Source organism: Rhinichthys klamathensis, unplaced genomic scaffold, assembly GCF_029890125.1.
Source record: "Rhinichthys klamathensis goyatoka isolate OS25496 unplaced genomic scaffold, OSU_Roscu_1.1 h1tg000022l_1, whole genome shotgun sequence".
NCBI lineage: Eukaryota > Metazoa > Chordata > Actinopteri > Cypriniformes > Leuciscidae > Rhinichthys > Rhinichthys klamathensis.
In genome coordinates, this window is record NW_026606573.1 from 278,930 (window position 1) to 407,399 (window position 128,470).

The 128,470-nt window shown below is 38.4% G+C and overlaps 8 protein-coding genes across 12 annotated transcripts; 3 read left to right on the forward strand and 5 right to left on the reverse strand.

The window, feature by feature from the left end:
- Window positions 1–1,493: 1,493 nt before the first annotated feature.
- igf2a (insulin-like growth factor 2a) lies at window positions 1,494–4,822 on the reverse strand. Of its 2 annotated transcripts, none has more exons than XM_056242279.1 (4): window positions 4,601–4,822; window positions 4,115–4,247; window positions 3,152–3,327; window positions 1,494–2,251 (listed from the first exon to the last, which is right to left on the reverse strand). In XM_056242279.1, exons 1-4 carry the CDS (start codon window positions 4,658–4,660, stop codon window positions 2,015–2,017), a joined length of 606 nt encoding a protein of 201 aa, XP_056098254.1. In that variant the 5' UTR covers window positions 4,661–4,822; the 3' UTR covers window positions 1,494–2,014. The 2 variants fall into 2 exon arrangements, with proteins under 2 accessions (XP_056098254.1, XP_056098253.1); XM_056242278.1 differs by having other exon boundaries at window positions 1,494–2,267; window positions 3,165–3,327; window positions 4,601–4,819.
- A 12,697-nt stretch (window positions 4,823–17,519) lies between these two features.
- On the reverse strand, window positions 17,520–32,557 carry cpt1aa (carnitine palmitoyltransferase 1Aa (liver)). Of its 2 annotated transcripts, none has more exons than XM_056242280.1 (19): window positions 32,420–32,557; window positions 31,558–31,719; window positions 31,300–31,442; window positions 31,009–31,180; window positions 30,793–30,897; window positions 30,207–30,344; window positions 29,038–29,115; window positions 28,119–28,226; window positions 27,275–27,359; window positions 26,780–26,975; window positions 26,347–26,535; window positions 25,635–25,740; window positions 24,942–25,058; window positions 24,646–24,810; window positions 24,401–24,532; window positions 24,136–24,288; window positions 19,880–19,993; window positions 18,842–18,934; window positions 17,520–18,382 (listed from the first exon to the last, which is right to left on the reverse strand). In XM_056242280.1, exons 2-19 carry the CDS (start codon window positions 31,696–31,698, stop codon window positions 18,296–18,298), a joined length of 2,322 nt encoding a protein of 773 aa, XP_056098255.1. In that variant the 5' UTR covers window positions 31,699–31,719; window positions 32,420–32,557; the 3' UTR covers window positions 17,520–18,295. The 2 variants fall into 2 exon arrangements, with proteins under 2 accessions (XP_056098255.1, XP_056098256.1); XM_056242281.1 differs by lacking the exon at window positions 32,420–32,557 and adding an exon at window positions 32,134–32,272.
- A 680-nt stretch (window positions 32,558–33,237) lies between these two features.
- mfge8a (milk fat globule EGF and factor V/VIII domain containing a) lies at window positions 33,238–50,145 on the forward strand. The gene is made up of 10 exons (XM_056242282.1): window positions 33,238–33,399; window positions 37,333–37,458; window positions 37,925–38,056; window positions 41,986–42,099; window positions 42,342–42,523; window positions 47,159–47,314; window positions 47,382–47,526; window positions 47,633–47,835; window positions 48,123–48,278; window positions 49,039–50,145. Exons 1-10 carry the CDS (start codon window positions 33,324–33,326, stop codon window positions 49,180–49,182), a joined length of 1,434 nt encoding a protein of 477 aa, XP_056098257.1. The 5' UTR covers window positions 33,238–33,323; the 3' UTR covers window positions 49,183–50,145.
- Window positions 50,146–50,970: 825 nt separating this feature from the next.
- Window positions 50,971–71,350, reverse strand: acana (aggrecan a). Its single transcript, XM_056242283.1, has 19 exons — window positions 71,165–71,350; window positions 68,652–68,734; window positions 68,132–68,515; window positions 67,860–68,034; window positions 66,951–67,078; window positions 66,574–66,867; window positions 66,062–66,409; window positions 61,406–61,580; window positions 61,032–61,159; window positions 60,582–60,875; window positions 60,380–60,463; window positions 57,343–58,989; window positions 56,647–56,760; window positions 55,775–55,888; window positions 54,435–54,593; window positions 54,257–54,339; window positions 53,972–54,116; window positions 53,705–53,887; window positions 50,971–52,316 (listed from the first exon to the last, which is right to left on the reverse strand). Exons 2-19 carry the CDS (start codon window positions 68,725–68,727, stop codon window positions 52,231–52,233), a joined length of 4,617 nt encoding a protein of 1,538 aa, XP_056098258.1. The 5' UTR covers window positions 68,728–68,734; window positions 71,165–71,350; the 3' UTR covers window positions 50,971–52,230.
- An 11,050-nt stretch (window positions 71,351–82,400) lies between these two features.
- Window positions 82,401–90,387, forward strand: traf6 (TNF receptor-associated factor 6). The gene is made up of 7 exons (XM_056242284.1): window positions 82,401–82,511; window positions 83,200–83,498; window positions 84,483–84,633; window positions 87,300–87,458; window positions 88,794–88,865; window positions 88,990–89,067; window positions 89,469–90,387. Exons 2-7 carry the CDS (start codon window positions 83,200–83,202, stop codon window positions 90,336–90,338), a joined length of 1,629 nt encoding a protein of 542 aa, XP_056098259.1. The 5' UTR covers window positions 82,401–82,511; the 3' UTR covers window positions 90,339–90,387.
- Window positions 90,388–92,094: 1,707 nt separating this feature from the next.
- LOC130077140 (proline-rich protein 5-like) lies at window positions 92,095–99,654 on the reverse strand. 3 transcript variants are annotated; one of them, XM_056242288.1, is made up of 9 exons: window positions 99,341–99,654; window positions 98,307–98,373; window positions 97,929–98,009; window positions 97,803–97,851; window positions 97,635–97,692; window positions 97,456–97,556; window positions 96,268–96,408; window positions 96,085–96,184; window positions 92,095–92,704 (listed from the first exon to the last, which is right to left on the reverse strand). In XM_056242288.1, the coding sequence occupies exons 1-9, from the start codon at window positions 99,351–99,353 to the stop codon at window positions 92,457–92,459; spliced, it is 858 nt and encodes a 285-aa protein (XP_056098263.1). In that variant the 5' UTR covers window positions 99,354–99,654; the 3' UTR covers window positions 92,095–92,456. The 3 variants fall into 3 exon arrangements, with proteins under 3 accessions (XP_056098263.1, XP_056098274.1, XP_056098260.1); XM_056242299.1 differs by lacking the exon at window positions 98,307–98,373 and having other exon boundaries at window positions 99,341–99,652; XM_056242285.1 differs by lacking the exon at window positions 99,341–99,654 and having other exon boundaries at window positions 98,307–98,643.
- Window positions 99,655–100,530: 876 nt separating this feature from the next.
- Window positions 100,531–117,220, reverse strand: trpm5 (transient receptor potential cation channel, subfamily M, member 5). Its single transcript, XM_056242310.1, has 26 exons — window positions 117,114–117,220; window positions 115,594–115,661; window positions 115,359–115,509; window positions 115,066–115,246; window positions 114,817–114,983; window positions 113,878–114,055; window positions 113,733–113,797; window positions 113,464–113,649; window positions 113,276–113,372; window positions 113,057–113,175; window positions 112,643–112,966; window positions 112,422–112,565; window positions 111,914–112,037; window positions 110,981–111,126; window positions 110,788–110,900; window positions 110,591–110,689; window positions 110,239–110,497; window positions 105,007–105,125; window positions 104,794–104,926; window positions 104,537–104,711; window positions 103,442–103,610; window positions 102,822–103,000; window positions 102,484–102,616; window positions 101,378–101,450; window positions 100,930–101,020; window positions 100,531–100,766 (listed from the first exon to the last, which is right to left on the reverse strand). The coding sequence occupies exons 1-26, from the start codon at window positions 117,138–117,140 to the stop codon at window positions 100,654–100,656; spliced, it is 3,633 nt and encodes a 1,210-aa protein (XP_056098285.1). The 5' UTR covers window positions 117,141–117,220; the 3' UTR covers window positions 100,531–100,653.
- Window positions 117,221–122,910: 5,690 nt separating this feature from the next.
- On the forward strand, window positions 122,911–124,494 carry cdkn1ca (cyclin dependent kinase inhibitor 1Ca). The gene is made up of 3 exons (XM_056242616.1): window positions 122,911–123,596; window positions 123,715–123,802; window positions 124,026–124,494. Coding segments are annotated over exons 1-3 (624 nt in total). The 5' UTR covers window positions 122,911–123,061; the 3' UTR covers window positions 124,027–124,494.
- Window positions 124,495–128,470: the final 3,976 nt, after the last annotated feature.

Sequence of the window (128,470 nt, forward strand, 5' to 3'; positions counted from 1 at the left end):
GTTCTCACAACTTCCCAACAAATTTGTGGCCATTTTTTATTAATTAGTTTTGGAACCTATTGGCTTTCACTGTATGAACAAAAAACAATTGAAATATTTTTAAAAGATATTTGATGTTCCACAGAAGAAAGGAAGTCATACAGATTTGAAACAACTTAAAGGTGTTTGAATGATGACAGAATTTTATTTTTGGGTGACCTATCACTTCAATGCAAATGCTGTATTGGTAAATGACACTTTTTTAAACACCTTGTCTGTAAACCGTAGCAGCACACTTCTTCCCACTTGCAAGATATCATTCCCATTCTGGTTGCACCATCTGTTTGCTCTAGTTGATGAGCTTTAAAAGGCTTTCTGATCCATTCTGATTCAGTTATACTTGGAATTGCAATATCTTCATAAATAGACCTCAAAAAGACAAAAAGACTTACTTTGGGGATGACACCTATAACTAAACCTTGAGGGCACTGAAGATGAGGCAAAACTTTTCATGGTGCACAGCTGATATGGATTCTGCATTCTTCTGAGCTGACCTATGGCATTTTGTCAAGGTTAGTCAGCAAATCATCAAGAGTAAGTGTTCCTCAGCCTTCACCCTTCCCTTAGGGCAGCCAGGTCACAGCCTGTGTACGTATGCACTTGTTTTGCTGTTCCAAATGCATTCCAAAAGCTATCGACTTATACTAAACTATTTTAGATTAGGCAACATGCAGTAAAACAAGCTATTACAAAAGTGAGTCAGGACAACTTTAGAAGCTTCCATTGACTTTACTTAAAAAAGAGACAACAATTTTTTGGTACATAGCATCTACATACATAAGCAGAACAACTAAAAAAGATAATATACAAAAACTGCAGGTTGTGCATGTAATCTCTCATTGGGACTGATTTGTATGGGTTTCATTTCAAAATAAATAATGCCTTGATACAGTGCCATTACTTAAAGAAAATGTTTGGTGGCTCATTTGCAAGACTGGTCATACTAGGGTAAATGATAACATCTTAATTAGACTTTTCAAACATATTCAAGTATTTTTTTTCCCAAGCAAAAGCACTGGAATACTACAATGATGAAAATATGCAAGAGGTTATTGCTGAATTTCCTTTTTTTTAAAAGATTGTTCCATTCTTTTGTTTATATGTGTAAAATACTGTCTTAATAACAGTGTAGACAATTCGCAAAGATAAAATGGCAGAAACTCAGACTGGAAACAGGAATCTTATGGTCCAATAAGTGACACCTCGAAACTGCTCTTGCCCAAAGTCCAAGATGACTTGATTGTAGATGTCCTCAGCTTCAATATTTTGTGATGTTTCCTGACTTCCATTGCAATGCTGTATTGTTTAATAGTAAAGGCTTCACCTTCATTCTCCAGGGCACAGAATATGGATCTTGAACAGCCAAGAATGGAAACCGTTTTTCCTGGTTGTGATCATCTCCAAACAATCAGAGTTACTTAATTGTCTTTTGAATACAATCTTTTTTTTCTTTCTTTTCCTAAAACGGAAAAACTCTTTAGCAAACTCCTTGTGAGTCCTTTTGCAAAGTTAGCACCATAATGTTATCATATTTAGCAGTCCACAAAAAAAAAAAAAAAATAGTGCTGTTAACATCAGTCCTTGGCTTTGCACAGCCAGACAACATTTTCCTTACTTCTGTCTATATGCCAAAGGTGTGGCACTCTAAAGGTGCAGGTAAAGGACTCTAATCTCGATAATTTCATTCCTTAAAATATGACATTCACAATCAAGCAAAGCAAGATTCTGGCAACTTCCTCAGCATCAGTTCTGGGCATCCCCATGATATTCACCAAGACTGCATTCATCTCTCCTGTCGCATTACATTCACTTTCAACGTTAACTTCTTGCATTTCGAAGGCTGATAATACACAGTGTTCATAATCTGGATTTGACAAAGACGGTGGCTGAGTGGTGTGGTTCATGAAAAAAGTGCCTCTACTGACCAAGACTTGGCTATAATCCCTTGTTTATTGCCATTTAGGAAGGCTGGCCATCATTTGTGGGACGTGTTGATCTGGATGTATGGAAGGATTTCACGGTGTCTGTTGGGGAGAGTCACGAGGGGGCGGTGGAAACTGGCTTGCTCCTCATCTTGGATTTTCTCCACCTGCCTCCTAAACTTTTGGGCAAGCAGGATTGATGGGACCCCTCTCCTTAACCTCTGGGCAGGCTTTCTTTGCCACACTTCATTTTTGGAATACTTCACACCAAGAGGCCCTCCTGAAATGTCCTGCAAAACAGAAGAACTTGCTGTAGTTTCTGTAATCCATTGATCTGTTGTCACATTATTTCGAAGTTTTGAAACACTAGCTAGCAAACAGTAGAGCACGGCGCTAACATTACCATGCGTCATGAGTTCAATTCCCAAGGAAGGCATGAACTGTCTACAGTGAATTCAATGCAAGTTACTTTGGATAAAAGCATCCGCCAAATCCATAAATTCTTCAAATTTCAATATGATAATGAACAAAGCCAAATTGTAGCTTCAAATCTAATAACCGTTACATACATACATTCTCTTATTGTGCTCTTATCCTGGTACAGCAAAAAATACAGACTTTAGAATGACTCTATAGGCAAATTGATTATTCGTTGAACAACCTCTCCAGGATCCTCATCAACTCATAGTGCGAATGTAGACTCAAGTGGAGCTATTGTGTTGTTGGGTTGTTTGTTTTTGTAATTTTCAAATCCAAGCAATGGCCAGCTGGCCAACTGTCTTGCCAACGCTTAACATATTTCCATGCCAAGAGCACATGGCACAAAAATTTGCCAGAATGCGGCACAACACTTGTACTTGTTTTGGTGCTTGGAATACTGACATCATTGCACATGCTGTCCAAAAGAGTTTCATGGTGTTGCCATGGGCTTTTGTTTGAGTAACTATCTCCCTTAATGTTGTTCGTACATCATCTTTAATGCAGTCTACAGATTTCTGATGATCTGTGCCATTTTCCAAATTGCTCAGCGATTCTGAGAGAGGAGACATGGTTAATATTGATTTTGCAGTGATAAAAACAGGCTGCATGTCTGACTTGCCTGTCTAGTCTGAGTCTGTGTTTGTGGGTTCAGCAAAATCATTGTGCTGGGCTTTCGGCGGGGGGAGGGGAAGATAAGCAGCTCCATGTACCTTGTGTAGAGACTGGGACACTGGGAAGACCTGCAGCGAGGTGGAGGAAACATCTCGCTCAGACTTTACAGGTTTTGCACAGTACTGCTCCAACAGACGCAGCTCACAGCTACGAAAGCAGCATTCTTCCACTATTCCTCTCTGAGGACGGCGGCTGTTTGATCTGTTCGGCCTGCCTGGGTGGGGGAAGAGAAGGTAAGCGATCAACTCTGGAGTTCCCCTGGAAAGCGACCAATGCTACCAATTCACACCCTTTTGTTTATAATTCACCAAATCCCACATGTGGCTGCTGGCATGTTCCTAGGATTTCTGAAATCTGAGACTGCATCAACAGATCCTTTCTTTCTTTCCTGTTCTTTGTGACCCCCTTTTTATTTTTGGTACTAACCGATTTGATAAGGACTTTAAAACATTGTGGACAGAAAAACAAATATTGTTCTATGTTCCCAAGGATGTGTGAATAGCTTGCAAAATGGATCATTTAACCTTGCCATTTGCCTACTAAACAGAGATAAAAGATAAAGAACAGCAGGAGAGGTACAAAAGGGGGAAGTCCACCGTCATCTGATAGGAATACAGGGGACAAGAGAGAGAGAGAGAGAGAGAGAGAGAGAGAGAGAGAGAGAGAGAGAGAGAGAGAGAGAGAGAGAGAGAGAGAGAGAGAGAGAGAGAGAGAAATCGTTTGCAAACCAATAAATACCTGCAAACACAAATTCAATTTGTAATTTGTCCCCCTAATAATTTATCCCGCTAACATGTTTCCATCCTCATTAATAAACACGCGCATTGTGACAGTCATTAGTACTCGTGTAATTATGCAACCAGCAATTTGAAAGACAAGACAGCTGATTATGCCATTTGCTATGACTACATCTCAATTTAAATCTACTTACAAATGGCTATGTAAAGGTTTAGATTGCCTGGCAATAACCATCACACAGCACTGTTAAGAGTTACACTTACTGATATAAAACCCATTTTCTCCACACACGAACTGCAGAGTATCCACAAGTTCTCCACCGCAAAGTGTCTCCGCCGTTGCTACGGGGGATGCCAACATGAACAATGACAGAATGAAGAGTATCAGTGAGCACATCTGTAAAATGAAAACAGACTTGAGTGAGTCAATTCATACACACGCAGTCAAACTGTATCGTTTAAAGAGGCTGATGTAATTGTCTGGTTTTCATTCACACGAGCAAATAGTATTCAACAAAGTTCAAAGTAACTGTGGAGACGCTATCCGTATCAGTGATACAATCAAGCAATGGCTACACTTAAAACAACCCTCAAACCCACAGAATGATGAAAATTATGAAAACTTTTCTCAAAGTTTGACATATCGTCATTAATATTCATATACAAATTTTAAATAATTACGTTGAAATTGTGCAAATGTAAACATGCAGAAAGGTAGTACTACAAGCTCATATGATCACTTTCTCTTACCGTTGTTTGTCTTTTCTCCGTTTTTCGACACGATGCACAGAAAAGATGGTAATCGTCCATAGTAGGCGGTTTGTGGAAAGCGACGTTTACTAGCTGTTGTACTAAAGAGTTGCTTTGTTTAATTTCCAGTCTGCTGCATCTCTGTGAGTGATGCTTGTGGCTGTCTCAAAGTTCAGAGGACAGGCAAGGGATATGTACTGAGAGGCAATACCCGCCCCTCGTCGCACCCCCAGCCCAGTAGCGATGAACGAATGGCTTTTGAGTCGGATCCTTTTTAAATGAACTGGGTTGAACCGCTTCACAAAACTGGACATAATCAGTGAATCGGTTCATAAGTCAACAACTCGCATGAACAAGAACTTGTTCTAATTTCATAAGAAAATAAATAACATTTCAACCAAGATATGCGAGTTGATTTTAGTAGTATTTCTTGTTTCTACAAATTATATTTTGATTATAAACATGAGTTGATTGCTGCAACAAACGGACATGTAAAATTACAACAATCACCCTTATTAAGAAAACACAGTATGCCTAATAAGTGCTTTATATTTTACTGGGACGGTTTTGGAACGCTTTACGTGATGACGTAAATAATCTCGTTTTGAACTCGTTCTTTGAAAAGAACTGTTCGAAAGATCCGATTCGCGGAAATGCTTTCCCAATCGCCTACTGCCAGTCCGCTCACAGTGCGTGTGAGAACTGGAATGCAACTCTTAATCAAATTCAATTTGACAACAAGAAGTAGGCTATTTCGATTTAAGCCAATATTTGTCCTTAATCCACTTAAGAAAATATGTTCAAACTTCATATTTAGAATACTTTATTATTATTTTCCAAATCTCTAGTATTTTTTTAACATTGTCATATAACACGTTTTTTTGCTCGTCTGATTCGGGAATCCTAAAACAGACGAAAAGCAATATGATACTTGATGCAAGAATATTGTGAAAGTGCAAGGCACTACATGTTTAAATGTTTGAATGCATGCACACTCAGCTGGGAGTATACCTGCTCACCAATGACGATGCGCATTCTTAGTCAAATAGCCCCTGCTTTAAAAAACCTTTTGGCAACAGGACAGGTCAGCCCGAGGAATTTTAATTGACGGAACATTCTTTCAGCTTCTCACCATAACAAAGGGGGTTGCAATCGCATTCCAGTGAATGCAGACAGACACCGTGCTGAAATTTCACTCTCACACGACAAGTGTTGACCCTTGTGCGCGCGCGCTACATCTCGTGCGAAAACCTAAAATCATTTATTTTATTTAAAAAAGCAAATCAATCATTTGTCTATACGCCGTTCACGACGCAATGAAACTGCTAGGCTATAGTGTATTTAACAGAAAATTTGTACACATACCAGTCTAGAAGAAGTAGGCCTAATAAATAAAGTGCTGCATGGAAATGAATTAACAGTCAACATGTCCTGACATGCCTCAAACTGGACATAATGGAACTTTAGTAAAACTAATTCCATTGTCTGCCTGAAAACAGCAGTCAGTGTCACGCAAAATCCGCTCATTTTAATTCACTCTAAAAGTGGAAATGGTATGAATTGGACATCAATCGGTAATATTAGGACAAAAATCAGCATGTAGGCTATAATTTTACTGTCAGTATAGGCTACTCAAGGTTCATAAGATTTTATTTTTTTCAAATAGACAGGCCCAACACCACTCATTAAACAGATTGTGATAATGTATTAGACAAGAGACAACGTCCACTAATAAAAAAAAGAACATTTATTAGTGTTTAATATAGTGTATGAACCATCTTGTGACATTAGGCTATCATGACAAGTACACTATGGCACTCTCTAGTGGTCCAAAGTTATAAAGCCAGTGTAAAATGACTACATGAGTTAGATTTTAGCTTAATCTGATTAAAGTTAAATTAAATTAATAAATATTTTAGAAATGATCAGAATGTTATATGTGTCAGGAGGTGTGTGAGGAAAGCCATGGACTTCTTTCTCTGCTACCATCAGGCAGACGGTACCGCAGCATCCGGTCCAGCACCAGCCGGCTAAAAGACAGTTTCTCCCCACAGGCCATTAGACTTCTCAACTAAGGTCCCTCAATACAGCCCCATAACCACCACCACAGCATGTATCTGGTCTAGACACATCATACACTTCTAACACACACATCTTCAATGTAAAAACAAAAATACACATTATATGTACTTTACTTCTTACTGTATTATTTGTGTTTATAATGTGTGTATGTATTGTATAAATCCAGTTTTGTGTATATTTTGTATATTTATTGTATTTTGTATATTTTGTCATGACTTGTAAAGTGCACTTTCTGGAGTATAAACCAAAGACTTTCACCCACCACTGCACTTATGTGTTTTGGTGGTTTGACAATAAAAAGTGATTTGATTTGGTGTTGTGTACTGTCATTACAATTAATCTGATACAGTGAGCCATTGGTCAGTTTGGGACTCCATGCTGTTTTTGATATGTTTGGCACTTTCTGCCAGCAAGAAAGTGTTCAGGCCTTTATTTGCATTCCTCATGTAAACCAGTCCCCCTAATCCTCACACCAAAAACCTTACACTCACTAGCCTATTAATAGCAGTAACAGCAACATTCACCTGTGCAATAAAAAATTATCCTACTTTTTGTTCAAATGTGTAATACAATCTAATGCACGTTAGTGTTCCCTCCGAAACGTAAAAAAAGAGTTGATTTTCAAGAGTACTGTGGAAAAGCCTCACTCTGTATCATTTGTTATGGTCTTTGTAGGTTTATACTGTATAAGGAAATCACCTGTCGCGGATAAAATTTCCTGTGATAACATGAAATTTCATTATGTGATGTAAAATTAAATATATAAATAAAGTTCAAATGTGTTCTAAGAAAATACAATTATATTGAATTAAACAATGTGGCAACATGGCTACCATTGTGAAGAAGCCAGCCTTTAGATTCCTCTTTACATAAGGCATTATATAATGTGGTATTGTGTCTTCGGTTTAGTAATGATATTTGTTACATTTAAATTTATAGTGATAACTAAAGTATTTATGATTTGATAATGATCTGAAATATGAAAAGTGTTTGAGTGGACCACTGTTGCTATGGTTTCCTACTCTTCCGGTGAAAGTGATTGCACAAGCGTCTTCTGTCTGGTGAAAATGCACACTGAATCAATTGTAATATTTTTTTTGGAACAAACTAATTAAAATGTTTGACACCCAGTTTATACGTATTTACATTTTTTTTTTTTTTATTAAACCTTTATTTATTCAGGTAAACTGTTTGAGAACCACTTCTCATTTACAAACATGACCTGGCCAAGAGGCTACAGGAATAAATAAGAACATACTGTACAGCTGTACATAGTCAAACACATAACACATAGAACAAGCAACTAAATAAAAAAAAGATAGACAACAAAGGGGAAAAGAAAAGGAATAGAGTGCTTAAATATGTGTGTATAAATATGGTTCATGATTGTCCACAGGAACAAGAGTCAACTATATGATTTTCGAGGTTTTGCTTAAAGGTGGAGATTGGGATCAGAGATGTAAGTTTCATAGTATTTTGTAGTATGTTCCAGTCATGTACTGATGCAAAGCGGAAGGCATTACGTCCAAAGGTAGTAGAGGTAGGGGTGGGGGGGGGGGGGGGGGGGGGGGGGGGGGGGGGGGGGATCTTGTGTGATAGGTGTTATGAGCGGCATGAAGTAGGGATGACAAATAGAGAGGTGCCTTGCCCAGAATTGTCTTGTATATGAAGAGAAACCAATGATGGAGCCGCCGGGTATAAAGGGAGGGCCAACCCACCAGTTTATACAGGTCACAGTGATAAGTGTGAAAGGATGCATTAGTGGCAAAACGGATGGCTGAATGATAGATTGTGTCAAGTTTTATTAGAGCTGTTTTTGGTGCCATTCTGTAGATAATATCGCCGTAATCCAAAATTGGCAGTACTGTCGTCTTAACGAGGGTGCAATTGGAAGCATGGGTAAAGGAGGCTTTATTACGGAAAAGAAAGGCTAGTCTAGCTTTGACTTTTGTTTGAAGGTTATTGATGTGTGTAATGAATGACAGGAATGAATCCAACCAGATACCTAGATATTTATATTCTTTGACATACTCCAGAGCCATACCGTTCATGCAGGTGATTGTAGGTGGAGTCTCTGTAACCTGTTTTCGGCTAAAAAGGATACATTTTGTCTTACTGGCGTTAATACGGAGGTGGAGACTGTCAAAGAACTGCTCTATATAGGTGAAGCTGAGTTTAAGACTGGAAGCCGCAGAATTGGGAGAGGAACCAACTGAGTACAAAATGGTATCATCTGCATAAAGATGAATCCGAGAGGTACCAACAGCTCTGGCTATATCATTGATGTAGATAGAAAAAAGGATTGGACCCAGGATGGAGCCTTGAGGGACACCTTTAGAGACAGTAAATGGGTCTGACATAATGTTGTCAACCTTCAATTGCTGGACTTGGTTGGTGAGATAATTAGCAAACCAATCACAGCTAGAGGAGGACAGACCAATACTGGTCCAATCAATAGGGAACTCAGAGAACTGTAGGGACATGTTAAATAGTCTAGTGACGGGAGCGGCAATAATGCGGGATGCTGCTTTTAAGAACATGGGATCAAGACCAGCAGATTTGTTTGTATTCAGCTTGGTGAGTTCATCCTGGACTTCAGAGGTGGAAAGAGGCATAAAGGAGAAGCCCCTCTTGTCTGATGAAGAAAGTTGAGCATCTGCATCGGTTGTAACTGAAGTGTCCATTGATACAGGATTAGGGTTTGGCATTGAAACTGTATGGGCTGCATTAATAAAGTGATGGTTTAGAAGTGAGGCCATACGAGACTTCTCAGTAATAATAATATCATTAAATAACATAGAAACTGGTAAATGAGGGGAAATAACTTTGTTTTCCATTACCTTGACTGTTTTCCAGAATGCCGTAGCATCAGTGCCACATGTGGTGAGTTTCTCTTTAAAATGCGAGATTTTGGCATTTCTGATAGCCTGTGTTGCTTTATTTCTGCATTGACAGAAGGCCAGCCAGTCAACTGGAGATTGGGTAAAGCGGGCCTTTTTCCAGAGGGCATTTTTACGATGAATAGTCTCAGCCAGGTCATTGGAGAACCATGGACTATATAGATTTTTTATTCTATTTTTTTTCAGAGGGGCATGCTTACTCGTAATCAGACTGAAAGTGTTTTTAAAAACACATTTAAAGGTAAAAGGGAATATGTTTTTTGAATAAAGTACACAATGAAGAATAAAAAACAGCAAAAAAATGTGCTATATATTTTCCAGTTTACAGGACCTTTTGAGCCACAAATAGGCTACTTGAAAATGTAAAATACAGTACAAGAAACTACATAAAAACCCATGTTAGCCCAACAGAATTCCCCCGAATATTGTCCCAACTAGCCAAACTAAGAATCTCTAATTGAACAATATTGCTGGAATGTTAAGGGTTTTTAGTTCCCAGCATGCATTGCAGCATGAATAAATAATGTGGTTACGGTTATGCCATTATTGTTTTTCTATTTGCTGACTTTTTTAAACTTTAGCTGTTGGTTTGTCATTATTGTTAGTTATTTGTTGTGTTGTGATTTTAAGAGCTCATCTTATATTTGCTGATTATCACCATTCTTGATTGTTGTGTGTCATATTTTGGGGTCTACAGTCCCCACCACTTATGGTGCTTTTCCACTACACAATAGCGGCTCGACTCGACTCGCCTTTGTTTGGTTTTCCACTGTGTAAAAGTTGTACCTGTACCTGCTTTTGGGTACTTTTTTTCGTATCACCTCCGGCAAGGTTCTGAGCGAGCTGAGGCGATACTAAAATGTGATGTGAAAACACTCCAGACTGCCGATTGGTCAGAGAGAACCGTCACTATTCACTGCATCATCATTACAGATGGAGTATCCTGAATAACCCCGCCATTTTTAAATAGTTTGGCCAGAGATTGCGTGATATACCCATTACTACTATTATGGCAACTCGTAAGAATACTCTGTGGTCAAACGAGGAGGTGCAGACTTTCCTTTGTTTGGTTGGCGACGAAGAGAGGATCCAGCAAGAGCAGCGAGAATATTACGCCACGGCAGTTTCCTGTGGCGTCGCTATGACGACCATGTACTATTGTGGACTATCTGTAATGGAAAACGGAGCGAAAAGTGAGCCGAGGCGAGGCGAGTCGAGTTGAGCTGGTACTGGTAATGGAAAAGCGCCATAATATTGGCTCCCATGGTAAATATGAGCAAAGGCGGTTGTGAAAACACATCTGCATTGTTTATCCTTTTGATCTTTCATTAAAAAAAAAATCACAAAATTCTAACCTGCAAATTTGAAGTAAAACAATTGAAAGTGGGAGGTAAATCACATTATGTAATAAATGTTAATGCATGTTTGCCACAATTATTGGCACCCCTAGAATTCGCATGAGTAAAATATCTCTTAAGTATATTCCAATTCATATTTTTTTTTTTTAGCGCACCAGGGTGACTAGGAGAATGAAATTGTCCAATCATGACTTCCTGTTCCACATGAGTATAAATATGAGGAAACACAAAGGCCAAATTCCCGTAATCATTCATCAAGAGCAAATTTTACTTCTTAATGTCACACCACGAATGTGGCTCATGCAGGCTCCCCTGCTTCCCTTGGAATCTTCTTTAACAAAAGCGATCCTGCCTTGCACGCTATCCCGTTCTCTTCCCCTCCTCTTGCCCTCTCAAGCCAAGACGGAAGAAACAACGGAGCTGCGGGACCGAACAACCAGGCTGTAGCAAGCTCATGTAAGCCAAACGCCTCGTGCCTCGCTCTTCCCTCAGTGCAACAATTCTCCATTGCTCTTCACCTGCGAAGACCAGGGCTACTCATCTGCATGGTTTCATTTGGGGGATCCGACGAGGACTTTGATGACACTATGTCCCTGGCTGGCTCTGAAGTGGAGGACTGGGCGAACTCCAAGAAGACCAAAGCAGCTCATCCCTTGGCCGTCTAAGAGCTGCGCTGCGTGACCGACCTCGCCCTGCCCGCCACTTAGTCCACAGCCCAAGTGGCCAATTTGGTGGTCCTCGAGCACCACCTTTGGCTTAATTTAAAAGAGATCAAGGAAGCCGAAAAAACAGCTCTCCTTGACTCCAAGGTCTCCCCCTTGAGACTGTTCGGTTCTGCTGTGGATGGCTTTGCTAAGCAATTTACAATGGCCCAGAAGTCATCGCAGGTGATGTGCCACTTCCTTCCAAAGTGGCCCAGTTCTGCTGCTTCTAGACTAGTCACCCTTCGTCGACTCAGCAGCACACCAACCCAGTGTCCACGCCTGCTCAGCCCCAGCCCAAGGTAGAACCCAAGGTGAAGCAGCGCTTCCACCCCGCTAATCGCTAGTGTTAGGTTTACCCGTTTTCCAGGCACCAAGGCCCCGCTCTAAGTTAGTGCTGGACCCTGAGCAGCAGCCCAAACAGCCCTGATGTTTTGGGCACAAAGAAGAGGAGGCTAATACCCGTCAAGGCCAGACCACCCTCAGAGTGACCACGTGTTCATCTCCCTACTCCCGGTTTATTTCTGGGAATTGGAAGCGCTGCGTTTATTGTAAATACTGGGTCCGGCCCACCAGTGGTATGCCTGCCCAGATTCCCTTCTGCTGTTATAGCAAATCAAATTAATAAATAAAAACTCACAAAAAGAGCATTTCTCCTCTTTATTAAGCAAAAGCTCACTATCTGTCCCCCACCCAACAAATCTCATTCCTGGAGGCAGTCTTCAACTCGGACAAAATGCGGGCCTGGATTTCACGGGAGTGTTGTCTGAAGAATCAGGGGTTAGTGCAGTCATTCAGAATCAGGGACATCCTTCCCCTAAAAACATTTAAGATGCTACTGGGCCTCATGGCTGCAGTTTCCAGAAAGAAAGTAGTCGCGACGGATGCCTTCAAGATGGGTTGAGGTGCCCTATGCGATGGCAGGCCAGCTTTCAGCTCCTGGAGGAGCCAATGATGAACTGGCACATCAACTGCCTGGAAATGATAGCAGTGCTTTTGGCCTGCAATGAGTTCCAGTCAGAACTCAGGGGGCACCATGTCCTGGTTCGATTGGACAGCATGATGCAACCTCAGCACACGTAACCTTGGATCCCTGAGATAACAGGAACTAGCATTGTGTAGCATGCTGTGCTACTACACTTGCACAGAAGTCAACACTACTGCTCCTCAGTCGAAAACATTCTGACTTAAATGGCAATCAGTGTGACTTAAATAGGCAGACAGCCCCACCCATATTGTTGGGCTGAAATGCCATTTGGCTGTGCAGGTCCACAGACGTAAACCAATCAGGCTTCAGTATTCAGAGAAAAAAAAAAGAGTTTTCCCCATACGTGTCAGTAAACGTGCAATGCTCGTTATCTCAGGGAACTAAGGTTACTTTAGTAACCAAAACAATTTTTAAAGCTACACTGTGTAAGATTTTCTCCCATCTAGCGGTGAAATTGTATATGACTACAAACTAAATATAACTTTCTAGCCCCTCCCATTCCGAGGACGTTTTAACTCCTACGGTGGCCGTATTATTCCAAGATTAACATGGCTTCTAGTTCGACTTCATCCATGAGTGTTCCTTCAAGTGATGAGGTTACTTTAGAAAACTATTACAAATTGCATTTAGTTATTTAGTCAGTTAACATGTAGGTTATGACCTCTATGTAAAACTAATAATAGTTTTACGTTTTCGTTATTTTGGTACCATAAGACTGCAGGACAGATGTCAGCAGGTGAACGTCACCCTTGGAATCGGCTACCCCAGCATTATCAGATTAGGCTACATTGTGTACAAAATAAAAGCAATGAAAAATAACAAAAATTTACAGTACCCTTTGATATAGCCTACAAATGGCGCCAGTAAAACTATTCATCGCCTGTGATCCGTCGTAGCACACAGATTTATGTTACAAGGTAAACAATACTTTTTCATCATTGAAGCAAGGAAAAGTATCCTAGACGTCGTTCTAGTTTTGCACAACCATGCTATAGTTAGCCTAGCAACCATAAAACTTCGAATTTACACAAATAGGCTGAATTACCTGTTGAGAAGAAAGCAGGCAACTTCGTTGTCGTTTTAATTCTCTATTTCGCTTCCTTGGTGACTTGGTGACATGTCCTCGAGAATAGACTTGATCCTCCATCTTCAACAGGCTTTCAAATCTGCCGGCAGTCACGAGTAATCTCCCCCTCGCATTCGTCACGGTGCCACTGACTGTAAAAGCGCGAAAGGCGAAGCTTGAATTTCCAGGTATGTCCCTTTTTGGCTAATGTATTTTCAAGATGGAGGCGCAACATGGCTGCCACCATCCAAGCGACTCGTATGTATTCTGAATGGCAGATTCTACACTTACGAGAATACTTGATTAGTTGGTGGAAATAATTACACTTGAATGAGCACATATAATTTTGAAAGAAGAAAGTGTTTTTTGCTAAGAATCAACTTAAATTACACCGTGTAGCTTTAACGTTTTTCAAAATATTCTATTATGCTCACCAAGGATACATTTATTCGATCAAAAATTTAGTAGAAATAGTAATATTGTGAAATATTATTGCAATTTAAAATAGCTGGTTTCTGTTTTAATATATTTTTAAAATGTAATGTATTCCTTTGTTGGTAAAGCTGAATTTTCAGCAGTCATTACTCCGGACTTCATTGTCACATGATCCTTCAGAAATCATTCTAATATGCTGATTTACTGTTAAAAAAACTATTATTATTATTAATGTTGAAAACCGTTGTGCTACTTCATATTTACGCTTTGTGCACTTTTAAATTAAAGATTTTTATATAAAGTAGGTCCAATTGTTTAATTACTAACATTTAAATTAATAACTTGATATAATTAACTTATTGTGTACATCCATGTTTTACATTGTACTTACATTCACTGGAACCACCTGGAAGTAATTACATACATCTATATTTATACTGTTGACCCCTCTCTTACATCTTAAACCACCCTTAAACCTACCCGTACCACCAAACCTGTCCCTAACCTTACCTTTATTAGACCAAAATAGCACCAACCAACCTTTTTTGCAATCCAACATAAACACAGTAAGTACGTTGTACCTAACAAATAGGGTTTTTTTTGTTTTTTGACTCAAGCACAAAGTGATTAAAGACACCAAACATAAAGTGAGGCTGGACAATTAAATGGGTAGTTTTGTAGGCTTTGTATACAATGCAAATTGGTGATATCGTGGGACAGGTACAGCATGGAAGAGGGGGTTTTGGTCTCAGTTTAGCTCCTCCTAAATGGCACAAGGCAGGCCCAGCACAAAGGAGGAAGCTGGTAGTCAACGAGGTGCGAAAGCAGGGGGAGAGGATGAGGTGTATAAAAGGCCATTTTCCAGGCCAAGCAGGGAGAGTGGATGAGATGGGAGAGTGTGGAACAACGTAAGATGGGCTGGCAAGACCTTTGGTCAATGGAAGAGAGTAGGATCAGTTTCCTTATCAGGTCAACATATGATGTTCTCCCATCACCACAGAACCTAAACCTCTGGGTAGGAGAGGATCCCTCTTGTCCTTTGTGTTCATCACCTGCCACATTAAGGCACATTTTGACAGGATGTAAGGTGGCTCTTAGCCAGGGTCGGTTTACTTGGCGCCATGACCAAGTACTGCGATGTTTGGCTTTACCATTGGAAGGCAAGCGTAACATGACCAATAAGTTGCCACCTGTTCTAGCAAAACATTACACACAGAAGACAATATTCCTCCGCCCAGGCGAGCAACCACCAAGAAAAGGTGTTAAAACCAATTCTCGCCTAGGACAACTGGAAGCTGCTAGGGACTGGAAGATGCTGGCTGATCTTGATCAAGGGCTTATTTTTCCACCTGAGATTGCCACCACTAACCTACGACCAGATATTGTTTTGTGGTCTTGATCAGCACGCATTGTTCAACTGATAGAGTTAACAGTGCCATGGGAGGATGCTGTAGATGAGGCATGTTAGAGGAAGAAACTGCGGTATGCTCATCTAGCCACTGAAGCAGAACAGCGAGGATGGAGAGTCCAGGTTTATCCAGTAGAAGTGGGTTGTCAAGGATTTGTGGCACACTCTACAACCCGGTTCCTCAGAGACGTCGGATTCAGTGGCCAAGAGTTGCGTCGCACAGTAAAGAACTTATCTGAAGCAGCAGAAAGGTGCAGCAACTGGCTGTGGTTGAGACGGAAAGATTCTGTCTGGCTGTATACAGGCCGCCACGCTACGGTTTCATAGAATTCTTGAAAAACTCGAAGAGTCTGTTGGTTTATTTGTATAGTTTGCATAGTAATTACAGTTATTATGTTTCTGTGTATATTGCGTGAATGAGGGTTGGTGATTGGGCGGATATTGTGTTTTGCGGTAGGTAGTATGCCATACGGAACCGTTGCCACTGAACCTACTTTAACGAAGACAGTGGGGCTCGACAGCCTTAGTCAAACGGGTTGGCACGTATGGTTGGGTTGTGGAGAGATTGTGAGATTGGGGTTAGGTTACATGTGAACTACGAGGAAGGAGCAACCTCAGCAGCAGGAGGGATGTAGAGGTCAGTAAGCTGGGCTGAGTTGAGTGGGGGACGGAGGGGGGTGACTCTGGGACGCCAGAGTCACTGTCGAGCCCTCTTGAGGTGTCGTGGGCTAGTCGATGAAACACTGAGGACGGAAGGTGCCCACTTGAAGACCCTAGAGATGTCCCCTACTAGGCTCAATCCAGACGGTCGTCGTGCTGGTCCACTAGGGAGACCACACTGTAGTTGCAGCCGTTGTGTGTGTTTACGCGCCAAGTACACTGCAGCCGTTAACCCCGGACAGAAGGAGATTCACATCACCATATGGAAGGAAGCGTAAATGGATGGAGCATAGGTAACTGTAAAGCTACGACTTAGTTTGTGCTTATCTTGGCGAAAGCCGAGTACAAATCAGCATGAAGTTTTAACATCTACTCTCGTGTAAAGGAAATAATTTACAATATACAAAGCCTGGTATCTCCCAAGGTTTTTTTTTCTACAATCTGCCACCTGATTGAGTTTTGTTTTTTGTCACCTTTTTCACATTTGTTGTCATTGGCTTTTGGCTTGCTTAGTTGGGGACATTAAATTTAACATTTAATTTAATATTCAAAAATTATATTGATCTGCCTGCATTGACACTATTATATGAGAACTGAACTGAGCTGGACGATGACATCACGGTTTTCCCCAGAGCGGCTGTATATATATATAAATTAACTAAATTAATAACTTTTCTACAACTAAAATGAAACATCACTGGACTTACTTAAGCTGGACTGTGACACTATTTTCTCCTGGAAACAAACTTTGTTGCATTATTTTCCTGTTATCTCTGAAAAGCTGCTTTGAAACAATCTGTATTGTAAAAAGCGCTATATAAATAAATGTGACTTGACAATATACAGAGAGTTATTAGGAAATATTGTTCTAAAGTTTTACTAACTTATTTACAGGAAAGATAAAGGCTCAACCACATTTCTCTGTATGTTGTAGACCAATGTCAAACTGCATAAATTGAACTGTGTTCCTGTTTAAACTGTCTACTTAGAAGAGATGCCTTTAATAGGTCAATGACTGGACTCTGGCCTATATAAAAACACCAGAGTTGAGCATTCAGTTTGAATATATCCATGGAAAAGAGAAAATTGGGAAAAGCTGTTTTGTGCTCCGACATTGAAGTTAAAGATAAAATTGTAAGAGTAAATTACGTTTAAAAATGATGTTTATGTTTAATCTTATATTTATGAGAATAATCTTGTCAGGAAACAGACTACTAGTCATGAAGAACTGTGAATAATGTTTTTTTTTGTTTAATGCTTATTCTGAATAAATAACTGAATAAAATAATGTTTTAGAATACATGAGATTTTTTTCCAGATTTTTTTTTTTTTTTTAAATATTTTTCAAAACCATTACAGTATATACCAGTCAGAAGGAACATAAAATATGATGGAAAAAAAATAAATGAAATCAAATAAAAACAAATATACAGTTATTGTGATAAAGGCTCTGATAAACATTAACCAATTAAAACAGACCTTTCCAATTATGCTGAATCAACACGACACCAACCAATAAAAACAGGCTGGTCAAGCAAAATCCATTATAAATGAGTGCACACATGGGGTATTCAGAAACTTAACATCTGCTTAATCTCATCTTTCTATTCATTACTTAATATTGAAGCTGAAAAACTGCAAATATAAGAATGCAAAGCAAAAGCAAAAATAAAGAGCTGCGATTTGCTTTATTTATAAGCTAAACACTTCAGCCAAGCAAATTACTATGCTCCTTGACATCTAGTCAACAGAATGTCGTCTATTGAAGTGTCAGTCTAAGAATTTGTACATCTCAGTAAAGTATACTGCGAGCGAAGAGTGAAAGCACATCCTGGTAATGAAATGCAGTTTAACTTTAGATCACCTGCACTGAACTGTTCAGTTAAGACACATGTTAAGGCACCAGCACATATAACAACAGAATGAGATTCTCACACTGCCTCCCTAATTCTCTCCTTTATATGCTGCATCTCACAGACACATGCAAACAAACAGGACAACACAGGTAAAGCAAAAAAAAAAAAAAAAAAAAAAAAGAAATCACGCTTCACTTAATTAAGGTTAGTCATTAAAAGCACAATCCTTTCACCAGTCAAATCACTTTGGGTCTCTTTTGTCAAGCTGAAACAGATCCAGCATATCAAGCATTGCTTGTCTGATATTGTTTCCAAAGCGATGAGAGTCCTGAAGAAAGATGGGAGAAAATACAAAAAACTATGAGAGAAAACGCCAATAAATCAAAAACAAGGTTAGCCAAGTAAATTGGAACATCGAACAAAGCACAGTTTTCATCCCATGTGTTCAAAAGGTCACTTCCTTGGAAACTGGCGCAAAGTATTAATAATAAAATTGGAAGTTGCTGCACCCGGGAAGCCACTGTGGCTCTTTTTTATACATAACATTCTCTCGCCTCAGAGACGAAACGCAGTAACAAACGCCTTCATGTTCTCTTGCCATCTGAGGCAGATGCCTGATATGCAAGATAGTTTTGGGAGGTAATTATACCAAATTATTTTGATTACAGACTTTGGCTTAGGCATTTCAGAATGACTTACCATTGAAGATGCTGTCTAATGATATTGGTTCGCTGGTTAGTCCAGCACTGTGTATTGTGACTGATTCTTTGATTATGTGTGTACTCACGGTCTCTAGACTGGAACGCTTGGAAGAGATGTGGAAATTGATGAGTTTTTCTCCAATAATCACATAGGCCACACCATAACCATCATCTGCAACCTACAACAGACAAAAAAAAGTTGAATTGATCTTTTCACTAAGCATTTTAAAGGAGAACTCCGGCGCAAAATGAACCTTTGGTCTAATTACACATTGTTACCTAGTCAACCGTTATCTGAGATTTGTTTTCATGATTATCGAATGTAAATAGTTTTATCTCTACAAACAGTTTAGCCTATAAAGCTAGTATAACGCTAGTATATTGGGCATAGTGTAATGACAAATAAAAATCGCTTGTTAATACCACTAACAAGGCTCAAAATAGCCCCACACTAACACGGTAGCATAATGAGGGTCGCTACCTTCAAACCGAAGCATTGAGAACTTTGTAAGTGTACAGACAGTTTAATAAGAAGATATTTTAAACATACAGTCAACTTCGCGTATTCAGGCAGGAGCCATCTTTGAAATACAGCCTTAACCAGTCGATCTACAAACGCCGTTCCAAGCTTGCTGTTCGCGCTCACCTTATCACAACTTATAGCTCGTTCACATTCTCACCAGCGCACTTGGATCGGCATTCGTAGATCGACTGGTAAAGACTGTATTTCAAAGATGGCTTCTGCCTGTATACGCGAAGTTGACTGTATGTTTAAAATATCTTCTTATTAAACTGTCTGTACACTTACAAAGTTCTCAATGCTTCGGTTTGAAGGTAGCGACCCTCATTATGCTACCGTGTTAGTGTGGGTCTATTTTCAGCCTTGTTAGTGGTATTAACAAGCGATTTTTATTTGTCATTACACTATGCCCAATATACTAGCGTTATACTAGCTTTATAGGCTAAACTATTTTTAGAGATAAAACTATTTACATTCGATAATCATGAAAACAAATCTCAGATAACGGTTGACTAGGTAACAATGTGTAATTAGACCAAAGGTTCATTTTGCGCCGGAGTTCTCCTTTAAGATTACCAGATTATGTAATTTTTTAAAGACTCACCGGTCCAAAGCCTCCCCCACTGGTCACATACTCTGGGTGTCTCGCCAGGTCAAACAGCTCCACCTGCTGTAGGGGAGTCTGACTGGTGGAGAGTTTCCAAGGCTCTGACAGCACCTGCAGGGACAGGAAGTTGGACATGTTGCATTCAGTTGCATTGAATTTTGTTAAAGAATATCAGCTACTTGTCTTTAAAGGCAGAAATGTCTTTCTTTTTTTTAATAATATTCTAATATATACACTACTGTTCAAAAGTTTGGGGTCCGTAAAATGTTTTTAAAAGAGGTCTAATGCTCACCAAGACTCTGTTTACTTTACTTTTAGCAGTAATATTATATTATATTATATTATATTATATTATATTATATTATATTATATTATAGTAATATTATTACAATTTAAAAGAACTGTTTTCTATTTTAAAGGTGCAGTAAGCGATTTCTGAGAAACACTGTTGAAAGTGGATCGGACGGAGCACCACAACACAGCCAATCAGCAGTAGGGGGCATGTCCACTCATGATGGGGGAGGAGAGAGAGTGAGTCAGCAGGACATTTGAAGAAAGACTGTAGAAAGAGAAATAGCTGAGAGGGACATTACAAAAGAGAAATTGTCAGAGGAAGATTACTGGAAAAAGAAGGGTTATGATCAGGCAGAAGCTTTAGGACCCGCATTAGTATTAGAAAAGCTTTCCAGCACTGGAGTTATTAGAGAGTTTCTGCTCCATATGCGAGTAACGTTATTTTCGCTGTTTCACAGAACCAAGATATGCTGTTGTTGTAATGTTAGCTATAGTAACATTGTAACATCATGAGCATCATTGTTTGTCTGGAGTAGGCTTGCTGCGATAGTTGGTGTTACCGGTGTCACCAGTGTTTAGCCGCTACACTGGTTACATCACTTCCTTACGGCGGCACTGCCCCCCACCGTCGTTTTGATTTTTTATAGCAATGAAAATCATTTAGTTCAGTTAGAGAACAGACACTACAATTAAAAACTAAAGGCATCTGCTCAATTCAGAGTGACTTGTGAGCCGAACAAGAGTCGCAGCACAGATCAGCAGCAGGACTCAGATTTCACCTCACTTCGCCCATTTCGCCTCACTCTTGACTGACAAGATGATGGCGGAATATTTGGTTTCAAAGCGAAATGTAAAAACAATGGAGTTTGTCATTGTCCCGTTTTGTTGTTGTGTTTTTCATTAAGAATAATAATGAACCAACCATTCAAGCAATTGCCGCTCCCGAACTGGCGATATTTGGGAATTCATAACGCTGCGTGTCCACTGGCGTGGAGCAGAGTGAGCATTTTCAGTTCATTCCTATGGAAGTTGAGGAATTCGTTGAAAACGCTCGCTCTGCACCAGTGGACACACACCATAAGGGATTTAAAAGCGAGGTGGAAAAAGAGGAAAAAACTCCAACGTCTCCCATTCCCCCCAAGTGATACCGGTGTTGTCACACATCGATTAACCGGTGAAAAATGTCCTTTTTGGTTCTACCTTTGTTGTTTGTTCATCATCTTCACTTTAGGTTTCACCAAGCATTATTTTGCTTCGCTTCTGCTAGGATAAAGATATATCAACTTTTGCATTGCGCGTTCGTGGTTTCTGGGGGTGGAGCAATGAAGGGAGGGGTGTGTTTGTTTGAGTTGATTTCAAATATCAACAGTGTTTCTCAGAAATCACTTAATGCACCTTTAATATATTTTAAAATGCAATTATTCCTGTGATGGCAAAGTTGAATTTTCAGCAGCCATTAATCCAGTCTTCAGCGTCACATGATCCTTCAGAAATCATTCTAATATGCTGATTTGCTGCTTATTATTATTAATGTTGAAAACAGTTGTGCTGCTTAATATTTTGGGGAACTTTTTTCAGGATTCTTTGATGAATACAAAGTTCAAAAGAACAGCATTTATTTTAATGTATTATTAAAGGTACAATATGTAGGATTTTTCGCCACCAGGGGTCGCTAACCTCTTACAATAACAAAGGCGTATATTGATGACGCAAAGCATTAAGCGGAATTATGGATCTTGTCGTCAAGCTGATGGATCTTTCATGGATGAGTGAATACATTGATGTTTGTAACATGACTGTGGTATGAAGCAGGGCACGATTGCTAATGAGAGACGAATACCAGCGTCACACGCAACGCGAGTCCCGTGGATATAAAGGAATGAGTACATTTCATTCTACCGAACTACACGCAAGTGCTGAATTAATACTCACACAGGTCAGTTTATTAGACGAATTAAACTTGAGGTAACGTAGCGCTGTTTCACTTGGTCTAACAGTTACACTATCACACTAAACAGCATTTGAGTGTGTTGAATGTTGTTAGTTAGGTTGTTTGTTGGCTGTATGAGACTAGCTGTAAGCTAGATCAACATTAGAATAACATACAGATCATATTCTAACATTTCATCATGTTGAACTAAATAACATCCATTAGTTTTATGTACATTTGCTCATCTGTCTAATAAAGTACATGCAACACTCTGTCAAGTCGAAGTTAGTCGCGGACGTGGAACTCTCGGCATCTCGAAAGATGTTGATCTTCGTTTTAGTCCTCTTTTTGTCTCAAAGTCTGCTTGCCATGGTCCATAATGTTTGAACAAAACAACAACAGCGTGAGCGTCCTGCTAGGCATAACCCAGTTGTCCATGTCTGTCGCCATGGTTACTATTAGGGATGCACAATGATATCGGGACAACATCGGTATCGGCCGATAAAAGCTAAAAATGACCATCATCGGCAGATATGAATATTACTGCCGATGAGCCTTGCCGATAGGGTGGCGTGTTTCCTATGCGCACGTGGCGACCGTGAACGAAGCATGAGAGCCAGCAACTTGAACTTCCAACTAGGGGTGTGCGTCTCACGCGGTTTTTGATCGTGGACGATTAGAATGTCTCCACGATCTGCTTTTGAAGAAAAATAATAGTATTGTGCATTCTATCAGTTCAATTCTGGTGCCTTCATCACAACATACTGTACAACGTGACATATATTCACATCACATCACATGTAAGTTAAACGCAAAGGTAGAGTTACACTCACGGGACACTGCAATTCACAAAAGTTCATTATTTGCATGTGCGTCAAAGTCTTGCTAGTTAAACATGTCATTCACGTGCTGATGCGCTGTTCTAACATGCACTTTTCTGAGCGCGTACACCCGACGCTCACAGGAACTAACAGCCTGTCTAACAGCGCCTGAATACTGGACTAAGTTATCTTTCGAGTCTTATTGCGCTAATACTGTCAAATACACACAAGATTTACATAAACAAAGTTGGTTATGTCTAAAGTGAAAGCAAACAGACAAAATCTGCTTGTCAAATGCGTGTATATTAGACGCGTCGCATGCAGCTCTTAAAGAGATAGTATCTATAATATGCTGCCGCTTCTCCTTAAAGAGATACTGCACCCAGAAATAAAAATTCGGTCATTATTTACTCACTCTAATGTTGTTCCAAACCTGTATTAATTTCTTGCTTGTGCTTAAATATACTATGGAAGTCACTGGAGTACAGCAACTGTTTGGTTAGCCACATTCTTCCAAATAACTTATTTTCAACAGAAGAAAGACATTTATTTGGGTTTGAAACAACTTGAGAGAGTAAATGATGACAAATACAACTTTTGGGAGAACTATCCCTTTAATGTTAATAAAACAACAAAACACAAAGAGGAAATCACTCACTGCTCTTGACTGAGAACTTTAATAAGCTTTTTTTTGCACTTAAAAAAAATACAAATATATCGGTATCGGCATCGGGCATAATTTAGTTTGAAAATATCGGCATATCGAATATCGGCCAAAATCCAATATCGTGCATCCCTAGTTACTATGGCAGTACGAGCGGAAACCGAGGGTAACGCGGATATGACGCCATTGACTGGCGACTCCTCACCTCTGGTCACACGCCCCGTTTCCTTGGTTAAAATCGCAATTTTCTCACGATTTACAAATAGTTGGAAACATTTGGGATATTGTAAGTAATCAACTAAACAAAATATATAAGATTGGCCTAGTGGTTTTTGGATATTTTACTGCAAAAATCCTACATATTGTACCTTTAAATGTATTTTTATGTAAAAGTATTTACTGTCACTTTATTACTTTGTTCACAATTTAATGCATCCTTGCTGATAGAGGTGTTAACTTTTTAATGATAGTGTAGTGTATATACTTTTTAATTGCTTATATTCTTACTTTTTATTTTCTGAATCACTTAAATGCTGTAACACACCTCTTGGAGGAAAGGGGAGTCCTGTCCAAGGTACTTAGACACTACGTAGAGGCAAAAGAGATGGCGGTCAATGCCATGACCAGTCATTGCCATTCTGTACATCTGCTGGTGTTTCTCGGAGGCCTTGATCAGTAAACGAAGTTTCTCTTCTCTCTAAAAAATACAAGAGAAAAATTATTATTGTGTTGCCCAATTTCCGCTATCTGCACTGGTATAGTGCACCCCACATCCCAATGAGTTTTAAGGGGTATTTTTGACATGGTACCGTCTCATTGTTGGTCATGGCATGGACAAAAGCACAGGACTCCACGGTGCAGGAGCGCACAGTTTCTGTACGGCCTTCTCTGAATAAACGTGTCATGGATGCCTCATAAGTCAAGCAGAATTTTCGTTTGTCCTGTACAATTAAAAAACATTGACATCCCATTTCACATTTTCAAATGAGCAATAAGCAGGCATATCTTGCTACAACTTTTTATACTTCAGAAGTTCACTGATAGGACAGTTCACCCTATAATGGGCCAGCTGCAGTGCGAGCTGGATGAAGGCATCTGGACTGGTCTTGCACTGCTTGATCAGGCCCTTTCCAAAATCACTAAAGGGGATGATATGAGAGTCCACATCATCAGCCAAAGCCTTGGCCACAGACAGAGAGTTGGCAATCATAGTTTGGCACTGCCATGAAATATGAAGCACAAGAGACAGAATATCAAACAAGTGAATACTTGGCTCCATCATATCCATTCAAGCAAGATGTGAAGAAAGAGTTATCAGTGTTTTTACTATGAAGTGTATCATACACAGACCTCAGATGGGATATTCCAATGGAGTCTTTGAGGTCCAGGCAGATTAGGGTGAGGTTCTCCTTTACAGTGGCCATCTTTTGTGTAGCCCAGCTTAACAGGGTCCATTGAGAGCGCATGCTTCATGAAAAATATCATCAAGGTTTACATTAGAAGCAGATATATATAATTTCATGCGTGATAAATAGGAATTAAAAAGTGAAACACAACTGACGTACACTACCATTCAAAAGTATGTGGTCGGTAAGAATTTCTACCTTTTTAAAAAAAAGTCTCTTATGTTCCTTAATATATATATATATATATTTTTAATACATATTCAAATTTAATTTATTCCTGTGATAGCAAAGCTGTATTTTCAGCATCTTTACTCCAGTTTTCTGTGTCACATGATCCTTCAGAAATCATTCTAATATGCAGATTTGGCAATCAAGAAACATTTCTTATTAATGTTAAAAAAAAATAGTTGCTGTTTAATATACTTTGATACTTTTTTTCAGAATAGTTTGTAACAGTATTTAACAGCAATAAATAACAGAATTTATTTGAGGCAGAATTCCTGGTTACATTTAAAAAAATAATAATTATTAACTTTTTATCAATTTAATGCATCCTTGCTGAATCAAAGTAATAATTTCTGACTGACTGACTGACTCACAGACAGTAGTAGACCAAAAAAGTAGTGTGTGAGTGTACCTCCCAGAGGTGGCCAACGATTGGAGCATCAGCCCAACTGTGTTCTGCATTAAGGCCCATTGTTCCATTTTTGAAGACAATGAAGTTTATGGACTTATCAAACCACCTAAGGGAAGATGACCATTAAAATTTACACATTATATAAAAGCTACTTAGAGGTACAGTACTGGTTCCTAGAGAGTGAAAGATTGTGTTCATTTTCAGTCATCTTTAGTCAGATGTATTTACATTGTGACTGTGCCTCAGATGCAATCAACTCTATCTGTGTCTGTAAAAGTGTGAACTAAATGGCCAATATAGAGGTATGGCCCAAAGAAACAGATGGGTGTGAATGACATAGAAACAGCATTGCTCAGCGTAGATTGCAGGGTTGATCGATCTCCTGTGGGAGGTCCTAACAGGTTTCTATTGTATGCAGCCCTTCTTACCTCATGTATAAAGTTCTGTCCCACAGACAAAACGTTGGGTTAAGATTCTTTGAAGGCTGACATGCTAACATCGCTGCTGAAGAACTGTGCTACACTACAACTACCTTCAATAAATTCTACTCCCCACAAGAAATCTGGTTAAGCTTACTTTTTTTATGGGGAGCCACCGAAATAACTGCTCAGCCAAATATAGAGAAATCTAACAAGAAGACTCACAACAACCTTTTCAAAGGGGCATGGAAGGAGATGGTCTCTTTTAACACATGCTATAGTTTCTTTCTCACCTGTCATAACACTTCCCATGGAGCAGTGATTTAGCATAACGGTCCAAGGACTCCACAGGGTTTTCTGGATCATAGCGCTGCTCTGTGTCATCCAGTGTAACAAAGAAAGCAGCCTTCTCAACAGCATCCAGAGACTTCTTGTTCTTGCCGTGTCTGAGGTAGGCATTACGGGCACATGCCCAAGGCACTCTGACACAGCCACAGATACAAAAAACAAGCTTTTACTCCATCTAAAATGGTTTAGACTGTTTGCTAAAAACTAGAGACAAGTAATAAGTTAAAAAAAAAGAGGAAGGAGAAATTAGTAACAAAAGTACTTTGTTACTAATTTCAAACTGACAGCCCACTTAAACTTTATATCAGTTACAAGAGATCAAACAATGAAAGACAGGAAAACGGTAGAGACTCCTGCTGTTGGGTGTGTAGTGAATACCTGTCCCCTGCGGTGAGGGCGGCGAGGGTTTCCTCTCCAGGCTGTGGCTCTGACGTGTCAGCCAGGATCCTCTCCATCTGGTGCTCTATCTCCCGTGGCAACAGTAACCGCCCATCATAAAACAACCATACTTTAAAGTAACGGCCCCGATGATACACCACAATATGCCTGCTGTCAGACATATGCTTAACGGAGTCTACAGAAAGAAAGTCAATTTACAATAAACATTTACAACGTTATTATGATTATAAATTAAAAATGTATATATAAACAAAACGGTTTAAATCTTTGAAGTCGGTAAGAATTTTTTCAATTCATATTTTTATTTAGCAATGATGCATTAAATTGATCGATTTGAAAGTGACAGTAGAGACAGAGTTTCAACAAAAATATGAAGCAGCAAAAAAAAAAAAATCCTCTTGGAAAGCAGGATTGGAAGAACTTTGCCCAACAACTTGAATTTGCCTCAAAGACAACTGTGTCACTGTTCAGTACCTGTTTCTATGCCTGGGATGCGACTGGTGTTGAACATGCGCTCATACTGGGACGAGCACATGGGGATGGTGTTTTGAAGCATAAGCTGCAAAGCAGAGAAAATGTCCACAAATCACTGTTGGGCGGACAAGAGAGAGAACTATGCAATCATTAGTACGCAATGAAGACTAACTAGTGTCCTAGTTTTAAAAAAAGTTTACTTTTCTTTCTTTTTTTAAATGCAATGGAATGAATGGAGAGAGATTTTAAGCAGTACAGTCCTGTGTCACCAGCCTCTCAAAACAAAGTCATTATATTATTGTGCATAAGAAAAAACTGCCAGTTACAGTTTACAATAACATATCTATTACTCTGCTAATCAAAAATAACTGATGACACATGACCAGCGTAGTAGACAGAAGCTGGCCTATGGTGCACAGACTGGCTCTCCAGGCCTGGGATGCGGCATGTATTAAATAGCCGTTCCTACTGGGCAGAACAGAGTGGAACTCTGTTCAATAGTGCAAAAAGCTGCACCATTATGACCATATGATCAGGAGGCATGAAATATAGAAATATTTATTGCATTAAATAAAGAGATCAATCTCCATAGCGACAGGCCCAATAATAGTTAGGGCAATCAATCATTTGTGACAAGAGGGTAGAGGTTATTACAGTGCTATTACTTATTGGTTCTATGGCTGTGAAAGTCTAAAACTATAACAAATTTTATCCTCCTTTATTATGGGGCAAAATGGTAAAAAAAGCTAATCTACCTGTTTACTCAACAAAACTCACTTATTAAATGAAAAAAGTGATTTGTTTACAGTAAAGATGAGGTACAAAATATGGTTGATCGTCTAACCGGCTTGATTTGAGCACGGTCCAGCTTCCCTCTGTAAACCATGATTGCATGAATGACGTTGCCGGCTCTTGCTGCTTGTAGATGTGTGGGAAAGGCATAAAGAAAGTCCTGTTCAGAGGGAAATAAAGAAACAAAGAGTTTTAAATACTAAGAATGCAGGTATAATCTAATTGATATGAAACAAAAAAATTACCTATGATTATCTAGGGCCCTGTTTACACCTGGCATTAAGATGTGTTTTTCTCGATCAGATCAAAAGTGGACAACGCTAAATACAGGTGTAAATGGGGTCTAAAACGTTTTGAGCTTGTCCACTTTCGACCACTTCCAGAGGTGGACGAAAACACATTCGACCAGATTGCTTTCGTAGTGTAAACACTCATGTGGTCTAATACATTTGAACAGCCCCAAAAGACAGCCCGCTCTCCGCCTACCAACTTAATGCGTAAACATTACGGGAAGGAGTAGCCAGGTGGGATTTAAATATTGTCGGCTGAAGACCCAAGTTTGGTTTGAAGATGAAAAACAAACCAAGCACAATGTTTTCTCACCATTCCTGATATCTAACACACACTACCGATCCGGCGTGGTCTTGCAGTTATTGGAGCAGAAACGAAAGCTGCAGCTCTCTATATGTTTCTCTGTCGTCTCCGGACGCATTCATATGTAAATTGAGCATGCTTAATTTGTCCATTAGATCAGGAAATAGAAATCAGGACAGAAATCAGGACAAAAGTGGTTGAAAGTGGACAAAAGAGACGGATTAAAATACCAGGTGTAAACATGTATGTGCATCCCTCCTTTACTTGTGACTTAATACCAGGTGTAAACAGAGCCTAGCAGACAATAATATTATATCTAGGTACTATACTGCACCCTGTAGCTAAATATGAATGTGAGGCTGGCAAGTACTATTTACCATTACATAGTAGTTGCTGTTAACCATGATTGGACCACGACCTCTCAAGTAGATATATTCTTCCCACCAGTCACTGACCTGAAACACACACACAACGATGCAAACTCAGAGGTGAAATAGTCAGAGTAATTTCTATTATGCAGGAATTTTCACTTTCCCCATCATGTACAGTACTGTTCAAAAGTTTAGGGGTAAGTATGATGTTTTATCTTTTTTAAAGAAGTCTCTTATGCTTATCAAGGCTGCATTTATTTGATCAAAAACACAGTAAAACAGTACTATTTTTCAATATTATCATTTGAATAACATTAAAACAAAACAGCAAACTTATTTTTAAATAATAAAATTTGTAATTTATTATCGTGATGACAAAGCTGAATTTTCAGTTCTGTCAGGACCACTATCGTCAAATACGATTGACAATTAGCATACAGTTTGCGGTATACGGATTGGCGGTATGGTTCTGTTCTGGGCAAGAACTCCCTGCGGATCCAGAGCAGCGATAACCCCCCCTTTGGGTAAGCAGAACGGAACCAACATGAATGTATTGCAGATATCATTAATTCAAGATTTTAAAGTACAACATAATTCGAGAATTTATTCTCATTCAAGGGGAATCAGAATGCCATGCTGACTGACGAGAGGAGGAGCTGGGGATGGAGGAGGGTAATTAGCTCCTGAGAAACGCGATAGCTGCTGATAATACTGAAGGAGCTTATATATGTTTACAGTAATAGGTGTCGTATTCCTATAGGTAGACGTGGATCAGAGTCAGCTGATGCGAGCTTGACTAACGTGACCTGCCAGAATTGACGCTATGCTTAATCATCATTACTCGTCTTCAGTATCACATGATCCTTCAGAAATCATTCTAATATACTGATTTGGTGTTCAAGGATTACTCATAAATCAGTTGTGCTGCTCAATATTTTTTGAAAAACTGTGGAAATATGAGTGTGTAAATTAGAATGAACTACTCAGATATGCACAAATCACATGGAGTATTTGTCACATTGGACCCAAAACAATGTTTTCCAAAAGGGAAGTAGTTTGCATCCCTGCGACATATACAGGAGAAAATATAACACAACATAATACAAGAACTTAAACTGCTGCTGCAGTTCTTCATTGAGAAGTAACTGATATGTCGAGTAATGTGTTATACTTACATAATTGGTGGCCCACCAAGACTTCAGTTTGAGGTACCACTGAAGTTTTGGTCCAAGGTTCTTCTCAAAGTCAAGTGCAAGACTCTGCATTCTTTGGTGTTCCTCATCGCTCAGCAGTGGCCGGACTGATTCAAGATACTACAGGTTCAAAATTTCAAGAAAACAAGAAATCACAGCTAAAATTCACACTTATAATCAATATCTCACTGTCAGGGTAGTCAAAAAGATTAGTATTAACTTAAATCCAAGCATGTTCCTTATGAGTCTCAACAAATTATGGTTTATAAGTTCAAATCAAACCTAAGCTAGTTTATTTTTCTAGTACGGTTCTTAACAGCGTGCATGTTTTAGTAAGTTAACACTTCATCCACGCTGTGCAACCTACCTCCAACATCAGTAGATAATCACCTGAGCAAGTTAACTCTGAAAACAAGTGACCAAAATCCACATTGAAAAAACTAATTGAAGAGTAGCTATTCCTGGGTTACCAGTCTGACTCTGACATTTAACTGAAGAAATCATCTCAAATAAATATATTAAACTGAAGAATAGTTTTGATTGGGTTGTTTAAAAGATGAATAATTACTCTTCTCATGGTGTCCTTCACAGATGGCAAAGGTAAATGAGGGAGCGATGTCTGGAAGCTGTTTAGCATTGGTCTTTGCATGCCAGAAAAAATCTTCACTAGCACCTGCAAGGTCAAAGAACAAATGGCAGAGTTCAAAACAACCAAGAATGGATCAGCATAAAGTGTTCCAGAAAACAATTAACACAAATTATAAATCCTCTATGTCATACATACAAGCCATAGTTGAAGTTTCCAGGTCATTTTGCCACGGGCACCATACATCCAGCCATGCCAGGACAGCAGACCCTTCAGGACAGTCCTCATGCAAAATATGATGGCAATCCACAGACCCGTTCCCACCATGACACCCCCAACTAACATCTGCTTTTGTGCAGACATATACCTACTGCAGAAAGAGAGTCATAAGAGGAGCCTGATTGAGTATAACCTCTAATGTACTAATGCAATTTAGGCACTTTTTATTGTGTTGTGGAGTAACAAAAAGCCCAAATGAAACAGACATACCTGACCGGGACAAGTTTGCCAAGTTTGCCGAACAGGCCTAAGGAAGGGTCCACTTTTAAGTAATGCGCTCTTCCCAAGTACCCTGCTAACACCAGCATGAACCCAGGTGCGCTCCCTGGGTACACCCCATTCAAAATCCCATTCTGTGAGCACAATGAAAAACGATATTCTCCAAGATGGTTTTAAATCTCCAAATTGTCTTGAAAAGGTAGCCAAAAGTTCCAGCGGTAGAACATGTAAGAAACACAATCCTAGTACCTTAAAGCGAATGAATTTCTTCTTCCAGGAGTGAAGTCCAGAGAGGTAGACCTGTCGAAGAGCCTCATGACTGAGCTGAAGGTCAATGCCATCAGGGCCAACGGTGAACTGGAAGGCCACAGCCTGATGAGCTTCTGCCATACTGGATCACTGCTAACAATTCTGCAAAAGAACAAAATTCTTCAGTCCAGAACACAAGAGGTGACTAAGTACAAATTATAGCAATGTGCCTTCATATTGTTATTTACAAAACTTGTGACTCCAATGATTGGTATATAAACCTGCAAATAAAATGACAAACCAATAACTAATACTCAATTACCTGCTTGCTTGTTTGACTCATATTTCACATTTAACTTTCCGAATTATAATAAAGCCATGAATATTTCTCAACCATTGGCTGACCCACACGTTAATATTTAAATCACACCACCATATTACATATTAAGAACACTAGCCTAACTTACTTCGATTTTGCAGAGCTTTTAAAAACAACTTTTTTTTTATCTAGAAAGATAAGAAAGAAAAGAAAAGAAATACGAAGATCTAATCACAAATAGCGATGCTTATACAGACCTGATGATGTGGCCGTCTTTTCATACACAACTAAGTCACGTGATTCAATGCAGGAAAACAGACAATAAATGAATCGCAAACACCTTTAAAACTAACCCTACTGAATACAAATCCGACCCAGAGTTGTAATCTGCATGTGTGTGTGTGTGTGTGTGTGTGTGTGTGTGTGTGTGTGTGTGTGTTTACTCAGTGAGCTATGTGAGCTTTGTCAGCAAAGTTAACCCATCGGACTGTTGTATACGTCCATGATGACGATTATGTCAAACTGCCATGTGCCGGTACTTACCGTCGTTTGATTACTTATTCTCCTGGCCAGACCTGTAACGTGATAAAAAATAAGTGTAAGTTACAGTCGGACATGCATTCGATTGAATGGCACGGCGAATCCAGACGTTTGTTTTCCTGACTATTACTTTAACAACAGTGCAGTATAGCCCGCCCACTCTACATTAACCACACAACTAAAACGTTGCGGTTACAAACTAGTTTAAATTTTTGAAATAGCGCGCAAATAGGGTTACCTAAATGTGATATTAAAATCAGATAACTTTGACTATTATTAGTAGACATAGGGGGTTGACCTTCATCATCCAAGCAGATCCTTTGAGAAATGTCGAACTCGGAAGTAAGTTAACCAATCTGGTTGCATTAAACTGGATCGCGTGCTGCTTTACCGCATACCCAACACGGAAGTGAATGCTGAGTGGACGTACTGCCTGCAGCAAATGTCTTAAATTACGATGAGAAGATGCACACAAAGAGCAAATGGCAGACATATCATTTTTTAACACATGTAATGGGATGCTTACTAATGAATTTCAGTAGGGGAATAATAGGATTGCTAAATTGGCCAATTTTTGGGAGTTTCTAATGTAGTCGAAAATTGCCCCAAAATGCATTAGTACAAAGCAGATTGTTTTAACAGTTCAACACGACATCCGGAAAACACGTCTGCATAATACCTATACTCGGACCGTTTCCTTTTCAAGCGCAGACTAATCAATTCTATCGAGTCGTTATAATCTGACAATACTGATAGAGCCCGAGCCGTGCGCGTAAACGGTGCGCGCGCCCTGTACTTCAACGCGTCTGGCGTCTCGCTGCTCCACGTTTGAGGATGACGTCAGGAGACCTAGTGGTAAAGAAAAAGCTCCTAGACTTGAGAAACAAACAGACAGCAGAGTACCAATATGAAGACCTGGGACCTTGCTCGGTCCTCTATTGTTTTTGGTAGTTTAATCATTTTCAGCATTTGTACCGTGAATGGTGAGTAATATCTTTAATTCTAAGTAGCCTACATTTTTAGTGCTTTTTTATTTAATGCTCTTTTTTCCCCCATTCGAACTCCGCTAAATACATCGAGTGCCACTGCTTCACTGAAATTAAAATAGGTTGAGCGTAAAATTTGTCATTTAAAATAATTGTACATAGGTTTGCTTTTTTGCAGTAGTTATGGGCATCCCTCTGTTACACCACATTTGACATTGCCTATAATAATATAGCAAACAAAATAAAATTATATTATTACATTACTTCAATAGTGTTTTTTTCTTATTGGGGGATGGAGTTTATTTGTGGTACTGAACATTTCACAGATTTGTACCATCTGTTTACTCTTACTGGCCATGATATCAAAGTAGGATTGAGTTTTGATCAAGTAGGGCTAACAAAAGCCATCTGTCTCGTTTTGTTCAAACTTCTTTTGAATGATCTGTCTTTATTTGTCTTATTCATTAGATCATATTTAGTCTATCCAAATTATTATATTTTGTTAAATGGAACGAAGATGAATTTAATATAAAGTGGACCTCAATAAATGTTTACCATTAGTTAGTGTCACCTAACTCACCTTAATGAGTTTAAAAGGCATTTAAAAACATATTTTTTTATGTTTTGATCATACATGAGTGTCCAAGTACTGTTGTCACAGGCATCCGTTTTAAGAGTCTGAAGATGTTTTTGGTGTATTTAAGACTTTTAAGTGTCTGTGGGTTTTAGAGTCTGAGAGTAGATTTTTTGCTTAGCTATTTCTTATTTTTATAATTATTTTTCTTTTGTCATTTTAATGTCTTACTGTTTGTACAGCACTGTGGTCAACATTGTATTATGTTGTGCTTTATAAATAAATTGGAATTGGAACCATCCAGATGATACGGAGATGCCAGGGCCATTGTGAGGACAAGAACAAATCCACTGCAGAGACACTGTGGGAAGAGATTTGCACTCCTATGGAAAATATGACTCACAAGGGGGTTTGTTTGGCGATACTCTTAGCTCACGAGACGAGATGATGATACATGATATTGGGTTCACGAGATCGAGACAAGGTGATATTTTTGAGAAACACTATATTTAAGAAATCTTCAATGACAAAATATGACTGGAAAAATAGTCTTTTATTTGACTGAAAGTCACAAAATGCCAAAATAATACAGGTGCATTTTACCGATCATTTAACTAATATAGGGCTTTCACTAACAATTATTTTGGTAATCGAGTAATTGGTCAATTATTTTGACATTTAATTAAGCAATTGGTAATTTTTTTTGTGGTAATAAAATAGACCTAACTGACCAATAGCCTTTAAAATGACCTAAAATACATATATATATATATACACTCACCGGCCACTTTATCAGGTACACCTGTCCAACTGCTCGTTAACACTTAATTTCTAAGCAGCCAATCACATGGCGGCAACTCAGTGCATTTAGGCATGTAGACATGGTCAAGACAATCTCCTGCAGTTCAAACCGAGCATCAGTATGGGGAAGAAAGTTGATTTGAGTGACTTTGAACGTGGCATGATTGTTGGTGCCAGAAGGGCTGGTCTGAGTATTTCAGAAACTGCTAATCTGCTGGGATTTTCACGCACAACCATCTCTAGGGTTTACAGAGAATGGTCCGAAAAAGAAAAAACATCCAGTGAGCGGCAGTTCTGTGGGCGGAAATGCCTTGTTGATGCCAGAGGTCAGAGGAGAATGGCCAGACTGGTTCGAGCTGATAGAAGGGCAACAGTGACTGAAATAACCACTCGTTACAACCGAGGTATGCAGCAAAGCATTTGTGAAGCCACAACACGCACAACCTTGAGGCGGATGGGCTACAACAGCAGAAGACTCCACCGGGTACCACTCATCTCCACTACAAATAGGAAAAAGAGGCTACAATTTGCAAGAGCTCACCAAAATTGAACAGTTGAAGACTGGAAAAATGTTGCCTGGTCTGATGAGTCTCGATTTCTGTTGAGACATTCAGATGTTAGAGTCAGAATTTGGCGTAAACAGAATGAGAACATGGAACCATCATGCCTTGTTTCTTGAACATGACAATGAGTTCACTGTACTAAAATGGCCTCCACAGTCACCAGATCTCAACCCAATAGAGCATCTTTGGGATGTGGTGGAACGGGAGATTCGCATCATGGATGTGCAGCCGACAAATCTGCGGCAACTGTGTGATGCCATCATGTCAATATGGACCAAACTCCCTGAGGAATGCTTCCAGCACCTTGTTGAATCTATGCCACGAAGAATTGAGGCAGTTCTGAAGGCAAAAGGGGGTCCAACCCGTTACTAGCATGGGGTACCTAATAAAGTGGCCGGTGAGTGTATATATAATAACAACAAGGCTATAATAATTGATTTCAAAAGTATCAAAAGTAATTTTATGATTTTATTGAACAGCACCATTGTTGTTGTTGTTGTTACACTTTATAGCATGATCAAATCCTTGTTTAATATTGACTAAACGATATTATGCTGCCTTCATGTGCTATCGGAATTATCATAAATAGCCTTCTAGTTTCCTAGTTAAAAAAATGGACATGAATGCCCTCTCGAGTCAAAATTTGAAAGCGATGAGCTCGTAATCACGACTTCAGAAGTGAGAAGTAGGAAATTTACGATAGCGCGTGAAGGTAGTATTAATTGAAAAATGTTTACTTAATCTTTAATATTTGGCCACTTTGCGATAGAAATGCTACAGCCGCTGTCATTTCTTGAACAAGAATATGTGAACATCAAAACAAGCAAACTTAGAGCGAGGGTTTAAACTTTTATTTTGAAATAGCGATTAACAACATTTCCCGTATTTGGAAACATACTGTTGTATTCCCCTTTGTTAGTGCAATTTTAAATTATTTTAATATATCGTGTAGCCTTGGAAAATGATCCAAAAAATAATAATAACGATATAAATAATAAATAATTCTAGTCCATGGGATCCGCCACTTTCGTTATTTATTTAATTTAACCCTAATTTAATTGAGGAATCGTGATGGCCCTACACTAATCATCTTGTAATGAATGTCGCTTCGGTTCTACCTTCTAAATATGAATAATCATAAGCAGCAAAAGACAGAACAATATAATGCAAACACAGTAAATGATTTTGCCACAAACTCAACTTACCATGCCGATATAGCAAGATAGCTTTTAAACTTGACGAGAAATATCGTCACTTTTTAATATCGTGAGATCTCGATTCACGAGTATGGCGAGATCTCGTCATAACTCTCCTACTCAAAACTACAAAACTCTGGAAAGTAAATCTGTGCAAAGTTGTATAAGAAAAGTGCCTTTAATTTCTTGCTCAAGCATATTCAAAGAAGCCCGTCTTAACCTCTACATCTTAATGAGCTCAGAGGGCAAATCTCCCAGCTTCTCAGGAAGCATGTTGTGTAACGTTTCACACATAAACGTGTGCCTAAGAGTATTTCATGTTTTTGCATTCTGTTCATGCCTTTTTTTTTTTATTCCAGCATGTTGTTCAGCCAGAATGAAGCGCAATGAATGTTGTGCTTCCTAAACAGAAGATGAGCAGCATTTAATTGGGCGGCTGTTTTGTTTTATCATTATTGCTTATATTTTGTGCTGCACTCGTGTACATACACACACAGTTATCACAATACAAGCGCTTTTTTATGTTCACTTATGTCATAGAATCTTTCCTATCCTTGAAAAATATACATCTGCTTTCGAAAGTTCAACATGCACATTGGCTATGCTGCTCACATCTCTTATCTTTTGTACTCTCCTGATCCTGTTCAGAAGCGTGAAAAGCGCTTCTTGGTTCTTTTGTATCTCTTGAAGCTTAATATGCAGGACCACTCCGTCCATTGCCAAATTATAAAATAAGAACTAATTCCAGTCTAATCTTTGTAATTCCATTCACTCCTGCTTATGTGTGTCTCTGTAGGAGATTACTGCAAGGTGAACCTGTGTCATAATGGAGGGACGTGTGTGACTGGCATTGGAGAAGATCCCTTTTTCTGCATCTGTGCCGAGGGATTTGCTGGAGATACTTGCAATGCCACTGAGAATGGTCAGAATTTGAAATGTTGTTTATCTGAATTTTACTGGTTTAATCCTCATTTAAATTTCAGATTAGGTTTAAATGGGTCACCCTATTGCCTGTGGAAAACCTTATTGCTCAGAACAAAGGTTGTTCTTTCATAGCTTAGGAGAAGAAATGATTTCGGTTGCTTTTCATTTGAGTAACAACTTTGTCTCAGATACTGTAGATGTCATACAGTTTCAATAAAAAAAATTCAAAATATAAATATGTGGGTAGCATAGCATAGAAGTTGTAAAAAATGGCAAATTTAAACACAGTTTGGAACATTGTTGAGATCTCTGCTGAAACAAGGAGACATGGGCACAAGTCTTCATTTGCTCTCATTTAAATCTCATTGCTGTCTAGGAGAAACAATTAAAGATCACTTTTTTTTCTATGGGTTTGTCCATATTGTGAGACTCAAATCAGAACTTATGCCTGTTTTCCTTAACAGGTCCTTGTAACCCAAACCCATGTAAAAACGATGGCACATGTGAGGTGATCGTTAACGCCAGAAGAGGAGACGTTTTTAATGAGTATGTGTGCAAATGCCAACCTGGGTTTGAAGGTGTACACTGCCAAATCAGTAAGTTTTGTACCACTTATTTCAGATTTACAACAAGCTTTGTCAGTATCTATTGCACTAAATAAAAGCTCTATAATGATCACTCCAATGGGCTAATGAATGGTTTTAGAAGGATGTTTGTATAAAACCTCAAAAGGAAAACTTCAATTGCTGAACTAAACATTTACTAAAACTAAATGATCACACACATTGGGACTTCATAGCAGAACAAATTTCTGTGTAAATATAATAATACTAGTGCATTGAAAGCGACAACTTTATCACAATGATTTGGTGATTTTCTGTTCATGGCCTATGGGTAAGGCTGATTAAGACTCATTTATGCCCAGTTATGCAATACATGGAGTCCATGTAATGCGGTTAATTCATTTTAAGACTTTTCTCCTACATGGCGAATATTCTTGTGGCTGCAAGTCCACAGCAGAGAGACTTCAGTTACTGCATGCTGTATCATTTGTTCCACTTTCATTGGTATAATGTGTATGTATATATGTGTATGTGTATCTTTAATGTGTGGTGCTGTACATACAATGGCACTGGTGTAAACACCAGACACACCCAGGATGTTGAGCAGTCAGTGGTGGACAGGGCGAGCTGTAACCATAGTGAGTTTTAAATAGGCTTTGTTAAAATTTTCCAGTCCACAGTCCCTTTCCATGTATGGTTTTAACTCTTTGCTGCCCGATGTCCACTAGAGTGGACACATCTTTTAAAGCCATTTTAACCATTCAGATTATGCTGATACATCTAAACCACCATCACGCAATGTCAGAATTACCATAATTAAGAGATTCTGACTTGTAAAAAGCATTCACGTCTTCGTAGAATCATAATTACAAATTGTACCACCTAACCACTGCAACATCATGCAGAAACACTCAAAAAATGTCTTCAGAAGTAAAATGTACTTAAGCCATTATTTCATAATATTTAGGTTAATAATTCCTATAATTGACTATTGTTTATGCAAGGATCAATAAACAAAAGACATGCAACACAGTTTAAAGTAGCTAGCACAGAGTTAAATAATTATCCAATGTCTTGTTAAATAAACTACATGTTTATTAAAGGGATAGTTCCCTGAACATGACAAGTCTGTCATCATTTACTCACCCTCAAGGTGTTCCAAATGAGTTTCTTTCTTCTGTTGAACACAAAAGAATATATTTTGAAGAATGCTGGTAACCAAACAGTTGATGGTAGCCATTGACTTACATTGTGTTCTTGTCCAATAAGGCATTTGCATAATGACTGTTATTTGTTACTGTAGTTCAACTTTCCCCTTTATATGGCATTTGGATTTTATTCATGACATAAATTCAAAATGGCTGATGAAAGTAGGGATTTACCAGATACCTCTAAACTCCTCCAAAACAAAATTCCAGTGAACCAAAGCGTAATACATACTATTGCAAAAATAAAAAGGATATTGGTTATTCTCATTCTTAAGTTAGAAATACATTAAGTAAAAAATATATATATATTTAATTAATGCATGCATCAAAGGGTTAAAATGCATGTAAAGTGAAAAATGCTGCTTTTACAGATAGACTAGCAGTAGCACTGGAAGGGCTTTTAAACGCAGCCAGGAATATTTACCACAGGGGCAGCTTCAGTGTAATTAGGCAAGCCTTAATCAACCCAAAGAGGTTTTATACTTAAGAAGAACAGTGCAGTCCAGCCTTTGGTCATTAAGGAGGTTCTAAAATATTTCCATTTAATGTATTTGCCAAATCCAAACAATCAGACACTAAACTAAATCTCATAAAGCTCGTTTGTTTGTTTGTTTGTTTGTTTGAACTATTTGGCTTACTGTTACCATGCTCATGAAAGAAATATCTTTTAGGTCTGTTCAGAATAGATGGTGTTCTAATATTCTAGGAGTTTGGTCATAACTCAAAACAAATTAGTTGTAATTGAGTCCTCAAAACAAGATTGAATATTGTCTGGCTGCACTGTGTGTGTGCGTGCGCCGAATGTTTGTCCAGGCTTTGGGCAGAGTGATGTTTTTTTGTGCTCTGCAATCCTCTTAACAGTTTAGGAACAAAACGACTTCTGTTGTTGGGATGAAAATATGGTGTATGTCTAATTATAGCTATTCTGTCATTTTCTGATCAAAATTGTAAAAAACAAAAATAATCTCTGCTAGAATGATTTGGATGTTAGTTTCGTAATACTTTTCCAAAAAGACCAAAAGTGGTAAAAAGCAGCCCACTAAATAATATACACTAACACAGTTGTTCAAAAGTTCGGGGTTGGTTAGATTGTTTTTAATGCTTTGAAAAAAAAGCTGCATTTATTTGACTAAAAATACAGTAAAACCTGTAATATTGTTAATATGTTTAAAATAAATTTCAGTATTAATATATTTTTGAATATATTTTATTCCTCAGCATCATTACTCCAGTCTTCAGAGTCACATGATCCTTCAGAAATCATTCTAATATGCTGATTTACTGATACATTATAAATGCCTTTACTGTCACTTTTGATCAATTTAATGCATACTTAATAAGTGAATAAAAGTATCTATTTCTTAAAAAAAAAATATATATATATATATATATATATATATATATATATATATATATATATATATATATATATATATATATATATATATATATATATATATATATATATATATATATATATATATATATATATATATATATATATAAACTTTAGACCTTAAACTTTTGAACAGTAATGTACACAGCAAAAAACTTATATTTTATACCATTTGCCATATTTTTCTGAGAGAATTTTGCCCCTTAGTGGGGATTTATGATAACTGCAATAAGCCAGTTTATGGGAATAGACAAGGGCTGTGTCCTAAATCGCATACTCTCTTGGGTAGATACTTATTTTAAACAAGTAATAACTTCACGACCACTAAAAAAGTATGTTCTATATAGTATAAATATGTGTTATATGAATGTAATCTGAATGTACTACATTCGCCATGCCCATGTTGTCATTATCACGTGGCCTACCGGCGTCAGTTATACGTCGCTTCACTAGGCTACCATTTATAAATCATCTCCCGTGGCCTCATGGGATAGTAAAGTGTACATCGTATGCACACTTCAGAATCTTGCCGGAAGAAGTAGGTCATCCAGGTACTTTTTTCCTACTCTTTTATGAGTACTGTGAATTCGGATACTGTATACTTCTTTTGTGACATACTGCTTTTCACCTATTGTAGGGAAGTATGCGATTTCGGATGCAGCCAAGGAGTATTGCCAAACATAGGGCTATAGCTGGCGTGTGAGTGTGTATACAGTACTTTGGAATAAAGTCCTGTGTCATAATGTGTACCTAGCAGACAACATCCAAATAATGGTCCACCACATAATGTTAGAGACAGTGGAACCAGGGAGTCAAAAGCTCAATGTGAATATCTCGATAACTTTTGACACATCTCTTCATCATTTTGCAATTTTGTAGATGTTGTGACCTTAAAGCAGGAATCTGCTACAGTATTTCTGACTCTCTGACATCTTCAATTAGACATCTCTCATTAGAAATCTATACCAAAAAATGTTACAGCATGTCTGCTGGCAAGCGACATTTATTGTGTTTTTCAGTCCAATTTAGCATCCTGCACAGTGTTTAATTTCAGCAATTGTGCTGTAGCTGCAGTTTGCAGCAGTTTGCAGCAGACGGGACTTGGACCATCCCACCCTTTGCTCCACACAGAACTCTCTGTCCCCTTAGAGTAAAATTCGAGATCCTGCAAGCACCTGCGTGAGCATTGTACCACCAAACACCTCAGTCACCACACTAATAATTATACATCCTTCAGCTGCAGTTACATGACACCTCCCTTCCTCTGCAGAGAAGCATCCCGTTACAGCATGTCCAACTTACTGTTTAAGTTATAATCACATTGACATGGCTGTATTATTTTTGTTGTTCTTACACAGATGTGAATGACTGTGAAAACCAACCTTGTAAGAATGGAGGCCTGTGTCGTGATCTGGATGGCGACTACACCTGCCAGTGTCCTTCTCCATATGTTGGGAAGCAATGTCAGCTACGTGAGTTTTTATATATTTAGTTTCTAAGAGGTCATTTAATTCTGAGTGTCATAATATACGTTTTAGAGTGCCTTTTCGCTGACCCTGAGTTTTGAGGGTTTGATTACAAATTCCAGAGTAGGCTATCTGAGGTATAGCTGCTTAACGACTGTAGTAAGTCAGGTAGCAATAAGCCGTACAACAGGAAGAGAATATAAAGTAGAATTCATGCCCTGTTACCCACACCATATTTTATGATGCAGGCTGTACATATGTATTGGGGATGGAGGAAGGAGGAATCGTAGAGTCCCAGATCTCGGCTTCCTCTGTACACTCTGGCATTCTTGGGCTGCAGCACTGGGGACCGGAGCTTGCGCGACTCAACAACCAGGGAATTGTCAACGCTTGGAGCTCGGCACCCCAAGACAAGAACCCCTGGATTGAGGTTTGTCAATCAGCCCTTTGATTGAAGCTTTATTTATTTTTTTGCCTCTTTAGAAGTAAGAAAAAAAACGAATTTCCAAAAACAATTATACTTTTGAGAATTTATTGAAACTTTATTTAAGTGATAGAATTGTTTTCAAACTTTTTATTAAAAATGTTACTTATGATATTATGTATAATACCAAAAAATCTATAAAAAAAAGATATGCTTTATAGTGGCTGAATTTATTGGATCTGTATTCACTAAATTCTTCTATTCAAGTGCCTCATATCTTAAACACAAATTGAAGCAATTCCTTGTAAAATACAAAAACAATTTTTAAATGTTTACTAACAAATGCAAACCATATGTTTCAATTGGATTTCTTAAATGTTTTTAAATGGCATTTCTGGTGTACCACACCAGGAAGAGATTTTTTTTATAGTATAGTTTTACTGTTTTATTCAAAGTATTAACTTAATTTTACAGCCATCCTATGCATTTGTTGCTTGCAAAGTAAATAAATGTGTTTATGGCCTGTTCACATCAAGAACGATAACTATAAAGATAACTGTAATGATTACTATTTTACTGTCCACAGCCATGGGAATGGACTATAATGTTCTGTTTATTATAAGCGTGTGCTGCAGTTTTGCTCGAGCTCTTTTGAAGTTGACTGAATTCGGATTAGCTGTCAATGGCTTTGCTATTCATTAGCTTTAAAAAAAAAAGGAAAAGTTGGGAAAAAAAATCCCCAAAATCTTTGTTCTTGCCCAAGGTGACGTTTCGAGCCAAATGGCTCTCCATCAGACAATCAACTCATAAACTGATAAGCCCATATACACCATAGAACTACATCATATGATCAACCACATGACAAAAAACTAAAAAATTAAAATCAATATAAACTCAACACAAGGGCAACAAACATACTACTCTCACATAACTAGAATAAAAGTGAAAACATAAATTAACTGAAAACAATAAACAATAAAAAGAATACCCGACTACTAAAGAAAATATACCAACAAAAAACACAAAATAATACAATAAATCCAGGCAAAAATATTCTTTGTTATTAGGTTGTTGGGGATTGCCCCACTGAATGTCAGTTCTTTAATGGTCTTAACCACTTCAGTACTCTGATCAGGGAGTAGGGATCATCATATCTTTTCCACCTTTTAATTTATGTGCAGGGTTTCACCATTTGAACATATTAATTATGCATTGGAGGTAGTTTCTGCAAATAACTAAATGTTAAACATACATGCCCACATACTGTTGTGATAAACAGTACATTACCAATTAAACAATCTCAACAGCTCTCTCAAAGTGTGTTTAGCAGAATAAGAGACAAGTAAACAGAATATAAAAAATCATATAAACAACTTAAGGTACATTATACAGGGTCCTCATTATGGTATTAAAGTATAATAAATATAGAATATCTTATAAAGATGCATAACCATAGTTAAACGAGGTATGGCCAATATTAGCAAGATAAGCCACGATGCTAGCGGCACTTTCACGGGCGTTTCACATGACAAGTCAAGTCACCTTTATTTTTATTGCGCTTTTTACAATACAGATTGTATCAAAGCAGCTTCACAGTGATTACATGAAAATAATGCAACAAAGTTTGTTTCTAGATACATAAACTAATATACATAAAGATCGCGAAACACCCTCGACTTACAGGCTTAATGTTAGAAATAAACTCAGCAGTATAAACATCCAGGATTAAAAATATAAGTCAGGAAATAAACTCACTTCGTCAATAACTTTTGTCCTGCACTCAGAGATGCTGCACGGGTGGAAAAAATGCGTCATATTCGGACAGCTCTCCTTTCTATATGTATTAAGTTTTCTACATACTACACCCTTAAAATATAGAATACAGCAGTAGATAATACTTAAAGCTCCAGTCCGTAACTTTTTTAAGTTAAAAATAATCCAAAATAATTATATTAAAAAAAACTTATTCTGCCAGTGGTCAAAACTATCTGCTTGCCATAGCTAGATTCAAAACGGTTAGCTTGTAATAATGATTTTAATTCCAGTGGTACTGGTGGGTTTCCGCGGGAAATTCGAGCATGTCTTTGCGTCATGACGTCACACCCGTACACATAAAGAAGGAGTTTCGGCTAGCCGGCTATACTGCGCGTGACGAGATGTTTAGATGTATAGGCTTTTCTCGCAGCACTTTACATGATTAAACTTATGGCATCCAGAAAGATCCAAACAACAATCATCAGTCAACTGGAGATTCAGCAGTTATAAAACCCAAAAGACTTCGTACTTCGGATTTAAGGTGGCTAGAGAAAGAGAAAGAAACCGTCTCATGCGAACACAAGGATTTAAACATCGGCGGGGCTTTTGAAAAGTGCGTGAACTCCGTGTTTTGAAGGGGTTCAAAACGGAAAAAGAGACGGCTTTTTTCTGCTGAACAAGTAAGACATTTCAATAGTTCAATCGTGTAACAGTACGTTTTCTTAATTCACACAGTTATGGAGTTTCCTTTGTTGTGCCTTTCTCGTTTTGCTATTATGGAGAATATGAATTCTGAACTACACAGGTAACCATAAAACACATTAAATTTAACATTAGTCACGCTATGCTGATGTGATGTTGTTAACATGAATTTGAGAACAAAGTAGGCTATAATTTGCACGGTTGCTGTAAATCGCGTTGATTAAATCTAACGAAGCTTATCATGTCGAATGCTTTTTCCCCCTTAGTTGGTCAGAACAAAAATGGATGTTACTTACTTGTTCAGAAGACATTTTCTTATGAAAATTCTTATGTTGGTCAAACTTTCAAAAAGTGAATCTGTGATTCTGTATGCCAGTATCCACACAGCGCGGTGACTGACAGCAGCACTCGCCTCAAAGCACTGTGTTCATCCGCGCTGTTTCATGCCGATTTACAACCCACGTAAAGATGATAATTCCGCGAATCACTGCAGTTACAGATTTCGAACAGACAGATGGCGACAAAGAGGAAAAGTTACGGACTGGAGCTTTAAAGACATACAATGTAAAGAATTCACAACAAGGTGATAATGTGTTCAAAATTGAAATCCAATATGCTTCACGTTTTAAAAGCAAATTGTTAATATCACCCCGTCTCATAGTAATTTGACTGCTTCAATGCCAATATATTGCAGTCTAGAAACCAAATGTCTCAACTTAAAAAAAGTGTTGTGCTGCTGGACTTCTAGGGTTATGATGCCTGATAGCACTTCAATGTTTGGCAATACGAATTTTAAGCTGTCCGCTTGTTTTGCCCACATATCAAAGTCCACAAGGGCAATGCAACATGACATTAGCTGTTTTACTTAAAATCGTTCCTCAGATCTTAATTTTCCCTGTATATGAATGATTTAAAGTTTGTGTTTTATGCGTAAAAATAGATTGTTGACAACCTCCACACTTACAGTTACCAGAAGGTATATTAGGCATACTCAAAAAAAAAAAAAAAAATGTGTTGGGTGAGGAACAGATAAATCAGTTCTTACTAGCATACTGCGTAGATTTGGAGGTCTCTTAGACCACATGAGGTGATTTTGCAACAATTAATTGCAGATTGGGGTCACTCTCAACAATGTACCAGTATTTCTGAATTATACCTTCAATGTATTAATTTGCCAATGGAGAGTTTTGGATAAAGCAATTAACTCGCTGTTCTTTACATTTAGATCTCTTGACCAGGCAATCTTGAGAAGAGTTACTAAAACGTTCTACAGCAGATTGAAACCACTCCTCATTGTAAGCTCTCTGCCTGAACCTGTCTGCCAAGATCTCTGCTTGATGTTGATAATCCTAATCTCTATTACAGATTCTAAGAATGCGGGTAAATTGGGAGATATGTAGGGAAGACTTAAGAGGAACAGGGTGATACGATGACCCATAGCATGTTACGGTCAGTGGGGTTACTATATCAAGCCCAGCTTCAGTGAGAATAACATTTACATCTAAAAAATGTATTTGATCCTGCTGGATCCATCTTAAATGTCAATGTAATCACTGTTTATATTAACAAGGCTATGAAACTCTGAGATTCTGTGGCACTCTAAATGAAGAAAATATCATCAATGTAACGCTTCCACAACACAATAAATTTAGATTTATTGAAATTTAATGAAATTTAGAAAATTAGATACTTGATTGTATACACAAACTGTTCTTCCAACAGCCCACAAAATAAAGATGAAAAAACTATATATATATATATATTTCATGTTCTCACCACAGTTGATGTTTCAAGCCAAGTGGCTCTTCGTCAGACAATGAACACAATGTACACTGATAAGCCCATATACACCATAGAACTACATCGCATGATCAACCAGATGAAAAAATAGACTCAATATAATGGTAACAAACATATCACTTAACTAAAATAAAAGTTAAACCTTCAATTAACTAAAAACAATAAATATATCAATCGACATAACTGTTCATGTCAAAACACAGCTGTGTATTGATATTACACAACTGTGCACATATCAATAAACATAACTGTTCATCAGCTGGAAAAATCCTTCTGAAAGTGATTCCTCAGGGTTTTTACTGAGACAAATATTCATCATGCTATAGAGAAGTGTTTCCCAAACCTGTTCCTGGAGACTTCCTCCTCTTGATTTTCTAATTTTAGATTGACATGCAGAAGAAGATGCGTCTCACTGGAATTATCACCCAAGGAGCCAGCCGCATGGGGACAGCTGAGTTTGTCAAGGTTTTTAAGGTGGCATCCAGCTTTGATGGCAAAACATACACAGTGTACAGAGCGGATGGCCAGAGAAAAGACAGAGTAAGAAATACAACTTTATCAATACAGCTTAAAGCTATTATCATTCCCTGACTCAGTATTTTTTCAGGTGTTTATGGGAAATACAGATAATGATGGAACAAAGACAAACATGTTTGACCCTCCCATTGTGGCCCAGTATATTCGCATCATTCCTGTGGTGTGCCGTAAAGCTTGTACTCTCCGGATGGAACTTGTGGGCTGCGAGCTTAATGGTAAATTCAGTTGAGTTAACTATGAATCACTGTTTTTATATGAATCACTTTTTTCATATTTACTCATTCTTAGCATTTAGCACTCTCATTTTCCCTAACATGACAGTGCAGTCCAGCACAATCGGTTGCACTGATCCACTGGGCATGAAGTCCCGTCTCATCTCCGACGTGCAGCTTACAGCATCTAGTATTTTCCGTACTTGGGGTATAGATGCCTTTACCTGGTATCCCCACTACGCTCGCCTGGACAAGCAAGGCAAGACTAACGCTTGGGCGGCGGCAAACAACAATCGCTCAGAGTGGCTCCAGGTGAGACTGTGTGATGACGTGTCTAGTTTTTAGAAAGCTGTTTTGATTTTCTGTTGTTTCCCTTTTCATCAAAAAGTAGGGGAGTGGTGGATTTATTCCTTGAAATCATTGAAATCGCAATTGCTAAAGAATCATAACAGGAAATGCATAGATCTACCTAAAGACAAGAATAACTGTCTAAATTAGCTAACGCTATTCCATTATTTTTCTTATTTAACATCAAGTAACTGTGGACCATAGTCTGACGTTTGCCTCTGATGTTTAATGTGTTTTTTCTCATGTCACAGCTGGATTTGGAGAAACCTAAAAGAATCACAGGCATCATCACTCAGGGAGCAAAAGACTTTGGAGTTGTGCAGTTTGTTTCAGCCTTTAAGCTCGCTTACAGTAATGACGGACAAACATGGAGCATTGTGAAGGATCAAATAACGAGAACAGATAAGGTTACAGTGACGACAATATCTCTGCTTTATTTATATACTGCTGTTAAACTGTTCTCCTGTTTATTTATTTATATTTTTTATATTTTTAATCGGTAAGTAATTATTAAATTGATCAAATGTGACAGTAAAGACGTTTATAATGTTACAAAGATTTCTATTTTTGAAATAGAAGTTTCTATTAAATTCTATTTTCTATATATCTTTTGAGCTTTCTATTCATCAGAGAATCTTGAAAAAAATCTTTAAAGATAAATATTGATAATAATAATAAATCAGCAAATTAGAGTGATTTCTGAAGGATTATGAGACACTGAAAACTGGAGTAATGATGCTGAAAATGCAGCTTTTCCATCACAGGAATAAATGACACTTAAAAACATAGAATTTATTTTGAATTGTAATAATATTACAGAATATTCATGTTTTTACTGTATTTTTGTTCAATTACATTAAATAGTTATTGTAGGGTGCAGTATCGCATGCTGCCTCTCATACTTTTTTGTTTATTGGGTACAGTGAATATTAGGATTACATTGTCAATGAACTCCCAGCTTTCCATGTTGGGATCTGGATACTAAGAGGAAATTAAATAATTTTCAAACTACTAACTCCACTTAAATTATGTTCCTTTATCAAGTCATTATTTTAACAGAATTCTAAAATTGAACAAAAGCCTCAAAGCACACAAATATTACATTTAGTTATGTTCATTTCATCTGACTAATTGAAATGTTTTTTTTTTTGTTTTTTTTTCCTGTAGATTTTCCAAGGCAACATTGACAACAACACATACAAAAAGAACTTGTTTGAGCCTCCGTTCTTTGCACGATTTGTGCGGTTTCTGCCCTGGGAGTGGCACGAGCGGATAACTCTACGCATGGAGCTGCTGGGCTGTGATGATTAGTCTGCACTGCTTTTGCCTGAAGTGTGTCTGCTGGTTATAGCTGATGATTTGTTTCAATATACATTAGCTTCAATTGTTGCTCTGTATTTTATTGTATTGATGTCATTCTTTTAATGTACTTTTGAAGGGTTCAGTTGATCTAATTTTTAACGCCTTTTGGCACAACTTCAATTTTAGGAAATCACATTTTAAGCAAGTTTCAGAGAACATTACAAAATTTGAAAAGCAGAAACCTTAAATGAAAAAGGAGACTAATTGTAATGCTTTACTAAAATTGTTAGTCCCACAACCAATGAACATTCTTGTATTTCAAAATGGATGTCCTGATTTATAATGAAATATACAAACTATAAGTAAATATCTTTTACTGTTATTCCTTATCTTTGGCCACCAAGGTGAGAAAACCTATCCATGAAGCAACCTACCTGCTTCCACCTGTCTTAAATATGACATCCCACTAGTGCTAATGTCCAATAGTTGACCTTATTCTGCCTTTTAGCACACAGAGGAAAAAGGTCAACTTGTAATTTTCTGTAAACACACAAATACGGTCTACAATATTTTTTCTGAACTAATCTCGACTGTCTGGAGTACATTTATATACAGTATGGTTCTGTTAGAAACAGTGCTGTAAATTAGAAATGAATTGAAAACACTCCAGGAAAATGTTATTGTTGAAATGTCATGTTAAGAGAATGGCTCACATCAATTGACTTGTTTGCACTGCAGTTGCTCTACACTTTATACTACAGTTTATACATTTTATAACTCAATGTGAGTCAATGTAAACAACCAAATTGGAATAGAATTGTACAACTGCAAATATTGAGTATATTTTGTAAAACACGTTGTCTTTAACAATATTAATAAATATGTTAAATATTTCTGCTTCTCCTTGTTTGTGGCTCAAACTGAGGAAGATTTTCAACATGTGCTTTTTCAGAAATAAATATTTGTGTGAGACTAGGTGGTCTTTTAATCTCAAAATAATAGATTCTGAAATAAAAGATTCTTAGATGTGTAGCTTTGGATTCCCTTCTCTAAGTTCTCTAAAAGCATGGGGTGTATTGCTACATTATGTGTGTGATCGTACATTACGAAGTGTGATCTATGTCTTTTCAACACCTGGGGCCAGTTGCATAAATGTTAAGAACAAATCTGACCATTTAAATTGTGCAACTGACTAATGGAATCAGAAAGCAGTAATACATGTGTTTAAAAGCATGTGCTTTTTATTAAATAAAACTTTATTTATTTATGAATATCATGTCCCTGGACTAGTAATAGCAATATTCTTTTTATATTTATTAGTTGTGTTAAAATAGCAGTAAATATTTTTAAAACAGCAGTATTATTATAAATACATTTAGTGTTTAGTTAGTATATTATAGATATTGGTCGGTGCACGTCAATTTGCAAATGTGCTGTTTTGGCAATTTAATATTCTGCCATTTGTAGACAACAAAAATACCAGAGTCGATGTCATGCATTAAATCAGCCAGATGATGGCAGTAGGCATTGCGCTTCAGAGTCTGTAACAAGGCTCTCTGGGCGACATAGGAGAAACAGGTCCGAAGTGGCTAAAAAGGGTCTATTCAGTCACAGGGGAGTTAATATCTTCCACTCCACACCCAATTAGGCAAACATTATCATCGGTTTTAAAATACATTTCTAGACTGGGTTGGGTGAGGTAAAAACCGTTTTCTTTCCATTACCTGTACTACATTGTGAATAACCTCTCTTAGCCTACTCTTTGCTCTACTGGCCAACACACAAATCAGTCCTGTATTAAACGTGATGTATGGAATGTTTTAATGGAAAGTAGTTGCATTTGCTATTATACAGTTATTCAAACACATAAAGTTCATCTGAAGACATTCCTCCTGGAACATTTTAAAAGCTCTTACTTTATAAACAACAGATTATCACAATGACAGTATAGTTTCCCCTCATGTTTTCACTGTTGAATTTTGTTACTCATCCATCTCAATGAAAGAAATGATGGGTCTTCTATGCCATGGAGTATGGTTCTGCTTGTAACTTATGAGGGGAAAAAAATCCTTTAAGAAATGTTTGTGCATCTTCTGCAGTTCATGCTGCATTCGTCATTTCAACTGTATCAGATGAAAATAAAGCTATTCTGTATAAAAGAGCCTTTGGGATGAAAGAGGCACAGCCTCTTGTACTGAGTAAGCAGTCTCTTCACCGAAACAGGCAAAATGTAAAATATTCACAAGGCACTTGTCATTAATAGTTCTATCTGACCTATTATTAGAAAGATCTGATCCAGGATCATTCTTGTCCCCTAATGTAGCACTATGCCCTGCATAGTCTTGGGCGATAGACAACATCTGACAATCAAGTAAATTTCCATGATTAGGTTTACATTCATAATCTGACTGGATTTGACCACCTGTCTGATGTTGATTATGTATTTATGGCTTTTGAGAGGAAAATATGGAAACGCCCAGTCAAAAATGGATGTACTATGTGTTATCCTGTGAGAAATCAATAAATCTCATTTCACATTATATTATGAATCGGGCATAACAAATTAATGACATCCTTGTGCAAGTTGTTTTCTTATCTGTCTGGTTAGGTATTAGAAATAAATAAGATTTTTTGTAAACGTCTTTTATGGCTATAAACTTTTCTAGGTTTTCATATTTCACATTTCATCATGTAGGGTTGTGAATGTACCTAAATTTTGGCTTACTAGCAGAGAAACACAATATTTTTGTGTCCTTCAAAGAGGAAGAACTGGGCACTTCCAGCTCTTCGCTCAGTGCCTTTTACCAAAAGGAAAACCTTCTGCTAATATTTTCAGACATCTTTAAGAAGGTTGCTAGTAATTGATCGGTTGGTCTCTGATCTTTTAATGCAGGGATGAGACAGATCGCTGCATCATGGCAATACAAGATGGGCACTTATCTTTGAAAATAACACTTTTTAATCAGAAATGTATGTATTTTCTTAATTCAGTGTCTTGGAAAATAAATATAAAACTTGTACTGTTTTAAAAACTAAACTCTAACTCTTCAAGTCTCCTTAGAGATGTTTCTCCAATATTTTTGTACTAGCTTTATGAGAGTGATGATGAACAGAAGATTCCTTTTGCAGTCCGGATTTGACCTCTATAAATGCAAAAAGAAAAAGAAAACATTTCAGTACCTTTTACAGAACATTGTATATATATTTTTTAAATATAGTACATAGACAAAAGAGATTAAACAAATAGTTATTTTAAATTAATTGTTATTTTTTTTTATCTTTTAAATGTAAGGGGAGGATATGATTAAAACGGTATGTGCCCGGTTTCAAAGACAAGGCTTAATTAAGGCTAGTTCCAGACTAAAATGCATGTTCGAGCTGTTTTAATTGAGCTGTCTGCAACGCTGTTTACGTAGTAAACACAGTGCAGCGCTCCCTGGTTCTACGTCAGAACGCCGGCTCACCATTGGCCAGCTCCTGCATCAGCATCACACGCATGTGTCGTGGTGCTCACGTGAACAGCGTCGGCCAATAATGAGCCGGCATTCTGACGTACAACCCAGAAGCGCTGCACTGTGTTTACTACATCAACAGCGTAGGAGACTTACACAGAAGAAACTGTTGAATAAAGCCATTATTTTTGTTTGTTTTTTGCGCACAAAAAGTAAATTGTCACATTGTTGTCTTTACTACCTTTCTTGGCCTTGAAAGTTGTAATGACGTTGCTGTCTATGGCTGATTCAGAAAGTAAATATCTTAATTTGTGTTCTGAAGATGACTGAAGGTCTTATGAGTTTGGAATGACATGAGTGGGTGAGTAATTAATGACAGAAATTTCATTTTAGGGTGATGTCCCTTTAATCTAACCCTTGTCTGTGAAACTGGGCCATGATATGTATGATTTATACTAACATTCAAATGTTTGGGGTGTTTGTGTGTGTGTGTGTGTGTGTGTAAGAAATCATTACTTTTAATGAGTAAGGATGCATTAAATTGATCAAAAGAGGCAGTAAGACATTTGCATTATTACAAAAATATATACATTGAAAATAGATGTTGTTCTTCTGAACGTTCTATTCATCAAAGAATCCAGTGGAAAAAAGTAAACAGCACAACCATTTTCAACATTGATGATAATGAGAAATGTTTCTCGAGCAGCAAATCAGCATATTAGAATGATTTCTGAAGGATCATGAGACACTGAAGACTGGAGTAATGATGCTGAAAATACAGCTTTGCCATTATAGGAGTAAATTACATTTTAAAATCTATTCAAATTGAAAACAGTTCTTTTAAATCATGATAGTATTTCACAATGTTACTGTGTATACTGTATTTTGATCAAATAAATGCAGCTTTGGTGAGCATAAGAGACTTCTTTCAAAAACATGTTATAAAATCTTGCTGAATCCAACCTTTTGAACTGTAGTGTAAATATATATAGATTTTTAAATCTAAATATCAAGGTTTTTTAACAGATTAAAACAAAATCTGGTTTTCACTAGTTTTTGGCAATGCTTGAATAGCTTACTTGATATGCATTGCACTTGTGGCTTCTCCCACCGTCCATCTGCCAAGCAGCGGATCACAGGTAGGTGGCGCTGTGTGAAGTTTTCACTGCACTGGTATCTGATGATAGAATTCACCTGGTAACGATCTTTCTTGTTTCCAAACATCCTGGCATTCTCCACTTTAGGAGGTTGTTCACATGTCACTGGAAGAGAGGAAGTCAAATTTAAACATCAGATCATGCTTTCTCACAATGATGAAAATCGTTCGTGTTTGGTGGTGTGCATACCTGGACCTGTTTTGCATGTGAAAGGCAGGTGGTAGTTGCAGGGAACGTCATTCCATTGGCCATTTTCATGCCAGATCATTACAACACAGTCTTCACCAGAGTTAAAATAATTGTCGGGCTGGTTAGGTCTCCAGTTCTCATATTGCTAAGCAGAGGAAGAGAAAAATCTTCCAATCAATTAAATAGCTATACACTCTTAAAAACAAAGATTATTTATTGCCATCTACTTTTATATTTAAGAGTGTATTTTTAGAATTATAACTTCTCAGCAATATTTAGGCATACCAGGGGGGTCCCATCTGACCAACGGAAGTCATTTTCCACCGTTTTATCATTCAGTCCAATCCACTGATAGTCTTGAGCGTATGCTGTTACAAGAAGAGGTTGATTACTTGTAATCAGAGAAACAACACACATACTTAGAATCATAAACACACATACAGAGATGGATAATGGCACTCACAGTTTATGAAGGCTTGCTCCTCTGGAGTGATAATGCTCACCAGGTGAGCGTTTAAGTCTCGACAGCGTTGCTCAGCGTCCAGCCAGGTCTCTCTCTCCGAGAAATGCAAGTAACAGTTGCCATGAAACTTAGTCCAGCCCTCCCCACAGCTGTGCAGATCTGAAGCAACATCACGTGGCAAATTTACCAATGTTTCACCAGATGTTTCACCTCTAAGACCACTATCGCAAAATGTATCGTCACTGACACAGGATAAAAGGGATAATTCACCCAAAAAATGAAAATTCTGTCATCATTTACTCACACTCATGTCATTCCAAACCCGTGAGACTTTTGTTAATCATCGAAACCCAAATGAAGGTGTTTTTAATGAAACCTAGGATATTTCTGTCCTTCAAAAAAGTTCAAAGACATTGTAAAAGTTATTCATAAGTCTTCTGAAGAGAAAAAAATCTCTTTATATGATAAACAGATTTAATTTATGCTTTTATTCACATATAAACATTGATCAACAGTCACACATACATAGAGCACATCAAAAATGGTAAACAGAAGTTCACTCGTACTTCTGTGACATGCGAGAATGAACCTCATCGATTCTCATGATTTTTGAAGCATCAAAGTTGGAAAATTAAATTGACTTGAAATCTAAAAGGTTTCATTAAAAATCTCTTCATTTGTGTTTAGAAATTGAACAAAAGGCTTGGATGAGGGTGCGTAAATGATGACATAATTTTCATCTTTGGGTGAATTATCCCTTTAATACTTACTGTACATGCAAATAAGAAACAAATGACAGATGTACGATGGAATGTGCGATGGATATGGATAAAGTCACTTTATCTTTCAGTGTTTAAAACCAGTGAGTGTTTTAAGCAAGCGACAAATGCCTTTTAAGTGACATAATATCAGCTTATCAGATAAAGTGATTTTCCACAATCGTAAGTATTCCAGTAGACTGACGATTAAATTCCATATGAAGCCAAGAAAAACGTCCCGCAGAAAATGATCAAATGAGATATTTTTGGTCTCTGCTTAGATGGAAAATTTCTGTTTCCCTCAGTTGAGAGAGTCGGCCCCTTTCTGTCTGAGTTACTAAAGGGTTGTAGTTTCTTGCTATATTTTTACAGTCGCTGCAAACACATCATTTCCTGTATGTATGTTTAGCTGTGAAACTGCAACAGATTTCCATAAATGGACTGGGAAAACCTCCACAAAAAAACAAATACGTCCTTTGTTTCTGTGGGACACTCATTGCACCATAGCGACATCTAGAGTTGTGTGTCACCTTGAAGGTTTTTGAAAGACCGTTAGTAGAATTAGCTGAAGCAGCCTCATACCAATCTCACAGCGGTCTCCTTCGTAGCTGGGCAGACATAAGCATTTGAAAGTGTCCTCTACCTCCACACAGGTGGCTCCATTGGTGCAAGGGTTTGAATGGCAAACATCAACCTCTGCAAATAAAGGTTTAGCAATTAAAGCTGACTACTATGAAGATGCCCTGAGGTAGGCCAAGCTTAGCAGAGAGCATCATTGAATCAGAACTCATGGAGCTGCTTCTACACCGTAAGCCAATCTCTTGAGTAATTATACCATCAATACTTTGATAAGCTGAGAAGGCACACTCAGTGAATTATGGTACATTGAAGGAGAGATCAGAGTCAGTTGTGGTTACTGTAAGAGCGATGACCTGGAATGAGTTTTTATGCCTCTCATGAGGAGCAGATCAGCACTCTTACAGTCCCAGAAACAGAGGCAGAATTTTAGAGTTCAGATTCATGTGAAGATGGACGAGAAGTATGAGCATGTACCAGGTGTTAGCAGGCGTGCTGATTAAACCAGACTGCAGCAAAGGCACAGCTAAACAAAAACAACAGGTGAACAGTCACTGAAAAGACATCTGGACACAAGAGCTGAGTAAGGTGAAAATTACTTAACCACACACACATGCCACATAACCTGTAAAATGGACTGTGAGGACACGAATCAGCCATGAGCAAACTGAACAGAAGTTATTCATAAATGAAATGCAAACAGTGAGACACTTAGAGACAATCATTTGATTCATTTGAACACAAATATCAGCAACAAAATATATTAAAGGCATAAACAAATGTTTCTCAAAAAGTCAAAACACAACATTTTGAAAAGTTCTCATTATGTGACTTTACAAGACCTTATGATATAACTGATTCAATTCAGTCTGACTCACCATACTGGCACTCTTCTCCATGCAGTCCAGGTGGGCAGTGACAGAGGCCCACCCCATCCTTCACTGAACACAACCCAGCTCCACAAGGGTTCGGATCACATGGGTTAAGAGAAGCTATTATGGTTTTTGAGAAAGAAAGAGAGCAAGACATGAAACCATGATGCAAAGAGCAGTTTTTGTCTCCAGAGGTGAGAAGAAATAGATATCTACAGTATATTAGGATGCACCCATGAGCATAAGTATTATTTTTATGCTATGGTCGATAATCATCCGATTGTAACAGATTATCAAAAAATAAAAAAAATGTAGGGTAGGGACTTGGTTCTATCCATCAGTTCTTGATTGGAATTTGAGAGTGTGTTGCACTAAGAAATTAATGCAAGCTTAAAGTCAGTTAAGGTGGGGTGGGGTTCAAGTGGACTAAATGATTGGAGAAGTCCTGCATACGTCACCAGAAAGAATTCTGTCATTTTCACCAGAATGTTATGACAGTTTGATAAAACATTACAAGGTCAACATTTTTTTTAATGAATTTCATCCAGACTTTAAATGACGCCAACACAAAATTAAGTATCCAAATCTGGCCAACACAATACATTAAAAAATTGTTAATACTGGCCAATAACGGATATGGTATCGATATGTCATGCATCTCTATTCTATATTTTAACACATATTATGCAAAAGGAATCTCACCATTCATATCAGGTCCTTCGGTGAGAGATGGACTCTGTAAAGAGGCAGGCTCTGTGGTAGAAGACAAAGCTGCAGAAGTAACAGCGTCAAGTTGACTGATGATTCCCTCTGGTTCTGAATAAGACCCTGCAGCATCACTGTACAGGCCTGATGGCCCTTGAGCAGGTAGTACAGCTGAAGGAGCATCACTGGAGTTCACCGTGGATTCACTTTGGTCATCTCCACTACCTGAGGACAGCCTGACGTTGCCACTATACTCCACCTCTCCCCTTCCTAGCTCCATTCCTTGGAAGGGCTTGTTGGGTATTTCCATCATGCCATTATTGGTAAAGAATGTGATATCACCACTAACTAATTCCCCTGATCTTTCTCCTGATTCAATGGCATAGCCTCCGGATGTAAATCCACTTCCCTCACCAGACCCAAAAAACAAAAGCCCAGAAGCTTCCTTTTCACGAGATTGTTCTGTGAGATCAATGAAGCCAGACTCCAAAAATGTCAGACCAGAAAATGCTAAACCACTCCCAGAGCCACTATGGACACCGCTTACTCCAGAGATATCACCACTCATACCAGAGTTATCATCATTTATCCCAGAGATATCACCGCTCATTCCAGAGATATCACTGCTCATTCCAGACCCTGAGATATGTCCTGATCCGCTGAAATCCACATGGCTTCCACCTAACTCTTGTTCTAATTTTTGAGCAGTGGACACCTTTACCTGTGGGTTATCAACCATGATGATGCCACTGCCATCAATTAATGAAATGCCACTGGATCCTCCAGAGGGGAATATTCCTGACAGGAAACCACTGAATCCTGAGGACTCCTCACTGGAACCTGATCCTGAGGAGATGCCAGAAAGATCTCCACTCTCGTCGCTTTCTCCTGAGCTTCTGGAAAAGTCTGAGGTAGATCCACTTTCTTCAGAGCCATACCCTGACCCACTGCCTGATCCTGATCCAGAGGTGTCCACACCAAAGAGGTCTGAGCTCTGGTCGAAGGGGAAGGTGAGGATCTCGGTGACTCCCTTCCCAGCCTCCTCGGGTTTCCCTGAAGCTGATCCAACTCCTGATAAAACTGTGTCACTTTCTGAAAAGATTACTCGGATATTGCCAGATCCTGAAGAGTTTCCAGACCCGCTTGGCAGATCCCCGCTCCCACTGGCTCCAGAGGAGTCACTTGACACAAATGACCCACTTGGCTGATCCCTGCTCCTACTGTCTAACAGATCGTCAGTGCCACTGGTCCCAGAGGAGTCTCCACTGGAACCGAATGATCCACTTGGCTGACCACCGCTCCCACTGCTCAACAGATCGTCGGTGCCACTGGCCCCAGAAAAGTCTCCACTCGAAACAAATGACCCACTCGGCTGATCCCCGCTCCCACTGCTCAACAGATCGTCGGTGCCACTGACCCCAGAACAGTCTCCACTCGAAACAAATGACCCACTTGGCTGGTAACCGCTCCCACTACTCAACATATCGTCAGAGCCACTGGTCCCTGAGGAGTCTCCACTTGCAATAGATGACCCACTCGGCTGATTCCCGCTCCCACTGCTCAACAGATCGTATGTGCTGCTGGCCCCAGATGCACCAGATCCAGAGGGTTCCAAAGGGATGGAAGTAATGATAGGGGTACTCTCTGAGGAAAAAGAGACAGACAGAGAATCTAAGGTACTGCACCCGAAACAAAATGAATATTCCTGACGCATAAGTTACAAGCTGTTAAAATTGGACATGGGTCAATGACATGTTGCCTTTTTTTTGTTCTATTTATTCAAACATGCATTACAATGCAGTGCATACATACAGCGACTTAAAGAGATAGTTCACCCAAAAATGAGCATTCTGTTATCAATTACTCACCCTCACGTCATTCAAAACCTATATGATTTTATTTTCTCGGTGGAACATAAAAGAATATATTTTGTGAAATGTCTCAGTGTTTTCTCTCTTTTTTTTGTTGGGAAGAAGAAAGTCATACAGGTTTGGAATGACATGATGAGGGTGAGTAAACAATTACCAATTGTGAGTATAACAATCAAGAGAAACATACAGACCCTCATTAATTATAACCTTTATAACCTTTTCATAGTTCCTAGAACTATTGGCAGAAGTACCCAGGTTTTACCCAAGGTACCGCAGGAACTAGGAATGATTTTAGTCATAGGAAATCCTTTTGGAGGAAATAATTTAGCTCCTACTTCAGAGTAGGGTCTAAACCAGCACTACCAGTGACGTTAGTGTACGCTGAGCACCAGCACCCGCCATTTAAAAAAAAAGCTGTGTAAACACACAGATTATAGCCTATAAAATTAACTCCAGAAACTAACTCTACGAACATGGAAAACAGTGATAGATGTGCCTCTTAAACTTTTCGCTAAGGAAAAAATCCAACGCAACTTTGATGGGTCGAAGACAACATGATTATGTATTTCTGCTCAGCCAGCAACACTGGACATCAACCACACGGCATACGCGAATGCCTTTTCATATACTGTCTTTCTATGTATAACAGTTCTATCTAATAACGTATTAGACAGGACTGTTAGACAGATCGTAAACTAATGAACACGGAAAATGCGAGCACTGTGTGCTCAGGCTCTGGCTGGTGTTCTCAGCTCCATCAAAATAAATCCGCCGTCAAAATAAAAGTCACAAGAACAAATGCAACCAGGAAAATGTTCATAAGGGAACCATTCTCGGGGAAACACCCTGGTGGCTAGTTCCTAGAATTAAGTTCCTAGAACTACCCTGTGTGAATGAAAGCCGCTTATGTGTTCAATAATTCATCATTGATCAGATCACTTGACTTTTATTTAACTTTTTATGACAAGGCAAGGTCAAGTTGTAAAATGCCACACTGTGATTCCCCAATATGTAATAATATTTCTGAATTAATATATATTAAATATCAAATTATTTATAAAACATTCTTTTTTAATTATTCATATGTACAGTATGTATGTATGATTCAGGCATATTTCTTATTCGTATTTGTCTTTGACTTGTATATATCCTGAGATACATACCAGGTCTGAGAAGATCAGGCAAGGATGTCATGTTCACTATCTTTTCCTCTTTCACTCTCTTATTCGGAGATAGAGCCAGATCCACTAAATATAAAAAATGACAAATATGTAATGAATCATTTTGTATCAACAGACTTAATAGATTAAATTTCAAAGAAGTTACACTTTATGGCCTGTATTTAACTATAGATGTTATATTTACCCTTGAAGCAATATGCATCGTATTTGGAGTGCAGTTCAGGAGAGCCCGTCTGGTTGGGAAACATGTAAACCGTGTGAACTCCAGCCATCCCTCCACCACACTGCTGCCGGGGGTTATTGATGGAGTAACGTACGCTGCGGTCAAGAAGCCAGCCAGGACGGCACTTATCAAAGCCCTGCTTCCAAGCAGCATACAGGTCTCCTGTGGAGGCCAGGGAGGCATTCTGGTCCTGGCAGTAAGCCACTGCCTCATCGTAAGTGAATCCCTCGAATGAACTTGCATGGAAAACTTCGCCTGAAATGTGAACATTTACTTAAAACTCAAGCTACACAGAGTGTTTCAGAGTGATTCTTTATCCCACTAGAGAATCCCGTAGACAATGAAATGTTTACGGGGGGGGGGGGGGGGGGGGTGGGGGGAGTTTTTATATATTTATATAAAGTCTCTTACCCCTCAGTTTGTCCACATAGCAGTACACATCATAGAGTTCATTGGCAGGACGCAGTCCATAAGACCTCACACCAGGAACATGCTCCAAATCGCCAGAGCATTTGTCACGTGGAGACACAATGGGATACCTGCATAGCCATTTACATCATTTACATACAGTACATTTGTAAATACCGTATATTCCTGCTGTATAACAAGTGTGGGTATCTGCAGGTTGGACAGATCACAGCTAAGACAGATCATACCACTAGAAGCATTTGTCATCTGCCCTGCCACAAATATTTTGCATACTTATATTTTGAAGTTTATGTAAATAAATAAATATATATATATATATATATATATATATAGGTAAACATTCGTTACAATCATACCTGACAGTCTGATCTAAGAGCCAGCCAGCATCACATTGATGGTAACCAGCCTCATAGGCTGCCTGCAGCTGCTGGGCGCTGGCAATGACTGCCCCGATGCTCTTACAAGCGAGCTGAGCCTCCACAAAGTCAAAGGCATAACGACTGGAGCTTGCACGGTAATGAAAGACCACCTCTGTGCAGGGAATTAGCAACAAAAGGTGTCAACAGATTTGTCCAATTTACCATGAGAACGAAAAAAAAAAAAAACTCATAGGGTAAAACATTTAATGGTAGAGTTAGAACATTTATGTATACACTTTACTTTGTTTTGTAATGAACTTATAGTATAATCAAATCTAATGGGTTATTATATGCTACATAAACTGATATTCAAAAAAATTTAAAAATCTAGTTTAATAGATTGTAAATCATTGTGATATTTTAGTACGTTTTAGAGTAAGGTGTCAATAGCTAGCTTAATAAACTTATGCATTCAGCGTAATTCAGTAGTTCACTTTTGATGAGGTATAAAGAAATCGTCTCAGGTTACGACTGTAACCCTAGTTCGCTGAGTAGGGAACGAGACGCTGCGTCGATGACGCTTTGGGAACGCCCCTGCGTGATTGCGTCTGAAGCACATGTTTCAACTAGTGAAATGGCGAGAATGAACGTCACGGGCGGGTGAGGTCATGACCAGGAAAGGATAAAAGCACATCCGGTTAGACCGGCGTTAGCTTCGAAAAGGCCAAAGCAAGTCGATCACAGGGATGTAGGAAGTATGGCAAAGTGACGCAGCGTCTCGTTCCCTACTCAGGGAGCTAGGGTTACTGTTGTAACCTGAGACGTTCCCTTTAGAGGAAACGAGAATGGCCGAACGCCATACGGCCAAGAAACTGTCGTGTTAAACTGTCACGACATGAGAACTCTAAACCCAGGGGTATCCATGTCTAGGTCATAAAATCTGACAAACATAAGCGGCGAAAACCAGCCAGCTGCATCACAAACTTCTTGAATGGACACCCCAGAAATTAGGGCCTTGGAGGTCGCCATACCCCTAGTATAATGGGCTCTAGTGGCCAAAGATGAAGGCTGGCCCACAACCTCATTTGCAAGAGAGATAACCTCGACTATCCACTTGCTAACCATCTGCTTGGATGCAGGAAGGCCTTTCTAAGGGGGGCTAAAGCATACCAGTAATTGATCAGACTTTATCCACTGGGCAGCTCTGTGGATGTAAGTGTCCAGTGCTATGACTGGACAGATGAGGTTCAGTTTCTCCAGGTCTAGATCTTTAAATGGAGGAGGACAGAATGCCTGCAGTATGATAGGCCATGGTACATTGGTTGGAACCTTAGGTATGTATCCAGGTTTCTGATTCCATAGGGACCACAAGAGAATCTGGTGTGCCAGTTTGAATAGTGGACGTGAACCCAGATCCCCTTGATGATTTATATAGGAGACCACAGACCCCACAGGCCCCTCAGGTCTGGAAGGAAATGTCTCAACACATTGAAGACCGCCATAATTTTCAGGCAGTTTATGTGCCACAAAAGATGATTACTCCTTCAGAGACCCTGAGCTGAGCGGCCTTCCATTACCGCTCCCTAGCCCGCGAGAGAAGCATCTGTCGAGAGCGAAACTTGATGGCAAAGAGCTCCTAACACTGGACCCTGGGATAGAAACCCAAGGCAAGGACCCTGGGATAGAAACCAAGGCACGGAGACACCGCCGTGTTATCTTGATCGTATGGAGTGGGTTCCCCCTCGAGGAAAACCCCTTGGTCTTGAGCCACCACTGTAGGGGCCTCATGTACAGCAGGCCGAACGGTATAATGTTGGACGCGGCTGCCATCAGACCCAACAGCCTTTGAAACTGTTTTACAGTGAGTGACTGGCCTAGCTTTATCTCTTTTACAACTGTGAGGATCGAGGCGACACGAGCAGGCGAGAGCACGGCCCTCATTGTCACTGAATCCCACACGACACCAAGAAAGGTGATCCTCTCTGCTGGAGAAAGTACACTTTTCTTGGCATTCAATCTCAACCCCAATCCACAACCCTCCTCATCCGGGGGGACCGGACACGGTGGTTGTGGCACCTGTGGGTACGGATAGACGAGACGAGAGAAAAGTAGATGAGAGAGGGGAGAGAAGAAAAAAAATCTTGGTCCGGTTCCCACAACGCACTGCCATCTGGTCTTCCACCAGCTGGGGGATCTTCACCGCGGTGCCTGGCGGTGGCGCTGGACAGCCCTTGGTGGACGGCTCGACACTCCTCCGCCGCCTGGTGGACGGCGATGGCTCCTCCAGATACATGCAGAAGGCAGGAGTCCCCCGTTCCCTGCTCCTCCCCAGCAGGCTCCGGCCCACGGCGAACAGCGGTGACTCCTCTGCTCCCTCACGGACGGCTGCCGCCCCTCCGGCACCCAGGCGGCCGGAAGCGAGTTCGTCCGCCACCCCGGCAACTCACTCCAGCACACAGCGTTGAGCGTCCAGGCTATGGACTCTGCTCAGCCATGCTCAGTGGCACCATGGATTCCCCACAATGGCGAGGACTCTTTGACAGCACGTTCCTCCTTCTTCTGAGGTTTCAGCACCAGTGTAACGCGGTTAGATGTTGTGGGAAGAAGGAGGCGGGAACCGGCAAACATTTAAAGACTTTAATAACAAAATGAATAAACAAATACAAAATGAAAGTAAAGACAGAAGCCCCTCACGGACGACTTCTGTCACATATAATAAATTAAAACACAACATAAGTCTAGGCCTGTCCTCTCTCGTCCTTCACTGTCGTCGCTCCTCCTTTTATGCTTCCGCTCTTCCGTGAGAGATATGAGACCGGTGCAGCGTGCAGGTGTCGCTTATTAGTAATCACACCACCGGCCTCACGACGCTCTCTCACGGCCCTCGTCCTGCTCGCCACGATGTCAGATAAATTTAACCAAAGGTGCCTCTCCGAAGCCACATTAGCTGCCATCGACCGCCCAGTAGCACGGGCAGTCTCTTTAGTGGCTCGGAGAGACAGATCGGTGGCCCGACGCAGTTCTAGAACCACGTCAGGCCCCGCCCCCTCACTAGTCTCCAGGTCCCTCAGCAGGTCAGCCTGGTATGCCTGTAATATAGCCATAGTGTGAAGGCATGCCCCGGCCTGACCTGCTGCCATATACGCTTTACACACTAACATAGTATATGTTTTTAATGGCTTAGTGGGCAGCATTGGGGTCTTCAGGGACGATGCCGATGCTGGTGAAAGATAACTGGCAAGTGGCTGTTCTACTTTCGGCATCGTCCCATAAACATATTCTTTTAGCCTTATATCTGAATAAACGTGTACTTTAGTGCTAAAAACTCTGGACGAATATGGTTTATTCCACGACCTTGATAGCTCTTTATGTAGGTCGTGGAAAAATGGTAGTCCCCTCGGTGGAGGTACTGCCCTAGATGTTAGAAAGTGCTTGTCTAATATGCTTTTGGGACGAGCACCTTGCTTCTCGGCTGGCCATTCAATGTTCAACTTTGACACAGCATGAGACAATACCTCCACCAGCTCCTCATACGCTGGGGAAAAAGCTGGCGTTTCTTCTTCCCCCATTTCATCGCTCAGCACATCTAGTTCCTCGAAACTAGACAGCTGAAGCACCAGTGCCTCTTCCGGAGTGGAAGGAACTGCGGGGCGGGCTTCCAACTTCCAAGAGAGAGCACTGAATCCCACGGGTAAAGGCTGAGAAAGGGCGGGGCCCATCTCAAACCCCCCCCCCCCACGAGATCCATTTGCGATCCCCACGTTAAGAGCTTCCATGCTGCCTCGGCCCGAACCGCAGGGAACGCTCACCTGAACACCCTCATCAAAGAGTGACAGGCGAGAACGGAGCGTGCGAAGCGGCAGCCTCTCACAATGCTCACAGTCAGCTCCCTCGAAGTCTGACAGAGCATGCTCCGCTCCCAACACATCACAAAAAGTTTGTGTGTATCCCCACTCATAAGATAACGAGGGCAGGGAGAAGAACACAACTTGAATGATTGTTTGGATGCCATAATAAATATCTGATTGAGCTGTATGGTTTTCGTGACAGACAACAATAAATATAACAGAGAGTTTGACACAGAGCGCTTGCTGAGGCACAGAAGCTAACGCTGGTCTAATCGGATGTGCTTTTATCCTTTCTTGGTCATGACGTCACCGCCCGTGCCGTTCATTCTCGCCATTGGACTAGTTTACACGTGCTTCAGACGCAATCACGCAGGGGCGCTCCCAAAGCGTCATTGACCCAGCTTTTTTGTAAGGAACAAGTCCAAATTTAAGCAATTATACATTGATAATGCTCTGACTAATCAAATAACCATATACCCGCAATCTTTGTTTATATTGATTCAGGTGGACCGACGCTCAGCACCATATAAGGAAGAAAGAGAAACCTGAAGTAGAAAGTAGAAAACTGCTCATAAACTTCACCGGTCCTTGAGTGTGCCTTTGTCATGATAAATTTGAATATGCAATAACTATAACGTGAACTGAAGTGACTGAAGCCACCATGAATGAGATACATAAGTTGTGATTAAAATTAAGCATAATTTTTGGTCTTTTCGCCGTTATTAATACATACAAATGTCAAATCACAGAAAATGCATAATCCCTAACACATTACTCTTTACTGTATATTCCCATATTGACATACCTGTGGCAGACATGATAGCTTCACTTCCATTCAGATGGGATAAATCAGAGCCAAGATCAGTCCTGTCAGTGACCCCTTCCACAATGTCCATAACTACCCCAGCAGAGCTGGGAGGTGGTGAAAGGGGCAGCTGGGAAATATTTAGTGCAGTATATGGGAACTCAACACTGGTGGTTACTGCGGGCTTATAAGTTACAACTTCTCCCTGTAGTTCATTTTCTGTGGAAGTGGGCTTTAAAAAGGCCTGGGGGCTTTCTGTGATTGTGTCAAACCTCAGAAAATCACTGCCGGCCTCTGTGGTCATCTCGATTTCAAATGGAAATAAGCCTGAACCCTCCTCACCCATTTCTAAATAAAAGAATATATAAACAATACACACTTGTCAGTTCTTACTCCATTAAATCCAACCGCTATTCACATACTATTGTGGATTATTGGACAAAGATAAAACAATTATGAGGATAGACATTCATAAATGATAAAAAAGGAATAGTAAAATCAGATTTTTGTACCAGAGTAGCAAAAAGCATCATAGCGGGAGTCTGGGAGTGGGTAACCAGTCTGATTGGGAAACAGATAGACGGTACGCACTCCCAACAGCCCCCCTCCACACTGTGGTCGGGCGATGTTGATGGGGTAGCGGACACTCCGGTCTGCCAACCAGCCTGCATTACAAACATCCATACCACCCTTCCATGCCAGGTACAGCTGTCCTGTGGTGGCCAAGTTGGCACCCAGCTTTGCACACTCAGCTTCTGCCTCCTCAAAAGTAAATTTGTTAGGGGAAGTAGTGTGGAACACTTTTCCTGTAGGACGAAACGGAATGTGTTTTAGCATTTCAAAGTTTTTCAAGTAGGTCGGTTAGTTTTGTGCCATCTCAAACACGTACCTGTCATTTTCTCAGCAAAGCAGTACACGTCATACGTCTCATTCACGTCTCTCACTCCATATGTCCTCACTCCTGGAAATTGGTACTTGTCTCCATAGCAAGCCTCACGGGGATCATGAATAGGGTACCTTTATTCCAAAACAAATCATTTTGCATTATTTCCATCAAATTTTCAAACAAAACTAAAGAGCTTTAAGTAAATATACATTGTTAGAAATTTTAGAACTACATCAGAGTTTTTTTATAAAAAACTGTAAAAATGCTAAGTAAAGACCAGTAAGTTACCTTACTATACAGTATGGTGAAATACTTGTGTAACAGTAATCTATCTATCTATCTATCTATCTATCTATCTATCTATCTATCTATCTATCTATCTATCTATATATATATATATATATATATATATATATATATATATATATATATATATATATATATATATATGTCTATATATCTATCTACAGACTACTACAAACAAATACAATTTACTTTTGTTATCAGTAATGTAAATTAGGGTGTTTTGTGTTATATTTTATGTTATTAGATTAATGTTTATTGCATTATTGTGACATGTCACTCTGATGGTGTTTTGTCTTTGTGTAAATATAAAACTGTGCACAGTATAGGCCTATGCGTATATTTGCCATTATGTGGCTTTCTATTGTACCACATGTGTTATTTGGTGGCTATCAGGACATTTTAGGGTAAAAATCATATTTCCGTTGTACAAGATTGATACATTAACATTATATCACTTAATTAAATATACATTTATAAGTTGCAAAATACATGCACCAATATGCCATAATACCTGAAACATTTTGGCTTTTTTTTTTTTTACTTTGAATTTCCAGACACCACAACTGCCTTGTTTTACTGTAAATTAACGAGGATATGTTAACTGACCTGACAGTCTGATCTGCGAGCCAGCCAGCATCACACTGATGGAATCCCTCATCATAAGCTGCTTGGAGTTGCTCCGGAGAGGCAATCACTGCATTGTTTTGAATACATGCTGCCTTGGCCTTCTCAAAAGTAAGGGTGTATCGTGTGGTGATTGCACGATAGTGGAAAACAATACCTAAGAACCATAAGTACATCCATTTCACATTTCTGAGAGAAAAAGCACACACGTACAGTCATAATAGTTTGCTTAAGGATCTTCACACAAGCACTACCTTGAACTTGGACATCCACAGTATCATGACTATCCTCTATCGCATGCATGACCTCACAGCGATACACTCCTGAGTCATTGGAATGGAGCTCAGTGATCTTAATGGATGCATCTGTGGGTGTCATGGGGTATCCCAGCATGGTGACTCTATCCAGATACCTTTTGTCAATGTTTACTATCCCTTCAGACGCCACTAAAATGTTTGTGGTCTTTTCTTTGGTGACCAGACTCCATTTGATTCGGTGAGACAACGGAGCATTGGTGGGGGCACCAGGGTCATTGACTGTGTTGTCCAGGAAGTAGCAGGGCAGAACTAATGTGTCACCCATCAGAGGCCGGAGGGGAAGCTCATTAGGTATGCTGACACTCAGTGAGCTTTCAGGCTCTGTGATGACATATGAAGGTATGGAAAATACAAAGACATGGATCACAACACTTTGACATAACAAAAAAGACAGCTGAGTGTGGTTTTCATGAATACTGAACAATTTCATTATGTAATTTGCACAATGAATACGCACCAGTGTAAACGTAATCGAAAGACCCTGTGGCTGAGAAGACCCAGAAACACATGCTCAGCAAAAGCAAGGACAGCATCGTTCACCTACAAGTTTAAGAGAACGTTATCACCATCATGCTATTGACGTGGGATACAGGTGAGGTAAGGGACAGGTTTAGTGGTTAAGTTTAATTGTGGGCAAGGGAAGGGTCGACAGAGTAATTATATTATATTATGTAATAACAGAAAATTATTACAGCTGTAAATACATGCAGGTATTTATATAAATTCAATTAAAAAATGTATGTATACACAATAAGTGCACTAAACCAAATGACTAATTTAAATGTTAGCACGTAGTATTTAAAGACACTTAAAATAAAGTGGGACCAAAAACCTTTATATATATTGTGCTCTGCTCAAAAGGTTTATTCTGACAGCATATAGCTACTGTGTAAAATAAAGTGGGTTTCCATGTTCATAATAAAGGTTTGGTAAAATAAGAGGTTTTTGAGAGAGAAAAACCAACATGTAATTTTCAGTTCCCAAAATTACCACAGGAACAGTACAGTTCTCATGACAGAATAAGCTGGTCCTCTCTATACCAGGCAGTTTGGTAATTAACTTGCCGTTAATTACTGAATGTCTATCATGCATGGATAGAGAAAAGATTGCTGTTCATCTAGTTCACAGAGTTTTATGGGGGAAATAGCTTAGGTTTGCCTCTCTTGACAAACATACTTTTATAAATCAATGCCAGTGTTGGCTCGCTTTTAGGAGTGACGCTATTTATTTGACTTGCTGCAGAGGCGCTTCCTATACATAGACTTATCTACTGCTAGAGCAGAGAGCCACTTATTCATAGCTAGTGAAACTAGAGCTTTTTATACACTATTCCATATCGAGATTGTCCTCACCCTCCTCTCATCCAAATCTAATCTTATAAAGCAAACAACATAAAAATCTCTGAGAAAGTATGCATACTGCATGCATACACTCTGTGACCTTTAAACAAGTCAATTTTTAATGTATGAGCTCCCTCAAATTACTATAGTAAAACAAATTATGTTAAAGCTAATTTAGAAATATTATGTCATTTTATATAAAGCACAGAAAAACATTTAAGCTATTTGGGAAATGGGTGCAGTGTTTTTGTTAAAGTGCTCTGGACTGTGTTTAGAGAATGCGCAAAGGAAAAAGAACGATAAGATAAAATCAGTTGAAAGCAAAGTTGCTTTCTTGGGAAACAGGCTTAATGGCTTATGTGTTGGTCTTAATTTTTCCTTTTAAGTCCTTCTTGAAATGGAGTTTTTCTCCCAGTTTAAGCTTAAATCTACACCATTCAAGATTTAGAAAGCTGTGGAAAGATAAAGGATTGATGAAAAGAATAATCCCTGCTCAAAGGTGAAACATTTTCAAGTTGTATGTGTTCTTGTCAAACACAGTTAGTGAGATTAATAGGGATTAAAAACAACATTATTTATAAAAATAGTGTAACTTTACAAAGATACAAATGTCAGTTAATGACTTAACTGCTTAATCACTGCTGCAACAGTTAATCTCCGTATATGATTCCCTCAGAGAGACCATGAAACGTGCTACAGTCAATAAGTGATTTTAGTCTTTATTATTGAAAGAATTAAAGGTCTTGGACAACATGTGGGACCATGTCGATGAAGATGGGTCAACAACAAAACTGTAGGGTCTTGAAATTATCAAGTCCAACATAATTAAATTAAACAGATAAACCCACTTGAAAATATAGTACATTTTGATGCATTTCATCCACAATAATCTAATTTAACAATTTTATAGCCAGCAATATTATTACAGGTCAATGAAAATGAAAGACAGCATCTTTCAGCACACATGTTGAAAAGACAGTAAGAAGGGGGAAAGTCCCATAGGCTAAATAAGTATTGACTAGCTCTGATATATACCTGGACTGTCTAAACATATGAAAGGTATGAGCTTTCTGGTGTATCTATACCAAGGCATGGCTTGCTGAAGGTCAGGAAGGTTGCATTTAAGAACACCAGCAACATAACACATTTAAATATAAATCAATAATATTATTTCTCTAAAATAATAAGTTATGGAAAAGCAACAAAATTAACTTTTTAATTCATCTCCAATTTAAGCAAAGCATCTGAACTGTTTCCTATTACAAAACCAGTTGTCTTCAGTCACGATTCAAAATATAATGGTTAGTTGCCTATACTGCATATTTTGCATTATTCCGATTCATGTATTAACATCCTGTAGCAGCCATAACATCTCCATGCTTCAAATGCTCAAATGTCCAAGTGATCCAATCTGATTCACTTCACTGTCTAACTGTCAGATATTTGAACATTTAATATCATCTCAATGTAAAAGAATGAGTGATGGTTGACAACTTTCAGCTTGAATTAATCTCACATTACTTTAATTATTAAATGTACCCTAGATACACTTAATCAAGCCAGAGATGCTATGACAGTGCTCACCTGTACAGCCAGAGCAATCACAACATAAAGCCAAACTGTACATCACCTGTATGATTCAGTGTCCTTCTGAAACGCTTATAGTCCTTGATTCAGCTCTCTGATGGCGCGCGGGTCTCTCAGTCCAAACCCGTAATAAAAGTGTCGTGTGTGCAGTAAAGTTCAGAGGCGCTTCTGGCCGGAGAATGAGAAGCAGAAAGAAACTCTCTTTAGAGGGGAACACGTTTAACTGGACAGGGGCTAGAAGGGGGGCTAGGGAATGAGAGGTGGAGAAAAAGTAAAATTTCCACGTATGATGTAATGTGGCTATACGCAGAGCCTCCGACACGTTTGAGGCTAACATGCGCAAATCATGACGATATTTATGTCGACATCCTTTTTGAGCCATAATACATCATTGGAAGGAACAATGACAGCCTTTTAGAAGGCTATATTGACATGATGCTATATTCCCATTTGAATAATGCACCGCGATATTGGTTTCAAACATCAAACCCAATAAAATTAGAATAATTTCAGATAGTTTTTTTCCCTTCAATTTAAAATTCCAATTTCAGTAAATGTGTGCTATAGCTGTGAAGACAGTAAAAAAACACTGGCAGCATTAGAGTAAAAACTCGAGTTCGAACATTATCCCCTCTTTAATGAGTTGTTTCATATTTTCATGGGACTTTGGATATTTTGTTGTTTGCAGCCTAATGTTATTCACTGGAGTAAAAAGTGTGACAGTAGCCATATGCTAAACATTTTATACTACATCATTGATTTTATTTGTTTCACATTCTCCACTCTCCCAGTTTCCCAAAATCCCAAATGCTGTTTTCAAATACTGTGCCTCTTGGTAGAAATCGTCCATCATATTAATTTGTGTTCTGGAGCTGCAACATTAACATGAGTGGAAAGCAGAAACACAAGGCTTCATTCAGTCTGGCCCACCCCGTTGTTCCTCTCAAACTTTCCTTTCAGAGGAACATGACAACGTATCCTATTGAAGAGAGTCCCTATTTGAGAACCTTGCAATGTCTCACAAAACATTGGAATATAAGAATACTGAGTATACCCAAAAAGAACGTGGTGTACTTTGTGTCAAAGTTAAGGGGGGAAAGCTGCAGTATGACATTTTTAGATCTGATTTTCACTTGTTCCTGAAGGTGTTTCAGTTTGTCACTTACATCCTAATTTAAAAATGTTCCTTAAATCTCACCTTCTCCCAGACCATCCATTTCCCCATCATTAACCTACAGATTACACAGCAGAGCTACAGAGACAACCAGTCATGAGCCGGCGTTTAAACTCAGTTTAGGTTTAGATGGGAGGGACATTCTCTCTGTTTCTTTTGGATGGTGTTTAAAAACTGTAACTGAACTGCTTGGAATGGACTTCAAAGAGGAGGTTCCCACTGTGAGTTTGTGTGAGAGCTTTGTCCTCTGTGCTTTTATTCTGCAGTTTGTGTGAATGAAATGAGATGCAAAGGTATGTTTGAAATTTGTCCTGGTGTGTTAACCTGCTCTGGTTAACCTGTGTCCCTTTACACCTTTAAAGGGACACAATGCCTTAAAGGAACACTCCGACTTTTTGGGACTTTAGCCTATTCACCTTATCCCCCAGAGTTAGAAAAGTCCATACATACCTTTTTCATCTCCGTGCGTGCTATAAGTCTGTCTGACGCACCCACCGCTAGCCTAGCTTAGCACAAAGACTGGATGTAAATGGTTGCAGCTAGCATACTAATCCAAATAAGTGACAAAATAACGGAAACATTTTCCTATTTACATGTTGTGATTTGTATAGTCACAGAGTGTACAAAAAACAAAGTCACATGAGACACAGACATATTTTAACCGGATAAATACTGGGAACTATATTCTCTGAAGGCGAAGCACTGCTACTTGGGCGGAGTGATAACCGCAGCACCTGAGACGAGCCGTGGTGAGGAGCAGAGAGCGCGTCTCAGGTGCTGCGGTTATCACTCCGCCCAAGCCTGGGGGATAAGGTGAATAGGCTAAAGTCCCAAAAAGTCGGAGTGTTCCTTTAAAGCGGGTGCTAAATATATCTTATTACTTTCAGAAAGCAATGCGTTTAGATTTTAAAAAATGAACAGAACATAAAAAATAGTCAGTTCCTTCCTTTTATATTCGAGTGAAATGGCTTCTCGTACAAGAAGAAATGTAGGACAGGACTTGTTATGTGGATTGTGGATCGTTGTCGTTTGCTATACAGGTTGTCCCGCCCTCTCACTGGTAAACACATCACTAGAGAAGGGATGTCCTTGCAAGAGGGAGCAAAATATATTTTGATGAAAGACTATGAGGGCACATGAATAAAAATAAAATGATGTGCATGGATAAATCATGTATAATAAATACTGCAATATTCCATAAAAAAGATGAGAATTGTCCATTTTGATTTGGTGAAATTATCACATAGCAGTTCACACTGATATAGTAAATGACTGTTCTTCAGAAGATATTGGTATGAGTAGAAAAGCAGTCTTGCAAGACACAACCTATTTGCCAGTTTTTAAGCAATCCAGCTGACTTTTGGTGATTGACGTTGACAACACGCACAGTTCCAAGTGAAGCCTTCAGGGACCTGTGGACATTTCACTGTCCTGAAGGGCTCTTTTCACCAAAAAGGCCAAACGCTTGAAAGACATCAGGCGTTCTTCTCACTGACAATCTTGTTTCTATAGAGGAAGAGAAAACTCAGGTCTCAGGGGAGACACAAAAGCTTCTTCGCAAGTCTGTGTGAGGAAACAGAATTCCTCAGGGCAGTCTGTCACTCCAGGTGCTTTCTGCCATTCTGTGTGGTGGCACTGGACTGTTTGCCCTACTACGTACCGAGAAGAATGAGGAGAGGTAAAGTACTGCCTTACCTCCAAAGACATTGTGGACCTTTGAATTTGCTATGTTTTTTTTCTGCCGACTGGTGCAATTATACGTCTCACTGACTTGCATACCACAGTTGATTGATAGCTGAATGTCTGGATTAGTTTTGTAAAGTTTTTGCTACTGCTAAATCTAACATAATCTGGTTCAAAATGTTTTGCACTCAGTGACTCCCTGCGGTCGGGTAATGGGCTTTCTTTCACAGGGAGCGCCTTCACATGGTATTTTTGGACAGCGCAGAACATATTTATTTTCCTGCTGGAACTGAACAGTGCATTGTGCGCCATAGGTTTCTAGAGCACCGTGAGCTGAGGAGAAGGACGCCAGCTCTCTCTCAATAGTGTCCATTTACACACCTCACTTAAAGCTGCTGTGCCCCTCATTTACTCTGTTAATTGTCTCTGTTTTGTGCATCACACACAGATAATGTTATGCCATTGACTCATTGAATATATTCCATACAAAAAAGTACATACTTTAGAAGATGCAAAGCATATGCTTAGCTTGTTCAATTGCATCCAAAAGGCCTGAATAAATCTGATGATTGTGTTAATATTTGTTATTTACAGGGGGGAAAAAGTAAATGCAATCCATAAAATCCACATTTAATAATTATTAATCATGAAATAAAACAAAAAGGAATCGTTCAAATGTAAAATAGTTAAATTATTTCCCATAAGATTTTCCCCTATCATAATGCAAACAGAATAATAACTCTGAACTGGATCCATGTCTTGCACTACCCACCATACCTTTTAAAGGACATATTTTCACAAATTGAAATAGTCTTTGCATGAATTCACCCCATCTACGTGTCCCATAAGGAATTTGGAGCAGACCCCGTTCCTAAGCATGTGTTTGCTTAAGTGTGTGAACGTTTAAGGGGAGACGTAGAACAGTATTTCCTTATCCACAGGAACAGACCTGACATTATTCTTGTAGTTCAACAGCTGATTAAAGTCTCTACAGCTCCGATCATTGCGGTTAGCGTGTTTCACTGAACACATCTCACAAGCTACTGTCTGTTTATTAAATCAAATGGTATGCAATAGTACTGATTTTATGTATGGAAGTAGAAAACTGGTCAAAGTGCATTTGAAGTTTACCACTTCTAATGCTTCCTCATAATACAGTTCACACTTGTTTTTGACTGTGAAGCTGTCGACAACATGAATCATCTAATGCCTCTGCACAATGTCTGCCTTTGGAATCAGGAAAAAAGGAAACATTTAAAAAAATGCAAACACCTTTTAAGGTTAAAAACCAGTGTTGGATTTAGTTCACTGTTGCTGCTAAAGTGATATTTGTTTTGATTATGACTTGAGGACATTCCTTGCGTTTTAATGCGTCTGTTCCTTCAAATAAAAATGGGTTCTAAAGGAAAAGAGACAGACAAGACATTTGGTGGGTAAACACATTCATCCCTTTTATATGATTACCCCCTTTTCATGATATGATGATTCAGAGCAGTGAATCACAATTGAAAGTGACCTAAATTCACATAAATGGTTCACCATGAGATTACTTTTTTAATTCAACTAGAAGTAAAAATAAACCTGTTTGGACATTCCCGATAAGTCATACTGTGGAAGAACAAATACAGAGAAAAAAAGAACACAAAGCAAGAAATTGAAAAGCACAATGAATAGATACAGTAAGATGTCTAAGTCAATGAACATCCCTTGAAGTAAAGGTAAATCAATAACTGATAAAAAAGAAGGAATGTGACACAGGTGTAAATCTAAAGCAAATATGACTGTGCAAGGAGACCATAGGTAGTCATATAGACATATAGACAATTAAGAAAACACCATCAAGATTATATAAATACATGCATCTTAGACCACTAAGGTACTTAGTCATGGTTATCCAAATGAGGAGGACAGAGAACTTTTATAATGGCATCTATTGTTCTATAGTCACTCAATCAGCAGAGCAACTTCATCACTTCTGGTTTGACTAAATAAAGAACATATGTATAGGTGCGTTCCTGAGCCCTCTCCAACAGAGATGCTTTTGTCAAAACACGTGAGGGGCTAAAGTGATGAAATCCACCAAACTGTAGCATTTGAACACACAATCCTTCTCTCTGTATGTTAAGCCCAGGTTAAAAGTCTAAGATCTGAACTTTTTAATGGCTGCTTGTTGCTTGTTTGAAGCTTATTTTATTGGATGCGTGGTGTTTAGGTGTAGGCCTATGTAATATATATATATATATATATATATATATATATATTGTGGTATACCTACATCAGATTTTGTTGTGTCTGACAAATCATAACGCACTGATAGCTGGATATTCAGAAGGAGGGGCTTTATTGGAACCAGAACCAATTTCAGACAGACATACAACTCTGTTTGGAATACACTAACAGTTTTTGAACATTAAAGCATGTTAACCTATTCTAGTACACGCAATAAACCAAAATAGCACCATATAACCCATTAAATAATTAGAAAGTTCTAAAGAACAGCATTTATTTGAAATAGAACATTTTACATTATAAATGTCTTTACTGGAACGTTTGATCAATTTAATGGATCCTTGCTGAATATTAATTTCTTTCCAAATAAAAAAAAATTGGTAACAATAAGGTTCCATAACATTAGTTAATGCATTAGTTAACATGAACTAACCATGAACAACATCTCTGTTCAGCATTAGTTAATATTTGTTAATGTTAACTCACACATACTAATGCATCAATTCACATTAACAGCACGGTTAGTTAACATTATAGTTAATGCATTAGTTAACATGAACTAACCATGAACAATGCCTGTAAATAGCTTTACTGTTTTGTAAGGTTAACTGTGCTGTTAATGTGAATTGATGCATTAGTGTGAGTTAACGTAAACAAATATAACTAATGCTGAACAGAGGTGTCGTTCATGGTTAGTTCATGTTAACTAATGCATTAACTAATGTTAACTAAATGTGCTGTTAATGAGAATTGATGCATTAGTTTATGTGTGAGTTAACATTAACAAATATTAACTAATGCTGAACAGATGTGTTGTTCATGGTTAGTTCATGTTAACTAATGCATTAACTAATGTTAACTAATGGAACCTTATTGTAAAGTGTTACCGCTGTTCTTTACAAAGAAGCCTGAAAAAATTGCATACAACTGTTTTCAACATTGATAATAGTAAGAAGTTTCTTAAGCAGCAAATCAGCATATTAGAATGATTTCTGAAGGATCATGTGACACTGAAGACTGGAGTAATGATGCTAAACAATTCAGCTTTGTATCACAGGAATAAATTACATTTGAACCCTTTAATGCGCAAACTATGGGTACCCCTTCTAATGCACAACATGGGTCTAAAAAGACCCGTCAAAAAATACAAAGCTGGTGTGCACATCCCAAACACCCAAATTGGGCTCAGGTGCAGTGAAATAAACAAAATAAAGAAGTGTGAAGTCCGCACACTGAAAAGTACTGCTCCAAAAGAATTGATTAGAAGCAATGTTTCGACCCCCAGGTCTTCATCAGGCACAATGTGCACATTGATTGTGCCTGATGAAGACCTGAGGGTCGAAAAGTTGCTTTTAATCAATTCTTTTGGAGCAGTACTTTTCAGTGTGCGGACTTCACACTTCTTTATTTTCTAAAAAGACCCGTACCTTTTGAAATCACTTTATTTGAGCATTTAATATTTCATGATCTATAAATTTCATGATTTATGAATATTCAAAATATCTTGTTTTCAATTATCACAAATTCATATTTTAATATTTCCTATAGGTTTTGTGTTAATACATCAAGGTTACACACATGGGTCTAAAATGACCCATCTATGCAAGCGTGATAAAACAAAAGAATAAAGAAAACATTTTGTTAAAATAACCAATGTCACAGTTGTTTAGATCAACACATTTAGTGTAACACTTGAAATATGTTTATTGGCCACTTTGTCACACATAACCGATAACACTGAAATTGAACTGTAGTGTAGTGCAACTGTAGCCGGATCTCCCCACCACCAATGTGCAGCATCCACCCGGATGATGTGGCAGCAGCCATAGTGCACCAGAACGCCACCACACAACGGCTTATGTGACCGATAGCATTGATTTATGACCACAAATAAAAATGAATATGGAGGTACAAGGTTTCTGCCCAACAGCGACAATATATACTTGTATATATAAATTTCTATTGCAACTTTTATTTTGTTGACCTAGCTAACATTAGATAAAATAGAACATGTCGACCGCAAGCTAGCTATTAGTATTGGACATGTTTCTCTTTTGCACTAGTAATGGATTTCAAGGTCAATAACCTTAGCCTAAACTTTCAAATATTAGGCTATATCTAGATGTCTTTCACAAAATATCAAATATTTTCTGTGACAAAAAATGTATTAAATAAAACTAACATGCATGAAATATACAAGAGCAGCCGTGTTGAATTGTGAAATGCGTGGCAGGTGAAATAAATATAATATATATTTGCAGAAATATACACTCACCGGCCACTTTATTAGGTACCCCATGCTAGTAACGGGTTGGACCCCCTTTTGCCTTCAGAACTGCCTCAATTATTCGTGGCATAGATTCAACAAGGTGCTGGAAGCATTCCTCAGGGAGTTTGGTCCATATTGACATGATGGCATCACACAGTTGCCGCAGATTTGTCGGCTGCACATCCATGATGCGAATCTCCCGTTCCCCCACATCCCAAAGATGCTCTATTGGGTTGAGATCTGGTGACTGTGGAGGCCATTTTAGTACAGTGAACTCATTGTCATGTTCAAGAAACCAATTTGAAATGATTAGAGCTTTGTGACATGGTGGAAGTAGCCATCAGAGGATGGGTACATGGTGGCCATAAAGGGATGGACATGGTCAGAAACAATGCTCAGGTAGGCCGTGGCATTTAAACGATGCCCAATTGGCACTAAGGGGCCTAAAGTGTGGCAGGAAAACATCCCCCACACCATTACACCACCACCACCAGCCTGCACAGTGGTAACAAGGCATGATGGTTCCATGTTCTCATTCTGTTTACGCCAAATTCTGACTCTAACATCTGAATGTCTCAACAGAAATCGAGACTCATCAGACCAGGCAACATTTTTCCAGTCTTCAACTGTTCAATTTTGGTGAGCTCTTGCAAATTGTAGCCTCTTTTTCCTATTTGTAGTGGAGATGAGTGGTACCCGGTGGAGTCTTCTGCTGTTGTAGCCCATCCGCCTCAAGGTTGTGCGTGTTGTGGCTTCACAAATGCTTTGCTGCATACCTCGGTTGTAACGAGTGGTTATTTCAGTCACTGTTGCCCTTCTATCAGCTCGAACCAGTCTGGCCATTCTCCTCTGACCTCTGGCATCAACAAGGCATTTCCGCCCACAGAACTGCCGCTCACTGGATGTTTTTTTCTTTTTCGGACCATTCTCTGTAAACCCTAGAGATGGTTGTGCGTGAAAATCCCAGTAGATTAGCAGTTTCTGAAATACTCAGACCAGCCCTTCTGGCACCAACAATCATGCCACGTTCAAAGTCACTCAAATCACCTTTCTTCCCCATACTGATGCTCGGTTTGAACTGCAGGAGATTGTCTTGACCATGTCTACATGCCTAAATGCACTGAGTTGCCGCCATGTGATTGGCTGCTTAGAAATTAAGTGTTAACGAGCAGTTGGACAGGTGTACCTAATAAAGTGGCCGGTGAGTGTATATATATATGCATATATATATATGCATATATATATATATATATATATATATATGAAATATATATAAATATATAATATATATATGCAGAAATAAATATATTTCTGCAGTAAATATATTTATACTATAAATATCAAAGGTTCCTATATGGGTCATTTTTGACCCATGTGTGTAAAATTGATGTAGAAATAAAAAAAACGTGTTTGTTTATAAAGTCAAGTCAAGTCAAGTCATCTTCATTTATATAGCGCTTTTAACAGAGATAAACATACAATTTACGGTAACAGAGATTGTTTTGGCTTTATAGTGATTTTGAATAATGTTATTTCCGGCTAAAGTTGGTTTTGATTGATAAACTTCCAGCAAAATTATCATTTGTTATTACATTAGGGGCCACTAAGACGACGGCGTTCTCTCTAAACAGACTTTAAACGCGAACCTGTGACCGGATGGCGTTCACATGCGCATTAAAAATTGATTCTATAGTTATATTCGTTTGAATATGTGTGCGCAGGTTTGTAATTTCCCTACCAACCATAAAGTAAGAAAGGAAAAATAAACATAATGATTTGTGGAAATCAAAAACAAAATATTTAATGAATGCCTGGATTAATAAATGATAAAATACATTTCTTTCAAATATTCAGCAAAGAAACATGAATACGGGTCTAGAAGAAAATGAAAACTCAGTCGGGTCTATTTAGACCCATGTTGTGCATCAAAGGGTTAAAATATATTCAAATATAAAAAAAAAATTCTGATCTCAAACTTTTTATACACACACACACACACACACACACACACACACACACACACACACACACACACACACACACACACACACATACATATGCGTCTAAAGTCTGATGAGTAAACCAACATTTCTACAAGCCAATGGCGATTCTATTGGTAATGAAGTTGACAAAATATCACCAAATGTCAAAAGTGCCCGTTGCTGAAGAAACACCCAGGCATGAAATGTAGTCACTCCTGCCAGTGAGGTAGGACTCAAATCAGAGACGTGCAGTTTCTGTGACGCAGAAAGGTGTGAATTTAAAGGTGGACCTGAGGATTTGGTGGTTCACTGTGGGTCTAGGCTTTCTAGCTATGAAAAACTATTTGTTCTTTTTTTTTTAAATATATATATATATTGTTATTTGATTGCTCTGGCATTTTAGTATGACCATATAAAATTACACAATTTAGGATTGTCACTATTCCGGATATTCCAGAGCCACACAGGTCTTCCCAATTCCAAGACTGGTACACAGTGATACTGTAACACGAATGCCATTCCTGACCAAGACCTAGACCTCACAACTGATGTCAGCACAGTTTTTTTTCTTCTTTTTTTCTGAGGACTGAGCATTGGCTTTTAAGTAAATTTTTGCCAGTCTGTTTGTAGCCTTCACAGCCCACATAGTATTTCAAAGTTTGGGTAGGTGGGGGTCACACTGAGCTTCTATGTCACTTATGAAAAGCACATTTTATAAACAGCAAGGTCAACAACCTGCATATAACAAGGCTCCTTATTGACCAGCCTCAGGATTCAGAGCACGCCTTCTTGCTCAAACAGAAATCTGTGCAAATGTTTACACAGACCTTTTCTTTTAGCAGACTTCCAGTTTTGTTTTGAGTGTAAGTGCAATTTGGGAAAACCGCAACATGATTTTGATCACAGATTTGCCACAATGTCCTGTAAATGCATATAGAAAACAAGAATATAAGCACATATGAATGTGACCATTAATGTAGCAACTCGCCTTGTTTACTGCTTCCTATTTTTCTGTCACTCAGTCTTTCATAGTTTACTTTTGAATCTAGCTTAATAGTTTCTTTGTTTTTGTCTTGATTTATTAGGTTTTATATTTATTTTTTAAATTAGAATGACCAGTGGATAATTTCAGCTCCCCTATCTATAATACATAGGCGTTCTGTCAAATATAGGCTACTAACCAAACAAGCCGAGCAACTAACAAATGGTTTATCAAAACATAATTTTTATGTGATGGACATTTTAAACACATTATTGTAAGTGTCCTCTCTCTGTTTTTTACCTCAGTATTTTATCTACAATACCAATTGTCAATGAGTATAGGCCTATAATGATTGACTGTAGACTTGTCCCAATTAAGAGGCTGCATCCTTTGGGACACAGCCTATGTTGGGTATCGTTAGGGTTTGAAATTTGTAATGATTTTAATTCAAATATAGGCTATAGCTTATTCAAATGTGAGGTTAACCTGATTAAGAAAATGCTATGTGGTTGGTCAGTCAACTGTGTTACCTTTCAGTTAAGGTATCATGTGGAGCCAAGCCAACTCTTGGATAGCATCATGATGAGGTAGCATTTATAGCCTACACACAAATAATGTTATTCTCTCTCAAAAAAAGTTTTTTTTTTTTTTTTTTTTTTTTTTTTTACAATTTATCAAAATAGCAGAGTGATGTAATGATCTCAAGCAAGTTCTTTACTGACACTGCTGTCACCTTGATGAATAAGTTCTCTGCTTTAGAATCAGAGGTAACCGCGCCATCTCGTGGATTTCAATATTCAGTATAGTACTGCCAGAGAATGGTAGCCTGTGGTAAAATCCCGTCACAAAACTCGCCTTCTGCTCTAATCGCATGAGCTAGTGAGCGCCGATCTGAGGCCTACAGACGTCGACATCGCGGTGATTCTCGCGAGGATACGGTTGGGAGCGCAGGTCTGGGATCAGAGTCACGAGGGGAGGTTTGGCCCAGTGACGTTGCGCTTATGCGCTGAATGTTTGGAGTCAATATTATACAGGAAGCTGTAGTAGACAGCGAGGCCGGACCGAGCCAGGGTATGTAAATTAAAACTATTACGGAAGATTGTCATCTGCAATCGAATCATATGTTATACCAAGAAGTGTGTGATATTATAACAACAATAATGTTAGGGTAGAATGTGTGTTTCACAGGCGACGGCAGGGAAGTTGCTGATACGTTAACCGTCGGTTGTGACTGGTTAGCTGATTTCGCCTTTTTACTCCTATTGACTTTGAATTTAATTTAATATTAAGATGGAAGATAAGTTTAACCTTTTACAGATGTACATTTTACTTTTACGAAGTGAGATGTGGGTATTTTGGACTAAAAAAGTACCTTTCCACTTGTTACGAGAGAAAGGTTTCTCCCACAAATCAGCCCCGCCCAGCATGCTCGTGAGGAAACAGTAGTTTAAAGATGAATACATCAATAGGCCTGTAGTTTCTCATCCCATGCCTTCCCTCTTTGCATTAGTAGTACGTTATAGCGGAAATCCACCTAATATCTGTTCTGTGACCACATCCTCTGTGCAATTAAGACTTTGAAAGCATGTCGATGTTTTGAAAACCTAGAGGTCAATTTCTGTGTAACATCCAGATCATATGAAAAGCACCATACATTTTGGGGGCCAGATTTGGGTTTTGCTGTTATATGTGTTGTATGGATGATTATCTATTATTTTCGCACAGCAACATATAACTGACTGTCTTGATGTGATTACAGATGGCTTGCAACGACATGGATAAGTCCAGCCTCGATGATGGCTGCTGTGAGGGCGAATACTCCAGTTGTGCATTAGCCATGGAGAAAGAGAGAGATTCGTATCTGAGCCCGACAGAGAACCCCTCCACCATCAGTGTCTCTTCTAGTATCCCCCCAGACCAGCAAGGCTATGATGTAGAGTTTGACCCTCCACTAGAGAGCAAGTATGAGTGCCCTATCTGTCTAATGGGTCTCCGCTCAGCAGTACAGACACCATGTGGACATCGATTCTGCAACTCGTGCATCAGGAAGTCCATCAGGTTAGTGTATTTGTCACTTTCAAAATTGACCCTGTGAAGCATACTGTATCATATTTGATACGCAAATTGCTACGGCCTCTAAATTATCAACGTGACCAAAACTTTGCTGCAAAACCTGTTGCACACTCTACTACATATTTTGTCTGATTGATAGTTTATACTTTCTTAGTAAGTAAAAGTCATTTTAGTTTGATTCTAAAAAAACAGCATTAGGTCATGGTTCACATGTCTTTTTGCTGTGAATCCTTTAATGATTTTTATGAAGAAAACTAATTATTTTAAAATTGTTAGTAGTATTTCAAGATGAACACCTACTTGACTGAAGCAACTTATTTAAAGGTATAATTTACCCAAAAAGGAAAATTCTGTCATTAATTACTCACCCTCATATCGTTCCAAACCCATAAGACTTTTGTTCATCCTTGGAACACAAATGAAGATCTTTTTGATGAAATCTGAGAGCTTTCTGTCCCTCCATAGATAGCTACGCAACTACCACTTTGACGCTTCAAAAAGTTCATAAAGATTGTAAAACTAATCCATATGAATTGAGTGGATTAGTCCAAATTTTCTGAAGAGATACGATCACTTTATATGCTGAACAGACTGCTTTTATTCACATATATTGATCAGTGAAGAACATACATACTTATGGGTTTGGTACGGCATGAGGGTGAGTGATTAATGACAGAATTTAAATTTGTGGGTGAAATATCCCTTAATGTATTTTTGCTCAGTTTGAGCCTCTGAGTAAAATGAGGTGTTTTTTCCTCCTCAAATTTGAGCTCCATATACTATATGGGCCATAAAGCCTGTATCAAATATGATACTCAACAAAAAACAAATACGCAAACCTTTTTTTTGTCCAAAGATTTAATAAACTGCTCCATTTATTTAAAACAGATTTTTCTGACCATTATCTCATATGCCAGGCTTTACAGTATTAAAAATGTCAAATATAACACACTTTCTTCTGCCTGGCAGGGACACAGGGCAAAAATGTCCAGTTGACAATGAGGTGCTGCTCGAGGAACAGCTCTTCGCTGATAACTTTGCCAAACGAGAGATCCTCTCGCTCACCATCAGATGTCCTAATGTAGGATGCAGTGATAAAATGGAGTTGCGCCAACTGGAGGTAAATTTGCTGGTGTGACCAATACTGTATTCCTGCCGTACCAGAGGATGTAGTTTAAGGACTGCAGTTCTTGGACTGCATTTCTAGGACCCTAGTTTTTTGTGACAGCGCCACCTAGACAATTCTACTCGAACAGAGACCTGATTCAAACTTCAAACAAACAGATGCAAAGACGACCAATGGAAATTCTTTTTTTATTATTATTATCTTTCCACTTTATTTATAACATAAGAGCAGGAACAGCCATTTTAAACTTTAATTTAAACTTAAATTTATTAACTTACTAATAAACACACTAGTTTTTAGCGCAATTGTTTTACCGTTTACTGAACTTTGTTAAGTGGGTCACACATCCGACGGAAAGTGCCACGCTTGCGCTATGGCTAATGAATTGAGGTCTCGCACAAACACTGAAAATAGTCTTTTAAAGAAAACTGAATTTAAAACCATAATATAGGGGCTCATATACTGAAATTAGGTTAAATATATCAAGAGGGTTACCAACGGTTGTGTTTAGGGTTAGGGGTTGGTTAGGACAATATATCAATTAAATTTAAAGTCCCCCTGTAGTTAATATTTTTATCACTTAAAACTCTTAGTATACACAGATCATTTAAATGCAAATTAGCTCTGTCTCCTCTCAATCACACCATCTCAGAGATCCACTAGGTCAACTCGTCAAAGTATCAGAATGGTAATGCGTTTTATGTATCGCTCTGTACAATGTCGGACACAAAACGGTAATTAATAAGATTAGCCTTTTGCTTGACCACGTTATCAAACAGCTAATAATGTGCTGTTAATGTTACATAAACCATGTTACTGTTCACCATCTCAGAGTCAGACAGTTGCCTTCTAAAAATCTTCCTTAGAAACGCTTTCAGTTTCAGCTCATTTATTATACCATGTTGTAAATTTTTTAGTGGAAGGGAAAACATGCTGTTTTCGTGCATGTATCTTTAAACGCAAATGAGCTGCTGCTCCCCATCCTGCTTTCCAGGAGTGGGCGGAGCCTTTACAGCTCGTGCCTAAAATACTAATAATTGATTATTATCTCTATCGCGAACACGCTCACATGTCGTTGCAGTTCTTCATCGTCATAAATGTTTATTATCTGCATGCGTTCTAAAGCCATATTAGTTGCTAAATTTCTGATATGGTTTTCTGAGTGCACACATCCTTGAGTATTAAACTAAGTTTTCTTTCACATCTTATTCCGCTTTAAAGGATTAGTTCACTTTAAAAAAAACTTTTGCTGATAATTTACTCACCCCCATGTCATCCAAGATGTGCATGTCTTTCTTTCTTCAGTCGAAAAGAAATTAAGGTTTTTGATGAAAACATTCCAGGATTTTTCTCCATATATAATGCACTTTGCTGGGCACCAAACGGTTCAAGATCCAAAAGACAGTTTCAGTGCAAACTGCAAACTGTTCAAATGGCTTTAAACGACACCAGACGATGAATAAGGGTCTTATCAAGCGAAACGATCGCTCATTTAAAAAAGAAATAACAAAGTTTAAGTTTTATAAGCTCAAATGCCCGCCTTGCTCTCTCAAAAGCCCTTGGCTTGGCAGCACAGGGACGCTGGAGTGAGTGCTGAACACGGGATGACACACGGAAAACGGATACAGGCAGGGAACAAACACGCAGGAAAAATCCACAACGATCTGACAAAGACTAGGCGAGAACAGTAACACTAAAAAGGTCAAATCGCTGATCAGTTGCAGCTGGCGCGTTGATCAGAGCGGGCGCGCTAATCAGCTGCAATGATCAGCGACCACACGCACACACACACACACACACACACAACAAGACGAGAAAGGAGACAGCGAATTCATAAACCGTGACATTGTCTCTCTCACTGTCAAAAGAATATCTAAGTAAGATACTTTTAGTTGTTATTATCTTGTTCTGAGTTATGTTGTATGGATATGGAAATATAGCTATCTGTTGTGAAGGCCCTATGCAATAATTACGGGCTACTGACATTATTATTTATAAATGTATAATTAAACTTTTTAAAATGTACAGTTTGGTGTTGTTTTGTTTTTAAAAAGATATCCTAATACAATAAATGCATTAATCTCTCAATTGGGTATTTATCATTAAAGATAAGAGTTTGCAATCTAACGGTCAAAATGACTGCTTGTGGCAGTTCTAGTAGTTATGGAATTCTGCCACTTCTAGTGTTAAATGCTCTGGCGAGGAGATAAACATGGAGGACTGTGTACAGCTCACTCGGGGGAGGAGCTAAGCCGGTCATGAGCGGGGCCTGTTCCAATGTGACATCGCATTGGAGCACATTCCTGAAAGGCTCATTTTGAGTTACTATTTCAGATTTAAGGGGAAAATAACACTGGATGAATGGATTTTTTTTATACCACAATATGGTTGTGTAAACACACTGGAGACACATAATTATGTTCAAAAACAAATTAAGTAAATTTTGCATAAAAGGTCCCCTTTAAATTCTTTCTTAAGAATAATTTAGGAATCTGTCCCCAGGTTCTTAAAATGGTTAGAAAAAACATTCTGACCTAAAATCTTGTTATTATTTATTAAAACAGTTCATGGATATGTTATGCATTGACGACTCGAGAAAGACCTTTCATAAATGCCATTTCAAACTTTGTTTGTAAATTGTTACATTCTTTCTCCCTCAGAGACACTTGTCTCAGTGCAAGTTTGCCACAGCGCCATGCCCTCAGTGTCTGGAGTCTGTTCGCAAGAGCCATCTGGATGAACACAAGAGCCAGCAGTGCTTACAGCGGCTCATGACCTGCCCTGCCTGCGCAGGGAGTTTTGTGTATGCTAACAAACAGGTGAAAACCTTTAATTCCTCTTCACATACTGGATATTTCTAGAATGGCGTTAACATTTTTTGAAAGTAAATCCATAAGCAGGGATTATAAAAATGTTGGTATTCTATTAATAATTTTTTTTTCTCATCTAACATCATTGTGGTGTTAGTATTATTTATTTAGTATTGAAGTATTAAAGGACAAGTTCGGTATTTTACACTTAAGCCCCTTTCACACAGAGATTCCGGAAAATACACGGATAAAGCGACCCGGGATTTGACCCGGGTTCGTTTGATTTTGCTTCATTCACACTGCCAGTGATTTGCCGGAATCAGAGAGCGCGTTCACACACAACCCGTGTATGTTCCGGAAAGACACGTGACATCGATGTGACATGTAATGTCTCAGCAACGTGTATAGTTTGCTTATGAGCTGCGATTTCTCTCTGGAGAAACCACGCTTGTGCATTTTTTTCTATGATTCGATCATAAACTAGCGCATTACGTACCGTTTCACTAGCCTGCTTTCACTTCACTTCAGCGTCATCATTACGACACGGCATTGGTTACGGCTTTTGTTCACACAGCGCGCGTTCCGGGTCTTAACACGGCAATGTTACTAGGTCCCCAACCCGGCATCGATCCCGGCATCAGTCCCGGGTCGTGTTTGCGTTCACACAGAAGGCACTCTGGCAATTTGCCGGCAATTTGCCGGGTTCAAAGCGCTGTGTGAAAGGGGCTTTTAAGACCTGTTTTAAGATCGTTGAAATAGGACGGTTAAGATTGAAATTTGGACACATGCTGCTGGCCCGAGAATTTGGTTTTATTGTTTTATCGTAGTTTTTGTCCAACTCCATTGACTTGACTTGGACAAAAACTAAGATAAAACCTGTTGGAAAGCATCTTTTGCAGCGATTTTTGTGTGAGCATATCAGTGAACACCCCTGACCACTCGGTGAGTTTAACGTCTTTGTAAACTAGAGTTTAATGCGTTTTATGAAGGCTTGTTCCAGTGCACCTATGCAACCATTGTGGAGGTGGGGGGGGGGTGCAACCACAGAAACCGAAAATTCTTGGGAAAGCAGCATGTGTCTTTAATCTTAACCGTTCTATTTCATCAGAAACGATCTTAAAACAGGGCTTTAAGTGTAAAATACTGAACTTGTCCTTTAATACTTTGAATTAGCTTTTATTAGTATATTTTTTTTATATTTTTCATATATTTTTCTGCTTTTTGACATTTTAATAGTTTTAATCAATAGCTGTAATCAATTGTTATGCCAGTTTTATTAATTTAAGTTAACAATAACAACACTGTGTAACATTAGTGTCTAAAACTTTTTTTCCTTTTGTGTAGATTCATGAACAGATTTGTCCTTTCGCCAATACGGTGTGTGAATATTGCGAAATGGAGCTTATTCGGGATCAGGTGTGTCAGAGGATTTGTCACTAATATGCACTTTACCTGAGGCACAACAGTAATTGACTTTAATACCTAAAATGATACATTATGGAACTATAAAGCTGAATGAATCTGTTCTTATTGTTTTCAGTTGGCATTGCACTGTGACACAGACTGTCTGAAAGCACCTGTAGCCTGTACTTTCAGCACTTTTGGTTGTCGTGAAAAGGTGGGCCATGAGATTCCTGTTGTATAACACATTTCTATTTCAAATAAATTCTGAGCTGAGCTCACTGGTCTATTTATCAAAGACGCCTGAAAAAATGTATATCAGTTTACTTTCCACAAAAATAGTAAGCAGCACAACTGTTTACAGCATTGATCATAATATTGTAATTCTTTATGAAGAGTAATGTCTGCTGAAAATTCAGCATTGCTTTTAAAATATATTAAAATGGAAATCAGTTATTTTAGATTGTAATAATATTTCATGTTACTTTTTTGTACTGTATTTTTGTTCAAATAATTGCAGCCTTGTCGAGCAGAAGAGATTTCTTTTAAAAACATTTAAAAAATCTTTCCGACGTCTAACTTTAAAAACCTTTTTAATTCTTTGGAAATGTGTTGCAGATGCCGAGAAATGAACTTGCCCAGCACATGCAGGAATTTACACAGATGCACATGCGCTACATGGCTGAGTTTCTGCGTAGCCAAACTCTCAATGGCTGCCTAATGCCGTCGGTTGCCGCCCACTCTTCGTCAGACGAACGTGGTGCCTCTTCCCGGGCGGCAGATTCTTGCCAGTGTAAACAGGAGCTGATAAACCTACGGGAGACTGTCTTGGAGCTGGAGGGTCGGCTGGTGCGTCAAGACCAACAGATCCGGGAGCTGTGCATCCACAATGAAACACAGAAAAACCAGGTCACCGAACTACGCCGAAAGCTGAGCTCCCTGGAAGAGGCCACCCGAGAGCTGGAAGCCCAGCAGTACCAAGGCGTCTACGTGTGGCGCTTGGAGAACTTCTCACTCCACCTGCGCAACCAAGAGGCTGGTCAGCCCATAGTCCTCCACAGCCCACCTTTTTACACGGGCCGGCCGGGGTACAAACTCTGTCTCCGACTGCATCTGCAAACCCCCAGCGCCCCTCGCTGTTCCAACTACATCTCGCTTTTCGTGCACACTATGCAGGGTGAGTTTGACAGCCAGCTCTCCTGGCCCTTCCAGGGTACGATCCGACTGGCAGTGTTGGACCAGGTCGAGGGGCAGCACCATGTGGAAGTGATGGAGACCAAGCCAGACCTACAGGCGTTCCAGAGGCCCACCGTGCAACGCAACCCCAAGGGTTTCGGCTATGTTACTTTCCTGCACCTACAGGCGTTGCGGCAGCGTGGGTTTGTGAAAGAGGACGTGCTGTTGGTGCGCTGCGAGGTCACACCACGATTCGATGCTAGCCTCAGGAGGGAGGGGGTCCAACCCCGGGGCCCAGAACCTTCACTTTGAGTTCCTACATCGCTCCTGCATTCTCAAGTTCTCATAGACACTCTGCTGAAACGAAACCTTTTTTTAGACTTTCATTACCAGGCTAAGTAATGATGGTTGCATAACTCGCAATGCCTGTCTGTTGTGAAAAATGTTTTATATACAAATGTTTCGCAAAACATTATAGTGCAGTGCAATCAATCGACAAATTTCTGTATGATTAGCAATTTCACTGAATGTCCTGTCAACCAAGCTAAAGGGTGTAAAACATTATGTAATGGTGCTGCTTATGCTAAGTGTTAGCTTCTACAAATTAATTTCACAAAACTACATTCAACTGCTCATTTTTGCTGCCTTACCCACTAAGGGCTGAGTTAAATAAAATGTCTTTTTTTCATAAAATACATAATTTTCATTGATTTGACAAGATCTGACGATTCAAAGCATCAATAGTACAGAGCAGCACTGTTTACTGTCGCTCTACTGGATATGGTGCATCAACTTCATATAACAACTTCAAAATGTGCATATACTTAAAGGAGTAGTTCACTTTAAAGTCCCTGTAAAGGCAATTCTAAAAAAAAATTCTAAACACATTATACATTTTAGAAATGTATTGCTGAAACATATTACAAAGTTTGTGAACTGTGAAGTACTGAATTGTGGAGTTAGACCGTTAAACAGTTTTTCACCATTGCTGTATTCCGGATTTAAAACCCAAGATTTACTCACCCTCAAGCCATCCTAGGTGTATATGACTTTATTCTTTCAGATGAATACAATCGGAGTTATATTAACAAACACCATGATGCTTCTGAGCTTTATAATGGCAGTGGATTGCCACCATCAGATTAAAGCTCAAAAAAGTGCATTTCTATCTATTATTAAAGAACTCCACACGGCTCTGGGGAGTTAATAAAGGTCTTCTGAAGCAAAGCGATGAGTTTGTGTAAGAAAAATATTCCTATTTAACACGTTACAAAGTAAAATTCTAGCAAACGGCCATACGCAGTCTACTTGCACAAACTTTACTTTATAAAGTTTTAAATATTAATATTTTTCTTGCACAAACTTATCACTTTGCTTCAAAAGACCTTTATTAACCCCCCGGAGCCGTGTGGAGTTCTTGCATAATAGATGGATGCACTTTTTTGAGCTTCAATCAGATGGTTGCAATCCACTGCCATTATAAAGCTCAGAAGCATCAGGGTGTTTTTATTAATATAACTCCGATTGTATTCGTCTGAAAGAAGAAAGCCATATACACCTAGAATGGCTTGAGGGTGACTAAATCATGGGCTAATTTTCATTTTAAAGTGAACTACTCCTTTAAGGTGCGATCACGTTAGTATCTATTGACAAGATCATTTTTGTCAAAACTTGATTGCAAGTTTTGATTGCTAACGTACGGAGCCCCCCTAGTCCCACTTTGTCAAAAAAATTAATTATAACTATCTCGTGGCCTCAAGATAGTAACTCGTGGCCTCAAGATAGAGATACTATCTTAGAGATACTATCTTGAGGCCACGAGATAGTTATAATTAATTTTTTTGACAAAGTGGGACTAGGGGGGCTCCGTACGTTAGCAATCAAAACTTGCAATCAAGTTTTGACAAAAATGGTCTTGTCAATAGTGTAGCAATGGATTAAGCACAAGTTGATGGTCAAGGCCGCGAATCCACGTGACGAATTTGAACTGCCTGGGGAATTTTTCCGGCCTCGCGCGAATTTCTAATTGCATGGATTTGTATTGAAATAACTGGTCAATTCGCTAAACAACAGTAAATGTGACCGCACCTTTAATGCAGATGGCACCAGTTACCTTACTTAATTTGTGTCCAATATTGCTTACATGTGTGAATGTCCTACTTACTTCATTGAACATCATTGACAAAATAAGTAATCATTTTCTTTAATCAGATGGACTAATGTATGCAAGTTAATCTTATAATTGTATTGACACTGGAAATCTGACAAAAATCCTTTTTTCATATTGTTTTTTTTTTCATCAAAATATTCAGTGCTCAAATGTGTCTTTATAAATTATTGTTAATGTCCTGTTTTCTGTCTCTCCTGTGCATTTTTAGTCCCCACAGATGCTTTCATAACGTGGCAGATTTCAGAGACGTGTTGTTCTAGTCAGTCTATGGTCTCACAGCTGTCGTCCATCCCAGAATACATTCTGCTAGTAACGGTGAGCAGCTGAATGTCAGAATGAGCATTTGTCACGCTGTGGCGGCGTAGGTTTCCCACTCGCTCTAGGTACACCTCCCCTTCCTGTTCTAATACAGGGGACAGCAAAGAGCCTTCAGAGATGTAATGAGTTATCCTTATCTCAGGATGACTCGGGTGTGCTCTTGTGGTGCTTTTTTCAACTTCAGTGCAGCCTAGAGGAATGTGAGAAAGTCACACATTTGTAGCCAAAGGTAAAGTCTGTTTGCTTTAAAGGGATAGTTCACCCAGAATTAAAAAAATGATCTTATGCTTTACTCGTCTTCATATCCCATGATCCCAAACCTGTAAGACTTTATTACATGGAGCACAAAATGTAATAATAATACATAAAATACCATGGGACACTCTTTAACACATAATGAAAGTGAATGCCAAATGAGTAAACCATGGACTTCAGAAATCATACGATAGTTTTGGGTGAGGATAAGATTGAAAATCTTCACCAAAAAAAAAGATTATCAGAAATGTTGCCATAGCAACAATTGAAATAAAGTTATGTTAAAGTACTTAAAATGTTTAAAACTGAAATAAAAATAAAGCTAAATAGAAATAAAACGCATAACATTACTAAAACAAACTAAAATTAAATAAAAAACTGAAAATATAAAAATAAAAGCTAATTCAGTCAGTATATAAATAATATTAAAATATCACTGAATTAATTCATTTTTTCGAGTTAGATCTTTTCTGTGAATCTTTGATTCAGCTTTACGAATCTGAATGAATACAATGGCTGCATCTGAAATCTCACTCTCTTGAATAGGTACTTTTATTTTTAAGTATACACTGCAATTGCTAAAAAAAAAAAAAATCTATGGAGTATGAATGAAATCCAGACGTACTACATTCGCCATGTTGTCATTGTCATGTGACCTACCAGCGTCAGTTGCATCGCTTCACTGCCATTCATAACTCCTCTCCCATGGTCTCATGTGATAATAAAAGGCTGTGTCCATCGGAGGACTCGGACTTATAAAAGGCAACGCCTGCGAAGGTTGGACCGAGCGTTGTTGAATGGGACGGTCTAGCTAGCCTACGGAGGATTGTTATTGCCAGCTGCCACTGATGAGTGACAGTGTTTGTTTAACTTTTGTTTTGTAATCAGGATCACAAACTATAAAAATGCTTACCATGGTCCATTTCTATAAACAGTATAAACTTATGTATAATCGCATCTTCGTAAGATATAAGTCAACATTTGAACCGCTTTAAAGTTTTTTATTATTATTATTATTTAAATCTGTCAGTAGATATTTGAGTAAGCTGAAACCCAATAGGCTACTTAAGTTTAAAAGTAATTTGGCTATTTCTAAAAAAAAAAAATCATGTAGTCACTGGTGCGCAATGAATTCTAGGGTAGACAAGGATCCATCTGTTGTAGCCTATCCTTCATTTCACAGGAAACAAAGGGTGCATTTTGAGGCCGCATTTGAAGGAGCCTTCAAATTGGGTCAGCCTTCGTGGCACTGCGGTAAAGCAATTGGCCTTCGAAGGAAGCAGCCTCTGAATTGGGACTCAGCAAACGAATGTAACTATAACTATAATGTATGGCGGAATACCATACCAAGTGCTTGGGAGCACTTCGACTCGGCGCAGTAATATCATCAATGAGAGGGAGAGGATTTTTCAGGAGTGATGATATTACTGCGCCGAGTCAAAGTGCTCCCAAGCACTTGCTATTGTATTCCGCCATACATTAGTTATCCATTTTACACGCTTTGAAAAGCACCACGTTTTATTGTGTCACCATACTTGGTCGAGTTACACTGCTCGTGTAACTGTATTTAAATAGGGAAAACGTGGAGGTGTTTGGTTGCTTCTCTGTTTGGATCCTAATGAATAAACTGGGCTAAGCTAAGTGCTAACAAAGTTTCGCTGCAAGACAGAGCGATTTAGTGCACGTACTGAGACGAGATGTATCAAATCGTCTTAGTTAAAGGGTTTGTTCACCCAAAAATGAAAATTATGTCATTAATGACTCACCCTCATATCGTCCCAAGCCTGTAAGACCTCCGTTCATCTTCGGAACACAGTTTAAGATATTTTAAATTTAGTCCGAGACCTTTCTGTCCCTCCATTGAAAATGTACGGTATACTGTCCTTGTCCAGAAAGGAAATAAAGACATCAAAACATTCTAACTAACCCACTGATGTCACATGGACTACTTTGATGATGTCTTTATTTCCTTTCTGGACAAGGACAGTATACCGTACACATTTTCAATGGAGGGACAGAACGCCTTCGGACTAAATCTAAAATATCTTAAACTGTGTTCCGAAGATGAACAGAGGTCTTACGGGCTTGGAACGACATGACATAATTTTCATTTTTGGGTGAACTAACCCTTAAGGGAATAACATAGTTTAATATGAAAAAAACGGCGGAGTATCCCTTTAAGAATCTTGTTGTAGTAAGTCATACGAGTACTTTTCGCCCACTGTTTTATTAATATATTGTGAATTCTGACATAAGTATGCGATTTCAGATGCAGCCAAAGTCTGAATGATTTATTCACAGATCAGACTAATCCAGTTCTCGAGTTTAACTCGCTGACTCAATGATCCAGTTACAATGGTTAACAGCACTAGGGGATGATTATCCATGAATTTAACAACATAAATTTGTGTCTGTTCGTCACAAAGCTATATGACTTGAGAAGACTTGAAATGTCACACATTTGTTTTTTGGAACAGACATGTGGGTTTTGAACATGAGGAGTGAGTAAAAAAATATTTTTAATGTGGTGGTGAACTAATACTTTGTTGATTTGTATTTGAGGAAATGGCATACAGTGTGCTGCGGTGATGTAGTGTTTTTGTAGCCCAAACCCGGAAGTTACAGTAGCATCACATTGGTTTTCTCGACAAAAACCCAATAGGACTTTTGAATTATCACAAAAAAATTGTTCTATGTTCAACAAAAAGTTTGATAGTTACACATTTCATTTCACAAATGAACACAACTTTTATGAATGTTGAAGTCTAAATACAATCGGCAGGAATAAAAAGCTAACGTTTGGCTATAAACGAACTACACCATAGTCGCTTGACTTCACACCAAGCTTCTGGCAACTCTTTGTTCTTTCAGTCTTTATAAAAAATAAAAATCTGAAAGTGCGAGTTAGAATAGTTTGCAAGAGTGTGATTACTGGAGTAAATGAGTTTACCTGTTCGGTGTGATGCTGTTTAATGTCACAGACAACATCTGCAGTCCCATTTAGCAACTGCCAATATGTAAAAGCTTTAAAAATTATGAAAAGGGTATTACTTGTGTGTTGTATGTCGTACAATTAGGCATGAAAATATATTGAGCTTGTGTTCACCACAGACCTTATTTCAGGCTTTTAACCAAAATCCCATTTTAAAAAACCATTGACTTTGTGGCGATAGAACCAGAAGTGCTAAAATGCTAACTCGCTTCTGCGTTTTGGCCAACAAAAATACAACATCCCTGCAGCACTCTAATGTGAAAGCATTTTGAGATGGCAACAAAATAGATTAAACTACAATGAATCAATGTTGGTTTTCCTACTTGTGTGCCTGCAGTTCCATAGATAGGGTGTGACCACTAGTGCCACCAGACTTTCAAGCTGGCAATATTCCTTTGAAGGGCCTCTGGATTCCTGAATTCCCTACACATACATAAGAACAGACATGAATAATAGAGATGGTTATACAGATGGCTTTTCAGCATGGGTTTGCAGTTAACATTCACCTGTAGCACAAGGAGCATCTGTGTGATGGATGCTGGGATGAGAGACAGATTCTTGCACAGCAGGTCACCCAGAGAAAGCTTCATTAGGACCAGATCCCTAAAGCCGAGGAGAGTCATCTGTCTCACTGTCAACTCCTGCCCCTGCATACAAAGAGAAAGACACTGAATACATTTCATGCGAAATCAAATATACCACAATATAACTAAACAGGAAGTTTGCCTAAACACTATTTAGAATCATTCTTTAAAGTAGATGTAATAATTCCCGATTCTTTGCTTCTGGCTGTGACAGGTATTGTTTTCTTTTTACATTCTAAATTCTTTATTCTAACAGTACAATATTGGGGATCAGCAGGTCTTCAGGTGCAGAGAAGCTGATCTGGCGGCTGACTGTTTTACTTGCAGCATGAGTTTATCCTATCACAGATATCATTATCACACACTGGATGAACTGCAGCAACTGAAAGGCTCTCTGATCTGTGAATGCCCATACAGGACACAGATTCATAGCAGCAGCATAACCACCTTCCAAAAAAAAAAAAAAAAGAATTCATCCCATGTCCTCAAGTCAACATCCTTCTCCCAAATTTCATCAGGCGTGGAATCTCCCCAGTCAATCACTCTTTGTCCCACAACATCCAGTAGTTGTCGTCAGCCCACGAGATGAAGGACTGTAAAACACTTTCCATTTCTAGCTTCAAACTTCACAGATGCACAACTAAGACATGTATCGACATGTATAAAAAGGCCATATTGCTGGTCCGCCTCTGTGATCTAACAGTGCTCATCAATGTCAAAATAACTGATGGTCAATCAAAGATATAGTTACGACCTTGGATAACAACACCTTGCATGTTCATTGCAGCAATACATTGTAGGCCTACTACAGACCCTTGTGTAGGGGTCTGTAGTACAATGTAGTAAATCGAGTAAATCACTTGTGACTAAATATCACACACACACACACACACACACTCAGCCCCCAAACTTTTGAATAATACCCTTACAGCTTCTCATGAATCTGGATTTAAAGTTTAAAAGGTGAAACTCATTTCAGGTTAGTCTGTGTTTGATACGTGCTACCTCTGGCCTTGTGGAACACATTTGGTGTTTCAAATTCAGACCTCGCCTAAGTGTTGGAACCTATTTTCTAGACAGGGACATTTTCAAGCTCACAAACAGATTTACCTGCAGAGGATATAAAATAGCTTGTAAAGTAGGTAGAATCTCAGAGAAAAATCTGTCCCACACCTGGGCCAAAACAAAAAGCTGTCTCTCTTCAGACTCTCCTAGGGGGGGGGGGGGAAAGATCACGTTAAAGGTCTGTTTCATGATAAACACTCATGCATACAGATCCATAGTCTCACCTTCATGCTTTTGTATCTCATCCAAAACGATTGATAGACCTTTGGTCAAAATCTGATTCTGCAATCAATCAAGCAAAGCAATTTCAGCAGGTTTTTCTTCAACCAGTAATCCATTTATTTATTTTTAACCAGAAAAAAACAAAACATCATGGCTCTGGGAACTGACACCTGGAAATACTCTTTGATAAAGAAGCCCATATCCGCCCTTAGAAGCCACCTGCATGGATGAAAGCAAATAACTGCTTAATGTAGTTATTATGCATTTTTAAATGTGACGACTTCAAGTGTTTATACCTGGTATTTTGACTCAAGGAGTACAGCTCATTCGGCTGTAGTTCCTCTCCCTTGAACACCTTAATAACAGCAGCAGAGATACTAAAGAACAAACAGAATTATGTATTTGAATGTTTTTGAAAATTTAAATAAGCCAAAAGAAATACAAGAACCTTTAAGGCCAATTCACACTGCGCCGACAAAAGGCACTTGGTTGTGTTTTGTCGGATTAGTGTGTTATCCCTGTTGGAGTCTGTTTGAGCTTGTTTTCGCTGAATCGGACTTAGAATGTCTAAAAAAGTGACGTGCCGTAATCTGGTGACGGTCGGCATTGGTCTGCATGTGCAGTGTGATTTTGGCCTTTAAGAAGGAAAATTAACATGTAAAAAATGTCTATACTTATTTGTAAGAGCAATGCTGGGACCCTGCTGGATGGTGTCAGTGGATGGAGCTGCTGATTGGAGGTCTGTTAAAGCAAAAGTGTGCAAAGAAGGAACTTTCTTTTTCATAGCTCAGCCATGTAACATAACAGACTGCTATGTCAGTTCACACCAGGCCATTTCCAGGTTTTTAGAGCTGTGTGAAAGTAGACAGGTGGATCTGACACATCACTGTTCGAGAATCTACTTCCTGTGGTGCACCAACTTCCTGTTACTAACTGTCCTGTTCTGTTTACATCTGTTCACTCATTAACCTCAAATCAACTCGACATTTTGTATCTTGCTCATTTTAGGATCTGGCAGCATGATACAGCAAAATAATATTAGAAAACAATAAGAACTACAATACAATACGAATAAAATAAGCTAGAGTTGTGGTGCAGTGGACTGTGCACATGCTCAGGACGTGCGAGGATCAATGATACGCAGGCTTGAGTCTCTTCTGGGTCATGTCCTGGTCATATTCTCCTTCTCTCACCCACATTTTCCTGTTGACACTCTACGCAGAACCTGATTTCACCAAGTGCAACATGGATCAACATCTTTGTTGATCCTGGAACAACATACCAATCAGATTTGAGGGACAAGTTTACAGTTTTTTTGGTGCTACTACATCAGTGTTATTCACCTAGGCTATATAATTTCCCTCTGATTTTAGGGATTACTGGATAAAACTAAATTTTCTGACAAAATATGTTGACCCAGGAATGCGTATAACTCAGCAAAATCTGGACGTATGAAATAACGGCAACATATAGCAGATCTTTTGTCTCACATTAATATATAGTTATATTGTTGTGAGATATATACAGTTTCCCATTGAACGTTTTTTTCTTCCCTTTATTCTCAACCATTGTTACATCAAACTATATAAAGTATTACAAAAAAACAGTAAGAAATCATTTATGGTATTATAGAATTAGTCAAATATTTGGAACAGAAAACTTTGTTCCACATATGGTAATAAAGGAACAAAAGAAATATAATACATACCGAGCCTGTCCATCACAGTGCAGAAACGAGTATGACATTAGCAGAGTCTCTTTTGGCTTCACTACAAACTCTAGAGCAGGTCTTCTTAAAAAAAAAAACTGTGGGTTCACAGAGAGTGAATGTGTGCTCACTTAGTTCTGGTATACTGACTGAAAACAAGACTTTTCAAAATCCTTATTTTCCCTTGAGGCTGGCTCCGACTTCCCTTGCGCACAATGGGTAAATTTGCCTAGTCAACTGGTTACTGATTCATTAGCTATGAGAACGGTATTGGTCATTCTTGATAATGAATAATCTGTGTTTTCCTGTGTGAAACAGTGTGATGTTTACACTCTCAAAGATGATAAGAATATCTATACACTATTGTTCAAAGGTTTGGGGTCCGCATGAATTAAAAAATAATAATACTTTTATTCAGCAAAGGATGAATTAAGTTGATAAAAGTTACTTTTACAAAAAGTTTATTTCAAATAAATGTTTTTTTTTTTTTTTTTTTACTTTCTATTCACCAAGAATCCTGAACAAAAATGGTTTACACAAAAATATTAGGCAGCCCAACTGTTTTCGAAATTGATAATAATAAGAAAGTGTTTCTTGAGGAGCAAATCAGCATATTAGAATGATTTCTGAAGGATCATGTGACTCTAAAGACTGGAGTAATGATGCTAAAATACAGCTTTGCCAACACAGAAAAATTACATTATATATTTAAATAAAAAATAAAAAAACATTATTATATTTATATTATAAATTAACATTAATATTTTATTATTACAAATATATTACATTATTATTAATATATTACAATATATTCAAATAGAAAACTGTTATTTTAAATTGTGATAATATTTCACATATTACTGTTGAAATGAGGATGTCAAGAGCTCACACTGTGTAGCATTCATACAATTCCTCAATGGTAATTCAATTGAAAATGTAAATTTTACTGAAATAATTGTGCCAAGTGTTGATAGAAGACAAAGAAAAATCTAATATTCTTCTAACTAGAAAGACAATTACACAGTTCCAATTACTTCAAGTGCATTACCAAATTATATTGATTTTTTATATATATATATATATATATATATATTTGTATAGTAAAAGTTGTAATGATAATTATTAGTGCTGTATAGCTACAAAAGAGGTGTAGGTTTAATGTACAAGGAAATCACGGTAAAATCAAAATATTAATCTGCACAGATTTTGTCTTTAATTTTGTTGCCTGGAGTCTCAATTACAATTACATACTATAACAACTGATATCCTATTTATAGTTAAATAATTTAAAAAAGCATAATAATATAGCCAGATCACTGATCAATGTAAGCCAGTTTCTTTTCGGCACCATATCCTGAATGTCCTGACGGCTGCTGTCTCTTGGCTTCCTGTGGTTGTGGGTTTCTGGAGCTGATGGCAATGGACCCTGTGAAACACAGGTAGTGTAGTGTTACCTTGAGAGGACAAAGACTGTGAGACAACAAAAAGAAGACACTCAGACAGAGTAAGAGAGAGAACAAAGAAGATACAAAGATAAGGAAGAAGACACAATATGAGGAAGGGCAACATAATAGTAAAGGAAGCCTCACGTGGGGCTATAGGCACGTCTCTGTCACACTTCAGAGTACTTTTGTGGAAACACTCCGCAATCCAGGACAACACCTCTCCGCAATACCTCACCTACAGATACATTTACATGTTCAGTAAAGTCATTTGGCAACATGAACTTAAATGAGGAATCTCAACAGATATTAAAGTTTACATGAAACGGAATTTGCGATAGTCTTTTCTTCCCTATTGTGATGTACAGTATATACGAGTGAAACAGCTTCTCGAAAAAGAAAAGATCCATTGAATCATTGGATCTTTGTGGTAAAGATTACGAGGGCACATGTTTTTTTTTTTTTTTTTAAATGTACTACGGATAAATCATTTTATAATAAATACTGCAGTATTCGATAAAATAAAAAAAAAGAAGAGATTTGTCAATTTTGATTTCATGGTAACTTTAAGTCAGCAGCTACTCCTTCACTTCACCTCAGTCTCCACTGTTGCCATTCGCTTTTCTTGATCCTTGAAACCCCCAACCAACCTCAGCAAACTCTGTACCCTATAAAATGATACATGCAAAAAGTAGATTAGGTAACACTTTATTTTACAGTGTCCTTGTTACATATGTTACATGTACTTACCATAGTAATAACAGTAAATTATGCATAATTACATGCAACTAACCCTCAACCAAATCCTAATCCTATAGTAAGTACATGTTGTTAATTATTATTACTCACTACTTAAATGTAAAATTACATTGTAACAATGACACCTTAAAATAAAGTGTAACCGTAGAGGATAATAGTTATTCATACACTCATTCAGCAAAGACTTACCTGTAGCAGGAATCTCAATATAAGATAATGTGTTAATGATACATTTTATGATTATAAAATATTTTTTTAAGGACACAAAACTCTGGACTTTTGTCTACTAAAGCAGGTAGAGCCTTTTCGCATTTGGCTCGTAAACTCTGGAATAGCCTTCCTGATGATGTTCTGTTTAAATCTAGATCATATACATCTCTTTTTAGCCAAGCATTCACCTAATGTTTCTCATAAACTTGAAATTGAAATAGTGCCAAATACACATGATTATACTTTGCCTAAAATGCTATGAACTGCAGCTATGCTAATTCCTCTCCTTTTGCTTCCCTATGTTTTTACCCCAGGTTTCTACCACAAATTGTGCCAGCTCCAGTTTGGATCCAACCTTCGCAATGTTTTCAGGCGACGCCGACAATTACGTCAGATTACGACATGCAAAACTTTCAAATATTATACTATATACTATCCCAGCATCACAATCATTACAAGCGCAAGTAGTAATCGCTGCCTAACATGTTCATTTTGTTAGCTTAACTAAGTGTATGAGGTTAACTAACCACATAACGTAGGCTACTATATTATAGCTCTATATTACTGCCATGAACATTACTTTGATACACTTATCTCTGGCTGGTAACAGAATACTTCCTAAATTGTAACACTGAAACAAGAATTCTCTGCTTTGAAACAAAAAGTATTGTGGAAAGTGCTATACAAATCCAAATCCATCTCATATGTGTATAGAGTTTAAATGTGACTCACTTAGAGGAAGTGTATCTGAGTCTCTCTCCACTGCTCTCCCTATGCTCTCGTTCCAGTTTAGCCAGGTAGTTCTCCTTCTGCACCGTCTCCCATGTCATCAGCTTCTGGTCCAGGCCAGCTGGTAGTTCCCTCTCTGACCACAACAAGAATAGAGGAACAAACGTTCGACCACAGATTCTTTAAATTATCTTTGCTTTTCCTGCTCCACTGCTTTAATTGTTCCATTTTGTTCTGTGCTCTTATTTTAGACTGGAGTTTGACTGACTTCATTAAAAGTATTATGAATTATCTAAATAATCTGTACAGGAAGTACACAGTCAGTGTGACGACTTCCTTACCCAGCAGATCCTGCTTGTTTTCTGTCGTTTTGACGAGACTGAGGAGAACTTGAGAGATGTGGCTGATGATGATGAAGGGTGGGGCTAGTGCCGGGCGGCTGTGGTATTCAACAATCAGGTTATAGCGCTGAAACTTCCAGAAGATGTCTGCATTCTCCTGCACCACCTGGAAGGTGTAGCTGCGGAGAGGTGACATGTTTGGTTGCATTTCAAATAGCATTTTGTGACATTGTTTATGAGAAGAATTGTATTACACACACACACACACACATTTACTGGAAAAGTGGGTTACACTTTATTTTGGTGGTCTCCTTTAGACATTCTATTGATTATAAGTAATTTTGCACCTACATGTCAACTAACTCTCATTAGAGTATTAGTAGACTGTTGGGTTAGGGTTAGTTGTTAGGGTTCAGGTTGCAAGTTAAAAGTATAAAGTGTTAGCAGATATTAAGCAGACAGTCTACTTATACTCTAATGAGTTGACATGTAGGTGCAAAGTTATTTATAGTTATCAACATGTGTAAAGTGGAACATCGAAATGCAAACATATTTTTTTAATTGTATTTTACTTTTTCACAGTGAAGAATCTCCCAGTTTTGTATTAGCTGAACTCTGACCTGAACATGGCAATAAGAAGGTTGAGCAGCAACACATTTGTGACCAGCAAATAGATGACGAGCAGCAGAATGACCAGCCAGTTGGCGTATAAGTTTGGACAGGGTGGCAGAGTCCCTAAGATGATGTCCTGCACATCATTAGTGCAGTTATCATCTGGCATCTTTGCCGCTGTGAAGATACATGGAGAAATATAGTCAAAAATAAACTGCAATAGCTCCACCTAGAGGTCAAGTCTAATAACTACAAATTAATTTAGATGAAAGAACAAATGTTGACAGAAAGTGTGTGACTAGACCCACTGAGCATGAAATTAACCATTGATTAAGTATTAAACACTATTAAATTGATATCTAGTCAATTTGGTTACTGGCATTTAATTTTTACTTCAAACCAGTGTTGTTATTGTTAAATGGATAGTTTACTCACAAATTAAAATTTGGTTATCATTTACTCACCCTCAAGTTGTTCCAAACCTGTATGAATTTCATTCTTCTGCTGAACACAAACGAAGATATTTTTAAGAATATGGGTAATCAAACAGTGTATGGACCCCGTTGACTTCCATATTATGGAGATATATATATAATATCAAAATATCTTCTTTTGGGTTCAGCAGAAGAAAGAAACTCATCCAACAGGTTTGGAACAACTTGAGGGTGAGTAAATGATGACAGAATTTTCATTTTTGGGTGAACTATCCCTTTAACTAAAACTATTAAATATATAAAAAAATTAATATTATTAAATAATTATATATAAATATTAAATGAAAAAACTCAAACTTAAAAACTAAAAAAATTGAAATATTGCACTTGCAAGTAACTGCAATAAGTCTAAAAGTTGAATTACTAAAACTTTTAAGAATTTTTTTTTTTCAAATAACAAAAATGTCAAAATCACATAAACAATTACTACAATTTAAACAGAAATTGAAATGAAAACTGAACATATACAAATAAAAGCCTATTAAAAATGATATTGATTGATAATACTAAAATAACACTGCTTACAAAAAAAAAGCCTTTATTAATACAGCCCCAACAATGAGCTACAATGTGCTCAAAGCAAGAACATATAAAGAATATATAGTGTACCATCTATTTCCTCTAGAGGAATCTGTCCAAATATATGGAGATACGGGCGGTACAGTGCCCTGCGGAAGACCCAATCGATGCGCGGGTCGTTGGGGTGCAGAAGTGCCTGTGTCGTCACTCCATACGCTATCAGCCACACGGTCAGGAAGAAGAGGAAGAAAAACACGTCCTTGATCTGTAAAATCATTTTAAAAAAACGCGTGGGGTTAAACGGATGTTTATTCTGTCTGTAATTTTTCATTTTAAATTATTTTTACCATTCTCTCCACAATGATGATTTTGGGCCCAAGTTGCTTATGAATAGCAAAAATGTGAATGAGTCTTAAGGTGAAAACCATGAAGTCCAAAGCAAGAACAGTTCGTCCAGCATCATAGGTGCTTGAGGCCATCCTTAAGACAAAAATAATTCAAATTAAGCACAATGCTACTCTTAATGCTGTTCACAAAACAGCACTCTTTGATCAAAATACCTGCATGACAATCCCACCACAAAGAGACAGATGGCCACCATGTCACATTTGTTCCAGTTATCCTCCACATATAGCTTCATCTTCTTCAGAATACTCATGTCCTCATCCGTGAAGAAACTCTGTGCATCAGAGAGTGTCAAAAATCATACATTGAATAGCAGCTTTGCACAATACAACTGTACTGTGTTGTACTCAAAAAGGTTGTGGACTTCAGGAGGTCAATCAACTAATTTCTCCCCTTAAAATCCTCATTTAAGCAAGCAAGCAAATTTATTTATATAGCACAATTCATACATCGAACAATTCAATGTGCGATAAAGAAAAAAAATCATATTTAAAAACATCAAAACAAATGAAACCATCATAATAATACAAGACACAAAAGAATACATACGTATAAAGATTAAAAATAAGATAAAAACATAGGACGCTATAAGGTTAAACAGTGTAGTTAGGTTTAAGTGCTCAGTCATAGGCACGTGAAAAAAGAAATGTTTTTAACCTGGATTTAAAAATCAATACTATTAGGGCACGTCTAAGATCTTCTGGTAGTTAAGTGCTAAACGCAGCTTCTCCATGTTTAGTTCGGACTCTGGGCTCTAGCTGACCTTGTGTTCATAGATCTAAGAGCCCTGCTCGATTTATATTCTTCAAACATATCAGAAATATACTCAGGTCCTAAACCATTCAGAGATTTATAGACTAAAAGCACCACTTTGAAATCTATTCTGTAACTGACAGGAAGCCAAAGCAAAGTTTTAAGAACCGGAGTGATGTGCTCTGTTCTCTTGGTCCTGGTTAACATTCTAGCAGCAGCATTCTGAATAAGCTGCAGCTGTTTTACAGTCTTTTTCGGGAGTCCAGTTAACAGGCCATTACAGTAGTCAACCCTACTAGAGATAAAAGCATGGATGAGCTTCTCTTGGTCTTTTTAAGACACCAAGCCTTTGATTCTGGATATATAGACTTTGAGTCAATCAGAACACCAAGATTACGCACTTGATCCCTGGTTTTAAGGGCCCGAGAATCCAGCTCTTTACTAATACTTGTTCTTTTATTTTTGTTGCCAAACACAATAATCTCAGTTTTATCTTGATTTAGTTGTAGACAATTTTGATTCATCCAGGTTTTTATGTGCTCTATACAATGACACAAATAGTCTATTGAGCTGTTGTCATACGATTCAAGAGCCATATATATTTGAGTATCATCGGCATAACTACGGTAGTTAATGTTGTTGTTCTGTAGAATTTGGCCTAGAGGTAGCATATAGAGATCGAACAGAAGCGGTCCGAGAACTGATCCCTGTGGAACTCCGCATGTCATAGCCACCCTATCAGATTCATAATTACCAGTGGTGACAAAGTAACTCCGCCCATCTAGGTATAAGATCTGAACGAATCAAGTACTGTCCCTGAGAGTCCTACCCAATTTTCCAGCCTATATATAAGTGTTCTATGATCTAGTGTCAAATGCTGCACTGAGATCTAATAGAACCAGAACTGTTATTTTATCCGAATCAGTCTTCAGCAGTATATCATTTAAAACTTTAATCAGGGCAGTTTCAGAACTATGGTGAGGTCGGAAAGAGACCGCTTGAGGTCACAAAGTTATTGTGTTGATTGAAAACAACCTTCTCAATGATCTTGGCAATAAAAGGGAGATTAGATCCAGGTATATAGTTGTTCATTATAGATGCATCCAGTGTTCTCTTTTTTAATAAGGGCTTAATGGCAGCTGTTTTTAAAGACGTTGGGAAAATGCCTGATTGCAGAGAACTATTAAATATTTGCTGTAGATCCATTGCTATAGAGTTAAAAATTGTTTTAAAAAAGTCTGATGGCAGTATGTCGAGACAGCAATTGGAAGCTTTAAGATGTCAAACTGTTTCTTCTAGGGATTATTGATCAATTGTATTAAAATGCGACATAGTAACCAAGTTATGTCTTGGTGGTCGTAGTGACGGTACAGAGTCCTTGTTAGACTGTGTAGTTCTGGGGCTGTATTCACAAAGAATTTTAAGGCTAAAAGTAGCTCCTAACTGGCGAATTTAGGAGCAACTCCTAAAAATAATGGGAGTGTCACTCCTAACTTTAGGACTCCTCATTTTTTTCACTAAGAGTAATTCACGAAGCATTTTAGCCCTAAAAGTAGCACCTAAGTCTGGGACAGCTTAAAAGAAGTCGAGAGGACTCCTAACTCACTAAGACCTATTCACAAAGGATTGTAGCGCATCTCGCAGTCTGCATTGATCTGCAAACAAATCCTCTCCCATTCTCACGCTTAGTCTTGCTTGATATCCCAGTTCCGAATTTCCCTTTTATTATGTTTTTTTTTTTTTTTTTTTTGCACCAACTGGGCCAGCAGCAGTAACTGATCCTGCGTCCAGTTGGGCTTTCTTTTCCGTTTTGGCGAGTTCATAATCCACCGTCATTCAACTACTACATTACTTCAATAGGAGCAACATTTCCTTGCTTTAAGTAGTCTATTTAGGCTAATAGGATGTCAGTTAACCAAGCAAGTGTTAATGCAAGTGTCGTTTTTTCATTATTATGCAAGTGGCGGTTTTCATTAGGGTATTAGGCTACCTTGATTTAATTTAATTCACGACTTTTCTCTCTCTCTGCCTTTTTAGAATAACACTTCACTGGGGCCTGCACAAACATGTCATTATATATGCATTTCGATGACATTACTATTATTATTTTGTGTAGGAGACAGACATATTTAGATGTCGTAATTCCATGATTTGTTGCGTCTGTGTTATGTTCCGCATGATGGCCCTGTCATCTAACAACCAATCACCGTAATCATTGCGAGGAAGCTCGTGCATGAGAATTGACATCATCCATAGCAACGAAGACTCACTCTTAGTTGAGGAGTTGTCATTTTTCCTAACCAAGAGTAGGTCTGAAAGGCGTTGTGAATAACTTTTAAGAGAAAACTCCTAGCTAAAGTATTTTAGTGCGATTTAGGAGTACTCCTAGTGGTAAGATAAAATTCTTTGTGAATACGGCCCCTGATGTCTGTCTAATACTTATAATTTTTTCACAAAAAAAACACGCAAATTCATTACATTTCACAGTGGTAAATTCTGATGCTATTTGCTGGATTGGATTGGCTTGTCGACCATGACAAATAGAGTGCAGGTATGGTTGATATTCTTGTTGAGAATTTAAGACCAATATAACATCATTTAAGACCAATATAACATCAAGAAAAGGTCTCAGCAAATAATTTACTGATTGAAATCCTCAGTGTTTAGTCCTGATGAACCAGTTCTGCACCTCTGTCATTGAATCTGTCCTCTCCTCATCCATAATCCATATTTAGTATCATCACACATGAAGAAGGCACACCTTTTCACATTAGGCACCCAGCAGAAAGAACCAATCATTGGCTGTCATTTACCTTTCCTCCAGGACTCAGACAATGAGTAAGAGTCTGGAAAATGGGTAGGTGAGATTACCAATGAGTGTTTACATCCAGGTCACCACATCTTTTTGAATCTCTACCCTCAAATGATCATTTCAGATCCATCAAAACAAGAACAAAAACAGTATATTCCCCTGAGCTGCAACTCTTATAAAGAACTTCCCAGAATTGTATATTCTCCTTAACCCTTCTCCCGTTTTTTGTTGGCACTGTTTGTTCAGCTGCTTGAGCACACTGGCCACTTTACTGCCAAACTGCATTTGTACCTGTTATTTCAGATGAACCCATACACTCCACCCTGTATGTGTTCATAGTTAGTATTGTATTGTGTTTTGTATATATTGTGTGCATTTTGCTGCACTGTATTGTACTATATGGCGTATTGTATTGTACTGTTTTGTAGGATGAATGTGTTGTGCTCTGTTGCATCGCATTTTATACTGTATTTTTAAGTCCTAAGCTCAGACTAGACTTTTGAAAGGCACTTCATAAATACATTTAATACATTTCTATATGAGGATTTAAAATACAGATTATTAACAAGCATGTTGTCTGTAATCATAACTAGTAATAATATACTGGACAATGAATTGTATTATTATTAATAATCTACACCTACAGAAGTTACAGTTCTCCACCTTGTTCGCTACTTCAGTTCAAATCAATTTTGAATTTATAAGTCATTCATTATTCAAATCTTAATGGTGCACAACCCTGTAAGAGTAAATATGTGAAAATCTGCTAAACCTTGTGCTGTTCTATTACTATTATGGTATTTATCAATATTTTAAATGCTTTTATATTTCATTTTAGTTTAAGTTTTATTAATTGTGTTATTTAGTAGTAGTTTTAGAATATTCTGTTATGTAATTTTTATTAGTTTTTTTGATATATATTTCTATTTGGATTTACTTTTTATTTCAGTGTCATGATTCTGCCCTCGTGTCCTTGATTTTCTCTAGTCTTGAGGCAGGATCATGACAGAATCATGTTTTGTGTGCAAGCACATGGTCTTGTGTTTTGAGCCATGTGCTTGTGTTGTCTCGTTACGTTACCCCGCCCCCTTGTTATCCTTGTCTCGTCATTATTGTCTAGTCAGTTTCACCTGTCCTTGTCTAGTCAGCTTCACCTGTCTTTGTCATTAGTGTCTCCCTATTTAATCCCCTTGTGTTTGCTGTCCTGTGTCGGTACATTGTCAAACATTGTGAGTTATTCTCTGTGAGTATTTTGTCTGAAACCTGTTTATTGAGAATTGTGAGTTTGTTTCCTGTCAAGTCAGAGTCTTCGTTTGTCTTCGTGTCTTAGTTTACCTCCAGTCCTGTTTTGCCCCATCGTGGGTTTTGTTTTCTGTTTTGTCATCATTAAACCCCTTTTGAGTTATTTGCTGTCTGCGCATGGGTTCGTTCCTCCATCCACATGACATTCAGTTTTAGTTTAACTAATTTTAGTACATAAACGTATTTTATTTCAGTTAGTTGCCAAGGTAAATTTTCTTAATTTAGTTTATGTTTTTCATCAAATATTTATATTTTATTTTAGCTTTATTTTAAATGAATGAAAACTATTTTAATAGTTTTAGTTAACAATAACAACACTGCTTTACATATTCTGAGGAATCATTATATTACTATTAGAATACTAGAATTATGTTTCTGGTCATTTTGGATAAATCAACCTCTTCTATAAGGGGTATCAAAAAAGAACCATACAAGACTGCGTAAACATACACACAAGCACAATATAAAAACAACCACACACACACACGTTAAATCATAGACCATAGACATTTAGTCCTACTTGTCGGATTTCTTCCAACACCAGGGTAAAGACCCAGAAGTAGAGGATGATCTCAGCTGCAGATGGGCCGTTCGGTGGTGGGGGCCGGAAGTCCAGGAGGAGCACGTAACTAAACAGAATGAGGAAGGCAAAGTACATGATAACATTTCCCATAAACACAGTGACCGGAGCACTCCAGAAACGATTCCACCGTCGCAGCACAACATGAAAGGTTGCACTGCAGGTCTGCACTGCAGGGTCACCGCCACCTTCAGCGGCACTGAGGGAAAGAAAGATGAAAACAGAGTTCTTTAAAAGGATACTTAAGTTTTACTGTAGTTTGTATCTATTCCAGTATGAAATAGAGACTTACACTGGGTCCTCGTCTGTGAGCAACAAGGCCCGCTCTGTTTCCAAACTGTCCAGCTCGTCAAACGGCTCCCCATCACCTTTGCTCACTTGTTCCGTTGCACTGTGACACATTCACACATTATATGCTCATAATGCTCAATGAATCAAAAAATGTTTTTAAATGCCATACATGGAATTAATAACAACAAATATCCCCACTTGAACTTGACGAGACTGGTCCAAATGAGGGGAGGGATGAAGAACGTAAGCACAAGTCTAGAGATGGCAGTGTCTGTCCTCATTGCTCCCCACCAGACTTTGGTCAGCAGGGCCTGTGCAAGACAATCCGCGTAAAGTTGATCATAGGGATAAGGCTGGCATGAAAATGCAAGAATTAGGCGTAAGCTGTTACCTGGACACCATCATGAGCAAAAAAGCATTTGGCATCTGCCACAGTGGCGAGATTCAGGACGGTTGCTTTGCTCCAACAGCGTGTTTTTCTCACCAGGAGGGAATAGGCTCGGTCTTCACTGTTTGAATAACACTCACTGAAAAGATCTGTCAGAATAGTGCAGGTATCAGAACTGAGCGTTCTGGTAGTTACACTTAATATAGGCTCTTCACACAGCTTAAAGAAACAGTTTACCCAGAAAAGAACATTTTTGTGTAATTTACTCAACCTAACGCTGTTCTTAATGTGCAATTAAACCTGCTGAAAAATCCAGCATAAACCAGCATGAATTCCATGTTGGTCCAGGCTGGTTTATTCTGGTCTAACTAGTGGACCAGAATTGTCATGCTGTTCTCTAGCACAACTGAGCTGGTGAAGCTTGTCCCAGCATGTAAAAAACACTTATGCTGGTGACCAGCAATACTGGATTTTTCAGCAGGGAAGGTTCACCCAATTTACTTTATTCACCCATATGGCATTCCAAACTATGACTTTCTTTCTTCTGCCAAACATAAAATTAGACATTTTGAGAAATATCTCAACATTCTTCAATATATCAAATTTTGTATTATGGTGATTAAAAAGTAAGTAATACAGGCTTAGAACAACATGATGGTGAGTAAATGACCCACAAATGAATAGTCTTTCATCATTTATTCACCCTCATGTCATTCCACACCTTAAAGAAGGTATTTTGAAGAATGTTGGTTACCATTGAATGGACAAACACCGAGACATTTCTCAAAATATCTTCTTTTATGTTCTGCAGAAGACATGAAGGCGAGTAAATGATGTCAGAATTATCATTATTGGGTGAACTGACCCTCGAAATGTTTGACTGTTTGGGTTCTCCCCTTGCAGTGAGTCTGTGGTTGGTAGTTGTGTGATTCTCACCCATAGCAAACTGCTCATACTTGGCATTCTTCATACTGCGAGCAGACTCTGCTTCAGTAGCCAGATGGGCCATTTCCTTCATGATCTTACAGCCCACCAGAGCAGCTGCCACGGCCTCCGGGCCCTAAAACACACAAATGCCTATTAAAGACGAATGTAAAATAATGCATTGAATAAGTACTGTAAATAAAGTAGAAATAAGCACAATTATTAACTGCAAGAATGCAAAGACAAGCAGTGAATTCATTTAGTGTTGATTCTCGGCTTAACAGGACTTTTTTCATGCAAATTGCTCTTCGTTTATTGACCCTTGTAAAGTTTGATCTGTAAACCCAACTGAGGTCAAGTGTGATACTCGACTAGTAATCAATGGGACTTCGTTTATAGCTTCTGGTAAGGTCTAAAGAACAAATTGTGAACATGCAAATTCAATTCAATTCACATTTATTCACAAATGGACTTAGTTCATGAAAATGAGCTTATCGCTCATACTGGTTTATTGACCCACCATGGCCCAGAAGTAGTTTGCCATTTCCTGCCTATTCTGCAGAATAGCCCAAATGAAGAGGTCTCTCCAAGGGTGCTCACAACGTCGGTCCATGTCTGGGAGGTTTTTCTGGCTGTGGAAAAGACGGCCTTTCCCCATCCTCTCCTGCAGCAGATACACATACTATAGTAGAATGGTAGCATGGTGTGTTATGTGTAAGTGCATGTAAAAGGCCCACTCACCGCTGGAAGTTTTTGGTAGAAACCCTTACAGGTGTCATCAAGAAAGTCTTTAAGGACTTTGGAGACCTCATGGAAGGTGAAACCTGGTTCAGTGTAGGGTTGTCCTGACATCCGTTTGCTGGCCAAATGAGCCTGTTTCTCCTGATGCTTTTTCAGGAGCAGAGTGTGAAGGAGGTTTTTCTCGGACACAGAGCAGTAGAGCTCCTGAAGACGGCCATAAGTTAGGAACTCGTTTATGTTCACACCGTTATCAACAAACAGACGCACAAAGTCAGGTTTGTCATTTATCATGGCCTCCATCATCACCTCCTCCAGGTCCTGCGGCTAAAAGAGAATAAAGAGATATTGTGTATAATAATCCAAAACAAGTATTGATCATTTAAAACGCACAAAACGATATTGTTTAATTCTTACACTCCATGCCACATCTCCACTGAAAATCTCACTCTTAGCAATGTCCACCCTGTTCCAGGCCACAGCCAGTTTCAACTCATCCAGGAAGTCCTGCGCTTCCTGACTCTGACTCTTACACGCTGAGCCCAGACAAAGACAAGAACAATTACAGACTCACCAACATCAATGAACAGAAATATAGTTGTTTGCTTTAGTTAGTATAATATAATGGTTACTCACCCTTAACCAGGGCTTTGAGAATTACTGTGTCCAGTTCGGAGTCCTGTTCTGGGTCATGCACTGTCAGCAGGTGACCGTGGTCCAATATTCTCTGGATCTAATAGACAAAGTCTGAGACTTTACACTATATATAATATAAAACTAAAAAAAAACTATCTAACTATCATAAAACAAAAGTTGTCCATTACCAGTTTGACCCAGGAAGTGATTTCAGTGCTGTGTAGGCCCTTAGAGAAGGTGTTTGTCAACAGCTCTTGGACCATATCAGCATCCCAGCATCCTCTGTCCATCAAGGTCACTAAAATATCAGCGACTCCTCCTGAGCCAGCTAAAATCAGCCAGGGTATTGAGTTCTGAATATTCTTGTACATTTTCTGTAACAAGCCACAATAAAACACTTATAATATACAGTATCAACTTATTAGATATGTTTTATTAATAAAATGTTAAGAGTGACCTGTAATATCCTTGGCTCTCCATGGACCAGAAGACACAAAACTGGGATTTCTATACTGCCTGTGCCTGTTACAACAGTGAATTAATTTGAATCTCAGAGCACGAGAAGATAAAAAACTGGAGAGACAGACTGAGTCTTAACTCACCCCCATATCCTGTGCGCTGCAGAGAGATGTGTTTGAGCATCCTGACTCTCATCTCAGCAGTGGCTCCAGGTCTCTGAGGGTCCTCGTCCACAAGGATCAAATGGGAATGATTGCAGTCCAGGGAATACACTGCACCGTGGGGAAGATCCTCATACGGGTATGTTGCTGAATGATCAGGCTAAATAAAAAATAAATATTTAGAAAAATTAAACAATGTTGTCTTATAAAAAGTTTACATATAAAGTAAATTTTAAAATCATTAATGAAGTTATAGAGTTGGAGTTGTAGGCCAACCCGGAAGTTAGCATCACCCTGATTCCCTCAACAAAAAGCCAATAGGAATTTTATGCAGGAAATAAGGCCTGTGACCAACAAAAGTTTATGATTTTTCCACATTTTGTTCATCAAGATAATTCTCACAACTTTTATGAATTTTGAAGGCTACATAATTAAAAAGCTAAAGTTAAGCAATAAACACTAGAGTGACTTCAACGTCACCGCCACAAAGGATCTGACATGATCTAATGGTTGTAGAGTCAGATTGGTAACCCGAAGGTTGCGGGTTTGATTCTCAATACAGGCAGGACACAACACCTAACCCCCCAATCGCTCCCGGGGCGCCACCGTAAAAATGGCTGCCCACTGCTCTGGGTGTGTGTGTTTACGGTTTGCAGTGTGTGTTTGTTCACTACTCACTACTACTCATATAAAAAACCTATTTAGTTTGGGACAATGGAACCAAGTGCAAACGTGCGAACTGATTTCCAGGTTTTATAGGACTCATTTCTGCAGCTCTCTATTGCATAATAAAAAAGTCCATATGACTTTTCCATGCAACTAAATCATATGAGATAAATGAAAACATCAAAATGTTGGGGTAATTCAGGTTGATTGGGCCAATGAACCTGCATTCACCCCTATCTCTTGAGAAGTCCCCACCTTTGCAGACAGCAGCAGATCTCTGTTCTGAATCATGTTCCAGGGAGCAATTCCAATGGCCACCACTCGCACCTTAGAGGAAGTGCTCGCTAGAGAGTGGTCTCTTACGGCCTGACCCAGGTTCTTGGTGATGCCAAAACGCAAACCACTGGTGAGGATCCACGCCCCTGTGTAGGTCAAGGGTCAGAGATCTGTGACAATCAAAAAGAGATTCTGATTTTTGTTTTTAATGAACAATAAATAATCCACCTGTGCTTTGTGCCGCCTTCACAAGACCTTTCCTAAGTGTGTCCCTCAGCCAGGGCTTCAGCTGAGCCACTTCATCACCTCCCATTAGTGCCACCACCAGATGAGGAGGGGCCAGACCCCACTGCTTAGTCAAAATCTGATAGATTTCGGCTGGATCTGTGGAGCTGGTCACCCTGACAAACTGGACTGACAAATAAAGTCTGTGAATAATGTGCACAAGCTTAAACCCATCAAGAACAGTGATGATTTTGAGTAAAAACAATCTGAATTTGTAAAAGTCTGTCCTTATATACCTTGCCCTTGGTCCGACTGACACCGACAAAATCAATATCTCCCAAACGTCCGGCCGTCCAGTGGGTTTTATCAGATCTCTCATTGCTCTTCCCTCCAACACGAACAACGGACTCTGTAAGTGGGTTGTAACACCGACATCCCACTGGAGAACTGCAAATAGTGACAGGATAGGTCAAGCATTTTGAACTGTGTTAAGTATTTATTGGTGATGATAAGTCGTGCCACCAGTCTCACCTGTGTTCTTTGGACTCACTCAACAGTTCCCCACATTGCAGACACCTTCTGCCCTGCCGTAACACACCCTAGAGACAGAATTAAAATGCATCTGTATTACAGACCATTCAGGTGCAGCCATAGGAGCGCTGCTCTGCTCTGCTCAGTGAGGAACTTTATGTAAAGCAGAAGCAATTTTTATTTTCTTTCTTTACACACATGCAAACTTTCCCTCCCTCCTGGCAAAGGCCGAGCAACACGTGAATTGGGAAACTGACCTGATTTTTACCAACCTGAGGTTAAGTAAGAGTCAGCCAGAAAGAAAGGTGAAAGACAAAACAGAAAAGAAAGACTTTACTGGACAGACTGTGTGGTGTCTGAATATGGAAATATGCATAAACATAATAAAACACCTTTGTATAATTGTTTACTGATAGCAGGCAAAATTGATCATCCACAGAGGTTCTCTATGCATTTGTCCTCTTGGACTTATTTGCATCCTGGTCAACAGTGATTCAAGGTCAGTTCTCCTCGTGTGGTTGAAGAGGCACAGACCGAAAGAGTCATAGTAAAAGCAGTCAGGAACTGAAATGCAATTCTATAAAAACATTTCAGGAGGTTAACTGCATGTGATTGATGTAATCAGATCTGATTAATGTCTTTTTTTTTTTAATCAATTCGTTTTTATCCAAATGCCATCAGGTTCAGGTATAACTGCCACCTTGCCTGCTTTAATGCCAGCCCTTTTTATTGTGAAACCTCCAATTTCCTAATGGTTGCCATTCATTTTATTGTTTTCAAACAAGAGCCATTTCGATCTGGTTTGATCAGTATGCAATTACTCAGTCAGCCAGCAGTCATTGAAAAGCAGTTTTATCTATAAATAAAAAGATTATGTTAAATTGATTCTTGGATGATGTGGCCAGGTGTTGATTATTGAAAAGTACCAATGACTTGTATGCAAACATGATTGATGTGTGTGGTAGTGTGGAGAGGTGCAGGAGCTGCCTATGATTTGACTAGGGAAAGGGATGGAGTGTATGAGAGAGGGAAAAAACCATAGGAGACACAGCGCACAAACACAATTATTTGCATTAAAGGTGATATGGAATTTTTCTAAAAACTCGCAGTACAATGAATGGGACACTTTGTCAATTAATGATGTTATCATTATTTAACGTTTTCTACTAAATTGTCGCTTTATCTCTTAGATCTATAAGAAAATACATTTTCTTCACAGTCCAATTCTTGTACTTGAAAAAAGTCAATTCATTCAATTCACAAAATTAAACCAATGAAACCATTACCTTGAAATTTTAGAAACATCTGTGGCTGTGGAAGTATATGAATAATAATTTGAAATGCTAAACTTAACAATCAAAATGATTGCCTTAAATAAAATATTTGCTATTTAGTTGATTGCATCTTTACATCTTTTAGCCTACTATAAGTCTTTTTGAGAAACTGTTTAGCAATTTATAAACTCCACAGAAATGACCTGCAATCTGACGCCAGGTTTTGCGCTGAAAGAATTCACTTACCAGAGGAGTATCCTGATGCCCCAGCATGATATCTGGATGTTGGGTTTGCTGTCGGATCCTCTGAGCTTATTTTAGGCCACTACAGGCTTGGGCAGCTCTAGAGTGCCACCAGGAAGTGAATCAGGAGGTTTATTCTGACAAAACCACTCCCTAACCTACCGCTGCTACATTATGCTCAACCAGAAACCACTTACCTGAACTTCCCCCGACCTCCACCATAAACATCCCAACAGGAAAATATCTTCAAAATAAGTGATTCATTTCCATATGCTTACTATTATTGTTTTCTCCTATATTTACTCATTTGCTCTGGACTTTTGACAATTTTAACAGTTTGACAGCTTACAATGCCCTAGGTCTGGCTAAAATTAAACGTGGTGATTAACACTATGTTTTAAACACTATGTTTATATTTGTTTTTAAAAAAAGATTCTTAATAGGCCTACTTTTTAGAATAAAACGAATGATACAGGCAAGAACGAACCCCTCCGTAAATATCCTCAGACGCCTATAGCCTACAGTAGCCTAAATGGAAATACATTTGGAAAGTTTTGTGTAAATGCTATAGAAGTGGAGATTTCGCGGCATTTTATTAGATGTGTAGCCTAGGCTATTGTAATTGAAATCTACAGGTGCAAATGGATGAAGTGCAAATACAGGCTACTTTGCCTAAAATGTCTATTTTTGGACGTTTTTTGTCACAGACTGAAGGTCCAGTGTCTCTGACGTTGAGTAGCCTCTCGCTGCAGCCTGCGGTGGACATCCAACCCGGCCCACATCCAAGTGTGACGTCAGAAGCCACGCCCATGCCCAAATTGGACACATTCTCATTAACATTTAAAAACAGGAAGAAGCATCGAGAAGAGAAGACTAGAAGACGAAGGTAACTGCGAAACAAAATGCACAAAACACACTTGCGGTTTTAGTATAAACACTGTTCAACATAATACGAATGAGTTGTATAAGAATGAGATGTTACCTGTTGAAAGCAGCTCTTATTAATAGTTTGTAATGAGGTCAGTGCGGTTGATCACTTGACTAGCATTGTCAAAATATCGATGTAATTCGAATCAATAAGGTTTGATGATGTTGTTTTAGAGCTATGAATTATCTTCAACTTACATATTTGGTCATTTAACTCCCCTGTAATGTCTCAACTGAGTTGTGTGTTACATTTGGCTGAGTGAATTTCGTATCAGTAACTACGTTAGATTCTCAACTGAGAATTTTGTTTTGTACTATTACTATTATACTATACTAACTGCATTATTATATCACCAATTTCATGTTGTTATTTGGATTAAGGGTAAATATGAAAAAATATATTATTTCAGTGCTTATGTGTGACGTTACATCCTGTAAATCTTATTCTGCTTATAAAGAATATGAGATTTGATTGTCACTTTGTCAGTTGTAAATACTCCATATTGAAAAAGTTTGAAGTTGTTCAGTCATTGCTATGCAAACATGTTTAGATAATGTAATGTGATGATAAACTGTTGTAATATGAATAAGTTTTATTATTGATTCATAGTAAATACAGTGACAGCAAGCCAGCCATCACATCAGCAGTCTTTCCTAACTATATTATACTTCTTTTCAGGAGTACTACAATTTTGAAAGCAAGTGATTGTTTGCCATGTCGGTAAGTACAAATAAACTTTGGTTTGTATCCTAATAGCGTTAACTGTCGGGCCAAAGGTTTGTCTGAATTGGAATTAACAACTTAACGATAGCTAGGTTAAAACGTTTTGGTCTGATCACTTATCACTTACAACCCTTGCAAAGTAACTTGGTTGAGCAACCGAATCATTTCACTACATCTTACTTGATAACTCTGTGTATGTGCCAAATTATCTATGTATCCTTCTATCTATTCTAGATTAATGGAAAGATCACATAATTATTGTCATGTTTTACAGCATCCTACACATTTTCAGTTCAAGCCTGATGCAGATCAATTCTGCCTGGATGGGTGGTTCGAATGTCCCTGCTGCAGTTTTAGGACTAAAGAGAAATTCTCATTTTCTATTCATCCATTGCAGCTCAGAGTAGATTATTAATTATTTTTGCACAATGCCCAGTGCACCCTTTTGTTACTGATATTTCTGTTTACACAACAGTGACTGTTCTCTGAAAACTATTTCAGTGAAGTGGAAGATTTTAACCGACAAATTGACAAACAATTGAGGAAAGAAGGGAGACCATTCAATTGATGGGTGTTGCTCTTACATTTACACATTTGGAGTTTAGAATTAGACGTCAGTAACATGAATATTCTATTTGACTTTCTCTCTCTACAACTCCAACATTTCATAAGTGTTAAATCAGAAATAGACATTTGTTTAACATGTTCAACTGAAATATATATTTCTCTCTCTCTCTCTCTCTCTCTCTCTCTCTCTCTCTCTCTCTCTCTCTCTCTCTCTCTCTCTCTCTCTCTCTCTCTCTCTCTCTCTCTCTCTCAGAGTTGAAGCCATTCTTGCAGCAACTGGTGGAAAAGGGGATCTTTTTGGTGCTTTTGTTCTAGCACAAATAATTTTGTTCTTTCATATAATATAAATAAATACATGTGTATATATAAATAAATGCATGCTTGAATCATTCTCGAGTTTTGCCTTCTGATATCTGGCCATATCCTTTAGTGACTGCATATGCTGATTCCATTGTTATTTTACCTGATAATGAGCAAATTAGTTAAACTTAAGGAGGTTAATCAATATACAGTATAATTCAAGAAACTAAGACTCACTCCACTTTTTCAGTTGTGTTGATATACATTTTTAATTTGTTTTGTGTAAATTTAAAATTTTCAAAATGCCTCTGATACATTTTGAATAAAAAAACACATTTTATAAAAATACTCCTGAGATTAAATGTCTTTCGAACTATGTATGTACAAACTAAAAAACTAGGGTCCTGTACCCGGGGTCCTAAAGCTGCAGCCTCCGATTGTGCAGGAATATACTATTGATTTTAAGTAGTATAGTGAATGTGTTGCTCTGAACAACTGTGACATTGGTTATTTTAACAAAAAGTTATCACACTTGCATAGATGGGTCATTTTAGACCCATGTGTGTAAACTTGATGTATTAACACAAAATATTAAATAAAAAATTAATTTGTGACCAAGATATTTTAAACTATGATGATATTTTGATATGTTAAACTCATAAAACCTGTACAGTAGGTGAAGCGAGAGATTAACTGTTTTTTATGTATTAGAATATTGTCCAAAAGTTCATTTATTTCAGTAATTCAACATAGCTGTAAACCATAATCATCAAATTTATAACACATAAAGGCTTGAAATGAGCATGTAATGAGTCTATATTATATATTAGTATCAGCTTTTAGTTGAATTACTGAAATAAATGAACTTTTGCACGATATTCTAATTTTTCGAGTTTCACCATATAAATTCCATTCTGCTGTTTTATTATTTGATTTCAAAGTAATTTGCTATAACAGGAATTAACTAATAAGTGAATTCTTAATTTGGTTGTAAAAATGCAATATTTCTATAACCACATAGAAAGAAATGTAAAAAAAAGTTTACATTTATTTATTTTTATTTAGAAGGGGTAACTATAAGTGCAGTTTGGATCCCATATAATTAAGAAAGTGACAAAAACTCGTTTTAGTTTAAGTATAGATGCTCCCTTATACGTTTATAATAGCAAAACCATGATTATTGATTACCATTTGTGTAACAGAAATACAAGAGAAATACAAAAATATCGTTTTAAGGTACATTGTTTACTTGTACTACCATGTCATTAACTTACAAAACCAGTGAGCAATGCTCACTGTTAAGGGAGTGATTGTGATTTAGACCATTCCAAGCCTGCCAAAGCGTCACAATTTAACTGCATCAATAATCTGTAGCGTCACACCTCTATACAAATAACCTCATCTTTATTATAAACCAATAACTATGATAACAGCCGTAAACATATTTCCGACCTTTCCGACAGGAAGCAGCGCCATTTGCGCATGCGTACAACAAATCGAGTCACGTGCCGTATTTGGACATGGGCGAGGCTTCCGACGTCACACTTGGATGGGCGTGGCTTCTGACGTCACACATGGATGTGGGCCGGGTTGGATATCCACCGCAGGATGCAGCGAGCTGTACTTGCTGACGTTAGGCTCCAGTTTTAGAACAGTTGCAGTTACTCGAATCAACCACTAGGTGTCAGCAACTCCACGGAAAATTAAGCACGAAGATCAAGAAGACTGACAAGGTCGTCCTAAATGGATGTGTTCAAATCGGTTCAAATCTACAACGGACTCTCATGAAGCATATCAAGAAGATGGTCTGATTATGAAATCCGTTTGCTTCAGAGGTATATTGCCATACAAAATAGCCAACTGATCTGACTATTAGGCAGCCTATCTCAACTGCATTTAAAAACGCGATGTTGCTACATTAGGTATTTTATCCAATTATTTAAGTTTTTAATCTGGAAAATCATATGTAAAGTATCATATGTGGAATGTGATACTTTACATATTAGGCTAAAGTATCACAGATGTGGAATAAATATATAACTGTAAGTTAAGGTTACAGCTAACGTTAATATGCAATGGTAAGGGTTGCGATGAGAGAATAAGACAACATTCTCCCAGAGCGAACGAGTTGGATGTGCAGCGATCGTTTTTATGTTGACATTATCTTTGGAAACTTTACATACATTCTGGATAACGTATAATTTATGTAACACATTAGCATGTTTTTGTTAGGGTGGTGGTAACGTTAGTTCATTGTAGTTGGCGTTGTGAGTTAACGTTAGGCCTTTTCGCCGAGGGGGGTTATTTCTTGAATTTTGTTCAGATCAGAACAAGAGTGTAGACTACAGTAGCATAACCGTAAATAATCATACAACATCACATAATTTTTTACTAGAACATAATATAATTAATATTATATTGGGGGGCTCTCGTTGTCCGTTTGCATAGATATATATGGTCCGTTTGCAGCAGCAGCCATCTTGAGGATGCCCCTGACGTCATCATCGCTCGAGTCACACCTGGTTGGTTGAGTTTTGCGCGCCATTGGTGGACCCCGCCCAGAGGCGTCAGAAATGCGCTAGAAATATTTTGACTGGATTTAGATTGAATGTTTAGATTTGTGTGCGTCATTTCGATTTCGATATTATATTCCGACATTAACACTTATTTAACAAATTATGACTAACCCTAAGCCTTGAAACTGTGGCATTGGAAAACACCATTTTAAATATTTGGTCGAAGTCGAACTGTAAATGTAGCATTTAGAATCCTATGCAGCAACATTCGGCGCCCATCCATTGAAGCAAAACTATAATTTGCATTGAAGTAATTAATAATGTGTGTATACTGAGCCAGACATTTCTAATGAAGATAATAATGGCTACCTCAGACTAAACCCAGGAGAATCAATTATTCCGAATTTTCAAATGTTTATAATAATAAATATTAGTTTCTAATACAATTTATATTGTTGTAATATTTATGTTGCATAAACTTTAATTTATTGTTATTGTATAGGCATATTATACATAATATAGAGAGAGACTATGATCCCCCCCCCCCCCCCCCCCCCCCCACAGCCCCATTTGTTTAGGCCTATTAGGAGGTCTGCATAATTCTAAATTACACATTGGTAGAAATTACTCCGGGTTTTTTTTTCTTTTTTCTTTTTTTTCTGAAACAATAATTTATGTCATGGCCTTTATGCATGGGCCATAATTTTCGGACTGTGGTTTTTTAAATGAGAAGGGGGAGGGGGTGACATTGCTGATACTGGTGGGGGGTTTATTACACAGGGCGTGGTGTCCGTCTAGCCAATCGGAGGCCTTTGCTCGTACAAACGCTGGCCTTTAACCACCGGCACAGATATAAACAGACTACAAACAACAAGAGCTAAACAAGCGTCAGCTCGCGGCATTGACTTTCAGGCATCATGGCAAACGTGGACGTATCAAGCAATCTGGAGCGTCATGTTGCACGGAGGACCTTTCCTCTTCTCGCCCGCACAAAGGTCTGCCGTAACCTTTTCGGACCCGTAGATCACGAGGAGCTGCACGGTGAAATGAAACGCAAACTCCAGGAGATATCCGAGCGAGACCAGACCCGGTGGAATTTTAACTTTGAGACCAACTCGCCTTTGCCTGGAGATTACGAGTGGGAGGCGATTTCAGAGGACGCTATGCCATTTTTCTACAAGGATAAAGTGCCAAATAAAAGAGCTCGCGCCGCGGCGTCTGTTAACGCAACAGGAGACGCGTCCAGCACTGCTGACTGTGGGTTACACGGGATTTCCAGGAGTCCGGCAGTTCAAGAATCCGCGGACGTCCCAAGTCGACCCAGCGAGCTTAACCAGGAGAACCTCTCTGGTGCACTCAACTCAAAACCAGCTCGCGCTTCAGTCCTCAGAAACAGGCGAAAGAGGTCACTCATCCCAGAGGCCCCCAGAAACAGCACGCCGCAAATTACAGGTAACTTAAATGCATTGAAACGAAATAAAAACTAACGGTCAATTTAAGTGTCTCGATTTTTTCAAATGTGATCTTCAGCGAAACATGTCTAACGACACATAACATTGATTTCCACCAGACTTCTTCCCGAAAAGAAAAAGGACCCTGGAGTCCAAGCAGGATGAACCCACCAGCATTGAAGTCACCCCACGCAAAACAATAAGATGGTGCGTATCCACTCTGTGCATATATAACTGTTTATATCATTGCATTAGTAGGCTATTATAATAATAACAATTATTATTAGCCTACTGATTGCATTAAACAAACGTGTAAGTGATTGGCGACTTATTCAGTTTAATTCACCTCCATTTAAATATCTGTCCCCTGTGTAAAGCTGCTGTTTGCCGTGGAACAAATGTTAATTTTGTCGTTTTCTTTGCTTTACAGATGTTTGCACTCCATGCATCAGTCCACCTGTGTTTTATCTGCAGAGCGGATGAAAGAAAACAAGGGGAGGAGAGACATTCACTCTCTCTCTCTCTCTCTGAACATATGTAGCAATACATAGACTTTGTTGCAGTGTTACAATGTCTAAATGGTGCAATTTTATATTTCTTTTGTTTCCACATGTGTAGAAGGGCTAGGCCACACTGCTCTAAATAGACTATAGAGCAATACTTTGTTTTTGATTTTTTTGTTTTTTAAATATACTAACTTATTTTATTTATGTTCACAATAGTTGGTTACTCTATTATTTACAGTTATTGTTTTTAATTATTTCGGCCATATTTTAAGTTGTTTTATTTAAGTTTTGTATGCAGCATCATGCAAAGAATGTTTCTGAGCCGTGTTTGTTAAAATATATTATGTAGCTCACGTTTGAATCAAAGTGTAAATTAAATTATATTTTTGCTAACCTGGTCGTATTCACGTGTGTTCTTGTGAAAGTCGCATATCATTGTTGTAGATCATGGGATGTGGGTAAACGGCAGAAGAACAACAACAAAAAAATGCCCTACACTTTTTAGGCGTCAACATTTTGCCTGTGACAAAAAGAGTAGAGTTTGGCCTCTAAACAGACTCAGCTGTTCCGCCCTCTGTGTTTGTGGGGAGGGATATGCGGGCAGCTGCGTGCTATAGGGAGGATTTAAATGCCATTTTCTTTCCATAATGAAGGAGGCAGGTGCCCTTGGAACCCCGCTTTGTCCACATAAGACCTTCATTTTCAGCACCCTCTCAGCTATCCCGCTAATGAAACACTTACCAAGACTCGAACAAAATGGGCTCCTTCTATTTACACGCCAACCACCTGCCTCCCCTCCCCTCCCCCCACCTACACACTATCTGTGAATAACATTTACTATAGATACCACCACACGCCAGATCTTTATAATGCCACCGAGTTAGGAGAAAAGCTAATACAAATAAATAAAAAAACGAGAACAAAAATAGATAAAATATATTCGTGTCCAAAACGAAATGTAATTGTGAGCAAAATAGGTAGGCTAAAACTTTCTTATAGTTAAAACTGGAATAGGGTGTATCCAGTTGGATTTTTGGATCATTTTTTATTTATTTAACTTTCGTTCAATTTTACCAGGTTATAATTTCTACTTCAACGTATAGCTCCTTAATTAGGCTACATTTATTTGCTATATTTTAAATGACGAATAACAGCAATAGGCTATCAAATGTCAAATAAAATAATAGGTATCACTTTATTTTTGTGTCCTTGTTTCACGTTACATATAGTTACTGTAGTAATTAACCTATAAATAGTGTATAATTACATGCAACTATCCTAAACCAAACCCTTTTCCTATAATCCTAACCTACAAATAGACATGCAGTTAAATATTATTACTCAGTGGCTACTTAAATGTATAATTACACTGTAACAAGGACACCTTAAAAAAGTGTTACCAAAAAATAGTATGAACAGCTACGTTTGTAAAAAAAAAAAATCTTTGAAACGTGGATCATAATAGACTGGAAAGGGACCGATAATTGGATAAAGCGGAAGAAAGTATTCGAGTTAAGGAGTTTATTCTTTGGATTTTACACTAAAAACTTTGGGCCTTTTGTCAGAAAAAAAATAGCTTATCAACGATTTTTTTTTTTTTTTACATATAGGCTCAGATTTCTCCCCTTTAATTTCTGCCGTTCACGTTTGGGCTATAGGTGAAGAGTGCCAGTGTTTCGCTAGATAGCCTTTCTCTAAAGAAGTTTCCCTTTTCCATGACCATCTGGCACCAAAAAAAGGCGAAATGGAACAAAGGCAGCTAAAGGCGTAAGGCGAAGCGAGTGCCATCGCATTCACCTGCAAATGAGGCTTTGTGCTCTCACAGAAGCGCTCGGTGCTCACAAATCCTGTTTGCTTTTGTTTCTCGTCCGTAGCCTATCTAGTCGTGTGCAAGAAAACAGAGATAGCCTAGGCTACTCCAGTCCAGTGCGTCATGACAGCGACTGACCATCATTCAAATGAAGAAACGAACAACGTTTGGAGACAATTGCATAAAGATTGTTCGGTAACACTTTAAATAAATATGTAAACATGCAATGTGCATGTAAACTTAATTAATAGGCTAATAATAATAATAATAATTAACAATTAGCCTGTAGCTATACAAGCAGGCCAAAATAGGCCTACAAGCTTGCCTGATAAATTTGTAGTCCCTAACTCAGAAGCTACCGGCGATGTATAAACACATAGATTTTGCTTAAAAGTATAAAGCCTAAAAATAATAAGCATTGTGATCAAATTCGTCAAATTACGTGAACGAATTTTTATCTTTCGCGGGTTAAAATATGATATTGAGAAAGCTGCACGGCATGGCTAAAACATCTAGCTATGAAATTGTCTTAATATTACACAATCTTGTTTCATAATTCTTAATGAAAAACGTGGATTTTAATAAACGAAATTATTTGACTTGTAATGTGAGGAATCCCCCAGGGTTTAACTGGACCTCATTATTTGAGCTTTTACACTAAAATCATTATGTCCAGATTGACAGGGTTTCCAATATGTTCCGTTATAGCTCAGATGGGTTTCCTGACCAGATGGATTACCTCCTCAGGCTCATGGGACCTCGACTTTTATCAGCAAATCCCACAGAGACGCATTCATTCAGCCCAGTCTGTACATCATTAAATGAAGTTAAGAGTTCAATTCGAATCCTTTTATTCTGACTAAAACATGAGTTAAATCAGGCTCGTTTATTTGACAAAAAAAAAAAACAACAACAACAACAACAGGACTGTGCGTCTGAATACAAAATACACGGCATTAGCCCACTCTTAAAAATAAAGGTTGACATAATGGTTCCATGAAGAACCTTTAACAAAAGGCTCTTTATAGTGGAAAAGGTCCTTTAGATTATTAAAATGTTCTGCAAACAAACAAAAAGTGTTTATTTTAAGAACTGTTCTTCTTTGGGGAACCCAAAGTCATCACTGCGAAAACCCCCTTTTAGAACTTAGTTTTAAGAGTAAACTAATATTATGATCAAGTAATTAAAATAAATAATTTTAACAGCGTGTGTAAAAATACCTAGTGTAAATACTATGACTATGATGATGTCTTTAGATTTTTTTTTACCCAAAAACTACACTGTAAAACATTATTTTCATGATTTGTTATCACATTTTTTTTGTCAAATCAACTTAGATGTGGTACCAAATAAAATAATATTTTGAGTTTCTGTTAAATCCAAACTCCTTCATTGTATTAACTCAAATTTAAAATGTCAATGAACTCAAAATTTTAAGGCAACCGTTAGGTTAACAATTAGGTTTGCTTTCTTTTTCAAGTTAAGCCAACAAATATTTTTTACAGTGTGATTTTTTTCTTCTATTTTAATTAATGAAATAAAAACAAAGTAATAAAAAGAGAGTCATACTTAACAATTCATGTTCCCCTCTTAATTGCAGTTTATTTATATGTAACAGGAACATCACTTTCTCAACATTGCTACCCTTTTTGACACAAACACCTGCAATTTGCAGCAAAACCATCAAACCATTCATCTCGGTGTTGTAGCCCTCTCCATTTCAGAGCTGTTTCTCTTTCACTAATAAAACCCATAAAACTAGCGGAGGCACTGGCAAGCTGTGTCTTCAAGGCTGGATACACCTCTATGGGTTCACTAGCTTGGATTAATGGCATTTGGTCCCAAAGTTTGCTCAGCAGTCCCAGAGACAGTGACAGCAGTACGTCCTTTTAAACGAATAACAAAGGCTTATCATTTATCTGGCGGCATATGGGCCAGACCCCCTCTGTAGCAGGCCTGCTCTCTGTGGTGTCTGCCAATACTGTTGTCCTGTCCATTCCATTGTTGACATAGTTGTCCTGCCATGAAGAGGTATACTCTAAAGTGTCTTATTCCTCTGCCCTTTTGGGACAATAATGGTGGAATATGGCTTAGATATAGCAAATGCATATGGCGAGTGGTTTCATTCAATTAAGATGAAGTCGGCACAAATGGTTAAGAGGAAGCTGACATCCTGGTTTGCTACGTCAGCTTTTCTGAGATATAATCCTATGCCCTCGATTGCGGTATAGCGAGATAATAAAGACAAAATTGTCATGCCTTTCATGAATACGTATGTGACGGAATGTCTGATTTGTTGCACATATTACAGGTGACAATGGCCCATGCGAGAAGCTGTGCGCAAACAAAGGCGGAGTGGACAGCCGTGTTACTGCCCAGGATAAGGTCAAAGGGTGTGCATGTAATCATCCCCATAGCAACAATGCCCCTCACCCCTGAAAGCAAATGTATGACAATAAGATCAGAGGTCACGGTGCTCCCCATATGGTCGTGTGCTGCATAAGTCATTGATCTGTCGGGATGCTCTAAAGGAATTCTGAATGTGTCACTGCAAGACTT

Coding starts and splice junctions, on each gene's coding strand:
- LOC130077140 (XM_056242285.1), bottom strand. CDS start 98,416: ATGAAAAAGAAAGTTCCTTCTTTGCACACTTTTGCTTTAACAGACCTC. Junction 97,557..97,634: donor TGAGATACAAAAGCATGAAG/GTGAGACTATGG, acceptor CCCCCCCCCTAG/GAGAGTCTGAAGAGAGACAG. Junction 96,185..96,267: donor AGATGCTCCTTGTGCTACAG/GTGAATGTTAAC, acceptor ATGTATGTGTAG/GGAATTCAGGAATCCAGAGG.
- trpm5 (XM_056242310.1), bottom strand. CDS start 117,140: ATGCTGGGGCATCAGGATACTCCTCTG. Junction 112,038..112,421: donor CAAACTACTTCTGGGCCATG/GTGGGTCAATAA, acceptor TGTGTGTTTTAG/GGCCCGGAGGCCGTGGCAGC. Junction 105,126..110,238: donor TGTTGGAAGAAATCCGACAA/GTAGGACTAAAT, acceptor TCTGATGCACAG/AGTTTCTTCACGGATGAGGA.
- cdkn1ca (XM_056242616.1), top strand. CDS start 123,062: ATGGCAAACGTGGACGTATCAAGCAATCTGGAGCGTCATGTTGCACGG. Junction 123,597..123,714: donor CAGCACGCCGCAAATTACAG/GTAACTTAAATG, acceptor GATTTCCACCAG/ACTTCTTCCCGAAAAGAAAA.
- acana (XM_056242283.1), bottom strand. CDS start 68,727: ATGCTGTCCTTGCTTTTGCTGAGCATGTGTTTCTGGGTCTTCTCAGCC. Junction 60,876..61,031: donor CTATGTGGACAAACTGAGGG/GTAAGAGACTTT, acceptor TTCACATTTCAG/GCGAAGTTTTCCATGCAAGT. Junction 53,888..53,971: donor CACATGCAAAACAGGTCCAG/GTATGCACACCA, acceptor CCTCTCTTCCAG/TGACATGTGAACAACCTCCT.
- traf6 (XM_056242284.1), top strand. CDS start 83,200: ATGGCTTGCAACGACATGGATAAGTCCAGCCTCGATGATGGCTGCTGT. Junction 84,634..87,299: donor TGGAGTTGCGCCAACTGGAG/GTAAATTTGCTG, acceptor TTTCTCCCTCAG/AGACACTTGTCTCAGTGCAA. Junction 88,866..88,989: donor TGGAGCTTATTCGGGATCAG/GTGTGTCAGAGG, acceptor TATTGTTTTCAG/TTGGCATTGCACTGTGACAC.
- igf2a (XM_056242278.1), bottom strand. CDS start 4,660: ATGGACGATTACCATCTTTTCTGTGCATCGTGTCGAAAAACGGAGAAA. Junction 4,248..4,600: donor CGGAGAAAAGACAAACAACG/GTAAGAGAAAGT, acceptor TTCATTTTACAG/ATGTGCTCACTGATACTCTT. Junction 2,268..3,164: donor CAGGTCTTCCCAGTGTCCCA/GTCTCTACACAA, acceptor AACTACAGCAAG/TTCTTCTGTTTTGCAGGACA.
- cpt1aa (XM_056242280.1), bottom strand. CDS start 31,698: ATGGCAGAAGCTCATCAGGCTGTGGCCTTCCAGTTCACCGTTGGCCCT. Junction 24,533..24,645: donor TGCAGCTGGCCCATTATAGG/GTGAACTGTCCT, acceptor TTAATTGTACAG/GACAAACGAAAATTCTGCTT. Junction 18,935..19,879: donor GTGGGGGAGGCTTTGGACCG/GTGAGTCTTTAA, acceptor TGTCTGTTGTAG/GTTGCAGATGATGGTTATGG.
- mfge8a (XM_056242282.1), top strand. CDS start 33,324: ATGAAGACCTGGGACCTTGCTCGGTCCTCTATTGTTTTTGGTAGTTTA. Junction 33,400..37,332: donor CAGCATTTGTACCGTGAATG/GTGAGTAATATC, acceptor GTGTCTCTGTAG/GAGATTACTGCAAGGTGAAC. Junction 38,057..41,985: donor AGGTGTACACTGCCAAATCA/GTAAGTTTTGTA, acceptor GTTCTTACACAG/ATGTGAATGACTGTGAAAAC.